The 109,553-nt window shown below is 36.7% G+C and overlaps 5 protein-coding genes, 1 long non-coding RNA gene and 1 other non-coding gene across 7 annotated transcripts; 3 read left to right on the forward strand and 4 right to left on the reverse strand.

The window, feature by feature from the left end:
* Window positions 1-19,706: 19,706 nt before the first annotated feature.
* On the reverse strand, window positions 19,707-23,708 carry LOC133878664 (laccase-17-like). Its single transcript, XM_062317245.1, has 6 exons — window positions 23,539-23,708; window positions 23,262-23,413; window positions 22,803-23,047; window positions 22,100-22,228; window positions 20,726-21,676; window positions 19,707-20,183 (listed from the first exon to the last, which is right to left on the reverse strand). The coding sequence occupies exons 1-6, from the start codon at window positions 23,656-23,658 to the stop codon at window positions 20,053-20,055; spliced, it is 1,728 nt and encodes a 575-aa protein (XP_062173229.1). The 5' UTR covers window positions 23,659-23,708; the 3' UTR covers window positions 19,707-20,052.
* A 3,852-nt stretch (window positions 23,709-27,560) lies between these two features.
* LOC133876833 (protein FAR-RED IMPAIRED RESPONSE 1-like) lies at window positions 27,561-28,544 on the reverse strand. The gene is made up of 4 exons (XM_062315075.1): window positions 28,056-28,544; window positions 27,890-27,961; window positions 27,729-27,797; window positions 27,561-27,641 (listed from the first exon to the last, which is right to left on the reverse strand). The coding sequence occupies exons 1-4, from the start codon at window positions 28,542-28,544 to the stop codon at window positions 27,561-27,563; spliced, it is 711 nt and encodes a 236-aa protein (XP_062171059.1).
* Window positions 28,545-48,931: 20,387 nt separating this feature from the next.
* Window positions 48,932-49,027, forward strand: LOC133878731 (small nucleolar RNA snoR103). Its single transcript, XR_009901974.1, has one exon. It is a non-coding gene; the product is annotated as a small nucleolar RNA snoR103 (small nucleolar RNA).
* A 919-nt stretch (window positions 49,028-49,946) lies between these two features.
* LOC133877341 (uncharacterized) lies at window positions 49,947-67,033 on the reverse strand. The gene is made up of 10 exons (XR_009901732.1): window positions 66,544-67,033; window positions 66,403-66,467; window positions 65,980-66,037; window positions 59,308-64,702; window positions 59,167-59,231; window positions 58,744-58,801; window positions 52,072-57,466; window positions 51,931-51,995; window positions 51,508-51,565; window positions 49,947-50,230 (listed from the first exon to the last, which is right to left on the reverse strand). It is a non-coding gene; the product is annotated as an uncharacterized LOC133877341 (long non-coding RNA).
* A 14,709-nt stretch (window positions 67,034-81,742) lies between these two features.
* Window positions 81,743-86,208, reverse strand: LOC133878483 (laccase-17-like). The gene is made up of 6 exons (XM_062317043.1): window positions 86,017-86,208; window positions 85,739-85,890; window positions 85,280-85,524; window positions 84,587-84,715; window positions 82,965-83,915; window positions 81,743-82,146 (listed from the first exon to the last, which is right to left on the reverse strand). The coding sequence occupies exons 1-6, from the start codon at window positions 86,134-86,136 to the stop codon at window positions 82,016-82,018; spliced, it is 1,728 nt and encodes a 575-aa protein (XP_062173027.1). The 5' UTR covers window positions 86,137-86,208; the 3' UTR covers window positions 81,743-82,015.
* Window positions 86,209-91,301: 5,093 nt separating this feature from the next.
* Window positions 91,302-93,708, forward strand: LOC133878373 (embryo-specific protein ATS3A-like). Its single transcript, XM_062316923.1, has 2 exons — window positions 91,302-91,404; window positions 92,944-93,708. The coding sequence occupies exons 1-2, from the start codon at window positions 91,315-91,317 to the stop codon at window positions 93,409-93,411; spliced, it is 558 nt and encodes a 185-aa protein (XP_062172907.1). The 5' UTR covers window positions 91,302-91,314; the 3' UTR covers window positions 93,412-93,708.
* Window positions 93,709-95,075: 1,367 nt separating this feature from the next.
* On the forward strand, window positions 95,076-99,190 carry LOC133877107 (uncharacterized). Its single transcript, XM_062315348.1, has 7 exons — window positions 95,076-96,925; window positions 97,073-97,163; window positions 97,467-97,624; window positions 97,799-97,850; window positions 97,960-98,039; window positions 98,131-98,224; window positions 98,295-99,190. The coding sequence occupies exons 1-7, from the start codon at window positions 95,093-95,095 to the stop codon at window positions 98,999-99,001; spliced, it is 3,015 nt and encodes a 1,004-aa protein (XP_062171332.1). The 5' UTR covers window positions 95,076-95,092; the 3' UTR covers window positions 99,002-99,190.
* The last annotated feature ends 10,363 nt before the right edge of the window (window positions 99,191-109,553 follow it).

The following is a 109,553-nucleotide window of genomic DNA, read 5'->3' on the forward strand; positions in this document are numbered from 1 at the left end:
GGAATTCAGCTCAGAAAAACTATAGTACTATTAAGAAAGAAATTTTATCTATAGTACTATGTATTTCAAAGTTTCCAGATGATCTTTTAAATCAAAAGTTTTTAATAAGAGTTGATTGCATGAGTGCAAAACATGTTTTAGAAAAAGATGTTCAAAACATTGCTTCTAAACAGATTTTTGCAAGATGGCAAGCTATCCTAAGTATATTTGATTTTGACATTGAATACATCAAGGGGAGTCAAAATTCAATCTCTGATTTCTTAACCCGTGAATTTTTGCAGGGAAAAAATGGCGGATAAAAAGAAAGAAAAGGTCTCTACCAAGAAGTCCAACTTAAGTCCAGAATCTAAACCCTTTGAGCTTGTTACCCCCAGAGATCTGGTCCCAAGAAGTCCATCAATCCATTTGGTGAACCGCTTTACTACCTTAGGTAGTACTCTAAGTCCAAGGCTGACTTTCCAGTCTGCCTTAGTAAGCACAAGCCATTATGATCCATTTGAAAGCATTAAGCCACAAAGAGCCCCCAGAAGCTTCCCAAAAACTTCACCATACTTTACTAAGCTCCCAAGTCATAATTTGTTTTTCATTGAGCCAGATTTTAGTCACCTAAAATCTCCTGAAGAAATTGCCAAAGCTTACTTTCCCCCTCGCTGGCATTTTCCAGCTATTCACCCTGATAAGCCCATTGAGTTTTATAGAGATGTCCTTCTTGCAACTAAGTCTGTACAAATTAACCCCATCCCTTGCCAAAGAATTCCAGGAAGAGTTGCCTTCCATTCTTTGTTCATCATGAAGTTCATTTCCCAAAAAGACTGGGGAATGCCTCCTTATGCTCTGAAAAGCTTAAGTAACAGAAAAGTCCAATATTGCTACCATGACTATATTGAAGCCTGGTACAAAGTTTTCTTGTACCAAAATGAGTCATTTTCCCACTCCTGGTTCATCAATTTTGATAAAAACTTCAATTGAGTTATTCCTTTGTGGTTTCACAGGTGGTGGCAAGTTCATGGCCCAGTTAATGAGATCCTTTCAGAAGAAGTACAAGAAGCCATACGGTATTTCTCTACCGTAAGAAAATTGTCTCATCAAGAAGCCCAACTGCCCATTACAATCCATTTCTTTGCTCAGTATAAGATTTCGTGGATTTTAAAATGGCAGTATATCTTAAGCCAGAACAGTCATTCCTGTATTGCAAGACAGTTCTTTGTTAAGTGGTGGGATAAGTTTGACTTCTCTAGAGTCCAAACAGTCGGGAGGACACACGGTTAGGACACAAAGATCTGACCTAGGAAACCTAGTTGAGCACAGAGATGAAGTGTGGTAGAGGCACAGTAAAAGTTTGAGTTGGATAGACAAAAACTTGCAAAGATGAATAGATTGTTCAGATCTAACTCATCAGTAAGCTCTAGATCCACTAGGATCCCTGAGATTCCAGAAGTCATCAACGAAGAACACGTTGAGTACCATAATGAGGATTCCTTCATTGATGTCAATGATTGGAATATACCCAAAGTTCCTAGTAAAGAAATTTATAGGAAGAAAAGCAAGTCTATGCTCTCAATAAAGAACATGAGTTGTGTCAGCTTTTTAGCCCCGAAGCCATTAAGTGACATAGAAGAGAAGGCCATTACTTTATCCAATAGGATTAGTTCAGGTCGCCATTAAGCCCTTAACAAGGAGAGGTCTTAAAGGCTCTGTAATGTTAGGATTGAGAGATGCCCGCTTCATAGACTGGCGGGATAGTCTCCTCGGTGTCATTGAAGCAACCATGCATGATGGGCCAGTCTATTTTAACTGTTTTCCAGATTTCACCATAAGCCTAAATGATCCCCACATTCTAAAAGCTTTAACCCTGAACATTAGAACTCAAGGATACAGAGTCCTAGAAGGTGTTCAACCTTTAGCTTTGGTCTACAGGATCTACTATAAGTGCACTGGAACTAACATGAATTTCCAGGCAATTTTCAAAAGTCCTCGGAATCAAACCATGTTGATTCAGAGTAGCCAGAGTAACGCGAGTATTCACGTTCCTCGAACCATTGAGTGGAATGAAATTAGTCTACCCAAGGAATGGTGTTTGACTAATGAAAGTTTCAAACCTGAGATCATAAGTCATAATCTAGGCGATCTAGATTATATCCAGCAGTATTTGGATGGTACTGTTAAGATCAGTTTTGATCGTGGATCTCAGTCGACCCCTAAGCCAAATCTTCTCATGGAAGAAGTTGAAAGACCTAGATCATCTAGGTCCGAAACCCCAAGGTCTAGCTCGTCTAAATCAGAAGTTCCAAGGTCTAGATCTTCTAGACTTCCTAAGGATAAGATTCCAGCTAGGAATTCGTTTGCTGGTTCGACCACAATGGAAGAACTAAAACAAAGAGATCTAGAGTTGGAAAAAGAATTAAGAAACCTTAAATTGAAGGGAGTTCAAACAAGCTCTCAAGTGAGTCACCTTGGTCTTGTTCTGCCTTTTATGTTCAGAAAAATGCTGAGCTAGAAAGAGGAGCCCCAAGGTTAGTTATAAAACTTCAAACGAGTTATTCCTTTGTGGTTTCACAGGTGGTGGCAAGTTCATGGCCCAGTTAATGAGATCCTTTCAGAAGAAGTACAAGAAGTCATATGGTATTTCTCTACCGTAAGAAAATTGTCTCATCAAGAAGCCCAACTGCCCATTATAATCCATTTCTTTGCCCAGTATAAGATTTCGTGGATTTTAAAATGGCAGTACATCTTAAGCCAGAACAGTCATTCCTGCATTGCAAGATAGTTCTTTGTTAAGTGGTGGGATAAGTTTGACTTCTCTAGAGTCCAAACTCGCCTCCATCATGAGTACCCGCTCAAGAAAGAAGCCCCTCAGTTAAAACATCCTATAATGGCTCAATCACAGCAGCCACCAGAACCTATCACTGAGCAAGATCCTAAGTCTGAGTCGCCCACTTCCTCCAAAGGAAAAAGGCTTGCTAAAAAGGATTTCAAGGCGTTTGCCCTTGCCCTTGCCCTTGCTGAGCAATTTTATGAGGAAAATGAATTAAATTCAGATGAAGAATCTACTGCAGAGTCTTCAGTCCCCAGATGCCAGTTCGACCTTTTCCAAGATGCTCAGGACCCCTTTGATGGGTATGACCTAAGTTGTGACTACTAAGCTTTTGTCCCCGTCGGCACAAGAAGACAACTAAGTCGTCATTTTCTGTCGTCCACCTGACAGAGTACTATTAATGAATAATGACTTTTTTTACTATTCACCAAAAGTTTTACCCTGCTTTCGGTGCGAATTACCTAAAGTAAAAGCATAAGAATCTACTTTCGGTTCATTCCTGTCAGCACTAAGTTCTATGGAGTCCCGTGATTCCAGCACAGAAGCCTATATATATATAGTATTAATTATAGGTTTTTAACTTTGTTATGTATATTTTTTTTTTAAACGTAGATGGTGTACAAAACCAAACCTTAATTTGGTGTTATATATATATATACACTATAAATTACTGTGTGTCTATATATATATATATAGCACCAAATTACGTTTAGTTTTGTATATAGTATGCATATGCAATATGCATATGCATATAGTACAATATGCAAATTAGTATACTATTTACAGTACGTTCATAAATGTAAACGCTAATCTTAATTAGGGTTAGGGTTTACTTATAAGTATACAATATATAAGGAACTCAACACGTAAACCCTAAGTATACTATTTACATATAGCATATAGCCCTAAAACCTAACCTTATGTGTATATACTATATATAGCCATAAACCCTATATATATATATATATATATATATATATAGCACAAATCTAAGATTAAGATATGTTCGAGTCATTATGCATGTATATAGTTAAGAAAATAAGATTTTTTTTTAAAAAAAAAAAATACAAAGATTTATATGCATAGTGTACAAAATGAGTCATTATGCATGTATATAGTAATATTATTATGCATAGTGTACAAAACCCTAACTACAATTTTTTTTTAAAATATATATTTGATTAAAAAACAGTTGACCACGAGGAATATTGACATGTGGCCACATATGGCCATGTGCCCATATTCCATGTGGCTATTTGGGCCACGTAAATTTATGCACGTGGCCACATGGCCGTGTGTAAAAAATACACGTGTCCATATGGACACATGCATAAATACAAGTGGCTGATTGGACACGTGTATTAGTACACGTGTCCAATTGGCCACGTGTATTTATTACACGTGTCAGGATGGCCGCGTGGATTTATTACACGCGGCCACTTGTTTTCCATATACAACCTACCACGTTGTCATCAAGACACGTGGCTATTTGGCCGCGTGGCTACAGTAACCACTACTTACTGTAGCCACGCGGCGAATTGAAGCATTTTTTGTAGTGTGAAGAAAGTTTATTTCGATCAAGATGGTGGACCAATGTATTATTTGAAAAGCTACTCTATTATTAGCCACAATGGCTTCAAAATTGTGCATAAGAGCTAATCTAAGTGTCTTCACGTGCCGGCGAGCAACTGATATTCTGCCAGCAACCAATGTGTTGTTCTTTAATTTTGTTTTATTTGGGTTTTTTTTCTTTTATATATCTTCTCAGTGATCTTTGTAATTATTACCTAACAAGTGTTTAGGTCCTTTGAACAGATCTATAAACACCATTAACCACATTTACTAGTGTTTTGGGTTTTTCGCATTCGTGCCAAGAATCAATAGGCCCGCGTCATTCATTTGATGCATTGCTTCTGCATAGTTGCTTAATTATTTGGCGTTTATTATTAGGTTACCCAACTCCAGTCTACTGTAATTTTATTTTCTTCAAACTTAAAGCTTAAATTTGACTTTAGTTTGTAATTCATTTTCAATATCTATATATAAAAAAAAGAAAGTGGTTTAATATGCAAACGAATTAGACCAGAAAACATTTGTTTTGTGTGGTGAAACAGGTGTAGCATTGAAGCATTATGTCTGTTTGTAGAGCCTGTAGTAACCTCTTTGCTTTTTGACTCTCTTACCAAAAGGGAAAGAGAAATGATCCCTACACTTATTTCTGATAACAAGCTGACGTGGCTGGTAATATTTTATTATTTTTTTTTGTTTTCTTTTTGTTTTGGTTGAAAACCGGTTGGAGGGAGATATGAAATTTCATTTCCCCTCTCTCTCTGAAATCTCTCTGCCGTACAGATCTCCTCTCCGGTCAGTGACGTCGCCGACTTCTCTCTCGGAGGTTGCCCTTCTCCGTCGTCCGGCGTCTAGCGCGTCCCGCTCCGGCAGATTCTCTCTCTCTCTCTCTCTCTCTCTCTCTCTCTCTCTCTCTCTCTCTCTCTCTTCGGCATATTTCCTCTCTCTCCGGCAGATTTGGTCGTCTCTTTGCCGTTCTCTCTCGGCGGCCGGCCTCCTCTGTCGTTCGGCGTCCCTCTCCGGCAAATTTCGTCTCAGTCTGGCTCTGTCTCCGGTCGGCCTTTTTTTTGTAATAAATATATTACAAGAATAGTATGTGCTTGCCACTATATTTTCCTCCTTTTTTTCTGCATAAAATATTGTATTACTCTCACATCTGCAACTCAACAAGAAAATGCTGATTACTGGTTTAATCAATTGATGGGTTTAAATTTGTGGTCATTACTTCTGTTTTTTAATAGGAATTTGTTCTGCAACCTAGTGTTAATTCCACATTAAGGGTTAATTTCTTAATTATTGCAGAATTGTAGAGCTCATTGATGTTGGAACTTCTAGTCATCAAATATATGGTGACCCTTCAAAGCTAGAACTTATGAATCTGCAAGAACTACATCCTGCATCTTGGTGGGTACCAAAATAATTCTAGTTATTGTAAATATACTTGTTCTTTTTTTCACAACCGATCTTAGCTTATTTGCAAAACTTGGATCAATGGTTCTTAGGTTTTCAATGGCCTGGTATCCAATATATCGAATTCCAGAAGGGAACTTCCGTGCATCATTTTTGACTTTCCATTCACTAGGACATCTGGTCTAGAGACATATTTCAAGTGATTCTCTGAATAAGAATGTATTCTGCATTGCCTCCCCTGTGTTAGGATTGCAAAGCTACAATACGCAAGTAAAGAGTTGACACTTACCTTACACTCTGGAATCTTTACACCTGGATTATCTTTCTTGATATATAAGACTTCAATGATTGAAAGGGATAGATATCTGGTCTGAGCAATTAAAAACCATCAATGATTAAACTTGCTAATTTCTCTATATTCTTAGATATTATTCTTTGCAGATTGTATGTAGTATGTGTTAGACTGTTAGTAAAGAGTATTATTATTGTCTTAAAGCATTGATTAGAATTTGTGGACAAAAACCAATAGACAAGATTGATGCTAAACCTTTTACTTGATTTTTGGAATCTTGACTGTGTTACAGTTGAAGGCAAGATCTAGAGGATTGGCTTTTAATTTGTACGTTTTATGTTCTATGGGCATGATATGGCATAGTCTTACTCTTTCTACAATTCTCTAATGTGTAATAGAATTTTATTATTATTAACAAATTCTTACATTTTTCCATTCAATTAACTTGTAGTGCTTTTTAATATAGCACTTTTCCAAATGGACTCTTCAAGTTCACGATTGGATAACGAGGGTGAATTTGACGGTGCTTTAACCCATCAAGATGACCATCAAAATGGTTAGATTTTTCACTTTTTTTCTTTTTATTTCTTTATTATTATTCTAGGCTTTTTTTATAAATACACTTTGTATTCTTTTTTGGATAGATGTGGGTGAAAAAGTTGAAGAACCGAAGGATTTAACGACGTTTATTTCAGATGAAGAGTTAAGTGATAAGGAAGAAAATGTGGTAATACCTGTGGTGTTAAAGGATGATGAGAAAGTTGAAGAACCAAAGAATTTAATGACTTTTAGTTTAGATGAAGAGTTGAGTGATAAGGAAGAAAATGTGGTACTACCTGTGGTGTTAAAGGATGATGAGAAAGTTGAAGAACCGAAGGCATCAATGACTTTTAGTTCAATAGAAGAAGTTTGCACTTATTATAGGAGGTATGCTAAGCAAGCTGGGTTTGGTATAGCGCATAGAAGCTCGAGAAAAACGAAGGGTATAAAAAGTTACGTAGTGCTTATATGTACTCGTGGAGGTGACGAGCGAGTACAACAAGTGATGTTGCGAAGCCAATTGCAACAACTAATAGATTAGGGTGTGGTGCCAGGATTTGTGCAAAATTATGTGGTGATGGAACGTGGTTTTGGAGTAAAGTTGAGCTGATGCATAATCATTCGTTAAGCCCGGGTAAAGCGAGATTTTTTAGAAGCAATAGGAAAATTAATGTTGCTGCAAAAAGAAGACTTGAGCTAAATGATAGAGCAGGAATACGTCTGAGTAAGAATTTCAATTCATTAGTTGTTGAAAGTGGGGGGTTTGAGAGTCTTTCTTTTGGAGAGAGAGATTGTCGGAATTATATTAACAAGGCAAAAGAACTCCGTCTTGGTAAAGGGGGTGCTCAAGCACTTTGTGATTACTTCAGAAGAATGCAAAAGCAGAATAGTGGCTTCTACTTTGTGACAGATATGGATGATGATTGTAGGTTACGAAATGTTTTTTGGGCGGATGCACGGAGAAGGGCAGCATATGATTTTTTTGGAGATGTTATTACGTTTGACACAACGTATTTGACCAATAGCTATGACATGCCATTTGCTCCTTTTGTAGGAGTGAATCATCATGGTCAATCTATACTTTGGGGGCAGGACTGATTTCAAGCGAGAATATAAACACATTTGTGTGGTTGTTTAAATGTTGGTTGGAGTGCATGAATGGCCAAGCCCCTAAAGCAATTATGACAGACCAGGATAGAGCTATAAAAAATGCAATCGCTATTGTTTTTCCTGAAAGTCGACATAGATATTGTATGTGGCACATTATGAAAAAATTGCTTGAAAAGTTTGGATCACATGCTAATTTTGATGGCATTAAGAGTGCCATAAATAAATGTTTGTATGACTCTCAAACATGTGAAGAATATGAGAAAAATTGGAAAGATCTTCTGGAGAAGTATAATCTTCATGATAATGCATGGTTGAATGGGTTATATATGGATAAGACATTTTGGGTGCCGGCATACATGAAAGATACGTTTTGGGCGGGAATGAGTACTACACTGTAACGCCCCGCCTTTTATAAAAAGGCGTAAGTGAAAATTTTTCGATTTTCACGTGACATTACTAAAACATCATCAGAGATAAGATTTGACAGCGGAATATATTTTTCTTTTTATCCAACAGACTTGGAAATAAATAACACATCAGAGCTTCTAACTGAAATACCTCAAAATAGATATATAAAGTGTAACTGAAAACTTACACATAAGATAGTATTTGTGCCACACAAGACATATATAATTTACAAGCCAAAATAACTAGAGTATAGCTAATACACACCAACATAAATATAAATATCGTTCTCAAGATAATATAATAAAGGACTGGAACACAGCAGTCCACAAAATGGAGGCAAGCTAGCCTCAAGTATTGACAACATGATCCACCTAAGGATCTGGGTAATCCTGGTACTCCTCCTCCTCATATCCTGTAATAATATATAATATAAAAAGAAAACAGTAATACAAAATACCTAAGTGAGTCCACTGTTTCCAATAATATAATGAATGCTGATTTATTTATGAAATGCAACACAATGAAATAAAATAAAATAAATAAATAAGGAAATGGTATGACAGTTTTATATGCAAAGTTTAATTATCATCTTTTGCACTCTTCTCGTGATGGAACCTACGGTCTGTATTAGCGAGTTGTGAGAACCTACGGTCCCGAAAACCTACGGTCTCCTCACTTAAAGCTTAATTAATCTTGGGCTAGGAACCTAAGGTCCCAGCTGGCCTGTAAACCTACGGTTACAGCATTCCATTATTATCTTTACGGGAACCTAAGGTCCCACTAGCCTGTAAACCTACGGTTACATGCCAGCTTTGTTATTAAACAGTGTAATTAAAATATAAAACATGCAAATTCACATGCACAAACAAATTAAATAAAGCAGTAAACACAATATTATGGAAAAATCCACCAGCTTCGTCCTCAGTAAGTATAGAGATACTTACTGTTCTCGCTCCAAAGATTATCCGTAAAACTGCATAATAATATCCATGCAAATAACAAATCAGTAAAAAGTACTATATGAATATTTTTTTAATTTGTTATTATTCGATTAAACCTTACAAATGTTATAGTTGTTATATTAATCTTAATTTAGTCCAAGAAACTCCTTAATAATACTTATATAGTATAATAATGTTTTGGAAGTATTTTCCCTTTATAAATTAACCCAATATAACCATTTTTAGAATTAACTAATATATATATTAAAACAAGCCCACGTGGGACCCATAATAGCCTAGCATTTTACAAAGACACATGCCTTATTCTCTTTTCCAACAAAAACCACTTGTTAAACTAAAACACACACACACATGACCTACTTTTAAACACACAGACGTTGACTACCGAAATCGACCTTCACTTTGTTTCCCAAACTAAATTAAACTCACACATGTTTGACAGCACAACACATAAGCACAAAATGCTTTCTTCACACCTTAACACGTTAACGCACACTCAGGTCACTTGCACCTATATATATATATATATATATTCAACAAGCAACACACCTCTTTCTTTTTTTTTAAGCACGTACTCATTACGGCAATCACTACATAACAGCAAACATCCCATGACAGCAATATATGCATTACTCTACAAGTGTCTTCATCTTTTAATTAACTCTTGATTTCTTTATCACAGCACTTATCACTTTCACCAATATATATATATATATATATATATATATATATATATATATATATATATATTTTTATCACATACAAACTACCTTTTTAGACACATGCACATCATTTACACTCACGGCAATCACCCAGTTCATAGCAGAATTTCTTCTTGACAGCAACATATTTTCATGACAGCAAATATTTAAAGGCAGCAATATTTTTATTTTCACTTTAATCTCTTCCTAGCTGCTGTTATCCATTAATATACATATATATATAAGTGTTCTCAAGTCATTATATACTCACTAGTTTTCTGTTGATGATCAGACTCTGCCCTCAAAGGAAGACTTCTCTGCTTTCAACAAGAAGAGAAAAAAAGAACGTCACTTATATACATATATACGTTCAGGCGTTCAGCAACAATATCTCAAGGAAGAGGGGGAGTGCAGAATCATGAATAAGGCTGAATAGATACTGATTTCTGGAAATTAATGGAAGGAATTAGTCACCAACTTTTGGACAAAACAATTCAAAGAAGGGAGGAAAAGTTGTTGTCCAAGATAAACTACTTGGAAGTGAATTGTATTTGCTGGTTTTTGAATCAAAAACAGGGGAAGTTTCTGATTTCTATTTCTGCTGTATGGTTGGGAATTAAGTGATGATTCAAGATCCCATTTCTGGTTTTACAAGTGCTGGAAAAACAGGATGAACACAGAAATTACAGCAACAAAGTTCCTGCAATCTACCGAGAATAAACAAAGGAATTTCTTGCTGGAATTCAGTTTTCTTTGGTGCAATTTTTGGTTGATCAATAAGCTCTTTATATAGAACACTTGGAAGGTTAAGATTAAATCAGCAAAACTCAATCTAAGGGCTGGATTAACTGCAGGTGGAGGATTCGGATAAAGACTCGAGACTTGACTTAAAGGGTTTTTATCTATAACAAACTAGATTCCATTCTTTTTAACTACCATTTAATCGTAACTAATTTAATGTAACTAAGTTTATTTCCTTTAGTTCTGATCCTCTGAAATGCTTAAACCATGCTGGGTTACAGATTTAATAAATTAAGATTGACAGCTCTCACTCATACGAAACACCATATTACACAGAAATTGCTTCCTGTACCAAATCAGCATGTGTGTTTATAAATTGCTTTGGTTAAAAAAATTCATATATGATTAATTATGCAACAAATTACTCAACCGCACTTACACAATTATAGGTGTTTTAGCATTTAAAGATCATTAACCTATGTGTATTTTTACTCTCTAATTTTCTGGGCATTATATACACAGCGAAGTGAAAGTATGAACACATTTTTTGATGGTTACGTGCACTCACGAATCACATTGAAAGAATTTGTTCATGAATATGATAATGCTTTAAGGAGAATGGTCGAGAGTGAGACACGTGCTGATTTTGATTCTTTCAATCGCACAATCCCATGTATAAGCGCCTTGCAGGTAAAGAAACAGTTTCAAGTTGTTTACACAAATGCGAAGTTCAAAGAAGTACATGATCAGTTTGTGAAAATGATGTCCTGTAATAACTCTCATCTCAAAAGTGAAGGTGCAATTTCTACGTTTGAAGTTATTGAATATGTTACCGTTGGAGACAACTTAATAGAAAAGACATTTCTTGTTTACTTCAATGAAGATGAATTGGAAGTGAAGTGCACATGTGCATTGTTTGAAGTAAGAGGCATCTTATGTAGGCATTCACTTTCCGTGTTACGGACAAAGAAAGTGACAACTTTGCCACAAAGATATGTTCTTGACAGATGGAGGAAGGGTATTAAGCGAGAGTACTCGAAGGTTAAGAGTAGTTATGATGCCATTGGTGATAATCCACATGCCCAAATATATGACAAGGTGAGAAACAATGTTGAGGAATTACTGTCGCTCGCATCAGTAAACATGTAGGAACGTTGCATGAAACTAATGAAAAGAATTGATCAATTAAAGGAGTTGTGGTGTTGTGAAAATCAATCTTCTATTATCGCATCTTCTAGTTGTCAAAATGTGCTTAGTCCTCATAAGGTTACATGTAAAGGGAGGCCACGAACAAAGAGAAAGGTGGCTGTTATAGAAACAGTGGTGAAGAAATCCAATGTATCAAGCAAGCCACCAAGAGACAACAATGCTAAAACGAAGAGACGAAAAAATCAAGTTAGTGATTTTTTTTTTTTTTTAATTTTTTTAATTATTTATGTCCACATTTTTCTTGCTTAAAAACATGTTTACTTCCCCACATTGCATAAACCATTTTTTAATTGTAGGCCCCCAAATCAACAGAAAATCAAGACAACACTAGTCAATCTCCGTTGCCTTCTGTACCTTCTGCAGCTCACGATCATAGTACTCAGGTGATTAGCCAACATCTCTTTATTTATTAATTGATTTTTGATAATTATTTGATATTTCACGAGGATATTTAGTGTTTGTTTTTGCAGAATTCCGTCTCTTCGTCATCGACAGTTGCTCACACCTTCAGTGGTCACCATCATTCTATTCTTTCTCAGGTATAATTTGTGTTTTTTAAAGTCATTGTTTCTCGATTGGAATTTATATGCGTACAATAAGAGAAACGAATCATGTGTGCATTAGGTGAATTTGTCGATTGACCCCATAAATTTGTTATCCACATTGATAAGCCAACACAAATACCAAAAGGCTTTCACTACAGCCTTACAAATGCGTGATGTGTCAATTGTGAATTGGCTATGCTCCCAGGTAAATCACTTGATAGTATTGTGTTATTAAAATGCATCCATTTTAGATTTTAGATGTCTGAATATTAAAGCTGATTTTCAGGTTGATATACGGTGGGTCTTGACTATGGAGCCTTTCCCTTTGAGTCAAGAAGTATTGCTTCAGTTGTTGTGGTTTTTACCCTATTGTATCAATACCAACCCAGCCGAAATAATTGCTTGAATGACAAACGTTTTTAATTCCATAATCCCAACTGATCCGGCAATTGAAATGCATGTGCGGCCCATCTTCAATCAAGTTTTTGCCGCACTCAACCATATAAGTGTCTTACCCACAATTACTGATGCTGTGCGGTCAACTATATGTCTTCTAATGAATGGTTTACTTCCACCTTGAAATGGTTATTTGTGTGCGGTTCCAGTTTTTATTTTTCTTTACTCGTATGTCGTTATGTAGTTTATTCGAAACCAGACAATAGTAGACAAATTTTAGCTAGGCTACTTTATTTCTCATTGGGTCAGGCTTGTTGTTCCCGTGAGTTCGTGACTATGTTTGAATAGTTAAGGTGACTAGCACCCTCAAATTAAGATGTTTAAATCTTAGCCAGATCTCTCCCCTTTTCGTTTCTGTCAAGGGAAAGCCATCAATACTGCCTGAGAATGCTATGGGGATGTTCTGGCTGCATATTTATGACTGTAAAATGCGGAAGTTGCATTTTATTTTGATTGTGATTTTATTGCATTACTGGCCATTTGTGATTAATTCAATTCTATTTGAAATTGGAAGCCTAAGATTGTATCTATATTACTTTTCTTTAAGAGTAATGCTACCTTTGCATGCGATTTATGCACTTGAATTGGTACAATCATTTCCAGCTGATGCAAGGAATTGGAATCTATAATACAATGGAGAGGAGCTGGTTATGAATCTGTCAATAAAAATGAAGATTTTGTTTTGAAACACTTGAATTGGTACAATCATTTCCAGCTGATGCAATGTTTCTAAGTCGAACATTGCTCATGAGCATCTGAATACCAAATGCAACAGTAGATTGGCGCTGAAATGGTTTCGTCTAACTGAAAAAACAAGATATATCTCTAGACATGAACGCAAAACCAACCTGTCAATCACAATCAGATAAGGCCATTAATGCTTGGCACAATGAGAACTCTTTTCTTATCATACCCTAAAGAGAACTCCAGTCGCAAAGCAAACATGTCGAGATGCTTAAATCAATAGCAGGCTGAAAATTCCAAAAGAACAACACTAAACAAGCAAAAGCAAGACCAACAAAGCATGTTTAGAAAATTATCTCGTTGTGGAATAGTGCATTTAACTCGATCATCAAATAAATAGCATATTGGGAGAGGCCCAAACCAAGTCAACTCAAAGTCTTCCCTTTCTAGCATTACATTGAGAACCGATTGTTTTTCGCAATCAAAGCCTCACTACTTGCAATTATAGTAAAAATCAGTCAAAATTACTAAACTAATAAACTATCAGAATCAACATTGAGCTCATTCATAAATAACAATAATTAGAGCTTCAAGAACTCAGAATATAACCACAGTGAAATCAGGATCTGGAACAATAGATCTAAAATTGGAAATTTTTTTATGAATTTATTATTAATTTCAGTTCTATCTAAGCAATTATTTGTGCACGTTGTTGATCAAAGTGCCACCACCTACAAATAGAAACCGCTCTACAACATGAAAACTCCTCAGCAATTTCCACAGATTGAAGAACTAAAAATCGACCTATTCCATTTCAATGCGCTACAAGAATGTCATTACTGAACGCGTCCACCACCGGATCGTACGAGTCCGGGACCGGGCTCGGGCTCAGAAACAAATAGAAACATGACTATCATGCGGAAGCAAATAATGGACACGACCACCCAAATAACGTTATAATAGCATTATAAGATGTTCTAGGTTTACCCTTGTCATAGTAATGTAACAAGATCCAAGGTTACATTGTTACAAAAATGAATGACAATTTAATATAAAACAGAATTCATAAGTGCCCTACAATTGAAGCCTAAAGCCTAAAAGGGCAGCATTCCTTGATTAACACCTCTAGGTGCTATAAGAATACAAATCAGAATTACCACAAGTGCTCCGCATAGGACCCGCAGGGCTTTGAGTTAAAAATATAACCCGCGATCGTTTGCAGCTTTATAACGTAATTCGCTTTCCAACCGCATATTCTTTGCCCGCAATTCCGGTATCAGTTGTCGGCTGCGGGCATCAACTTCTTGTTGGTCAACCCATTCAAAGAACTTACAGTGGGTTCCAACCCTAAAATTTGGGCAACCTAACCTTCTGCCTGGGTTTGTCTCTGTCCACGATGTTTTCATATAAGACGTTAGGCCACAAAAGCAAGTGCGGGTTGAACCTTGGACGCGAGCGGAGGAGGATGTTGAAATCTCTGACATCTACAGAAAATACTAATGAGAATAAAACAATAAAAGTAAAGAAACAAAAATTTTATGTATAAATGTATAGCAAACAAAAATTAAATCTTTGGTTACGTTATTTGGGTTCATGTGACCTTGATGTGACAATTTGGCTCCCTTAATTTGAAGTGTTTGTAGTTGGGTCTGCTCTGTCCGGCAGCTGATATGGTTTGTCTAATGTTTGCAGTTGGCTAAATTGTTACACCCATAATACAATATGTACAAACTATTCTTAAAGATTGCTACGAATGATAGGCTTGCATTCATTTCACAAGGAAGAAGACACTGGGAGCAACTAATTCCAACCAGCAACAACTACCTTCAGTGAAACTGTCATCACTCAGCAACAACAAAGAACAGAAAATGTTGGACAATTTGTTCATATAGACCAGAAATACAAGCAATCAAAACAAGTTCCTTTTTCTTCTAGTTTTTTGAACATTTTTTTTTTAAGTTTTTTTTTGGCAGAGTTCTCAACACAGCATGAGAGTTCAGCCAAGACGAAATCGTAAAGAGAATGAATATTGTTCCTTATATTTTCTCAGCATCCACACAGTGCATAAACAAAACACAATTACTGAAACTGGGTATCCAAGACAACACATAATTACTCCAGAACAGAAACAGAAATCTAACAAAGTGATTCCAATAAGCAACAAAACAATCAGTCATACATGAAGATTGAGTATCTAATAGAATTTGACATAAATACTCCAAAACAGAAACTTTACAAAGCAATTCCTATATGCAGACATTCAATGAGATAAAAACAACTCCCACAATATGAAACAAAAACTACAATCTCAACAAAATAGAGGCAAAACTGTTAAGTTATACACTCAAAACAACAAAGCAGATGAAGAACTAATAGTTATCTGAAAATCAAGCAATGAAAAACTCTGAATTCATGTAAATAATAACTCTCTACATGTTTCAAAAAAAAAAATGATACTAGATGTCGTCAGGATTTCACGAATTTGATCTCGTTTAATAAGGTACATTGTCCCCATCTGTATATGTATGCTTTAAGTAGAGAAAGATTTATTAAATTTTTTTTTTTTGAAGCTGAGTGTCAATTTCGAAAAAACCAAACCCTCCACTGTATGAAGCAACAAACCAAACCCATGTTTGTACCAACAGATCCAGCCACAGAGAGAGAGAGAGAGAGAGAGAGAAAACCTTTTTCTTTAGCGTCGCCGGAGACGGAACGCCGGTGAAGGATGGCCGGTGGTGGGTGGCCGATCGCCGAGAGAGAAGCCGCTGAGAGGGATCGGGACGACCGGCGGTGAGCGAGTGGGAGACAGGTTGAGAGAGGGCTGCGGTTTTGACGGAGGAGAACTTCGGTGAAGCGGCGCTTGCAAGGGTATGACCGGACGACGGAGCAGCACTTTACAGAGGCCGAATCTGGCCGCCAAATCCGCTCGAGGTAGAACGCTGGTGAAGAATGGTGGAGGGTGGCCAATCGCCGAGAGAAAAGCCGCTTGGAGGGAAGGGGACGGGGACGACCGGCACCGGAGCGAGCGGGGGAGAGAGAGAGAGGGAGTGAGAAGGCAGATCCGAGCAGAGAGATTTCAGAGAGAGAGGGGAAGAGAGAGAGAGAGAGAGAGGGGAAATGAAATTTCATTTCTCCCTCTAACCGGTTTTCAACCAAAACAAAAAGAAAACAAAAGAAAACAAAAAAAAATAATAAAATATTACCAGCCACATCAGCTTGTTGTGGGACTGTTGTGAGAAATGAGTGTAGGGAAAATAGGAGAAGCCAGAGAAAGTGTGAAGGCCGTTTGGGCTGGCTGATGGGACGGTAAGGGAGTGACAACACTGACAAGCAGAGGTAAAGTGAAATCTTTTTGTCCGTGGCTGTATGTATGCATGGATGAAACATTTGTTCCAGATTTTGGAACAATACCCCACATGTACTCCACCCCACTATTTACAGTACTTGCTCTCCTCGAAGTTTTCATGTCCACTCTTTCTTGCATGCATTTCAGCTGTTTGTGTTTGTAGTAAACAATAATGAGGCTGGACTTATCAAAATACAGGAGAAAGAAACAACAAGGAGCCTCAAAACAGCAACTAAGGAGGATTTGGGGAAGCAAAGACTTATCAAAATACAGGAGAAAGAAACAACAATGAGCCTCAATACAGCAACTGAGGAGGATTTTTGCCACTGTTCAAGGAAAGTCCAACAAAGGGTATATGTTTTAGGAAATGCTACCAGAAAAACTGGTGCTAGCTAGGGGCCAACAACATTTGACGATCTTTTCCACTATTTCTGATTCTTAAGTTCAAAATAAATTGATCTAACTTGTCAAAATATTAATTTAATGATGAGAAAAGTTCACATATTACTCTCAAATTATTACATATTTGGTTATATTCTTTTTAAACTTTCAATTGATACAGTATTTCTTTCAAATTAAAAAAGAAAAAATTGTCAATGTCGTCCCAATGGTCAACAAAAATATAATAATAACCCTAAAATATTTTTTTAATGACAAAAATATCACTATAAATTCGAAAATAAAAAGTAAAAAAATGAAAAAAATTTAAAATTTAAAATTTAAAACTAAAAACTTCTGTTTAAAAAAAAAAAATTGAAAAATCGAGCCACCCCTTTGCAGATGACTACGCCTACGTACAACAGACGTGTGTAATTAAAGATGCCATTTTTGCAGCATGTTAAAAGGAGATTGCAATCCTGACTTTTGAGCAAAAACACTGTATTAATTCCCTAGTCAACCCAAGCATGTAAATTCTTTTTATTCACAAAACTCTCACTCTAAATTAACCCCAGATCGTTGCGCTCGTCGCTAGTCGTTGCTTCTGAGCCACCATTGCCAAGACCTGTTGCTATATATGCTTCATTTACAGTCTTTTGGCCGGGTACCTACGGGGGTTGACTCAGCCAAGGAGGTGGCCTAGTTTTCAATTATTTATTTATTTATAGTTTTATTTTTATTTTATTAGGTGCCTTTTGGTCATTAAGAAACAATAACAACTTTTTAGTAGTTTGGGAAGGACATTGTTCCAATTGAAAGTTTGAGGAGAACATTGTCAATTGAATGGTAGTTTAAAAGGGCTACAAAAACTTTTTCCTTAAATGATTAAAATTCACATTCTATTTTAATTTAATATTTTACGCGTTGAACTCTACTTATTGAAGGAGAGTTTGAGCATAGCTTAAACTTTTGAAGTAAGTGATCATTTAACTAACTAACACCTTATTATATAGCACAATAGGTTCATACCGTCTCATTTTAAAACCAAATTAATATTAGAGATTCTTAATTAAAATCATCATTAATAAAATACACTAAAATACCTAGAAAATACTCCAAAATAAGAGGTCTATAAGTCGTCTCAGTACAGTAAACTTTGAAGTTCAAATTTTTTTCAAAGATTTTGCCATAACTCTTAGTATTTGTAGTTTTTGTTAATATTTTATGTTGGCTACATTCTGAATGACAAAAACACTTTATTTAATGGTTGCAAATTAACAGGATGATCAGTTCTTATTCAGAGTCTTCATGTATACAGATAGTGTTCATTTTCAAAACATGTGACTGATCACAAGTTTCTAGAAGATGTCCATGAGGATTCCTTGCAAATTTCAAGACAGAAAAACCGTTTCCTGTGCAACCTTCCGGACGAGCCTTTGAAGGCGTTCAGACGCTCCGCAGTGTCTAGAAGCTTCAGCGTTGAAGACATCCGGACGTCAGAGCAACACTGTCCGGACGCTAGGTCAAGCTTCTCCAATTTCTACACGAAGTTGGATTTTAGCAGTCGACACTGTTTGGGAAGTTTTTGCAAGACATCTGAACGACGTGGCAACACGTCCGGACGCTGTCCAGCTTTTCAGAATATTCTGGACTTCTGTTTGAACGCAGAAATGAGATATAGCGAAGACCGTCAGGACGCTTGGTCAAGCCGTCCAGACGTATACCTGTCAGGGAAAGATTTGCGCTATTCTGGAAGGCGGTCGCAGAAGACCGTTCGGACGAGTCTAACTTCCGTTCGGATGCTCGATAGCTAGAGTTCGAATTTAAGTAGATTGAGGTTTTTTGTAAGCCTATAAATAGAGGGCTCTAGGCTTGTAAATTGTATGAATTCTGTAACGAATTTTATAGTGCTTAGAGAGGGTGTTTAGAGAGAATCGAAGATCTGTTAGCTCTCTAGCCGTTGCAGGTATGTGCTCAACAGTTTGTGTGAAATCTATCTTAGGAGTCAGCCCTAAGGTAAAGAAATCTATTAAAGACCCATTCAAATATGAGACTTGGTTGAGAAGCGTTCACAATGAGTTTCGTGTTATAGTTAAATGTACGACCATTGCAATAGGTTTTGTGAGTACGAGTGTTTTGTAACTCAATTGCTTTGTTTTTGGATAGTGGAGTTCCTGGGTTTGGCTACCCCAGAATGGTTTTTCTCTTTATAGAGTTTTCACTTCGTTAACAAATATCTTGTTTTTTTATTTTCTGCATTTAAAGATATTTTTGTTACATACAAACATACACACTTGGTTGTTAGAAGTCAATATTTATTTTCAGTTTTATTTTATTTAATAATTAGATTTGTCTTTGGTAATTAAAAGTCAGATTTCTTTAGCTATTAATTTAAGCCCAGTTTGATATTCTTCTCTCCTTTTGAGTTACCTTAATTAAAACCTTCAATCCATAGTTTTTGTTTAATTACGATCCTCCGCGGTAAAAACAATCATAGTTTTGATCAACTTTACATTCCAAGAGTAAAAGACAAACATATATTAAGTGAATAAGATAAATTTGTAATTGAAATGAAATAATGCTCATACATAGTGATACAATATTATTGAGGCTTCTCGCATTGACGTTATGAAAAAATTGAATGTTACCAAAAAAAAAAAAGAAAAAAAGAAAAAAAGGGAAAAAAAAAAAAAAATACTCATTTTCTATCCTTAGCTCCACATGGATGAACAAAACAATTATTGAAGATCAATCTCCCAATACCAAATGCCGAGGAAGAGCAAAAAAAAAAAAAAAAAAAAAAAGAGATAAAAAACAAAAGAAAAAGATATTAGAGACAATTCTAGTGGCCGGCAATGAATCAAGAAGTGTTGAGTCAAATTAAGGTCAACACTTGGGAAGATCTGCTGGTGGAGGAAGCAACTTCTGATTTGGGAGCTTTCCATCTAAGACTAACCAAGCCATCTTCAAACCCCAGCTCGTGTGGATCTCCAGGTGGCAATGCATGAACCATACCCCTGTTGCCCATAATTACCATCATCATTAGCTTCAAAAGTTAATCTTAGAACAAAACGGGATTTTGGAGTATAATTAATTATATCTGTCACCCTTCTAAACAAAATCATTATATTATAAAGAAAACTTTACTTAGTACATGATGTTTTATTATTTTCGCAATTATATTTTTAAATTTTAAAAAGTGTTAATTTAGTGTATTGATCTATCTTTTAATTTTTTTCAATTTCACAATTCTTTTAGGATTTTTTGTTAAAATTTTCAAAGATTCAAGCATGAGTATTTTCACAAATTCTGTAAAATCCTGACTAATGCTTAAAAAATTTTAAAGAGGGTTATTTTAGAAATTTGGACACTCCTCTATTAGAATTTAATGGAAAATTCTAACGGATGGGTAAAATTAAAAAAAAAATAAAAAAATTTGAAAGATAAATATACCAAATCGACATTTTTTAAAGTTTATAGATATAATTATAAAAGTGATGAAAGATTAGGCTTAGTGAAGTTTTTATATATATATATGATGCTCATCTTCATTTCTCACCTGGGTTATCTGCTAGAAACCGGATGGCAGCCCAACCACCTGAAGGCACACCCAAAGTGTTTCTTTCAATAGGGTCAACAAGATTGAAGTTTGCTGGGTCCTTATTGGGATCAAAGTTCCCAAAACCTTGGCCAACGACAAAGAAATTAAAGCCATGCAGATGAAAAGGGTGGCTCTCGACGCCAAGAATGCTTGTGTCCTGCATGACAAGCTCCACACTAGCGTTAAAAGGCAGAACCACTAGCTTTGTCCCATTTCCGACCATCGTGTTGTTAGGCGGGTTGCCGGTGTAGTTAAAAGGAAATATTGGACTGGTCGGGAAGTCAGGCCGATAAACTCCATTTGATTGCCCAAAGAAATGGGCTTGGAGGAGGGCAGTGGTCGGGACTGCAAAAGATACGTTATTCACAGAAGCTGCAAACATTGTTCCGTTAGGCTCCTGGCAGGTTTGGTTTTGGTGGCAGGGGCTTGTTCCAAGGCTTATTGTGAAGAAAAAGCGCTTGTCAACCTTCTGGGGGACATTTGCCGGGAATTGAGCACTTGCTAAGCTACGGAGTTTGGCCGTGAAATTTGTGACGAAGGAAGTGTCGTTGAGAGGGGGGAGAACCGGCTTGAAGAGTGGAAGCTTTTTAATGGATGAAGAGTACTGATATTCTAAGATGCCGGCAACAGTGGAATTGTCGAAAGTGCCTAGGCCAGTCACGTATGGTCTAGCAGACATGAAGAATGAGGCATTTGGGATGTGGTTTTTGGTCTTGAGAAGAACATTTGTGGTCTGTCCGGGGGTTATGACAACCGTGTCAGTCTCAAAGGGTTTAATATAAATAGCATCGGCTTCAACAACAGTAAGAGTGTGGTTTGCAATGCTGAAAAACAGCTCGTCATTGAGTGCTGCGTTGATTAGACGGAGAAGGTAAGTCTTTCCGGGCTTCACCTTCAGCTTGAACGTATCTGCCAAGACGTCCCATGCATTTATACAATTATACAAAAACACAAAATTTTATTTACCTTGCACAATAATATCGTTAACTAATAAAGAATCAAAAAATAAATATTAAGAAAAAATTAAAATACAAATTAATTTATATGGTTCGGCAATGTGTTTACGTCCACAAAAATATAGTTATATTTCAATATATAATTTAAGGTTATAACATAACATATTTTGAAAAAAAAAAAAAAATTCCTAATTATATTGAAATTTTGAAAAATAGCCACTATATTGACATTTTAGTATTATTCTTTATGTTTGTGAGTATATGATGGAGCCACTTGTTTGAAAAAAGAAAAAGAAAAAGAAATCATCAATTATCTCTTTTATATATATATATATATAACATTGCTTGAAAGTGCATGCAAACAGTTGATACGTACCTTTGGCGGAACAGTTATAGAGGGGCCCTGGAAGTCCATTGATAGTGTAGGCATCAGAGACATTTGGTCCTCCTCCTGTTTGTAGGGCTTGGGTAATGACTGCCTCGGGATCTGTATTCCACCACTCCCCTGATATTTTTTGGTGTCAAAGTTTGCATTAGTATATACATTGACAATGGGGGGAAGAGATTGAGAGTGCTTTTGGTATTGTGGTTTTGTAGATTAAAAATATGATTTTAAGTTAAATTATAATAATAAAAAAATGTATTATTTGAGTGTGTATTCTTAAAAAATTATGATTTGAAAACGTTAAAAAAAAAAAAATTAAAAAAAATACTATTTTCAAATCGTTGGGAGTAGAGTGTTATAAAAAATGCATGATTTTACACATTGTCAAGGGACAAGAGAGAGTAGGAGTGCATTTGGCATTGAGATTTCATAAACTAAAAGTGCGATTTTAAACTAAATCATTAAAAATATATTGTTTGAGAATGTTTTTGAGAAATTGCTCCTAGATAATGAAATGTGTTTATAAAAATGCGCGATATCTTAAATGTCAAATTACGATATTACTAAACAGTTAATTAAAACTAAAAAAAAAATAGTATTTTTCACCTATACGTTTTAAAATCGTTATTTTTAAATAGCATATTTTTAAATTTGAAAAAATAAACAAACCCTAGGTGGGGCATGTCTAGCATACCGAAGATTATGGGAACTTCCTTGTAGGGTTTGGCAAATGGGTAGGGAACGCCTTGCTTGGGAAGAATGATAAGAGGACCATAGAGAGTTGCTCTCAGCCATGATATATGGGCATGCCAGAAGAGAGTGCCTCTCTGCCCGACGATGGTGAAGTTGTACACATAGCTGTTGCCAATTTGAATGGGACATTGAGTCACATATGCTGGCCCATCAGCCCACCCTGATCGAAGCTGTCGAATGCCATGCCTGTTTAATTTACATCAAACATCATAATTGCAAATTAGATCATTGAGTTAGATTTAAGCAAGGCACAACATTAATTAATGAGACGATGATGATGACTATTACAAAAGCTTAAGTTGATCATAAGAAGCGGAACGTGATTTTAGTTTAAACTAATAAAAATAAATAAATTTAATCATTAAACTAATATTCTAAAAGAGTACATAAAATTCATTACCAATGGATGGAGACGTTGTTCTGGACATGGTTGACCACTTTGATTAGAAGACGGTCACCCTCTCTAGCTACTATGCGAGGCCCAGGAAACTGCCCGTTTACAGTGACAATGCTCTTCGTGTGGCACAGTCGTGTCACATTCTGTAAGTTGACCTACAAAAATATAATTACCTCAAAACTGTTAAAAAAATAATAAAAATGCAAATTTATAGGACTTTTCGAAGCTATATTTGTTTAAAATTAACTATTTAGGTGTAGAGTTGTGCATGCAAACATACATCAAACTTGTAGTGCCTGGTAATGCCTGCAACTGCGAGCTCAGGAATGAGACACAGAGTAACCAATGAGAACAGAAAGACTCCCGGAAATGCTGGAGAAGAAAGAAGAGAAACACCCATTTTTGTGTCTCTGTACGTAACCCTGAAACTCCCTGAGTGTACGTGTACAGTCGATGAGTTCTATTTGCCTCGAAGCTACATTCGTGGGGTTTATATAGGGGAGAAGAAAGGGTGTTTAATTGGTTGAGTAGGTGGCCGAAGTTAACGTGGAAAAAGTAGATAGCTGGAAGAGGAAACCAGAAGAGCTTCGATGACTATTTTAATATATATGAGCAGTTGTTAGAACAACTACTTTCTAGAGTGGTGTCAAAGACAATCAAATTCCTTTGACCTCCTTTCTGTTGAAGTCAAAACTTTTCCCTTCTTTGATGTAATGGATATCCATAACTGAACAGAAGTGATTTTGACCTACTTCCAAGTTTAGCAACAACGGAAGAAAAGAAAAAGAACAAAAAGGATAAGAAAAAGCTCTCTAGTTCTCTCTTTGACATTTGAATACGCTATCAAGCAGTGAAGAAGATCGAGGAGCTAATTAATTAAGTTGCAATATTTTTTTGCTTCAGGATTAATTATATCTCGATCTGCATGCTATTGCTGCAATAGATTTTAAAGTTATCATGTAAGCTCAAACTTCTGATTAATACGTGACGTCCAATACATGGAACATTAATTGAAATAAGAGGTAAATGATGAAAATAAAGTTCGAACTCATGACTTTTTTTAAAAGTATTCTCATATAAGTTATTTCATTCTCTCTTCCATCCAGAATGAAGGAGTGAGAAAAATCCTCCCATATAACCCATTTTTTCTTACTCAATTAGAAAGAAAAAAAGAAGTTAAATCATAACTTATTCCAAGCTTTTGGAATAAGTTGTATTGATTTAATTAACAAAAACTTATTTCCAATTAAGAAAACTTAGTTTTTTCATATCTTGCACTTTTGGTTTTATCTTATTTGATTTTTCATATATTTTTTTTTTAAAATGAAATTTTCACCAATATTAAAGCACGGAATGACATTATCCTGATGTAACTTTCTCAACCGTTATTCTTAGTAAGAAAGCAATAAATCAAGCAGTAGTCGCTTTAGAGGCAGATGGATGCAATAGTTTTAATATTTTCATGATCAGGACAGATCATAGATGCATGATTTCCTCTAGCTCAAGCATACGAACTAACTGCAAAAGCTTATTGACGAAGGACAGGCAAAACAAAAATGAACAGATTTGGATAGAGTTGAAGATATGGTTTCATTTCTACGCTTCTAATTAACAATCTTAATATAAGCTTCAAAGGTACCGATCGAACTTGTAGTTTGCACCAGTTATACGTCCTTATCTAGTGATTAAGTGTTGAACATATTTATATCATTCAATTAGTTAAATAAATGAAATTTTATTAATGGTGGCGTCCAACAGTAAAAGAAAGACCTTCCTGAACTTTATTTATTGTTATGTTTATTGCAGTACGTTGTATATTATATTATTTATGAAGGGAAATAATTAAATGGGAGAATTTTTAGAGTACGACGAGCTTAAGAGTATTGAAATTGTTTTCTCAAACATTTTATTTTGGATTAATTAAGTCCAGAATTGATGTTCTAGCTATCTGGTTTCAAGTCTTCTATCCGTATGATGCACTACAAAAAACTTATAACACCCCAGAAATTTTTTTAATAATAAATTAAAAGAGATTAGAATTTTTGATATAATATAGAGTATTAGAGATTGAAAATTTTATTAGGTATTTTATAAAACTTTTTGTATAACTTTTATATAGAATTTTTCTTTGTATATATATAAAATAATAGTAACAAAAAAAAAAAAGAAAAAAGAAAAAGAGAGGGAAGACACGTGAACCTTCTAAGACTAGTGGTGTTTTTAAGTTTTAGACGAATGGACTTCAATGCGTATTCAGAGAACATATGCTACCTCCACGTTTAAGCCATGTAAGAGGTCCCTGCAAAATAGCCACGAAACCCCCTTGCTGTCCCTCTTCCATACCCCCTCTCCTCTTTGGATCCGGCTTCAGTGCTGTAGTTTTAAACTACAGCACATCTGCCGTTAAAAAATAGAGGGCCCAGATCTGTTTAAACAAAACTAATCGTTTCACTTAAGTGAAACAAAACTGATGCTAACGTGCAAGAAAACGTCCGTTTGAAGAAGTTCCACTCCCTTTGAGTTTGAGTCTGGACTTTGGTGAGAGGAAGGCGAAAATGGAGGCATCGGACGAACATCCTGGCGTACCCACAAATCTAAACCTGCCAGGTTTTGTGCCATGTTTCCTTTCACAGTACTGCCTTTGTTTCTTCTATGTGTCTGTCGACAAAGATGAATGAGAAGAAACATGTCTACAGCCAGAATAGCTTGTCTTTTTGGAAACCGAATTGCTTGGATTGGCGGCGACTGCAATCCAAGAGGCCATACGCTCAGTCCCAAGAGGAGAGCTTCGGCGTCGGCATTCTATTGTGGTGGAATTTGTTGTAAGCTTTAGACCGTTGCTTTTTCTTTTTCTTTGAGGGTTTGTTTGGTTGCAGAGAAAATGCAGGAAAATATGAGGGAGAAAAAAGGTTTGCAGTTTAATTTCCCTGAGTTTTTTCGATGCTTCTTTGAAATTGTGAATGGGAAATGGGTCTATATCGAGTGAGAGCTTGTTTCTGGGTATGAGCTAGAGTGAGGAATTATCAATGAGGGTTATGTGAAATTTGTATTTGTCAAAGTCAGGCATGCAAGGAATCGTGGTTTCTTGTGAGTTTCCCAAATGGGTGTGAGCTAAAGGGAGGAACTTTTATGTTAGTTTTTGTGCGCTATTTGATATTGGGTATGTGTGATTGGATTCACATTGAGTGCTAGCAACTGCTCATGAGTTTGATATTGCAAAATAGTTTGATGGGAAAAAGGATGAGTTTGTTTTGCTGCAAATTTCAATTAAGAAGAGAACAATGGTTTTTCATTGTTTTAATTAAATTTAAAATCTTATGCTTCCATTGAGTTTCTGTAGGAAGGGTTCTGCTTTTCCTGAATTATGTGCTAAAATGATTTATTTCTTCCAAGTTTGTAAGTTTGGCGAGGATCAGCTGGATCCCCTCCATATGCCTATGAATCTGCCATTAAAGGACAGGTTCACAACCTTTCTTAGATGCATTCCTGCTGTACTTCTTCTGTGCAATGCTTTTCTTGGGTATTATTTACATAAATATGTATATTTTTTTGTTCTTCCCCTGAGGTGGTGGTGTTGGATTTTGCAGGACAGACAAAGAGTAATGGATATACTGCTGCTTCAGCATGAAATATTCATGATGAAGAATATATTCACCATCATTATCCTCCACAATCACCCAAAATGGCTCCACATATATCCATGAACTTTGTCCTCCCACTGAAAGTCTGGTGTTATTGTCAACTCAACCCTCAAAACAGTGCCAGTAATTGGCTGAACATATGCTGCTAGGTTAAGTTTGGGGAATTGGTGGATGAATTTATGGAGCTGTATTTGAGTTGAACAAATCTGTTGTTGTGTTAGTCTTGTATATATACAGAACATGCAATGTAATTTAGAATCACTTCAATACAACAGAGAACTTTTCTCTCAAACTTCTCTTTTCTTTCTCTCATATGGCTAGATTTCTTGCATTTCATTCATTCTGAATCGATTAGAACCTATTTACAAAATAGTACGAAGCTTGGTTACTGATCTATAAGAGACTAGCAAAGATTAGGTGAGGTGAGTCATAACTCATAAGTAGCCTGAACATGGGAAAATATTAACTTCTACAATTTAAAAAATTAGCCTCATATCCGGTTCCATTTACACACTCAGAAGTGTATTACCAAAAGAAAGAGCAATACATCATAAGTTCTACCCACAAACATCAAACATTGATCGTTCTTGTAATTCAGATCACAAAAGATCTAACCACTGCAATCCATTGTGGCAAACATACATGCTGCAATCTATTCCAACTAAAGATTAGGGAAGAAATCCCAAGGAGTTCTGTCATGGATGTTCAAACTTGTAAGGAGACTTGATGTACTCTCGGTATCCTACAATTAAAATGAAGAGAGAATTAATATAATCATTATCACTAGCATTATATATATGCCTTCATTTAAATGAAGAAAGAATGGTACCTGATGTAGTGAGGTAGGGTAAAGACTACAAGGGTCATTAGCACTTGCAAAATGAGGCGTGTACAAATCCTATGTCATATATTACTGATCAATAATTGTATGCAAATGATTAGAACTATCTAAAACGAAAAACAAACAAGAAAAATGTGAAAGATTGGTACCTGATCTGAATGACAGGATGATAAAGGATTAGAACTATCAACTCCATGAATAGATGAAGTTGTACATTGGCCCTATTTCAATTATACTCTAATCAATAAATGAAGCTTTTATTAAATAAATAATATGTATAAATGTGAAGAAAAAAAAAAGTATTCAGACTATTACTTGTAAATACTGATTTGCTTGTGGGGGATGATTGTTGATATTTTTCTTCTTCTTTTTAGCCACTTCAATGCAACTTTTGAACCGTCGCTTTCCCTTACAACCTTGCTTCTTTTTTAGGCCTATAGCACTTATGTTTGTCGTCTCATCTAATGGATTTTCTAGAGAATGATCGACTTGGTAAAGATCGGATTTCCTTCTCACGACATCTTCAATCTTTTTGCTCAACTCAGTATAGTTTTCCAATGCTATTTTGTATCCTTCTTCACATTCAACTGCTCGACTGATAAGCTTGACATACAAGGGGCACAAGGATTTGTATCGATTTGTGACTTTTAAATTGGTGTCTATTATTATTTCATGTCCATTGAAGTCTTGCACAATCTCATTCTTTGCATTTTTTGTCCGTCTCTTAAGAATGTACTTCTCAGGAAGTACCTTGATATTCATAACATCAAGAATTTTTAAAGTATGACCACACAAAATCCACATCTTTCAAACTTTCTGCAACTACATGAAACATTGTTTTCTAAAGAGTTCCAAATGACTCTATAATCTTTAGGCTTACCATATATTGACACTATATATTCATGAGAAAAGTTTCTTTCGATATGCTCCTTGACAAAAGCTCATTGGAACTCTTCGTATTTCTTTTGAAACTTTAAGAATGGTTGAGATGTATAAATCTGTGATGCTTGTATCAACATAGGTGACTTCATCTTAATTTTTGGTAACTTTTGCCTTAAATTATACTCCGCTAGCAATTCCTTGTAGCGCTTATCATTCAGTAATCTTTCAAAATGTGTGAAGAACTTTACAATATCATAATCTGACTGTAAATAATCCTTCAGGTCAGCATTCAAACTTTCACTCAATTGTGTCGAAGTCATTCCTGCAGAAAAAGACATCTTAACATATGCCTTAGCCCATTTCTCTTTCACTTCAAATAAACTTTGTAGCCAAGAATTGTCATATACGTTGTGCTTATGAAGTATATCATTCCAAGCACTAAGAAACTCCTCTTCCTCTTCCCAAAATTTAAAACATGCATTGAGATCACTTCTAAACCTATTCTCACCTCTTAATAAATGACCAACATGTTTCAAAGCATTTTGCATTAAATGCCACGTACACAATCGATGGTAAGTATCAGGCATTACTAATGAGATAGCTTTTGCCATTGCTGGATCTTGATCAGTAAATATTGTATTTGGCTTCTTCCCCGACATTGCCTCAAAGAAAGTTTCAAACAACTATTGGAAGGACTCTATAGTTTCATCGTATAAAAGTGCAGCCCCAAATATCACAACCTCTCTATGATGATTAAACCCAACAAACATTGCAAGCGGTCGATACTCCTTATTAGTTCTGTATGTCGTATCGAAAGAAACTACATCACCAAATAACTTATAATCAATAATCATTTGTGCATCTGCCCAAAAAATATTTGTTATTTGTTCTGCAGCATCCAACTGTACTGCATAATAAAAGGAAGAATTCTCTCGCTTTTGCTTTTGAAAGTATCTAAGTAAACTCCCAGCTTCGCCATATTTCAGCTCTCGTTGTCGTTTGTTGTGAAGGTAATTCTTTTGATCTTGCTTGGTGTAACCAAGAACATCTTTCCCACCGGCTTGCTTGCTCATGAACTCATATGAATCCTTTAATTTTATACCACTAGCCTCAGCCAAATCAATTTCTAATTCTTGTGCTTTTGAGATCTTCCTTTGTGACGGCATCATGTGAGCACATTGTGGAACATGAAGAGCATGATTATGACTGAGCTCAAGACTATGTACATAATATTTCCCCTTTTTTTTTTATCAACTCGAATTTTCATATGTGCTTGGCAACCTGTCCTTGTTTCAGCTCGGTCATACGTTTTTTGACCATCTGTCTCCCATTCATGTCGAAATCCTTCTTTACAACATACAAATTTTCTTGAAGTCACTACGCCATCTACCTTTCTTTTATTACCCCAATCTTTACGAATACTAAATCCATAATTTCGTCCATACTCATTATAGAAGTCGTACGCCTCTTGTTCAGAACCAAACTCAATGCCAAGCTTTGGAGTATAATCAATAACCACATTTTGATCATTGTTCTTGTTCGTCTCCTCCATGTAACTATTCAAAAGATAAATTAAAATGTGTAAGAATATAGAAGTCTTGTTAGAACATGCTAGAATATTAATTAATGAAGTGAATGATGCTAGTTGTTTACAAATCTGTTTGCAATCAAATTTTTAAAAACCAATGGGTTTGCTCACAAACAAAGGAACCAACTAGTTTTTCTTTTTTCTTTTTTTATGTTGCCCATGTTTATTTATTTGTTTCTATTTGAAACTAGTAAAATCGTTGATAGCAAGACAATGGTATTGGCAGTATACAAATATGCAGAAACAAAATCTGCAAAACAGAAAACTATCACAAACATCGTGAAGATGACTTCAGTCAGTGAGGTTTCCACTTCTTTTTTTATTTTCATAAGAAAAATAGGAAAACAGAGGATGTTACTTATGTGTACAGGCTCTGTGCTAAAGTTTCTTCCCAAAAAATAATCAAGTATACAATTAGTAAAAAAATCATGTAAAACAAAATAATCAAGTATACAGTGGGATTTGAATCTATTAATAGAAGCCTCTTGCCAAAACTAAAAACCGATAACCCAATACTGAAATTTGTATAGCCCATTGAATCTTTGCATAAACTCAAATTCAGCTCATAATTTTTTTCCCTTTCAAAAACAAATACACCCCTTTCACAACCAAACTAATTCTTTCATACAATACCATCTGAAAAAAAAAATCTGTTTTGCTTTCAAAAACAAAAAGAAATTACAAAATGGTAAACCCAATACACAAAACATAAACTAACCTTCCATGGGAGTCTTGGAAAACCTCTGTAGCTGAAAACAAAGGGTCCATTTTAGTATGTATTCAGATTCTACAGATTCAAAAATAAGTTGATATATATCAGCCGGCCCTTAGAAAGCACAAGTTCACTTAAGCTGGACAAACAATGCGAGGCACTCCAAAATATTATGCTTCCGATCATAATACTGCAGTCAACCAACACTGTCGTTCCTCCTTCCTCAAGCAACACTGTCTTTTCTCATTCCCGCGCTGTTTCCTGTTTCAAGCAACACTGTCGTTCCTCCTTCCTTAGACGGCGTAAGTGGAAAACGTCAACCACATTTTCTTTTTCAGTTTTGTTAGATAAGTGAAACGGCTGTGTTTTGTTTAAACAGATCTGGGCCCTCCATTTTTTAACAGCAGATGTGCTGTAGTTTTAAACTACAGCACTGAAGCCGGATCCCTCCTCTTTTCCTCTTTCTCTTTTCTTTTCGGAAAATGATAGGTGGGGGACAAATAGCCGTCCCCCATCACCCTCTTTTAGTTTTTAAAATAAAAAAATAAATGAATTTGTCTTAGGACAAATTTTTATTTTTTTTGATTTAAAAATGAAAAAGGGAGTGATGGGAGACAGAATGTATCACTGCTCCTTCTTTTCTTCTTACCATTTCTTCTTCCTTCTTTTTTCTTCCACCCGACCGGAACAAGAGAGAGATCAGAGGAGAGCAACCCAGAGAGATCGAGATCGAGACGCAGAGAGAGAGAGAGAGAGAGCTGAAGAGAGTAGCACCGTGAAAGGCTGTGTCAGCGCCATAGATGATAATAGACAACCCAGTACCGGGGGTTCCCAAGCTCAGAAGCTATTCCAAAGGTAATTCCTAGTGATTTTGTAAGATTTATGTCTAAATTTCTTGGGCCGATTGATGAATGAGAAAAGATGAAATTTAGGTATTTTGATGTGGTTATCTTGGTTTTGAACCGATTAGACTGGGGATTTGTTCTCTTTTGAAATTCCAGACAAAATGGGTATTAATTTTGGGAAATTGATGGGTCTATAGATGTTAAAAATTTCTAGATTTTCTCTTTTGTTGGGTTGATTGTTTTTGTAATATTTGGATTGTTTGATGATAGAACCCGAACTGGTAGATGATTTCTTTTGTTGTTTTGAGATTCTTTTCCCCTTGTTATGACCGAATGGGTGTAAAATTGTTGTAAATTTTGGAGTCTAATTCTTCCCCTATTTTCGGGTGGCAGTGGCTAAATGCGATTGAAGGATTAATTTTTGTGTGTTTGGATTTCAAATTGTGATATTTTGGTGGATGATTTAGTATGTTGAGTTCTCTTTTGATGGCCGAATAGAGTATGAAGCCTATAGAGATTCTGGGTTTGTTTTTGTGTGAAGATTTTTGATGGATTTTTATTTGAAAATTCTGAGGTTGATGTCATAAGCTTGGTTTGGGTTGTTAATGCTAGAAGGTGAGATTAATAGGTAATTTTGGTTTCTTGATTTAGCTTATGGGGTTTGAAATATTGGTTGGGTGATTTGAGAGTTGTTTTGATTATGATTTTGGGTCTATTTTTGTTGAAGGATTCTCGGTTTTGTGGGTATATAAATTGGTGTTGGTGTATTGATGGGAAGAAGGGTAATGATACGGTTTAAGAATTTTTGGTTAGATGATATGTTGTCTCTTTTTTTTCATGACGCTATGTCCTTATAAAAATATATATTTAAATGATCTTGTTGGGAATTTTTATGAAAGACTTTTGGTTAGTGGCCGATTGTGTTGAAATCTTGTTTATGAAAAATTTTGTTAGGATTCAATATATTGAAAATTTTTGATCCATTGGTTAAATTAAGGATAAATTATGGGTTTGCTTGAGAATGTTGGTTTTCTATTTTACTATTTATTGTTGGATGATTTTTATTGCATTGAGTTTATGCTTAAAGGCTTGAGGATTTATCCTGTTTTGGACAAATTGATGAGAACCAAATTCTCTGTTTATGATCGGTAAGTGTTTATGTTTTAGAAAAGATTTTGTTGAAGGAAACTGTGTTGTAGTTTGTCTTAATGGCTGTATGGAGTTTTGTTGTGAAATTGCATGGATTATGTGTGGGAATTTAGTTGTGCTGGATGTCAATAGTTTAGTTTGTTAGCATAACAAAGTTTTTTGGGCTTCTAATATTTCGGAATCTTTATGTACTCATTCAGGTTTGAAATAAGTGATGTTGCTGGATTCTATTATGTTGCCATGAGCTCGGCTTGGTGTTGGTTTGTTTATGGAGTTTTGGACTAAAGATTAGGTGATTTAAGGGAGTTGCTGTTTTTGGAGATTTTCTATGATTTAGGCTGAGTGAGTTCATGTTTATTGGTGATTTAGTCACTAAGTAGTAATGTGGACTTATGAATATTGATAGGCAGTACAATTTGGAGACCAATGGTTACATGTTATGTAATATATATATATATACTTTAGTTTAAGTTTTAGGCTTTAAATTTCATATTATTCTTCTAAGTTTCTTCTTTCAATTTATTTAGGTTGGTCAACCTCAACGCTAATGGCAAGTCCAGGTAAGGGAACACAACCTTTAAATCCCAGCGAAATTTTAATAGAACTTTTTCAAGAGAAAAAGTCGGGGATTTTCTTAAAACTCTTTCACTTCTCTATATTACTTGTCTTTTTAAATTCTGTCATGATATTACACTTATTATCAAAGGTGATTGAGAATTTATGTGATTAAATGATGTAGATAAAATTATAACTCTCAAAGTATGAATTATGAATGAGTTACACGTGCACCATATGAATGAAGTTAATGAAATTATGATTTTTGAAATATGTGTTATATGATGATTTCATGAGGTTATGTATAGTTGTATTTGTACACCATATCGTATATGTTGCATTGGGAATTCATTACAAGTTCTTTTTGGAGGTATAAACAAAAGAAACAACTAAGGTTGTTAGGGTCCTCCTACACGTGGGACAATAAGGGATACAATTAGCAAAAGTGTACAGTATACATAAACAAAAGAACTGCACAAGTTAGTTTTGTTTTCTAAACGGTCCCATCTTCTATAGAAATCCCAGGTACTGTTTTGTTACTACTGCTACACCACGTCACAGTGGGTCCAAAAGTCCCACTCGTAGGGTCATATGTCCGGGTCTTTAATAACCAGCAGACCCACGGGCACTCCTGTCCTCACCACTATAACAAACAACGCCATCAGGTAAGAGTTCTGTTTGTTGAAGAGTGAGTTTGTTTGCTTGTGCGTGTAAGGACAATGTGCGATACAATTTTGTAGAAGAGAGGGACGAACAAGTGGTGTTCAGCATTTTGCATGAGGGACAAATGTAAACAAAGGATAAGGAGATCATGACCAATGTGATACATGCAGGTGAGGGTGACTTGTTATATATATATATTAGTGTTCTAACTAGGCCACATTTCACTTCTAGAATTCACTCATATTTTTTTTTCCATCCTTTAATACTTAATAACATCTTATTTATTTATCTTTAAAAAAATGAAATATTTATAGGACTTAATCTCTTTTAATTATACCCAAAATAAAAAATAATAAAAAATTCTAATTATTAAATATTTTTCTGGGGAGTTATAACCTTCCCTCATGAAAATTTCGTCATTGAAATTTGCTTATCCAAACAAACGCATTACATTGCAACTACCCATATATATATATATATATATATATATATAAAACCTTACCCGCTATTGCGAACCTTAATAATTCTCAGCAAACAAGTATGGATATTTCTTGCGTATATCATCTTCTAATTCCCATGACGCCTCTTCAATTTCATGATTTCTCCATAGAACTTTTACTAATGGAATGCTTTTGGTACGTAGCTCTTGAACTTTGCGATCTAATAGCTTCACTGGAATTTCCTCATAAGTCAAGTTTTCTTGTAGCTGTAGGGACTCGTACTTGATGACATACGATGGATCAGAGATGTACTCCCTCAACATAGAGACATGAAAAACGTCGTGTACTCTTGCTAGACTTGGTGGTAACGCTAACCGGTAAGCTATTGGGCCTACTCTTTCCAAGATTTCAAACGGTCCGACTTAGCGGGTATTCAATTTCTTTTTCTTGCCGAATCTAGTGACTCCCTTCATAGGTGCCACTCTAAGAAACACTTTGTCACCTTCTGAAAATTCCAAGGTTGACAATCTTTGTTGAATTAAAACAACCTTATCTAAGGTATCTTGTACGATATCCGGTCCTAGAATTATCCGTTCACCTAGCTCGTCCCAATAAAGCGGAGAACGACATTTTTGCCCATACAGTGCTTCGTACGGTGCCATCCCAATACTAGCTTGAAAGTTGTTGTTGTAGGAGAATTCCATTAAAGGAAGATAGCGCGCCCAACTACCACTGAAATCCAATACGCAAGCTTGTAGCATGTCTTCTAGTGTTTGAATGGTCCTCTCTGATTGTCTGTTGGTCTGAGGATGGTAGGCGGTACTAAATCGCAATTTAGTACCCATTGCTTCTTGTAAGCTCTTCCAGAATCTTGACGTGAAATGAGGATCTCTATCTGACACTATCGATTCGGGTACTCCTTGCAATCTGATTATCTCCTGTATATAAAGTTCTGTTAGCTTCTCCAGAGAATATTTTACCCTTACTGGTATAAAATGAGCAACTTTAGATAATCTATCCATGATCACCCATATTGCATCGTGCCCAGCTTGAGTTCGTGGTAATCCCACCAAAAAGTTCATAACAATTGCCTCCCATTTCCATACCGGTATCTCCAAAGGTTGCAACAGTCCTACAGGTCTCTGATTTTCCGCTTTAACTTGTTGACACGCCGAGCTTCGTTTTACAAATTCAGCAACATCTCATTTCATTCCATTCCACCAGAAATAACCTTTAAGACCACGATACATCTTAGTTCCTCCAGGATGCACCGAATATAGTGAGAAGTGTGCCTCTTCTAAGATCAGTTTCTTTATCTCTTCATCATTTAGAACACAAATTCTATTTTGGTACATGAGCAGCCCATCTGTTGTCATATAAAAACCCAATCCCTTGTTGATCTTGTCCTTTATGATGTAGGACAATCTGAGGAGGTGCCTCGGATGGTTGACAATGTCATCCCGGATAATATCCGAGACAAGGTTTCTGGATCGGCACATAGCCGAGATATGTTGGGAGTTGTCTCGACAAATAACCGAGACCCGCCTTGGTCCTATTCAGAAAATAACCGAGACCCATCTCGGTCCCATTTAGCAAATAACTGAGACCCAGCTCGGTAAACCGAGCTGAAGATTCCGGCCAAAGGATCAGCTGAGCGGAATTCCTAAAAGGACAATCGAACAGATTTTCTAGAGATTTTGTGCGGAAATCATGGAAGAGTTGCTGACTTCCATACTTTATTTTGATAATTATTTTGTAGTACTTTTCCTTAAAACTTGGGATTCCCTTGTCCATCAAATCTACTCTCATTAATGAGGATTTGATGACATCTTTTATTTATTATTTATATCCTTTACAAGCCTTAAGGCTTCACTATAAATAGAGAGACAATGTAAGAAAAGAAGATATTGAATTGAAACTGCTTTCCTTTCAACTTGTGAGTTGATTGTTGTGTTTGAGAACGAAGTTTCTCTTTCACTGTTTATCCCTTCTGCCTGTGCTACGTCAATTGGTATCAGAGCCTTGACTACCCTGGTTTGATGGCAAGAGACGGAAACGACGGTAACCACTCCGACGGTGAAGAACGTGGAGTGCAGGCCCTTTGGGCAGCCATAGACGCCCGAGATCAGCAACTTCTTCGCATGGAACGCACATTTGAAGTGTTACAGCAGGCCTTTGCCAGACTCAGCGTTGACGGCAACAGGAACCATGAAACCCCCCTGGAATCACGTCCACGAAGAGGCTCGTGACCATCTCGGCTTAGAACATGACCTTGGACCTCGACAAAGGCATCAACCCTTCGAAGAGTCATCTTGTGAGGAAGAAGACCACTTCCGGGAAGGAGAATGAGGTAGAAGAAGGCCGAAAAATGCCCACAGTTTCCGGGTAAAAATTGACCTTCCTAATTTTGATGGTCATCTCCACGTCGAGAACTTCCTTGATTGGATTCTCGAGGTAGAGAATTTCTTTGCCTACATGCAGACTCCAGAGGCACAACAAGTGAAATTGGTGGTGTACAAGTTGCGTGGAGGGCATTAGCCTGGTGGGAACAAACGCAGAGCAACCGGAGAAGGCAAGGAAAACAACCGGTTTGGACATGGCTAAAAATGAAGAAGTTGATGAAGGCTCGGTTCATATCCCCCAGACTATGAGAAAATGTTATACCAGCAGTTCCAGAATTGTCGACAGGGAACTCGGTCAGTAACGGAATATACTGAGGAGTTTTATCAATTGGACTCTCGGAACAATCTGTCCTAGACGGAGGGGCAGCAAGTAGCTCGGTATATTGGCGGGTTGCGCTTGGCCATTCAAGATCAAGTCTCGTTACATATGGTGTAGACTTTGTCCGAGGCTGTGAACCTAGCCATGAAGATCAAGTCGCAGATGGCGCGACACTCGGGTCAGTCACAAGCTTTTAGGCAGACCGAGAAAAAGGGAGAATCGACGATTGTACCGAACTCTCAACAAAGGTCACAGCCCCGACAGTTTCAGGGTGAGAGTAGTAACACCCAGAAAGCTAAAGGAGTGTCCTATCCCCCTCGGGAAAAGGAAGTTGGCAGCAGCAGTAACAACCCGTACGCCAAGCCTATTCTAGGCAAGTGTTTCAGGTGTGGCCAACCAGGTCACCGATCTAATGAGTGCCCGAACTGACGTATGGTAAATATGGTGGACTCGGCGGAAGGAGTCTTACCAGAAGAATCGGTAGGAACCGAGGAGGATGAACTCGGTGAATATGAAGGAGGAGAATTCACTGAGGGTGACAATGAAGAGTTCGCCAATTGCGTAGTCCAGAGAGTGTTGTTATCTTTGAAGCTTGAAGAACCAACACAGCGGCACAACATCTTCAAAACCCAATGTACTATCAATCAGAAGGTGTGCAATCTGATTATTGATAGTGAGAGCTGCGAGAATATTGTCTCTCAGAATTAGTTGACGCGTTGCAACTAAAAATCGAGAAGCACCCGAGCCCCTACACGATCAGTTGGATCAAGAAAGGAGCCGAGACGAGAGTCACAGACACTTGCTGAGTGCCTCTCAATCGGGCAGTCTTACCAAGACGAGGTTAAATGCGATGTTGTAGACATGGATGCCTGCCATGTATTGTTGAGACGACCGTGGCAGTACGATGTAGATGCCACATATAAGGGTCAGGACAATGTCTACCTCTTTTGGTGGCATGGGAAGAAGATTATATTAGTACCGACAGGGACTAATAACACACCTCAAAGTCCTACCACGACAAGCAAACCATCTTTCCTTACCCTCGAAGAAACGGAGTTTATGCAGGAAGTGAAAACTGCAGAGACAATGTTAACTATGGTAGTTAAGGGTGTCGAGTCAGAGTCAAAGGCAGATATTCCTAAATTGATTCGGTCAACGCTGGATGAGTATGGGGATCTCGTGCCAGCTGAATTACCGATCGAATTACCTCCCGTGAGGGACATTCAGCACCAGATTGACTTAGTGCCGGGAGCAAGTCTTCCTAACCTTCCCTACTATAGAATGAGTCCCGAGGAGCATAAGATCCTCCAAGAGCAAGTAGAGGATCTGATTCGAAAGGGTTTGATCAAGGAGAGCCTAAGTCCTTGCGTCGTGCCGGAGTTACTGATTCCAAAGAAGGATGGAAGCTAGAGGATGTGTGTTGACAGCCGAGCCATCAACAAAATCACGGTGAAGTATCGATTCCCCATTCCGAGGCTACATGATATGCTCCATATGTTAGCAAGGGCAAAGGTCTTTTCAAAACTTGACCTACGCAGCGGCTATCACCAAATTCGGATTCGACCCGATGACGAATGGAAGACAGCCTTCAAGACGAAGGAGGGTTTGTATGAATGGCTGGTGATGCCATTTGGGCTTTCGAATGCACCGAGCACATTCATGCGGGTAATGAATCAAGTGTTGAAGCCTTTCATCAGTAAATTTGTTGTAGTTTATTTCGATGATATCTTGATTTATAGCCAAAATTCTGAGGAACATCTGAAGCAAGTATGAGAAGTTCTGAGTGTGCTGAGGGAGAACAAGCTATACCTCAATTTGAAGAAATGCACTTTCCTTACGGACAAGTTGCTCTTCCTCAGATTTATTGTAGGTGCCGAGGGCATACAAGTAGATGAGGAGAAGGTCCGAGCCATTCGAGAGTGGCCGACACCCACTACGGTCGGACAAGTCCGAAGCTTCTACGTTTTGGCAACTTTTTACCGAAGGTTCATTCGGAATTTCAGCAGCTTGGTAGCTCCAATTACCAAGTGCTTGAAGAAGGGGCAATTCCGATGGCGAGATGAGTAGGAGGCCAGTTTTGCCATAATCATGGAACGACTATCCACAGCGCCGGTCCTAGCTTTACCCGACTTCGAGAAGTTATTTGAAGTAGATTGTGATTCCTCCATTGTAGGGATTGGGGCAGTGTTGTCGCATGAAGGTCGGCCTGTCGAATTTTTCAGTGAGAAGCTAAATAAAGCTCGGTAGAAGTGGACAACCTATGAACTTGAGTTCTACGCGGTTATCCGAGCCCTGAAGCATTGCGAGCATTATCTGATTCATCGGGAATTTGTTCTGAACAGTGATCATCAAGCTCTGAAGTTTGTCAACACGCAGAACACAATGAACTGGATGCAAGCCCGGTGGATTGCTTTCATGCAGAAATTTACTTTTGTAATGAAGCATAAGTCTGGAAAATAGAATAAGGTGGCGGATGCCTTGAGCCAACGCTTAGCTATGCTCATGACCTTACAGTCTGAGATAACAAGCCTAGAGCACTTACGGGCTTTATATGCCGATGATGAAGATTTCAATGAGGATTGGGAGAAGTGTATGTTGATGCAACCAAATGCCGACTTCCACATTCATGAGGGATATCTGTTTCGAGGAAATCAACTTTGTGTTCCCCGAACCTCTTTACGTGAACAGATCTTGCGGGAGTTACATGGAGGAGGTCTCGGAGGTCGTGTGGGTCGGGACAAAACCATTTCCTTGGTTTCAGATCGGTATTATTGTCCTCAGCTTAAGCGAGATGTCGACAAATTTGTGCAAAAGTGTTCTGTATGTCAGACCGAAAAACGAGGCACGCAAAATACTGGACTATACACTCATTTGCCAGTGCCCTAGGCCATTTAGGAATACCTAAGCATGGATTTCGTGCTCGGGCTTCCGAGGACCGAACGAGGTATGGATTCTATTTTTGTAGTCGTTGATCGGTTCTCCAAAATGGCACACTTCATTCCCTGAAGGAAAATAGCATACGATACCCACGTAGCCCATCTCTTCTTCCGAGAAGTAGTTCGGTTACATGGAGTGCCAAAATCCATCACCTCGGACCGAGATGTCAAATTCCTCAGCCACTTCTGGAGGACTTTGTGGCGAAGGTTTGACATCTCCCTTAACTATAGCAACACTTGCCACCCACAAACGGATGGACAGACCGAGGTGACCAACCGAACTCTCGGCAATATGCTGAGGTGTGTTTCCCGAGACAAGCCAAAGCAGTGGAACATCAACCTTCCACAAATAGTTCGCTTTCAACAGCATGAGAAATTGGTCCATTGGCAAGTCACCCTTTGAGATTGTTTACACCAAACCTCCGAAACATGATCTTGACTTGGTGCCACTTCCGAAACTTCCGAGATTGAACGTTGCAGCCGAACATATGGCTGACTGAGTTCAATAGATCCATGAAGAGGTACGTCTGAATCTGGAGTAGGCGAATGGCAAGTACAAAGATGTCGCGGATTCAAAGCGGAGAGCAAAGATTTTCTGCGAAGGTGACTTGGTGATGTTGCATCTGCGCAAGAACCGATTTCCGGTCGGAACCTGTGGCAAATTGAAGAGCCGAAAATATGGTGCATTCTGGATTAAGAGGAAGATAAATGATAATGCTTATGTGGTGGAACTTCCCGAGGACATGGCCATCTCCAACACTTTCAATGTGGCTGACTTATTTGCCTACCATCCTGACGATCCAATTTACACCGACTCCAACTCGAGAACGAGTTTTCTTGAAGAAGGGGAGACTGATGTAGGACAATCTGAAGAGGTGCCTCGGATGGTTGACAATGTCATCCCGGAGAATATCCGAGATAGGGTTTCTGGATCGGCACATAGCCGAGATGTGTTGGGAGTTGTCTCGACAAATAACCGAGACCCGCCTCGGTCCTATTCGGAAAATAACCGAGACCCATCTCGGTCCCATTAAGCAAATAACCGAGACCCAGCTCGATAAATCGAGCTGAAGATTCCGGTGGAAGGACCAGCTGAGCGGAATTCCTGAAAAGGCAGTCGAACAGATTTTCTGGAGATTTTGTGCGGAAATCATGGAAGAGTTGTTGACTTCCATACTTTATTTTGATAATTATTTTGTAGTACTTTTCCTTAAAACTTGGGATTCCCTTGTCCATCAAATCTACTCTCATTAATGAGGATTTGATGACGTCTTTTATTTATTATTTATATCCTTTACAAGCCTTAAGGCTTCACTATAAATAGGGAGACAATGTAAAAAAAGAAGATATTGAAAATCATTGAATTGAAACTGCTTTCCTTTCAACTTGTGAGTTGATTGTTGTGTTTGAGAACGAAGTTTCTCTTTCACTGTTTATCCCTTTCGCCCGCTCTACGTCACTTTAGGCGGGTAGTCTCATCATCTTGTTCTTGCACTATGCGAATTCTTCATAGGAGAGTAGGTCGAATCTCCAACTTTGCCATTAATGCTAGCACTTCACCTTGAACGACTTCTAAATCGAATCTTTGAAGATTTGCCTGTAGTTCACGTGGCAAGGTCTTTAAACATGCTACACCTCCTCTCGATTTCCTGCTCAATGCATCTGTGACTACGTTGGCTTTCCCAAGATGGTAGTTGATTAAACAGTCGTAGTCCTTTATTAATTCTTGGTTTAGCAGGTTATTATCGGCATTTTGTAGAAGGATTTTCAAAACTTTTCGGCCCTCTAACTGCTTTAACAAAGAAGAATGCTCGTTTTGAGTTGACCGGCGAATGTGAACGTAGTTTTCAAGAGCTAAAGCAAAGATTGGTGACTGCTTTGATTCTGACACTTCCCTCAGGATCCGGTGGATTTGTTATTTATAGCGATGCTTCTAGAAGAGGACTCGGCTGCGTTCTTATGCAAAACGGTAAAGTAGTAACGTACACTTCTCGGCAACTCAAGAACCACGAGTTGAACTACCCCATTCATGACTTGGAGCTCGCTGCGGTAGTTTTCGCATTGAAGATTTGGAGGCATTACCTCTATGGAGAAAAATGTGAAATTTACACCGATCACAAGAGTCTCAAGTACTTATTCACGCAGAAAGAATTAAATTTGAGGCAAAGGCGAGGGCTAGAATTAATAAAGGACTACGACTGTGTAATAAACTACCAACCTGGGAAAGCCAACATAGTCGCAGATGCATTGAGTAGGAAATCGAGAGGAGGTGCAGCATGTTTAAAGACCTTGCCATGTGAACTATAGGCAGATCTTCAAAGATTTGATTTAGAAGTCGTTCAAGGTGAAGTGCTAGCGTTAATGGCAAAGTTGGAGATTCGACCTACTCTTTTAGAAAGAATTCGCATAGCGCAAGAACAAGACGACGAGACTACCCGCCTAAAGGAGAAGATCAGCAAGAGATTGAGTTTTTATATGACAACATATGGGCTTCTCAGGTACCAAAATAGAATTTGTGTTCCGAATGATGAGGAGATAAAGAAACTGATCTTAGAAGAGGCACACTTCTTACCATATTCGGTGCATCCTGGAGGAACGAAGATGTATCGTGATCTTAAGGGTTATTTCTAGTGGAATGGAATGAAACGAGACGTTGTTGAATTTGTAGAACGATGTTTGACATGTCAACAAGTTAAAGCGGAACATCAGAGACCTGCAGGACTGTTGCAACCTTTGGAGATACCGGTATGAAAATGAGAGGCTATTGACTTTTTGGTGGGATTACCACGAACTCAAGCTAGGCACGATGCAATATGGGTGATCGTGGATAGATTAACTAAAGCCGCTCATTTTATACTAGTAAGGATAAAATATTCTCTAGAGAAGCTAACAGAACTTTATATACACGAGATAGTCAGACTGCCGCAAGAAATACCTGTCCTTGTTTGCTGAGAATTATTAAGGTTAGCGGTAGCGGGTAAGTTATTTATTTATTTTTATGCGGGTGTGGATAAGCAAATTTCGAGGACGAAATTTTTATAAAGAGGGAAGGTTATAACACCCCAGAAAAAATATTTAATAATTAGAATATTTTAAGAATATTATTATTATTTTTTTTGGTATAATTAAAAGAGATTAAGTCCTATAAATATTTCATTTTTTAAGGATAAATAAATAAGATGTTATTAAGTATTAAAGGAAGAAAAAAAAAATTATTCTAGAAGAAGGGGGTTAGGATGACGTGTTAGGTGGAAGGGGGAGACTTCTTTTGAATATATATATATGAGTGAATTCTAGAAGTGAAATGTGGCCTAGTTAGAACATTTAAAAAAAAAAAAAAATATGTATAGACACATCTAGAAGGCACTGGACATGGATCAAGGTGAGAGTTTTTTTTTTTTTTTTTTTTTTTTTTTTTTTTTAATTTATAAAAAAAAATGTATTTGTTAACCATAGACGCGTGGATTTCTAGGGTGAGTTTCCTTTTGACACTTGCCCTCCATTCACTCCATATCAGGCCACCCTCACCTGCATGTCTCACATTGGTCATGATCTTCTTATCCTTTGTTTACATTTGTCCCTCATGCAAAATGCTGAACGCCACTTGTTCATCCCTTTTTTCTACAAAATTGTATCGTACATTCTCATTACACGCACAAGCAAACAAACTCACTCTCCAACAAACAGAACTCTTACCTGATGGCATTGTTTATAATAGTGTTGAGGACAGGAGTGCCCGTGGGTGTGCTGGTTATTAAAGACCCGAACATATGGCCCTACAAGTGGGACTTTTGGACCCATTGTGACATGGTGTAGCAGTAGTAACAAAATAGTACCTGAAATTTCTATAGAAGATGGAACTGTTTAGAAAACAAAACTAACTTGTACAATTCTTTTGTATATGTATACTGTACACTTTTGCTAATTGTATAACTTATTGTCCCACATGTAGGAGGACCCTTACAACCTTAGTTGTTTCTTTTGTTTATATCTCCAAAAAGAACTTGTAATGAATTCCCAGGGTGTTTACTTTTAATGAAATGAAGCATATTATCTTTTATCCATTTGTCTCTCATTGATTTCTTGTATTACTATTAATTATTTCTACATTATGAGTCCACTAAGTTCACGTTTCCCTTATATCCCAAAATGGGAGGGTGACAGCATGGCATCAAAAAGGAGTACTAAATAATATTAAATGAATAAGTGGCATTTATATCCAAAATGTAAGATGATGCATGAATCATTTATGCAGTGCAGCGTGTGAGTTTTAACCTCCACCGGCCCACCTTCGCTATTTAACTGAGAGCAGCGCACATATGGGTGAGCAAATTATCCGCTAGGGTTGGCAATTTTTGACACGACCCGTGAACCTGGCACGAACAGGACACGAAAATATAGGGTTTGGGTTTGGGGTAATCGGGTTCGGGTCATAATCGGGTCAACCCGATTATAACCTGTTAATTATTAAAAAAAAAAAAACCCTAGCCCGACTAGCAACATGACCCGCACCCGCACCCGTATCCCTTTTCTTTTCAGCTTTCCCTTTCTTTCACCATTTCATTTCACCCAGCCACGCCTCACCTCTTGAGTCACCAGAATACACGAGTCTTCGATCGTCGATCTTCCAGACCCCTCCTCCAGGTTGAACATCTTCTGACTCTTCTCTACTGTCGGATCTTCAAAGGGGTGGACTCGTTGATGATTCGAGCTCTGCCGGTACTAGATTAACTGCGCGATTTGTCTTAGGCTCTCAGCGAGTTCGAGGAGAAAGAGGAGGTGACTTGGCGGCAGAGTTTGCGCAAAATCAACGCGAGCAGATGTAGAGGAAGCCCATTAGGAGAAGCGCAACGAGGACGATGACTCGATGAGCAGTGCCGTAATCACTGAGCGCTGGGTGGGCAGTGGGCTCGGCCGCTTGGCCACGCTTCTTGCCTTCTTCTGTTCTTCACGGGTTACCCGGGTCGTGTTCGGGTAACTCGTTTGAGAATAGGGTCGAGTTCGGGTTCCATAACTCAACCCGATTAATAATCAGGTTTGGTTCGTGTCGAACCCGAATGTATCATCGGGTTGACACGAACCCGACCCGTGAACCCGAATTGCCCACCCTATTATCCGCCTATTGCCTACCGACCGCTTACCAAATTGAACCGAACCGCCATCGACCGCCTATCAACTCTATCGACTAATTTTCGATTCGGTAATCGGCATAAAATTTTGTTCCAAAAGCCAGTTCGGTAACCGAACTGAACCGAACCGAACCACCTTTTATTCCGACCGATTAACCGAACCGATATAAAACAAAACGACGTTGTTTTAGTAAGAACGAAATGTTTGATCCCTTTTTTCTTTTTCTTTAAGAAAAAATCAAAACGACGTCGTTTCATTACCCATGTTAACCGATTTAACCGACTTAACTGACCGCCTACTAACTGCTTAACTGACTTAACTGAAATAAATTCACCGACTACATTCCGACAAAAATCGGTTAACCGACCAAATTAACCTCCTACTGAACCGATGCTCACCCCTAGGTGCATGTTACGTTTGGCACATCCAAAAGGACCAATCCCAAAGGACCTAAACGCTCATCTTGTCGTAACATGGGAGAGCTGACGGGTTAGGAACTTCCCTAGGTGAAGACCCCTCAATCGATAGCCCACACTTTTGGTGTGGTTGCCATGCTATCCATATGGATCTAGATCGAAACACGATGGTGCCGTGCGATAAAACTTTGTGTAACATATGCACATATATTTGCGATGATGCCATCATTTTCCGCTCACCTGGAGCACATGCAACATATAAGACATGATGCACAAAGACAAATATACATGATCTCATGAAATTCCAACCACAATATGTAATTATGTAATATGATAATCAATGACGAAATTTAAAGGACAAATAATGTGGTGTAAAAAGGGTTTTAAGCTTTGAAGGACCTTTTACCTAAACAAATCATAATGATAAACTTAGGAGTATTCCGAAATTTTAGATAAAAAGTTTAAACAAAAGTACCCCATATATTATATATCCTTTATAATAAATAACTATAAATCTTAAAATTTAGTAAATTTCCGCATGCATAAAATTTCTATCCAAATTAGAGCTTATACATACAGTACCTATATAGATATATATAATTCCTTATAAAACACATAACAATCTTGCCATCAATACTGAATAGTCCAAAAAAAATCATATATGCTAAATTTGAGATATGAAAAATTTAGTCGATGGTCTTCTCTAATGAACATAGAAAATCAAAGTCTACAGAATATAACACCTAACAATAAGCCTTTACATAATGCAATAAAAGAATAAATACTCATAACAAAATAACTACAAGTTATGAAACATGCAGTCTTATATATATATTCATTGTAAAGACATGAACTTTGAAACAAATAGGTGAAATAATCCATAGCTTACAGTTACAGAACTAGTAATTGAACAGAGATAAGCTAACAAATCCCCATGAACTAATGCATTTCAACCCAAATACATATGACAAAATCCAATCAAATATAGTTTAAAAAAAAAAAAAAAAACTCTCAATGACTATCCATTCGGTTTTGTCAAAAAAATTTATTCAAAACACAATTTTGGCCATCACAGTGGGTTCAACTTGCTAAATCTTCATAGTTTGAAATATAAACACAAGGATTACTCTTAGCTACTGCCAATCGAAAATCAGGGGAAGAGTTTCATTAGTATTTTCTCAAGAACCCAACCATCTGTTGAAAAATAAAATTTATGCCAAAACCCATTTGGGTTTACTGCAGAAGATCAAAACCAAATACCCAAAAAAAATCCTAAAGAACCCAAAAAATTTTCTCTATACCCATACGGTCTACCCAAAGAAATTGCCCCCAAAACCAACAACATTAATATCAAATTCATCCCCCAGTAACATCATACCCATAAGCAGAAAAATATCTCCAAAATTTTAACCCAAAACATTATACCTATTCAGCCTTCTAAAAGAAAAATCTCATCTAAAACAAAACTTCTCTTGAAAGCCAATTGATTACTCAAGCAGAATAATCCATCAAATCATCAAATTAGACAGAAAATTAAAAATTAAAACCCAAGTCAGTTGCTAAGAAAGGAAAACAAAACTCATAAAATTCTACCCAAAATCGTGATACCCATATTGTTAGCCACAAGATTTGCTCCTAAATTCTTAGATAAAAATTTAAGAACAACCGTGAAAAGAATGAGTAATCACCAAGTAGGAGTTCTGTTTGTTGAAGAGTGAGCTTGTTTGCTTGTGCGTGTAAGGAGAATGTGCGATACAATTTTGTAGAAGAAAGGGACGAACAAGTGGTGTTCAGCATTTTGCATGAGGGAGAAATGTAAACAAAGGATAAGGAGATCATGACCAATGTGAGACATGCAGGTGAGGATAGTCTGATATGGAGTGAATGGAGGGTAAGTGTCAAAAGGAAAATCACCCTAGAAATCCACGCGTCCATGGTTAACAAATAAATATATATATATATATATATATGAGAGCCCCTTCTATAAGGATGAGCTGTAAAAGTGATGTTTTACAGCTTCCAATAAGAAGTTGACACATCATTTGAAAAAACTAAATACAATAGACATGAAAGCACCTAAATCTTGTGAAAAAAAAGAAAAGAAAGTAATTTTTGGTTTTTCCTTTCAAGAGTCCAACCAGTACTAAAAAATCACCACCTCCTCAACCCAACACCGCCACCGGATTCCGCCGAAAGCCACCGCCACCCACGAATAGAGCCAGTACTGCCGAAGGCCTAAGATTCAGCCCACTATAAAACAAACCACCCCCCGACCCACAACCCATCACCCTCCTCAACGCAATGCCACTGCCGGATTCTGCCGAAACCCACTGCCACCCATGAACAGAGCCACCGCACTGTTTAAGAGCCACCCCCAACCCATAACCCTACAGGATCAAAAAATACACATAGGAGAAAACTATCTATGCCTAAAAGAAAATTACAAACTGGAAGTTGGAGCTAATTTTCATCTAAAAAGAAGTTGGAGCTAACTACAAAGGTACCCCTGACCCATAATCCTACAAATCCGCAACCACAAAGTCAACTAAGAGTAGCCAATTTTCGATTTCAAAAAAAAAAAGAAGGGAGTAGCAGATTTTTATTAAAAAAAAAAAAAAAAAAAACCAATTGTAGCAGATGCTAGACCTGTAGACCCAGTACCCCCTCCACAGCTTCTGGCCTTGTTGATCACTACGAGAAAGAGATCGATCTGAATAAAGCCTCCTGCAGTACCAGCCGTTTCAGTGGGGGTGGTTAGGGGTAGATCCTGTGGGGTTGAAAGGAGAAAAATTGTCTTATAATCCTGTGTTTTCTTGTCTATTTTATATATATTATATTTGGTGTTTTTAGATGACGTGGAACCTTTTTATTGAAGGCTGTAAAACTCAGGTTTTACAGTCCATCCTTATTGAAGGTATTCTCTCTCTCTCTCTCTCTCTCTCTCTCTCTCTCTCTCTCTATATATATATATATATATATATATATATATTAAAAGGTTCTAACTAGGCCACGTTTCACTTCTAGAATTCACTCATATATTTTTTTTTTCTTCAAAAGAAGCCCCCCCTTCCACCTAACACGTCATCCTAACCCCTTCTTTTAGAATAATTTTTTTTTCTTCCTTTAATACTTAATAACATCTTATTTATTTATCCTTAAAAAAATGAAATATTTATAGACATTAATATGTAGGCTTTTGGTGGGCATGTTGTGAGTTTCATTTCTGCCCATAAAGGACCTACAAACACTGGATTAAAAATAAAAGGACTTATCAAAAAAATGAAATATTTATAGGACTTAATCTCTTTTAATTATACAAAAAATAATAATAATATTCTTAAAATATTTAAATTATTAAATATTTTTCTGGGGTGTTATAACCTTCTCTCCTTATAAAAATTTCGTCCTCGAAATTTGCTTATCCAAACAAACCCTTTATATTGCAACCACCTGCATAAAAAAAATTTAAAAAAAAAAAAAAAAAAAAAAAAAAAAAAAAACTTATCCACTATCGCGAACCTTAATAATTCTCAGCAAACAAGGATGGGTATTTCTTGCGTGTATCATCTTCTAATTCCTATAACGCCTCTTCAATTTCATGATTTCTCCATAGAGCTTTTACTAATGGAACTCTTTTGGTACGTAGCTCTTGAACTTTGCGATCCAATAGCTTCACTGGAATTTCCTCATAAGTCAGGTCTTCTTGTAGCTGTAGGGACTCGTACTTGATGACAGAACTTTATATACAGAAGATAGTCAGATTGCATGGAGTACCCGAATCAATAGTGTCAGATAGACATACCTGTGGTACAAGAATTCCTTGACATTTTTCTATAGGATCTTCCGGGACTTCCTCTAGATAAAAGAAACAAAATTTTGTACTGAACTAGCTCCAGGAACAGCTCCAATATCCAAAGCTCCCTATCTGATGGCACCAGCAGAATTAAAAGAATTGAAGACCCAACTACAAGAATTGTTGGACAAAGGATTTATTCGCCCTAGCATGTGACGACCCGTTTTTTTTTTTTTTTTTTTTTTTAAAAAAACGTAAAACGAGTCATCGCAGTGGCACGACTACGTGTCGCTCAGCCAACATATGGCACATGCCCCATAACATGTACCTGATAATCAGAGTATGACATACATCTATCTATGCAACGGAAAACATAAATCTGAATAGCGGAAATTACAACTTATACATCTATCACAAGTTAATTACAACAAAGAGCCATTTAACATCTATCTGTTTGAGTCTTATTAACACAATAACAACAATGGCTTAACAAAGAATAAGTGACACAAACGTCACAAGCCATACCAAACCTATAAAATAGTGGACAACCCGTGGTCCGACCATTACAACTGTCGCGGCGAGCTTCAGTCATAATATCCCAAGCACACTGCTATTGACCCATCGACTATACCGAAGTACCTGCAGCCAAAGAAACATCATCTACACGGTTGTGGTGGTATCCACATCCGCATAGGTGAAATAATGAGTTCACCGCCTTAGTATACCTCATACTAAGACCTCAGGGGTATAAGACTAACTGAGTTTTCACAAAGAGTCAACCTTTATATTATTTTAGTCGTGCGAGTACTATATTAGCCACAATTTACCAACAGCTAATGCAGCAAACACCGACTATTCAGAAATCATTTAAAACATACTATATAGCTGTGAAAACATGTAGAAGTTCCAGACATCCCTCCTTGGAAGTTTCTACATATAAACCCATCTATAATAATACTTTTCACCGGTCGCTTGGACATATGTGCACACGATCACTCCATCACAGATATCACGTATACACATAAGTTTTCAGCAAAGAACATGGCATCTTACTTTTCCGTACTAGGATAACATCCTTCAACAAAACACTCGCAACACCATCTCTAATCGTATTCCAACTTCGTGCCTTGACGTCAGTAGATCATGAGAGCACTAGAGTTAAACTCAATCATGCTAACACGTCTTTCCTGAAGAACAAGAACAGTCAACCTTCCTACTCATAGACATGCCATTACTCGCACCTGGGTAGTCATGTATCCATGTACTTTCAAGTTCAATGTATGCTATTAACACATGACTATCCGATAGAAATATACATAAGCGCTTTTCATTTAAGACACTTATGCATACCAACGCGTCTAGTAAAATCTACTCATAACATAAAAACCTCTCTCACAAAACAATGCTATATATGCTATGCATGCCTCAATGTGTTGCTGATACTGCCTCAATGTGCTGATACTGTTACTCTGCTGATACTGTTGCCCTGATATGTATGCTCTATACTACATGCTCAATGTTCCGTGCTTGACCAGTATATATTTCCTACTGTGTCACGCTGAAATTATGCAGTTGTTAAATCACGTCCTCTCAAAACAAAACAAATCCAGCATTTTACCCAACACTTTGAAATCATTCAAAACTTAGTTTCTTTATCAAATCTACGCAGTTTCAACATTACATGTTCTCAAACAATTTGCATAATTTAGATCTCAACCGCAAAACATACTCAAACATTTTAAATCAATTAACACCTTTCCCTCATGCATCAATTCTTAAACATCATTGATAATATTTGAACATAATAGAAACTAAACAAATCATCTCAAAACATACATTTCATCATATGGTTGGTTCGGTTTCATAAACAACATATATATTCTTATCAAACCAATACATATAAAAATATATATTTTCTCAGTGAGTGGAATACCCACCTCAGATTGCTTGTACTCCCAATATCCAAACGACTCTAAGCTCAACCGTAACGTGCCGCTAAAAATACAAGACATTGAATTAGTTAATATTCTAACTAATATTACCATTAGGTAGCTTTTGAATCGCTCAAAAGCCACACCACTATGCTACCCACAAAATTTAAGGGTTTACATTACTACCCATTATTAACTAATACTATAAATAGGATTATTCCTAGGTTTACAATTAAAATCTCCAACTTATGCAAACTATTGGCATTAGGACCTAACCCATAAATACCTAAAATTCCTAAATATTAATCCATAATTTCTAATCACTTTATTAAACCCAATATTGCTAACCCATAAGCATTACTTAGGGTTAATCACAATAAATAACATTTTAACAAAATACCTAAAAACTAAAGTCTATGGAAAACTTACCAAAAATTCACCACACCAAGACCCAGTGCTCGGGAAGCTCCTAGCAACTCCAAACCACACAAAATCTAGAGAAAACGCCAAGTTAAACTAATTTCTACAAGATTTATAAAAATCTCCAAAAATGCGAATTTAGCGATTTACCTCAAAACGTTCGGTCAAAATGTAGATCGGGCTTCAAGAATTACGTTACCGAAGTCGGATTCGAGTTTGGACGATTGGATCTTCATAGATCATAATTTTTGTATAAAAATCATCTCCTTCCTATTTCTTTTTCTCTCGGGTCAGATGACCCCTTTTCATTTTTTTCTTCTTTTCTTTTTGAGACAGCAGAGGCGCACGGCCTCTGCTTTGGAAAGGCCATTTGGCCTTTCCATTATTTGAGAAGGGAGGTGCACGTGCACCTCTCTTCTTTTATTCTTTCACCTTTTTGACTTTTTGATTTTTCTTTTTATTTTATTTTATTATTTTAATGGCCAATTGGCCATAGCTTTCTTGATGGCCGTATGGCCTTGATTTAAAGGCCATCAGGCCCTCATTTATATATATATATATATAATTTTATTTTCTAATTTCTTTTATTTTCAATTTTCTTTCCTAATTTCTCTTATAATTTCATTTTTATTCTATTTTCTCTTATAATTTCTTTTTCTTTTCTATTTCTTTAGACCTAAAAATATTCCTTTATATTTTTAGTGACACTAAATTAATTTAATAAATTAATTACTTAAATTTTATACTTTATTTATTAAATAATGTCCCGGACATTACATCCCTCCCTCCTTATAAAAATTTCGTCCTCGAAATTTGAACATTAATCGTTTTACACATATACGAGCATGCATTCTATATTAGAAATACCCATGCACGTATGCGTTTTACCCAGGGTACTTATGCGAAAATTGTATGACATAACAATCATACCCGTATTTATTCGGTAAAATGAAGGGATCACTCCCGCATTTAACGGTCCAGCACTCATGTGGCTTCCTCAACATCGTGATTTCACCACAGAGGTATCACTAATGAAATGAATTTAGTATTTTCTTATAGATCATCACTCTTTTTACACCTCTTCATAAATCAATTTCCATTGAATATGAAAAAGTTCATCATAAGTGGAGAGTCGCAGACACGTTCGTAACGGAGGAATATGGGAAAATGTCATGAATAACCTCTAAAATTAAGAGACATCATGACCGATTATGTGATGGACATACGTTTTGCACTAAGGACAACTCAATATTTTTTCAGAGTTGAGCACATCCCTATTGTCCAAAGCGTTACATATTTCGCATTGGCAACACCTTGTATTTCATAAGATCACCAATTTGTAATATAGATTTGCCGCGATGTTTATCTACATAACTTACCATCACTATGTAGTGAATATCTACTTTAAACGAGTGCAATCTTCCCTAGAATCATACACCACTTCAAAGCTCACTGATCGTCTCACACCAACTTTATGCCAAATGAATTGGCGTTCATCTTTGCGTCCTTACGAAGTTACGTGCGATACAACATCAATAGTTGTAAACTACCATAAGTAGTAGTCACAACCAACGGCGAGTATTATATCCGACTTTATAAATTCCCACACGCACAACTTAGGCGTACCCTTAAGTATCTAAATAGCCCTCTTGGATCAACTGCTCGCCCGCGGAAGGTACGTTGAACTAACACTCCTATTACACTTTGAATCAATCTTGCCATCAACGTTATCTCATGTCTCCATCTCTTAACACTGGAGTGCTTTGCTCACAAAATAGTAGGACATAGACAATGATTACTGACTATGAATCATGAGAAGAATAACGATACTCATGATCCACAATTGATAAGTAGCATAAATTATATCCATGTTATTATACAAGGGTGCATCCTCGCCTATTGTGATGTATCTGTGCAAGCCACATATCCAAAAATTTCTGGGTAGTTAAGCACAAGGACAACTGTGTGTTCACTTGCTAACGTATTGACTACGAGTCCATTTTCGTTCATTACGTAAACCAAGAATGACACTTCCTTAAGCAAAGCTCACCCCTCATGAGCTTGGCGAAGAATTCCTTTTATTAAGCACTTCGAACATTGATACCAAGTGTCTTCCATGTTCGACACAAATAGCCGAATAGACTAATGTGTCGACGTTATACTTATCACTTGTCTAGGTATTCATGGAACACTTGACTCGTCAAATCTATAAATATTGATGGTGTATTTGTCAATCCAAATGGCATAACCAAAACTCATAACGGTCATACCATATATAGATCGTTGACTTTGGCACATTACCTTTTGCACCAAAAGTCGATGGTATCTCAGAAGAAAGTCAATCTCCCAAGAATACCAAAGCTTCATGAGTTAACCGAACAAGCCGTCAGTTTTCTTTATGGAACACTCATCCTAGATCGTCGCTAGGTCTATCACATGGTAATCCATGCACGACTACATAGACTCGATACTAAAGTGGAAACATCAGTACTATCAAGATGTTCCCAACTCGGACTCGATTTTGAGCTTGGCTTAGGAATAAGCCAAACATACAAGTGTACACTCTCAAAAATTCATCATTGTTGGATATCAGAGAGGAATTGCAGAGTAACTCACAAACGAGACCCCCAAAGTTTGGACTCTCTATACAATGGGGTAGGAATACAACCTCCCATTCGTGATTATCTACGTTCACTTCTACTTCTTGATCGTCAATCCGTACCAAATTAACACCAAAGCTCCAACGAGTTAACATTGTAGTTCAACATGATAAGCTTTATTGTTTAGCATGTCGAACACCGATATCCTATATGCATGGCATTAAAACTCAACACATTACATGTTAAAGCTAAGTATGCTAACATTAGAACTCTACACACATAACACTGCTAGCTTTGCTGGCAGAGTCTTTTCTCTAATACCTATGGCACACTTGTTCACATGCTCCTTATAAGCAAAGGCGTCATCTATATGAGTGGCCACGCATAAGTTCTAATCTAAGGGTTGAATGCTCAATTTGCATCGCTTACAATACAAATGAGACAAGGGTGAACTACTTAACATATCAAACTAAATGAGTTGGACACTGTAGCTCATCATGTCAAAAACTAGAGTTAACAATGTCATCACCCATATAGTGCTAAGGCAATGACTTCTATATTTACTGTTGACAAATGCGTCACCAATAGAAATGGTCACGCACATTAATTTTAAAGGTTTGGTGCCCATTATGCATGTAACAATGCATAGTAAAACATACGAATGGATAAAACTCCAATAAGTCAAATGTACACAATGCTACAACATATAGGTATAATACCTATGGTAGCATTAACAACATTTGCGATGGTTGGACGGACTTTAGCATTGCTCGGCGTGAGTGGGCACACCTTACTTGAGCAAACTGTCTTAGTTGATAATTGCCCACTAAATCTCACAAACCATTAGCGCCATGCATTCTATTCTTAACCTCAAAGTCATAACTAATACCAACACTTGCTAACCCATACTTCATTCATTTGAACTTACATCCTCTTCAGTCCAAGTTGATTCACTAGGTCTCCCCTCCTTAGTTCAAAACTCATTTTCCAAATTATGACTTAAGGTGAATTTCTCATTCCTCTATCACTTACCTTATCAACTTCTAAAATCATATTGGAATGACTCTAATTGTCCACAGTTGTGACCTTTAAAACACCCCGAATCTAGTGTGGGCTTACTAAGTTTCTCTTAAAATTCAATATCTTACTTGGTCTCATGTGGTTTTATGATTTATCCATCTTAATTCATAGGTACTACTATCCTCAAATTGGTAAACCATTGAGATTTTCACACTTAACTTGACATCACTATGCCTTAACTTGCTCCTTACGCATGATTGGTGGCATATCCTCAACATATTATTGATCTAATCTATTAACTCCTTACTATTGCACTGTCATCTATACCTTCAACACATAAATTTTCCTAAATATTGGTTTCATCACCGAAAATATACTATGACACCATGATCTCATCAAAGATCAAGTAGCAATTAACTTTTTTTTCTAATACTTGGACCTAATTCAAACAATATTGTCAAACACATACCACCATATATTGAAAGTTCATATTGAACTATCACTTTTTCTTTAATAATTATTTGTGTTAAATCTTATACTTAACACACAAAGCATGTTTGCACAACTACATTTTAAGTTAACTCTAATGTTTGAAATCATGTTTTAAGAGTATTTGGTTTAGCCCATAAATTTTATTAATTAGTCATTCTTAACTTAACTCCTTGCTTTAAAAATTATTCTTTAATCCACAGTTTATTAAAACAAGATATCTTGAAATTTATTATTTTTGCTATTTGCTTATTAGTCTATTCCACATTAATATTCTACTATTTTAACTCGTACTTATTGGTTGAATCCCTAGACGATACATCTCTCGTTGTCTGAACAGCTGCTTGGTTGATGGTTATCGCCTCCCTAGGGTGTCGTCTTTGTAGTTGCAGTTAGGCCGCTTCCTTGAATTGATCTCGTACAACGGTCTCGTGCTCTTCAAGATTCAAGTCTCCTTCGATGCGCCCTAAGAATACGTCACCACTTCTTAAAGGACGGTTATTAGTCTACTCTCACGAGAAGCTCTCTCTTACGTCGCCTATAGTCACAATCATGCTAGACTCTTCTAAAAGGCTAAACGACTAGACACCTAGGCCTACCAATAATAGCGTCGCCAACAAAGGTGGCCACGCATGTTTCGACCTAAGGGACAACCCACACAACTCCACATACGTGAACGAGACAAATGGAACGCGTTGCACTTGAATCAAACAAGACGCATGCAACACCTCCAAACTAAAGAAGAGGTCATTGTCTAAGTGGCATAGCCTGTCTATAAAGAACTATGCTACGTAGACAACACAAATCCTAATGAATGCATTACAAAATCCATGCAATGCATACAAGAATTCATTTTTAAGTTTTTCTTGTTTGTGTTAAATCTTTTAGAATCTTAAGGCTCTTTTGTTACACTTAAGACTCTAATACAAACCTAGACTTCCGCTTTTCCTAACAAACCCTAGAACAAACTGCTCTGATACCATTTTCTGTGACGACCCGTTTTTTTTTTTTTTTTTTTTTTTTAAAAAACGTAAAACGAGTCATCGCAGTGGCACGACTACGTGTCGCTCAGCCAACATATGGCACATGCCCCATAACATGTACCTGATAATCAGAGTATGACATACATCTATCTATGCAACGGAAAACATAAATCTGAATAGCGAAAATTACAACTTATACATCTATCACAAGTTAATTACAACAAAGAGCCATTTAACATCTATCTGTTTGAGTCTTATTAACACAATAACAACAATGGCTTAACAAAGAATAAGTGACACAAACGTCACAAGCCATACCAAACCTATAAAATAGTGGACAACCCGTGGTCCGACCATTACAACTGTCGCGGCGAGCTTCAGTCATAATATCCCAAGCACACTGCTATTGACCCATCGACTATACCGAAGTACCTGCAGCCAAAGAAACATCATCTACACGGTTGTGGTGGTATCCACATCCGCATAGGTGAAATAATGAGTTCACCGCCTTAGTATACCTCATACTAAGACCTCAGGGGTATAAGACTAACTGAGTTTTCACAAAGAGTCAACCTTTATATTATTTTAGTCGTGCGAGTACTATATTAGCCACAATTTACCAACAGCTAATGCAGCAAACACCGACTATTCAGAAATCATTTAAAACATACTATATAGCTGTGAAAACATGTAGAAGTTCCAGACATCCCTCCTTGGAAGTTTCTACATATAAACCCATCTATAATAATACTTTTCACCGGTCGCTTGGACATATGTGCACACGATCACTCCATCACAGATATCACGTATACACATAAGTTTTCAGCAAAGAACATGGCATCTTACTTTTCCGTACTAGGATAACATCCTTCAACAAAACACTCGCAACACCATCTCTAATCGTATTCCAACTTCGTGCCTTGACGTCAGTAGATCATGAGAGCACTAGAGTTAAACTCAATCATGCTAACACGTCTTTCCTGAAGAACAAGAACAGTCAACCTTCCTACTCATAGACATGCCATTACTCGCACCTGGGTAGTCATGTATCCATGTACTTTCAAGTTCAATGTATGCTATTAACACATGACTATCCGATAGAAATATACATAAGCGCTTTTCATTTAAGACACTTATGCATACCAACGCGTCTAGTAAAATCTACTCATAACATAAAAACCTCTCTCACAAAACAATGCTATATATGCTATGCATGCCTCAATGTGTTGCTGATACTGCCTCAATGTGCTGATACTGTTACTCTGCTGATACTGTTGCCCTGATATGTATGCTCTATACTACATGCTCAATGTTCCGTGCTTGACCAGTATATATTTCCTACTGTGTCACGCTGAAATTATGCAGTTGTTAAATCACGTCCTCTCAAAACAAAACAAATCCAGCATTTTACCCAACACTTTGAAATCATTCAAAACTTAGTTTCTTTATCAAATCTACGCAGTTTCAACATTACATGTTCTCAAACAATTTGCATAATTTAGATCTCAACCGCAAAACATACTCAAACATTTTAAATCAATTAACACCTTTCCCTCATGCATCAATTCTTAAACATCATTGATAATATTTGAACATAATAGAAACTAAACAAATCATCTCAAAACATACATTTCATCATATGGTTGGTTCGGTTTCATAAACAACATATATATTCTTATCAAACCAATACATATAAAAATATATATTTTCTCAGTGAGTGGAATACCCACCTCAGATTGCTTGTACTCCCAATATCCAAACGACTCTAAGCTCAACCGTAACGTGCCGCTAAAAATACAAGACATTGAATTAGTTAATATTCTAACTAATATTACCATTAGGTAGCTTTTGAATCGCTCAAAAGCCACACCACTATGCTACCCACAAAATTTAAGGGTTTACATTACTACCCATTATTAACTAATACTATAAATAGGATTATTCCTAGGTTTACAATTAAAATCTCCAACTTATGCAAACTATTGGCATTAGGACCTAACCCATAAATACCTAAAATTCCTAAATATTAATCCATAATTTCTAATCACTTTATTAAACCCAATATTGCTAACCCATAAGCATTACTTAGGGTTAATCACAATAAATAACATTTTAACAAAATACCTAAAAACTAAAGTCTATGGAAAACTTACCAAAAATTCACCACACCAAGACCCAGTGCTCGGGAAGCTCCTAGCAACTCCAAACCACACAAAATCTAGAGAAAACGCCAAGTTAAACTAATTTCTACAAGATTTATAAAAATCTCCAAAAATGCGAATTTAGCGATTTACCTCAAAACGTTCGGTCAAAATGTAGATCGGGCTTCAAGAATTACGTTACCGAAGTCGGATTCGAGTTTGGACGATTGGATCTTCATAGATCATAATTTTTGTATAAAAATCATCTCCTTCCTATTTCTTTTTCTCTCGGGTCAGATGACCCCTTTTCATTTTTTTCTTCTTTTCTTTTTGAGACAGCAGAGGCGCACGGCCTCTGCTTTGGAAAGGCCATTTGGCCTTTCCATTATTTGAGAAGGGAGGTGCACGTGCACCTCTCTTCTTTTATTCTTTCACCTTTTTGACTTTTTGATTTTTCTTTTTATTTTATTTTATTATTTTAATGGCCAATTGGCCATAGCTTTCTTGATGGCCGTATGGCCTTGATTTAAAGGCCATCAGGCCCTCATTTATATATATATATATATAATTTTATTTTCTAATTTCTTTTATTTTCAATTTTCTTTCCTAATTTCTCTTATAATTTCATTTTTATTCTATTTTCTCTTATAATTTCTTTTTCTTTTCTATTTCTTTAGACCTAAAAATATTCCTTTATATTTTTAGTGACACTAAATTAATTTAATAAATTAATTACTTAAATTTTATACTTTATTTATTAAATAATGTCCCGGACATTACATCCCTCCCTCCTTATAAAAATTTCGTCCTCGAAATTTGAACATTAATCGTTTTACACATATACGAGCATGCATTCTATATTAGAAATACCCATGCACGTATGCGTTTTACCCAGGGTACTTATGCGAAAATTGTATGACATAACAATCATACCCGTATTTATTCGGTAAAATGAAGGGATCACTCCCGCATTTAACGGTCCAGCACTCATGTGGCTTCCTCAACATCGTGATTTCACCACAGAGGTATCACTAATGAAATGAATTTAGTATTTTCTTATAGATCATCACTCTTTTTACACCTCTTCATAAATCAATTTCCATTGAATATGAAAAAGTTCATCATAAGTGGAGAGTCGCAGACACGTTCGTAACGGAGGAATATGGGAAAATGTCATGAATAACCTCTAAAATTAAGAGACATCATGACCGATTATGTGATGGACATACGTTTTGCACTAAGGACAACTCAATATTTTTTCAGAGTTGAGCACATCCCTATTGTCCAAAGCGTTACATATTTCGCATTGGCAACACCTTGTATTTCATAAGATCACCAATTTGTAATATAGATTTGCCGCGATGTTTATCTACATAACTTACCATCACTATGTAGTGAATATCTACTTTAAACGAGTGCAATCTTCCCTAGAATCATACACCACTTCAAAGCTCACTGATCGTCTCACACCAACTTTATGCCAAATGAATTGGCGTTCATCTTTGCGTCCTTACGAAGTTACGTGCGATACAACATCAATAGTTGTAAACTACCATAAGTAGTAGTCACAACCAACGGCGAGTATTATATCCGACTTTATAAATTCCCACACGCACAACTTAGGCGTACCCTTAAGTATCTAAATAGCCCTCTTGGATCAACTGCTCGCCCGCGGAAGGTACGTTGAACTAACACTCCTATTACACTTTGAATCAATCTTGCCATCAACGTTATCTCATGTCTCCATCTCTTAACACTGGAGTGCTTTGCTCACAAAATAGTAGGACATAGACAATGATTACTGACTATGAATCATGAGAAGAATAACGATACTCATGATCCACAATTGATAAGTAGCATAAATTATATCCATGTTATTATACAAGGGTGCATCCTCGCCTATTGTGATGTATCTGTGCAAGCCACATATCCAAAAATTTCTGGGTAGTTAAGCACAAGGACAACTGTGTGTTCACTTGCTAACGTATTGACTACGAGTCCATTTTCGTTCATTACGTAAACCAAGAATGACACTTCCTTAAGCAAAGCTCACCCCTCATGAGCTTGGCGAAGAATTCCTTTTATTAAGCACTTCGAACATTGATACCAAGTGTCTTCCATGTTCGACACAAATAGCCGAATAGACTAATGTGTCGACGTTATACTTATCACTTGTCTAGGTATTCATGGAACACTTGACTCGTCAAATCTATAAATATTGATGGTGTATTTGTCAATCCAAATGGCATAACCAAAACTCATAACGGTCATACCATATATAGATCGTTGACTTTGGCACATTACCTTTTGCACCAAAAGTCGATGGTATCTCAGAAGAAAGTCAATCTCCCAAGAATACCAAAGCTTCATGAGTTAACCGAACAAGCCGTCAGTTTTCTTTATGGAACACTCATCCTAGATCGTCGCTAGGTCTATCACATGGTAATCCATGCACGACTACATAGACTCGATACTAAAGTGGAAACATCAGTACTATCAAGATGTTCCCAACTCGGACTCGATTTTGAGCTTGGCTTAGGAATAAGCCAAACATACAAGTGTACACTCTCAAAAATTCATCATTGTTGGATATCAGAGAGGAATTGCAGAGTAACTCACAAACGAGACCCCCAAAGTTTGGACTCTCTATACAATGGGGTAGGAATACAACCTCCCATTCGTGATTATCTACGTTCACTTCTACTTCTTGATCGTCAATCCGTACCAAATTAACACCAAAGCTCCAACGAGTTAACATTGTAGTTCAACATGATAAGCTTTATTGTTTAGCATGTCGAACACCGATATCCTATATGCATGGCATTAAAACTCAACACATTACATGTTAAAGCTAAGTATGCTAACATTAGAACTCTACACACATAACACTGCTAGCTTTGCTGGCAGAGTCTTTTCTCTAATACCTATGGCACACTTGTTCACATGCTCCTTATAAGCAAAGGCGTCATCTATATGAGTGGCCACGCATAAGTTCTAATCTAAGGGTTGAATGCTCAATTTGCATCGCTTACAATACAAATGAGACAAGGGTGAACTACTTAACATATCAAACTAAATGAGTTGGACACTGTAGCTCATCATGTCAAAAACTAGAGTTAACAATGTCATCACCCATATAGTGCTAAGGCAATGACTTCTATATTTACTGTTGACAAATGCGTCACCAATAGAAATGGTCACGCACATTAATTTTAAAGGTTTGGTGCCCATTATGCATGTAACAATGCATAGTAAAACATACGAATGGATAAAACTCCAATAAGTCAAATGTACACAATGCTACAACATATAGGTATAATACCTATGGTAGCATTAACAACATTTGCGATGGTTGGACGGACTTTAGCATTGCTCGGCGTGAGTGGGCACACCTTACTTGAGCAAACTGTCTTAGTTGATAATTGCCCACTAAATCTCACAAACCATTAGCGCCATGCATTCTATTCTTAACCTCAAAGTCATAACTAATACCAACACTTGCTAACCCATACTTCATTCATTTGAACTTACATCCTCTTCAGTCCAAGTTGATTCACTAGGTCTCCCCTCCTTAGTTCAAAACTCATTTTCCAAATTATGACTTAAGGTGAATTTCTCATTCCTCTATCACTTACCTTATCAACTTCTAAAATCATATTGGAATGACTCTAATTGTCCACAGTTGTGACCTTTAAAACACCCCGAATCTAGTGTGGGCTTACTAAGTTTCTCTTAAAATTCAATATCTTACTTGGTCTCATGTGGTTTTATGATTTATCCATCTTAATTCATAGGTACTACTATCCTCAAATTGGTAAACCATTGAGATTTTCACACTTAACTTGACATCACTATGCCTTAACTTGCTCCTTACGCATGATTGGTGGCATATCCTCAACATATTATTGATCTAATCTATTAACTCCTTACTATTGCACTGTCATCTATACCTTCAACACATAAATTTTCCTAAATATTGGTTTCATCACCGAAAATATACTATGACACCATGATCTCATCAAAGATCAAGTAGCAATTAACTTTTTTTTCTAATACTTGGACCTAATTCAAACAATATTGTCAAACACATACCACCATATATTGAAAGTTCATATTGAACTATCACTTTTTCTTTAATAATTATTTGTGTTAAATCTTATACTTAACACACAAAGCATGTTTGCACAACTACATTTTAAGTTAACTCTAATGTTTGAAATCATGTTTTAAGAGTATTTGGTTTAGCCCATAAATTTTATTAATTAGTCATTCTTAACTTAACTCCTTGCTTTAAAAATTATTCTTTAATCCACAGTTTATTAAAACAAGATATCTTGAAATTTATTATTTTTGCTATTTGCTTATTAGTCTATTCCACATTAATATTCTACTATTTTAACTCGTACTTATTGGTTGAATCCCTAGACGATACATCTCTCGTTGTCTGAACAGCTGCTTGGTTGATGGTTATCGCCTCCCTAGGGTGTCGTCTTTGTAGTTGCAGTTAGGCCGCTTCCTTGAATTGATCTCGTACAACGGTCTCGTGCTCTTCAAGATTCAAGTCTCCTTCGATGCGCCCTAAGAATACGTCACCACTTCTTAAAGGACGGTTATTAGTCTACTCTCACGAGAAGCTCTCTCTTACGTCGCCTATAGTCACAATCATGCTAGACTCTTCTAAAAGGCTAAACGACTAGACACCTAGGCCTACCAATAATAGCGTCGCCAACAAAGGTGGCCACGCATGTTTCGACCTAAGGGACAACCCACACAACTCCACATACGTGAACGAGACAAATGGAACGCGTTGCACTTGAATCAAACAAGACGCATGCAACACCTCCAAACTAAAGAAGAGGTCATTGTCTAAGTGGCATAGCCTGTCTATAAAGAACTATGCTACGTAGACAACACAAATCCTAATGAATGCATTACAAAATCCATGCAATGCATACAAGAATTCATTTTTAAGTTTTTCTTGTTTGTGTTAAATCTTTTAGAATCTTAAGGCTCTTTTGTTACACTTAAGACTCTAATACAAACCTAGACTTCCGCTTTTCCTAACAAACCCTAGAACAAACTGCTCTGATACCATTTTCTGTGACGACCCGTTTTTTTTTTTTTTTTTTTTTTAAAAAAAACGTAAAACGAGTCATCGCAGTGGCACGACTACGTGTCGCTCAGCCAACATATGGCACATGCCCCATAACATGTACCTGATAATCAGAGTATGACATACATCTATCTATGCAACGGAAAACATAAATCTGAATAGCGAAAATTACAACTTATACATCTATCACAAGTTAATTACAACAAAGAGCCATTTAACATCTATCTGTTTGAGTCTTATTAACACAATAACAACAATGGCTTAACAAAGAATAAGTGACACAAACGTCACAAGCCATACCAAACCTATAAAATAGTGGACAACCCGTGGTCCGACCATTACAACTGTCGCGGCGAGCTTCAGTCATAATATCCCAAGCACACTGCTATTGACCCATCGACTATACCGAAGTACCTGCAGCCAAAGAAACATCATCTACACGGTTGTGGTGGTATCCACATCCGCATAGGTGAAATAATGAGTTCACCGCCTTAGTATACCTCATACTAAGACCTCAGGGGTATAAGACTAACTGAGTTTTCACAAAGAGTCAACCTTTATATTATTTTAGTCGTGCGAGTACTATATTAGCCACAATTTACCAACAGCTAATGCAGCAAACACCGACTATTCAGAAATCATTTAAAACATACTATATAGCTGTGAAAACATGTAGAAGTTCCAGACATCCCTCCTTGGAAGTTTCTACATATAAACCCATCTATAATAATACTTTTCACCGGTCGGTTGGACATATGTGCACACGATCACTCCATCACAGATATCACGTATACACATAAGTTTTCAGCAAAGAACATGGCATCTTACTTTTCCGTACTAGGATAACATCCTTCAACAAAACACTCGCAACACCATCTCTAATCGTATTCCAACTTCGTGCCTTGACGTCAGTAGATCATGAGAGCACTAGAGTTAAACTCAATCATGCTAACACGTCTTTCCTGAAGAACAAGAACAGTCAACCTTCCTACTCATAGACATGCCATTACTCGCACCTGGGTAGTCATGTATCCATGTACTTTCAAGTTCAATGTATGCTATTAACACATGACTATCCGATAGAAATATACATAAGCGCTTTTCATTTAAGACACTTATGCATACCAACGCGTCTAGTAAAATCTACTCATAACATAAAAACCTCTCTCACAAAACAATGCTATATATGCTATGCATGCCTCAATGTGTTGCTGATACTGCCTCAATGTGCTGATACTGTTACTCTGCTGATACTGTTGCCCTGATATGTATGCTCTATACTACATGCTCAATGTTCCGTGCTTGACCAGTATATATTTCCTACTGTGTCACGCTGAAATTATGCAGTTGTTAAATCACGTCCTCTCAAAACAAAACAAATCCAGCATTTTACCCAACACTTTGAAATCATTCAAAACTTAGTTTCTTTATCAAATCTACGCAGTTTCAACATTACATGTTCTCAAACAATTTGCATAATTTAGATCTCAACCGCAAAACATACTCAAACATTTTAAATCAATTAACACCTTTCCCTCATGCATCAATTCTTAAACATCATTGATAATATTTGAACATAATAGAAACTAAACAAATCATCTCAAAACATACATTTCATCATATGGTTGGTTCGGTTTCATAAACAACATATATATTCTTATCAAACCAATACATATAAAAATATATATTTTCTCAGTGAGTGGAATACCCACCTCAGATTGCTTGTACTCCCAATATCCAAACGACTCTAAGCTCAACCGTAACGTGCCGCTAAAAATACAAGACATTGAATTAGTTAATATTCTAACTAATATTACCATTAGGTAGCTTTTGAATCGCTCAAAAGCCACACCACTATGCTACCCACAAAATTTAAGGGTTTACATTACTACCCATTATTAACTAATACTATAAATAGGATTATTCCTAGGTTTACAATTAAAATCTCCAACTTATGCAAACTATTGGCATTAGGACCTAACCCATAAATACCTAAAATTCCTAAATATTAATCCATAATTTCTAATCACTTTATTAAACCCAATATTGCTAACCCATAAGCATTACTTAGGGTTAATCACAATAAATAACATTTTAACAAAATACCTAAAAACTAAAGTCTATGGAAAACTTACCAAAAATTCACCACACCAAGACCCAGTGCTCGGGAAGCTCCTAGCAACTCCAAACCACACAAAATCTAGAGAAAACGCCAAGTTAAACTAATTTCTACAAGATTTATAAAAATCTCCAAAAATGCGAATTTAGCGATTTACCTCAAAACGTTCGGTCAAAATGTAGATCGGGCTTCAAGAATTACGTTACCGAAGTCGGATTCGAGTTTGGACGATTGGATCTTCATAGATCATAATTTTTGTATAAAAATCATCTCCTTCCTATTTCTTTTTCTCTCGGGTCAGATGACCCCTTTTCATTTTTTTCTTCTTTTCTTTTTGAGACAGCAGAGGCGCACGGCCTCTGCTTTGGAAAGGCCATTTGGCCTTTCCATTATTTGAGAAGGGAGGTGCACGTGCACCTCTCTTCTTTTATTCTTTCACCTTTTTGACTTTTTGATTTTTCTTTTTATTTTATTTTATTATTTTAATGGCCAATTGGCCATAGCTTTCTTGATGGCCGTATGGCCTTGATTTAAAGGCCATCAGGCCCTCATTTATATATATATATATATAATTTTATTTTCTAATTTCTTTTATTTTCAATTTTCTTTCCTAATTTCTCTTATAATTTCATTTTTATTCTATTTTCTCTTATAATTTCTTTTTCTTTTCTATTTCTTTAGACCTAAAAATATTCCTTTATATTTTTAGTGACACTAAATTAATTTAATAAATTAATTACTTAAATTTTATACTTTATTTATTAAATAATGTCCCGGACATTACATAGCATATCGACGTGGGGAGCACCAGTTCTTTTTGTGAAGAAGAAGGACGGGACGATGTGAATGTGTATTGATTATCGAGAGCTCAACAAGATTACCATCAAGAACAAATATCCGCTACCACGTATTGGCGATTTGTTTGACCAGTTACAAGGTGTTGAAATATTTTCAAAAATCAACCTTTGCTCGGGGTATCATCAACTGAAGATAAGGAAGGAAGATGTACCAAAGACAGCGTTCCGCACACGCTACGACCACTGCAAGTTCTTAGTAATGCTGTTCAGGTTAGCAAACGCACCAGTGGCCTTCATGGACATGATGTTGAGTCTTCAAAGAATTTTTGGATCAACTCATGGTAGTATTTATTGACAATATCTTAATTTATTCCAAGAGCCCAGAAGAACATGAAGACCACTTGAGAATTGTTCTACAAAAGCTTGGAGATGAGCGACTCTATGCCAAATTCTCCAAGTGCGAATTTTGCCTTGAAAGGATTTCTTTTCTCGGACACATAATCTCTAAAGAAGGAATCACGGTAGATCCTAAAAAAATTGAAGCTGTGGTAGACAGGGAAAAACCCACTAACGTCCATGAGATTAGAAGCTTTCTTGGTTTAGCAGGTTATTATCGGCGTTTTGTAGAAGCCCCCTGACTGCTTAACAAAGAAGAATAATCGTTTTGAGTGGACCAAAGAATGCGAACGTAGTTTTCAAGAGCTAAAGCAAAGATTGGTGACTGCTCCGATTCTGACACTTCCCTCAGGATCTGGTGGATTTGTTATTTATAGCGATGCTTCTAGAAGAGAGCTCGGTTGTGTTCTTATGCAAAACGGAAAAGTAGTAGCGTACACTTCTTGGCAACTCAAGAACCATGAGTTGAACTACCCCACTCATCATTCTGCATTTGATCTAATTGTATGTCATTTAACTGTTTCTTTACTTGCTAAATTATTTGAACTCTATTTAGAATTCCTGAAAAATATCATAATTTTGTTTGTTGTGCTTTCCTTACTGAGTTGTCAAACTCACCCATTTTCCCTTCACATCTTTTCAGATGACACAGTAAGACGGAGTCCTTTCTTTGTAATGGCGTAGACCTCGCTAAGAGCAATAGATCGTTGTGGACTGACCTAACATTTATATTGTATAGTATGTCTCTTTTTGGAAGTCATGACATTGTAAATAATTATTAATAGGCATAAATAAGAAAATAGGAAGTTACAATCTATATGTTGTAAATGTACACGTTCATTTAAATGTTTTTAACACTCAAGTTCGCGTTTTCCCTTATATCACAGAACGGGGGTGTGACAAAACTAGTTTTTAGTTACGTACATTTAGTGGCGTTTTTGATAGTCTGACATGTCACTAAATGTCAGTGACGTGTAATTAGTGGTGTTTTTGCCTCACGCCACTAATCATTTCGTCACTAATCCACGCTACTAATTAGTGGCGTGGCAATTTTTGACACGTCACTAATTTAGTGGCATGTTTGTGTTTCACATGCCACTAATTTAGTGGCGAGGCGTTTTTCTGACACGCCACTAAATTAGTCAATCTTTTTTTTTTTTTTTTTTTACTCTCCGAAATATATTTTTTAAATTTTTTAGCAGTAAACCTGATAGACAATTTAGATTTCCAACAAAACATCAACAATCACAACAATATACATTTTCATCGATCATTAACAATCAAAACATCAGTTCCAACAAATATACAATCAATCTCTGTCATAGATATGAACAAAGTATATATACAGATTGCAAAACACAATTTATAGTGAGATTACTAAACAAGAACATAAAATACAAGTACTTCACGATCATCACCAACTATCAACGGTAATCGTTGAGGTGCAGACATGCCCGTTGGCCTTCATTCAGCCACCCTCTGGATGAATGTCGTATCATAAGTCTAAAGATCAACACAAGTATTAAATACTTTATAATCAATTATACATGGGTTTTGTAGATCAATGAGAAGGGAAAAGCTTAACAAATGACTAAAACATAAAGAAAAATATATACTGTACAAAGATGATAATAAAAATATAATATTACCTAATACACAAAAGAAGATAGTTAGTCAATTGAGGTCGTGTCGAAGATCTTTACAGGGCGTACTCACAAGATTTTACGCACTACTTGCTAATGGTAAAGTAAACACAATCAACACACAATATGAAAGAATCATATAATGTCCTAAGCATTGGGCAACATGTGGATGTAAACAAACCAGGTTCATGCGCTGCGGTTTGCTGAGTGACTGCGGGCACGGGTATCCTAGCGTTGATCAGTGACTCAAGGACTCTAAAACGAGCCTCCCAGTCAGCATCGCTCGCTGCCTACACAGCTTCGCGCTCTGCCCGCTTATTCTAGACTGCTCTCTCGATTGCTTGCTCGACAAACTCTTATGAGTAACTGCCGTGCCTCGAATTCTGTGACCATGCCTGCGAGGGTATATGATATGAGTGTATAGTACCCCGCACAGGTAGAACATTCTGCCCAACTGCCTAACCCTACCAGTGTACTCGGGCTTATTGTCGTGCACCTGGTTGTACGCGTCGTTCGATGTCCAATGCACTGTCTCTTGAATGACACTTGTGGATGTGGCAGGGTTAGTTGGTATGAGCTTCTCTAGCCTCTCCTGTATGTTGTATTAAATGTTGGTGTGTCAGTCAAATGTTAATAGTAAAGAAGTTATCGCACACATAAGTAAAACAATATATGGAAGGTGAGTAACATACACATCTCTCCCTTATTATGTCGTTTGGATAACTTCCTTCATTTTTCTTATGTGTTCTAATATAAGATTGTGCTCTAGTAGGAGGAGTGCCATCCCTCATAGTCTGCTAGAAAAAAAAAATTAAATATTAACACACACACACACACACGCACACACACACAAATGTTTACATCTACATGTTTATGGTAAATTGTTATACATACATCCTCATGTGTTATCTTCGCATAACTCTTTGTCCCGCTACAGTGGGGAGTATTGATCAATGATTGCAATCGCCACATATGTGCAGCATATTCCTACACAAATTACAGTCTTAATGTATCATCCACTAAAAGAATTACATGAAATAAATGAAACTATACAAAATAGTAATATAACTCAGGACCTATCTTATTCTCTTCAGTACACCATTTTTCTAACAAAAATTCTCCAAGTATAGCGGGTCATACTTTGCAATGTTCTCTTCCCCAATTCTTGCCTGTATCGTTTCGGGTGTATCGTCCGGCTGAATTTTAAGACTAAATTTGAACTTGTGTCTCCAGTTCCTTTGCTTTAGGCCCATATCCCAGAACACGCCACATTTTACCAATTCCAGATTGCACATTTCTGGGATGTAGAACTGTACATGCACAATTTAAAAGTTGATATATTAAAAAAATCAAACCAATATTACTAATATGTGACGGATGGACATGATAACATCAAGTTTAAACTAACCATCAATGCTTCCCATATATTGTCCTTCGTTCGTTTCAGTACACACGTCCATTCGTTCCGCATTTTGACATAGTTCCCGCTTCTAATGAGCTTACTTGTCTCCCGTCTAAATTTATTCGCGCTTAGTCCTACGGGCTAGGACGCTAAATTGTACTCCATCACAATTTTCTTCCCCGCGGGGATCCCTAACAAGTTGTCCCTATTGGTAACGGTCACCACTTCGAATTGAGTGGTGCCATCTGGACTTGTATCTAACACATTAATTGACACCAGCGAAGTTAATTATTTGGAATTGAAATTTTAGGTACAAAAATTATATATATCTATATATTGGTATTATTATAAAAATATATACTTACAAATCATCCGGATCTGGTCATCGCGTAGCACCTAGGTAGCTGGATCCTTGGCCTGAGCACTGTGCAGGCCCTTTGGCGCTTGTGTCTTGCTATCGTTATCCAGCGTCTGTGTCTTATCGCTGTCGTAAACATCGAGTATACTCCCAGTAAAGTGGAAGTGCTGCTCCACATAACCAAGGGGACATAGCCCTAACTCGCTCATCGTCAGTGGTTGGGTAGGCAAATGATATGAATCAAATGTGTCATACGTGGTATGCTGCTGGTACTGGTCATGATCTTGGAGTACTGGTCGATACCCTGCCTCGACGTGCCGATGGTCACTGGGTCCTGACCCCTGTGCCGTAGACTGTCTGGGCTAGTGTGGTCCATGAGCTACTGTGTGTTTCCCACTGAAGCTCATTGAAAATTGCAAAATACAACACGCACCCAGATTAATATACTGATTTGTACATTAGTGGACGGACCACTATATATATATATATGAAATTATATGACAATGAGAGATGTTCGTTTCAACCAATGCCAAAATAGTTATTACCATTTACAAATTATGTAATATCTAGTTATCAAATTACCAATCAATGTAGAATCTAGTTAACACATTTGTGAACATGAGAAATAATGTGAACTAATAAGTTTTCAAATTTTATTGAATTATGTACGTTTCGATCGGATCTACGTCGATTCAGTCGTGGTCGAAGTCATCCTACGGATCATGGTTGTTACTACTGGTCAGTAAGATCTACTTGAAGATAAGCAATAGATGATAGCTCGACAAACATCTTCCCCAATTAGTGGCCAATATTTTTGGTAGAAGCAAGGAACAAACCCATCCAGACTTGGAAACTTTAGCGAAGACATTTGTGAAATAACTACACCAATTTCTTCTCGCGAGAATTCCCTACCAAGTTGTTTATTCATCTCTAGTGTGACTCTCTCTTCCAATGCTGCCAGGTAATCATCCACACCTATATGTCCTGAGGTAGAGAAAATAGTTTTGTAGTATTCCATGAAGGCTCTGCTAATATCTTCTAGATGTGTACAGTTTACTCCAGTGTCGTCATTGACCACACTGATATAGTTCGCTTTCTTTCTCTAGTTAGCATACAAATGAAAAAGTTTAGTATTTCGATCACCATTAATATTTTGTAACCAATGTACCTTTGCCCGTTGCTTCCATTTTAAGTCTTCTATTTCTAGCATAGCATCAGTCTCTGCTTGAGTAGCTTTGATCTTCCCCATCGTCTCGGGCTTGATTCTTCCTTGCAACACCTCTATTATGTTAGTTTTTTATTTTTTATTTTTATTTTTTTTTTTAATTTTTTTATCCAGACTGCCTTCGTCCGTTTGCCTTTTCTACGACTCCAATTCAATAAATATCATTTGTATTGTTCAATTTTACTCTGAAGGATGTCAAGTGGATCCCCCTCAAACCCCTTTCCTCCCCAAGCATCTTTAACCACTGACGAGCAAGCATTATTGACCATCCAGCTGACAGAACACACACATCTGGATGATTTGAACCTCTACCCTCTGCGCGGTCTAGCCTTTCCTTTGTAAACATTGAGTCTTCACGGTTATTACACCAAATGTGTTTATATCCAATAAAGCCTAAGTCACTGAGTTGGCATGCCTCCAAAGTTTCTTAGAAATCTTCCATTTGTCGGTCAGGCCGTAAAGCAGCACCATGCTTTTCTGACTATTCTGTAGTCTCATTGAAGTCTCCCGCACACAGCCATGGTATAGGGGAAAAACCTTGTAGTTGTCTCAAAAGACTTCAACCCTCCCCTTTCAAGATAAATATATGAATATACACTACAAAAAGACTAGTTTTTAGTGACATACATTTAGTGGCGTTTTTGGTGGACTGAAACGTTACTAACTGTTAGTGGCTTGTAATTAGTGGCGTTTCTGACACACCACTAATCAGTTCATCACTAATTCCCATCTAGTGGCGTGTTTAAATTGCCACACCACTAAATTAGTGGTGTGTGTTAGCTAGGAACAGCCACGCCTCTAATTGTGGCATGGCTATTAAAAAAAATGCACCCAGTACAATTACTATTTTTTTTTAATATAACTTCTACTTTTTTGATATCCCCAAAATCTCACTTTTTTCTGAATCTTTTCTTGGGCTTGGAGGACAACCAGCATCCATACACAGATACAATGGTACCTAGCTACACAAACAAATTATGTGAAAAACAGAAACTGCTTTAACATGATATGATTTTATTTGATTTTCACTAAACAATCCCACAATTTTTCTGCAGAAATACAAGAAAGGAGTGGAACTATTGTGTTGATACTGTAAAATAGACCATAAGTAACGCCAAAGTCCACCTACAAGTCAGTCACACCAAAGAATTCAAAAATTAACAAGAAATCATCAGACTTCAGATAGCACCCAAGACAAGCAAACGAAAGTGAAAGCTCTATAAACAAGAACCCAGAAAAGGAGAACCTAAACACATATAATATATATAATAAAAAAAACGAAGATAGCTAAGAAGGTCCTCAAAGTTAAGAATTTGGAAGTCTTCGGTGGGTTAGGACAAAGGGTATTACAGACTCAGGATGCCTTGATCCATTCTCAATTTGAGTTCTTGGCTTCCAGAGGTGATGCATCCTTGCACCTGAGAGCAAAACAGTGTCTGCACCTTTATATTTCACTTTCTTCGGCTGAGGAAAATTTTTTGAAGCAGAAATCTAGAGCGGCTTAGCTAAATCTAGGTGATGGGAATAATTCCTATTTACATAAGTCTATCAAGCTTAGAAATTCTTCTAACTTGATCAAGATGCCTAAGGATGAGAATGGCATTAAGGTGGATGATGTTCAGGGAATTAAATCGGTTGCTTTGGGTTTCTACCAAAGATTATTGGGTTCCTCTGAGCATAGTTTTTCTGAGGACAAGGCTTACCGAGTTTCTCATCTTGTGAAGAGGAAATTTTCTGCTGAGTGTGTGGTTGGTATTTGTGCTGAAGTTTCTCAGGAAGAAGTTAGGAAAATTTATTTTCGATGAACAAGGAAATGGCCCCCGATCCAGATGGATTCTCTGTTGGTTTTTTCCACAAAGCGTGGCCTGTGGTTGGAGAAGATGTTACTTTGGCCATTCTGGAATTCTTCTCTATTGGGAAAATGCTGAAGGAGGCCAATTCAACTATTCTCACTCTTGTGCCTAAGAAGAGTAGCCCAGAGACTATGAGTGATTTTAGACCAATCTCATGTTGTAACTTGGTTTATAAGTGCATTGCCAAGATCTTAGCAAATGGGTTGCTACTAGGGCTTGATGATATAATCAACAAGGCTCAAGGAGCCTTCATCCCCAACCGTAGCATTGCTGAGAATATATTGCTGGCTCAAGATTTTGTTTTTGATTACCATAAGAACCATGGTAGGCCTAGATGCACTTTGAAAGTGGATCTTATGAAGGCATACGACTTTGTTAGTTGGGGGTTTATCCTTCATAGTTTGAGATGTTTTGGGGCCCTGGAGAGGTTTGTGTTATGGGTGAAGGAGTGCATTTCTAGTCCAAGCTACTCCATCTCTTTGAATGGCTCTCTTGTAGGGTTTTTTCAAGGATTGAAGGGTTTGATGTAGGGGGATCCAATGTCTCCCTACTTATTTGTAATTACCATGGAAATTCTCTCCCTTTTATTGGAGGAAGTTGCTTGTGTGAAGCCTGGTTTTATCTTCCACCCGAAGTGTTCTTCTGTGAAGCTCATTCACCTATGCTTTGCATATGACCTTATTTTTTCTTGTGCGAAGTGCAGCTCGGTTCAGATTATCAAGGAGGTTTTGGTGGATTTTGAGAGGCTTTCAAGGCTCAAGGCCAATCTAGCAAAGAGCTCTATATTCTGTGCTGGTGTAGACCCTGTTCAGAAGAAGGAGATCCTCGATTTATTGGGGATGTAGGAGGGTTCTCTGCCAGTTAGATATCTGGGTGTGCCTTTGATCACAAAACGTCTCTCTGCAGTGGATTGTGAGTGTTTGCTTAGTAGGGTGATAGCTAGAATGGATTCTTGGCTGGTTAAACACCTCTCCTTTGCCGGAAGGTTATAGCTCCTTACCTCTATACTTTTTAGTCTCCAAGTCTTTTGGACTAGAATCTTTATTCTTCCTAAGAAGATTATTTGTCTTCTAGAGCAAAAATTCAATAGATTCTTGTAAAATGGTAAGGATGAAAAGGCTGTTGCGTGGGAAAAAATATATATGCCTAAAAGGGAGGGAGGCTTAGGGATCAAGAGGTTGGCTGTTTGGAATTGTGTTTCCATGCTCAATCACATTTGGAGTCTTTTCTCGCGGTCAGGGTCCTTCTAGGTAGCTTGGATTCAGAAGAATTGGTTGAAAGGGCGAAGTTTTTGGGAGGTTCCCATCCCACAAAACTGCCCTTGGAGTTGGAAGAAGCTTCTGTAGTTAAGGAGTGTTGCTAAACAGTTTCTCTGTTTTAAAGCTGGCACCATCAGTGACATTTTCCTTCGACATGATGTATGGCATCCTGCGGGTTGCTTATTGGACACCTATGGCAGCAGAGTTGTCTATGATGCAGGGCCCTCCATTGGACCGAAGCTTTCCTCTATCATTCGTAACAGTGACCGGTATTGGCCTCATGCTAGGTCCAAGGCCCTTGTGGAGATTCATAGTCGGGTACCGAAAGTTGATATTGGTGATTTTGATCAGCTGGTTTGGGATACTAGAAGCTGTGTATTCTCAAGTGCTAAAACTTGGGAAAAAAATTAGGGAGAGAAAACCGTTGGTTGACTTGTATACTCTTGTTTGGTTCTCAGCTGCCATCCCTCGACATGCTTTTTTTCTTTGGCTTGCTTTTCATGATGCTCTTGTTATTAGAGAGCATATGTGCCGTAGGGGATATACTGGAGATAGTTTACGCCTTTTTTACCATGCTAAATAGGAGAATCGGGACCATTTATTTTTTGAGTGTGGCTTGAGTAGGAGGATCTGGAGGACACTGATGGCCGAATGTGGAGTGGTTGATCCCCCGGTGACTTGGGATGCTCTTGTTCTATGGAGTAGACAGAATATGAAAGGGGCAAGTTTGCATGTTTCTGCTAGAAAACTCTATTTTTCTGCTGTAGTGTACAACTTGTGGCTTCACCTGAATGCTCTTCTTCATGAGTGCTCTCCCCGGTCTGAGGAAGGGTTGTTGTCTAAGATTAGATGGAAAATGAAAGTGAGATTGTTAACCAAGTTTTATGCCAAGTAATCTGTATGTTGGAGTTGTCTTTGGTCATAGTGGTGTTCCTAGTGTTGTTGCTAGTTTGGCTTTACTAGAGGGTCTATTTTGTTCCCTTAGTGCTATGGGTTTTTTAATTTGTTTTGTTGGTTCTTGCTGAACCGTGATTCCAGTGTTTACTAGAGAGTTGTTTTAGTTTGAGTTTGGGCAAAAAAGTTTTAATTCACAAAATAAGAAAGAAAAAAAAAAAGAAAAAGAAAAAAAAAATGAAGACAAAAAAGAAGAAAAGAAGACAAGAGAGAAGAAAGGAAAAAAGGATCATACTTGTGTAGGGGAGAAGAGAGAAGATCTTCTAGAAGGAGAAAAGGGGGAAAAAACGAAAATAAATAGGGTGTAAGCAAGAGTATGAAGAAAAAAAGGGAGAAAAAAAAGAGGGGAAAAAAGGGGGAAAAACGAAAAAATTAGTGGTGTGTTGAATGTACCACACTACTAATTTAGTGCCGTGTCAATCTCAACATGCCACTAATTTGTGAGGTAGCATATTCAACATGCTACTAAATTATTTAGTGACGTTTCATAAAATGAAACCTCACTAATTAGTGGAGCGTCATAAAGTAGGTTATTGTAGTCACGTCACTAAATTGCTAATTTTTTGCAGTGATATAATTGAAGACACAAAATAATATTTGTAAATTTGTCTTATAGGAGCATTTTAACAAAAATCAGGTGCCTAAGCAAGAGTTAACTTATTATTATTATTATTTAAGAAAAGGATTAAGGTAGCCATAATGATTGTAGCATGTGTGGCCACCATTGGGTTAGTTTAAAGTTAACCAACCATCGTCGATCAAGAAAGCTTTACCTAAATAGTAAGTCAATTCTACGACCACATGATAGGACATAAAAGTCTTTCAAGACGTGCCAACCCCTTACCTTGTACTGGGGTAAATAGTACGAAAAAGGCATAAGGGAAAAAAGAAAAGAAAAGTAAAGAGTAGCATTCCTATTCTATGAAAAGTTCAAAGAAAGAAATTTCATAGAAGCTGTTCGGCAATCCATTGATAAATTTTCAATTCCCATTTTACTTCTCTAAAAAAAACTTCACATCATTTGGTACCCATCTTTTGGTAAAAGAATTTGGTACCCCTATCATTTCTCTTTCACAATTACTTACCAAACAACTCCATAGTTATTACATTTTTGTTACATCAGTTTTAAAATTGATATGTAGGTATTTCTTGCAATACTGTGCTTTCTATGCATCAATGTAATTGTACAAAGTTCATAAAAAGATTTCCTATAAATTTAAATTCAAGATATTAATTATTTTCAAAATTTACTTACTAAGTTGTGTACTTATCCCTACACCTCTAAATTTAATTTACAGACTATCCTGATTGATAGGGAGATCACAGGTGTGGTCAAGGGGACCAATCCATTGATTTGGCCGTTTGATTTCGAGTTCCTTTATGTGGATACCTAGTTTATGTAAAACACTTAGGTTTTTTTTTTTTTTTTTTTTTTTTTTAATGATGTATATAGATAGTCTTTTTTTTTTTTTTTTTTTTTTTTTTTTTTTTTTTTGGGGGTTGTTATGTAGATAATAGGCTATACCAATGGCTGCACCCGCTTTACTTTGTTGAGCCATTAATCATAAATATGACGCTAGTTTGAAAAAGTATATTTAATATAAATGATCACTATGAAAAAGTATGTATATTATAATATATAATTTATTTATTTTTTATTTCCACAATGGCACAATAAAAAGAATCTAGCCCAAGTGGTCATGTTGACTCACGTGACCAATTTTCCGTCAAGTTGGAGGATTCTCTTAACAAAGTGTTTAAATCATAATAGATTGACAATTTAAAAGGCTATATCATGTGATGTAACTTATCAGTTCATAATGCTACATCACATACCATTATTAATTCAAGAGATTAAATAATATTTAACCTATATGACTTGCCAATGTCAAGAGTATTAACACAAACATACATTTGTACAGCGACATAGGAACTTTTTTATTTAGGCACTGCAGCACAAAAGCCAAGAAAAAAATGCACAATGTTTAAGGCACGGTAGCTAAATAGGAATAATGCTATATACGGCGTGTAAAAACTCTGTATAATAGAAGCTACTTGCTTTTTATTTCTTTCATTTCTTTGGGTGAAGTGCAACATAAATTCATGGCTTGGGAAAATCACGTAAAAGTAAGCCAATATAAATAACTGCAATAGCTGGAAGCTGAAAATTCTGGACCATTTTGGAAGATGCCAAATGGCCTGTGGACCAATGTCTTATGTGAAAAACTAATCTATTATTAGCCACAATGGCTTCAAAATTGTGCATAAGAGCTACTCTAAATGGTCTTCACGCGCTGGTGAGCGTTCATCACTCCGTCAACAGTTAGTGTATTGTTTCTTAATTTTGTTTTGCTTGTGTTTTTTCAAGGCTTTTTTTTTTTCATGTATATTCTTAGTGATTTCTGTAATTGTTACTTAATAGGTGTTTAGGTGATCTGGATTGTATACACACATTTAACCGCATTTACTGGTGTTTTAGGTTTTTTGTATTCGTGCCAAAAAGTAATAGGTCTGCGTCATTCATTTGATGCATTGCCTTCGTGTAATTACTTTATTTAGCGTTTATTATTAGGTTTTCTAGCTCGAATTTGCTGTAATTTTCTTTTCTTCAAACTTAAAAGCTTAACTTTGACTTTATTTTGTAGTTCATTTTCAATATCTATAATAAAAAAAATAGTAATAAAAAAAGAAGAAAGTTGTTCAATATGCAGACGAATTAGACCAGAAAACATTTGTTTTGTGTGGTAAAACTAAAACAGGTGTAGGCCGTGTAGCATTGAAGCATTCTGTCTGTTTGTAGAGACTGTAGTAACCTCTTTGCCTTTTGACTCTCTTACCAAAAAGGAAAATAAAAGAAGCCCGAGAAAGTGTGAATTGAAGGCCGTCTGCCGTCTGGGGCTGGCTGATGGGACGGCAAGGGATTGACAACACTGGCAAGCAGAGGCGAAGTGAAATCTTTTTGTCCGTGGCTGTATGCATGGATTCCAATCTTTTCTCTTTTGTTCCAGATTTTGGAATCTTACAAGTTACAACACCCCACACGTACTCCACCCCACTATTTACAGTACTTGTTCTCCTCAGTTTTCTTGTCCACTCTTTCTTGCATGCATGGGAGCTGTTTGTGTGTGTAGTAAACAATAATGAGCCTGGACTTATCAAAATACAGGAGAAAGAAACAACTTACAATGAGCCTCAAAACAGCAACTAAGGAGGATTTGGGGAAGCAAAGACTAATCAAAATACAGGAAAAAGAAACAACAATGAGCCTCAAAACAGCAACTGATCGAGGAGGATTTTTGCCACTGTTCAAGGAAAGATCCAACAGAGGGTACATGTTTTAGGAAATGCTAGCTACCAGAAAAACTGGTGCAAGGGGCCAACAACGACATTTGAGGATCTTTTCCACTATTTCTGATTCTTAAGTTAAAAATAAATTGATCTAACTTGTCAAAATATTAATTTAATAATGGAAAAATTTTCTATATTCCTCTAAAATTACCACATATTCGATCATATTTTTTTTAAACTTTTAATTAAGACAATATTTCTTTCAAACTAAAAAAAAATAAAATTGTCAATATCGTCCTCAAAGGCCAACAAAAACACAAAAATAACCTGTCTTTTTTTTTTTTTCTTTTTTTTATAAAGCAAAAAGATCACTATAAATTCGAAAATAAAAAGTAGAAAAAATGAAAAAAAAAAATCGAGCCACCACTTTGCAGAGGACAACGCCTGCAGCAGACGTGTGTAAAGATGCCATTTTTGCATGTTAAAAGGAGATTGCAATCCTGACTTTTGAGCAAAAACACTGTATTAATTCCCAAACCCAAACGTGTAAATTCTTTTTATTCACAAAACTCTCTCTCTCTCTGAACCCCAGATCAATGCGCTCGTCGCTAGTCGTTGCTTGTGACCCACCGTAGCCAAGACCTGGTGCTATGCTTCATTTACAGTCATTTGGGTACACCAAGGGGCTTGACTCGGCCGAGGAGGTGGCCGACTTTTTGTTTATTTATTTTTAGTTTTATTTGTTTGATTTAATTTTTATTTTATTAGGTGGATTTTGTTATTAAGATACATTGACAATTTTTTGATAATTTATCGTTCGAGTTGAAAGTTTGAAAAAGACATTATTATAATTAAGTGTTAATTTAAAAGGACTAAGAAAAACTTTTTCCTTAAATGATTAAAATTAACATTCTATTTTAATTGAATATTTTACGTGTCGACTCAACTTATTAAAGGCGTTTTAACACAGCTAGCTTAAACTTTTGAGCACAATAGGTTCATGCCATCATTTTAAAACCAGATATTAGAGATTCTTAATTAACATCATCATTAATATATAAAGAAATAAAATACACCAAAATACCAAGAAAATACTCTAAAATAAGAGGTCTATAAGTCGTCTCATTACAGTAAAATTTAAAGTTCAAAAAAATTTCATAGGTAGTACGTGCAGCAACATGTACCACCAAGCTGAAGTTTAAAAATACTGGCCAAAATGGCTGAAACCAGATGAAATCTTTAGGGAATATGGCAGATTTTGGTTGTTTCAATTGAAATGAAATGAAAGTCATGACTTTGCTCTCTCTCTCTCTCTCTCTCTCTCTCTCTATCTCTCTATGGATATATATATATATATATATATATATATATAGCCATGGCTCCTAAAACCCGTGACCTTGCTTTCAAAGCTCACTAACCATTCACATTTTGATGAAAAAGAATTGGCTATAATGCTGACTTGTCAGTTTAATTAATTGGCGTTGGAATATCTTAATAGAGAAGATCAGCACAAAAATGATATGAATCGGCTTGATTAATTGTGTTTGGAGCAATATCACACAATTAATGTGCAGTAAAACTGGTATAACTTTTTCTACAAGTATTAGAATTGTGCATAAGCCCCAATTTGAAAATCTCTTTTTGGTGTGCACATTCCGGCTATTGAGTTATGCTTGGTGAGCATAGTTTTTGCCTCAAAATTTGTTGTTTTTCCCTCAAAATTAGCGTTTTAAGTTACTTTTATTTGTCATTTTAGAAAATATTGATGTTTTATAAGGGTTTTTAGTGTAACATTTTCTCCGTATTTCGCCATGACTCTTAGTATTTGTAGTTTTATTTTATGTAATAATTAGGTTTTGCTGTCTTTAGTCCGATTTCTTTAGCTATTTAAGCCCGGTTTGTGGTCCTAATTCAGTACTTCAAATTTAAATAAGATTTCAATATTTCTAAGTTATTCTCTGTTTCTTTGGGCGGCTAGAGTTTGTTCTTAACCCTATTTGATACTTTTCTTTCTTTCTGAGTTACCTTAATTACAGCCATCAATCCACAGTTTTTGTTTACTATCCTCCGCCGTAAAAACAATAATAGTTTTGGTCGACTTTTAGTACATTCCAAGAGAAAAAGACAAACATATATTAAGTGAATACGATAAATTTGAAATTAAAATGAAATAATGCTCATACATAGTGTTACAATATTATTGATGCTTCTCACATTGACATTATGAAATTTGAATGTTACCAAAAAAAAAAAAAATACTCATTTTCTATCCTTAGCTCCACATGGATGAACAAAACAATTATTGAAGATCAATCTCCCAATACCAAATGCCGAGGAAGAGCAAAAAAAAAAAAAAACAACAAAAAAAAAAAGAGATAAAAAACAAAAGAAAAAGATATTAGAGACAATTCTAGTGGCCGGCAATGAATCAAGAAGTGTTGAGTCAAATTAAGGTCAACACTTGGGAAGATCTGCTGGTGGAGGAAGCAACTTCTGATTTGGGAGCTTTCCATCTAAGACTAACCAAGCCATCTTCAAACCCCAGCTCGTGTGGATCTCCAGGTGGCAATGCATGAACCATACCCCTGTAATTGCCACATAATTATTACCATCACCATTAGCTTCAAAAGTTAATCCTAGACCAAAATGGGATTTTGAAGTATAATTATATCTGTCACCTTTGAAACAAAAACATTATATTATAGAGAAAACTTTACTTAGCCTTTTAATCTTTTATCATTTTTGCAATCATACTTTTAAATTTTAAAAAGTGTAAATTTAGCGTATTAATCCACCTTTCAATTTTTTTCAATTTCACCATTTTATTAAGATTTTTTGTTAAATTCTATCAAAATTTTCAAAATACTCATTTTTATTTTTTTATTTTTTAAAAAAACTTTACTTAGTATCTTGACCTTTGATCACTTTTACAATCATACTTTTAAACTTTAAAAAGTATCAATTTCGTGTCTCCATCTTTTAATTTTTTTTCAATTTCACTATTCCATTAGGATTTTCCATTAAATCTTATAAAAATTTTCAAAATACCCATTTTTCTTTTTTTTTTTTAAAAAAAAAAAAGTAAAATTTTTCAAAGATTCAGGCATGAGTATTTTTATAAATTCTGTAAAATTCTGACCAATGCTTAAATCGTTGTAGTTTTGTTATTTTTTTTTTCCTAAAAAAATGAGGGGTATTTTAGAAATTTTGACACTCCTCCATTAGAATTTAACGGGAAATTAACAGAGGGGTGAAATTTAAAAAAACAAATTGAAAGATGAATACACTAAATCGACATTTTTTAAAGTTTATAGATATGATTGGAAAAATGATGAAAGATTTGGCTTAGTGAAGTTTTTCTTATATTATATATATATATATATATCTCCTCTTCATTTCTCACCTGGGTTATCTGCTAGAAACCGGATGGCAGCCCAACCACCTGAAGGCACACCCATTGTGTTTCTTTCAATAGGGTCAACAAGATTGAAGTTTGCTGGGTCCTTATTGGGATCAAAGTTCCCAAAACCTTGGCCAACGACAAAGAAATTAAAGCCATGCAGATGAAAAGGGTGGCTCTCGGCGCCAAGAATGCTTGTGTCCTGCATGACAAGCTCCACACTAGTGTTAAAAGGCAGAACCACTAGCTTTGTCCCATTTCCGACCATCGTGTTGTTAGGCGGGTTGCCGGTGTAGTTAAAAGGAAATATCGGACTGGTCGGGAAGTCAGGCTGATAAACTCCATTTGATTGCCCAAAGAAATGGGCTTGGAGGAGGGCAGTGGTCGGGACTGCAAAAGATACGTTATTCATAGAAGCTGCAAACATTGTTCCGTTAGGCCCCTGGCAGGTTTGGTTTTTGTGGCAGGGGCTTGTTCCAAGGCCTATTGTGAAGAAAAAGCGCTTGTCAACCTTCTGGGGGACATTTGCTGGGAATTGAGCACTTGCTAAGCTACGGAGTTTGGCCGTGAAATTTGTGACGAAGGAAGTGTCGTTGAGAGGGGGGAGAACCGGCTTGAAGAGTGGAAGCTTTTTAATGGATGAAGAGTACTGATATTCTAAGATGCCAGCAACAGTGGAATTGTCGAAAGTGCCTAGGCCAGTCACGTATGGTCTAGCAGACATGAAGAACGTGGCATTTGGGATGTGGTTTTTGGTCTTCAGAAGAACATTTGTGGTCTGTCCGGGGGTTATGACAACCGTGTCGGTCTCAAAGGGTTTAATATAAATAGCATCGGCTTCAACAACAGTAAGAGTGTGGTTTGCAATGCTGAAAAACAGCTCGTCATTGAGTGCAGCGTTGATTAGACGGAGAAGGTAAGTCTTTCCGGGCCTCACCTTCAGCCTGAACGTATCTGCCAAGACGTCCCATGCATTTATCCAATTATACAAAAACACAAAATGTTATTTACCTTGCACAATAATATCGTTAACTAATAAAGAATCAAAAAATAAATGTTAAGAAAAAAATTAAAATACAGATTAATTTATATGGTTCGGCAATGTGTTTACGTACACAAAAGTATAGTTATATTTCAATATATGATTTAAGGTTACAACATAACATATTTAAAAAAAAAAAAAAAAAAAAAATCCTAATTATACTGAAATTTTTGAAAAATAGCCACTATATTGACATTTTAGTATTACCCTTTATGTTTGTGAGTATATGATGGAGCCACTTGTTTGAAAAAAAAAAAAAAAAATTATCAATTATCTCTTTTATATGTATATATATATATATATATACATATATATAACATTGCTTGAAAGTGCATGCAAACAGTTGATACCTTTGGCGGAACAGTTATAGTGGGGCCACTTGTTTCAAAAAAAAAAAAAAAAAATCATCAATTATCTCTTTTCTATATAACATATATATAACATTGCTTGAAAGTGCATGCAAACAGTTGATACCTTTGGCGGAACAGTTATAGTGGGGCCACTTGTTTCAAAAAAAAAAAAAAAAATCATCAATTATATATATAGCATTGCTTGAAAGTGCATGCAAACAGTTGATACGTACCTTTGGCGGAACAGTTATAGAGGGGCCCTGGAAGTCCATTGATAGTGTAGGCATCAGAGACATTTGGTCCTCCTCCTGTTTGTAGGGCTTGGGTAATGACTGCCTCGGGATCTGTATTCCACCACTCCCCTGATATTTTTTGGTGTCAAAGTTTGCATTAGTATATACATTGTCAATGGGGGAAAAAGAGACTAAAGTGTTTTGATGTTGTGATTTTGTAGATTAAAAATATGACTTTAAGTTAAATTATAATAAAAAAAAATGCATTATTTGAGTGTGTATTTTTTAAAAATTGTGATTTGTAAACGTTGAAAAAAAAAAAAAAAACTATTTTCAAATAGTTGGGAGTAAATTGTTTTAAAAAATGCACAATTTTACACATTGTCAAGGGGCAAAAGAGAGTAGGAGTGCGTTTGGCATTGAAATTTCGCAAACTAAAAGTGAGATTTTAAACTAAATTATTAAAAATGTATTGTTTGAGAGTGTTTTCGAGAAATTGCTCCTAGAGAATGAAATGTGTTTATAAAAATGCGCGATATCTTAAATGTCAAATTACGATATTACTAAACAGTTAATTAAAACTAAAAAAAAATAGTATTTTTCACCTATACGTTTTAAAATCGTTATTTTTAAATAGCATATTTTTAAATTTGAAAAAATAAACAAACCCTAGGTGGGGCATGTCTAGCATACCGAAGATTATGGGAACTTCCTTGTAGGGTTTGGCAAATGGGTAGGGAACGCCTTGCTTGGGAAGAATGATAAGAGGACCATAGAGAGTTGCTCTCAGCCATGATATATGGGCATGCCAGAAGAGAGTGCCTCTCTGCCCGACGATGGTGAAGTTGTACACATAGCTGTTGCCAGTTTGAATGGGACATTGAGTCACATATGCTGGCCCATCAGCCCACCCTGATCGAAGCTGTCGAATGCCATGCCTGTTTAATTTACATCAAACATCATAATTGCAAATTAGATCATTGAGTTTGATTTAAGCAAGGCACAACATTAACTAATGAGACGATGATGATGACTATTACAAAAGCTTAAGTTGATCATAAGAAGCGGAACGTGATTTTAGTTTAAACTAATAAAAATAAATAAATTTAATCATTAAACTAATATTCTAAACGAATATATAAAATTCATTACCAATGGATGGAGATGTTGTTCTGGACATGGTTGACCACTTTGATTAGAAGGTGGTCACCCTCTCTAGCTACTATGCGAGGCCCAGGAAACTGCCCGTTTACAGTGACAATGCTCTTCGTGTGGCACAGTCGTGTCACATTCTGGAAGTTGACCTACAAAAATATAATTACCTCAAAACTGTTAAAAAAAATAATAAAAATGCAAATTTATAGGACTTTTCGAAGCTATATTTGTTTAAAATTAACTATTTAGGTGTAGAGTTGTGCATGCAAACATACATCAAACTTGTAGTGCCTGGTAATGCCTGCAACTGCGAGCTCAGGAATGAGACACAGATTAATCAATGTGAACAGAAAGACTCCCGGAAATGCTGGAGAAGAAAGAAGAAAAACACCCATTTTTTTCTGTCTCTGTAACCCTGAAACTCGATCCCTGAGTGTACGTGTACAGTCGATGAGTTCTGTTTGCCTCGAAGCTACATTCGTGGGGTTTATATAGGGGAGAAGAAAGGGTGTCTGGTTGAGTAGGTGGCCGAAGTTAACGTCGAAAAAGTAGATAGCTAGAGGAGGAAACCAGAAGAGTTTCGATGACTATTTTAATATATATGAGAAGTTGTTAGAACAACTATTTTCTAGAGTGGTGTCAAAGACAATCAAATTCATTTGACCTCCTTTCTGCTGAAGTCAAAACTTTTCCCTTCTTTGATGTGATGGATATCCATAGCTGAACAGAAGTGATTTTGACCTCCTTCCAAGTTTAGCAACAACGGAAGAAAAGAAAAAGAAAAGAAAGGATAAGAAAAAGCTCTCTCTCTCTTTGATATTTGAATATGCTATCAAGCAGTGAAGAAGAGGAGCTAATTAGTTAAGTTGCAATATTTTTTTTGCTTCAGGCTTAATTATATCTCTTCATGCTGGTATTGCCATAGATTTTAAAGTTATCATATTTGCAAGGCATCCAAATGGATCACCTAAAGGTTAAAAACGGTTAAACTATCGCTTTCTTAAAAGTTTAAACCGATAATAATTGATAAATTTAATTATTTAATATATATTCTAACATTCCGTCTCACGTGTAAGTTCAAACTTCCAATTAATATGTGACGTCCAACATATAAAACATTAATTGAAATAAGAGATAAATGATCAAAATAAAGTTCCAACTTAGAACCCCTTTTGAAAGCATTCCCAAAGGTTATTTCATTCTTTCTTCCATCCAGATGAGGATTGAGAAAGATCCTAGCTCCCATGTAACCCCTATTTCCCTACTCAATTAAAAAAGAAAAGAAAAAAGAAAAAAAGAAAAAAAGAAGAAGAAGAAGTTAAATCACAACTTATTCCAAGCTTTTGGGATAAGTTGTAGTGATTTAACAAAAACTTATTTCCAATTAAGAATGTTTAGTACGTTTTTTCATATCTTTCATGCACTTTTGGTTTGATGTTGTTTGATTTTTCATATATATATATTTTTTAATGAAATTTTCACCTACATTGAAGCACGTAATGACATTGTTCCGATGTAAATTTCTCAACCGTTTTTCTTAGTAAGAAAGCAATAAATCAAGCAGTAGTCGCTTTAGAGGCAGATGGATGCAATAGTTTTAATATTTTCATGATCAGGACAGATCATAGATGATTTCCTCTACCTCAAGATACGATCGAACTAACTGCAAAAGCTAGCTTATTGATGAAGGACAGGGAAAAAAAACAAAAAAAATGAACAGATTTGGATAAAGTTGCGCGCAGATATGGTTTCATTTCGACGCTTCTAATTAACAATCTTAATATAAGCTTCACAACTCACAACTACCGAACTTAGCTTGTAGTTTGCACCAGTTATACGTCCTTATCTAGTGATTAAGTTTCGAACATAATATCTATATATATATATATATATATATATATACACAATTAGTTTGATAAATGAAAATTTATTATTTTCTAATTAGGATTGGGGGAAGACCGTTTAATGGTGGCGTCCAACAGTAAAAGAAAGACCTTCCTGAACTTTATTTATTGTTATATTTAGTGCTGTACGTTGTTTACTGTATACTTATGAAAGGAATTGAAATAATTAAATGGCCGGGAGAATTAATTTTAGAGAACGACGAGCTTAAGAGTATTGAAAATGTTTTCTCAAACATTTTGTTTTGGAATAGAGAAATGATTGTTGTACAGATTTTGTATAATTCTAACTTTTTTATTTTATTTTTTATTTTTTTATGATTAACTATTGAATTTGTTTTCATACATATGAACCATAAATACCTAATAATTGATCATCTTAAAAAAAGTTGTTAAAATTATACAAAATTTATATAAAAATTGTGCAAAAAACATTACTCTTTAGATTAAGTCCCGAAACAGATGGTTTGATTATGGTGATACCCTAATTATCCTCCTAAGGAAATTAAATAAGTCAAAAAATTATCCCGGCCGCCCCCACAAACAGGCCGGCATGTTGAGATAAGTCTTGTTTTATCTATGCAATATTTTTTTAGAGAGCTTTCCTGACTCGGCTGTTGGACTGTCTTTGTCTTCGGACCGGCAGCCTTCTGATGTTGTTTTCCTTTTCTTGCAGGTGGAGTTCTTTCATGAAAGGCCGCATGAGATCACTGGTGGTCAATTTTTGTTATCAGCAGAATGGAGCTAGCGTGGGATTCTCTGATAACGTGATCTAGATGTAGCTAATTAGTTGTTATGGCTTGAGTTGTTTCGGTTGGTTGCGAGTATGCAGCCTTGTTGTGTTAGTTTAATCTATAATTAATTAATGGAGAACCTATTCAATTATTGCCCGTCAGTACATGGAATTGGTTGCTTTCAAGTAAACACAATTAGATTTTAGATTATGCATTTTCAAAGTATTTTGCTTTGTGTTTCCTTTTAAAAGTGCACGCTATCTTAAGTGGCGATAAAAATCATCATTAGATCTAAAATTTAGTAATTATTTTCATTGTTGCATTAAAAAGCGTACACTTTCACTTGAGAGTAAACACTTAAAAGTGAACATAAAAATTTTGTTCTTACCTTTTTTATTCCACCCTTTATTTTATATTTTTATAGCTAGGGTTAATTTTTTTTAATGGTATCATAGCAATAAGCTAACGTCGGTGTTTGATATTGGTTCTGTCAATTCTTGTTCTTATAGTCCATATACTTGTATGTGACCGGATGAAAAGATAAGAAAAGAACAAAGAAAAGAAAAAAAACTGTACGTTGAAATTTCTCTTTAAATGGCTCTCTTGTGCCATCATAAAAATAAAAATTGCAGATCTCCTGAGTTTTCTCCATCGGATTCAACAAATGGAAGTAGTGCATGCCATTCTCTCGCTTGTGCTCTCTCCAAGTTTCAGACCTCTCTCCATATTCCGCAGCAAAACAACGCCCAGCTCAACACCATCTCTGTCGGCGTCGTCTCCTCAGCCTCCTGCATCAAAGCCTTCAAAGGGCTTGTTCTCCAGCCAAAAAAATCCACCGATCCGGGCCCATATGCTCTGCACCGCACTGTCTATCTCAGCTCTGCAGCAACCCATCGCTCTATCAACCCAGATTTGCACCAGCAACTTCAAATAGTTGGATTACAGTCTGTTAGACCTTCCTTCGTGCTTGGTTAAAATCCTTCGGGTTGTAAAGAGTTTATTTATTTATTTTATGGAATGGGTATGGCACGCATGCAGCTCAAGAGATCGAGTAGCCCATAGTTGACTTTGATTTTGGCCTAATAGTTGGCCTATTGAAATTAAAGTCGTATCTTCAACCAACGCCATCGACTGTTTTCGATCGTTTTTTTCTCAAAAAAAAAGAGAGAGGAAGAAGAAGAAGAAGAAGAAGAATCTATTGTAAACTCAAGCTTTCAAAATCATTACATCTTGAGTTCAAGGAGAATGTTGGAATATATTTAAATTACCTTGAAGTTAAGAATTTGATGAGAATTGTATTACCTTTTATAAAAATTAGATTACCTTGAATTTATGGATTTGATGATATTGAATTACCATAAATTAAGGGATCGATTTGATTAGGATTATATTTCATCTGTAAGCTCTATAAATAGAGCATTTTGTATTGTAAACTCATCAAGAAATAAGAGCAACATTTAGTCATTTGAGCTTTATCACATGGACGTAGATCATAGACTGAATCACATAAAATCATTGTTCTTATTTTCTTAATTCCGTTTTTTATTTTATATTTCCATAGCGTTATTGTTGGAATACACTAAATGGCTCATATTCTCTTGAACATAGAGAGTAATACGAGAATACCAATAAAGTAGGCTAGTTGGCGGAGCGGAGCCAACAACCTTGTTGGGCGTAATTAAATTTATGTTGCTTGGGGACAATTAGTTTGTGGGGGTGCGGGGTCGTTCCCCGTGGTACAGAACAAGGGTATTTTTGAATTTTTTATATTTGTTTGTACATTAGGGTTTTGTAATAAATATGTAATGATGTAACCCTAAAACATATTATTGAATATAGTCGCACTCCTGTGGACGTAGGTAAATTGTCGAACCATGTTAAATTTGTGTCTTACTTCTCTTTTACTTTCCTTCTTTCGATACTATATTATTCATTATTGTTGTGTACGGTAACAATAGTTATGTTTTCTTAATTTTAAGCAATGCTCGAGTGTATGCACTTGTGTGCGTGACATTGAACTTTAGGATGCTAATTGTGCCTTGATGGCAAACTTGGCGCTTAGCTATTATTAATTATGAAATTACATGTATGTTAATGAACAAACATTAAAATTGCTAATTTGACACTATAGTCAGAAAATCCTCTCTTCTTTTTCGGTCTCTCTCAAAACATTTTGAAGTTTTAAAATTCGATTCTCTTGCTAAAATAGAAATTTTGAGGGTGTTCTTTTCTTTAGTTTCATTTTGTAAAAACGCAACCAAATTACGAAGGATTTTTGTGCTCCACTGTACTCTGAAGAAGTGTTCGATGTTAACCGGCACATATCAATTGTTCATAATTGATAGGAACAAATAACTTCTTAAGAAAAACGATTCTATAACGCATATAAAGAGCATTTACTTTTCTGTTTTATTATTTCTGTTCTAACAATATACCAGGCTATAGTACTGATTTATATTATTAAATGGAACTCATCGATATTTGATGAAATATTTTTAGTTGTTTCATGTATTAACTATATAGTTTTCACTTTTCCCTACCAGCACGAAAGATTATCAAGTACCCCTCTGCACCGATTGCCATGGGTCATTTCTTGCCCATTCAAAACGCCTTAGTATGCCACATTCGACTAAAAAGTGATAGAATCTAGCTTTTATCATCGATCAAGATCGATAAAGAAGGATTAAGATTAACAAAAAGATGCTTTACCCAAGTTAAGAGAAAATTAGCCCTGATTATAAAGCAAAAGAGCATGAGTAAAATTAAGTTAAGGAACCTCTTTCGACATATATGAAATAGGGTCTCACATATAAAGCTTAGGAATATAATTACACTTTTTGTGTGTGGCAAGTAAAGAATATTGAAGCTGCAAATTAAAGATATATATATCACTGGGGGTTTACTTAATTCTGTGCTTAGGCAAAAGAGAAAGATAGAGATGAGGAATTGCAGAGGATCGCTCTTGGCTTGTTGTGTGTTATTTCTTTCTTTACTCGTCGGAGGGGAAAGTCTGCCACCGGAAAAGAAGGTAATGGACATGCATATATGCATTGTGTAGGAATCAGAAAAGCAAGTTTTTCTTTACTCGTTGGGGGCATTGTGAGGCTGTCCAGTCATTCTTTATCGCATGCTACCATTATTTTCCGAGTAATGCTATTTAGTATTTACGACTGTCATGTAATTGAGATCATGACGTGGCAATTAGAGAAAATTAGTCTTTATAATTTTTTTTATTTTTTTTTTTAGAAGTGTTGATCGATTTTAACGGCCACATCACCGAGTCGTATAGCATTTGTATAGCAATTTATTAAATATCATGGCGTTAGGACCTTTTTTTTTTCCGTATAATATTATCTTCACAATTATTTAGGTAGTATATATTATCTTGCATTGATTTATAAAAAATGTAAGAGAAAACTTCATTTATAACTCTTGAACTTTCAACCCTTTTGAAGAAGATACTAAACTTTAAAACATCTCAATTTAGGTATCAATTTTTCTGAAAGTTTTAATCTCAGTCATCCGTTAAATTTTTTAATTAAATCCAATCAAAATTTTCAAAATACCCTGTGTTTATTTATTTTATTTTTAAAAAAAACTAATAAAAATTTTCAAAGATTTAGGCATGAGTAGTTTTGCAAATTCCGTTAAATTCTGACTTGCGTACACCTAAATCTTAACAATTTTTTTTTCTTTTTTTCTTTTCCTAAAAAATGAAAGAAAGAGTATTTTGAGAATTTTGACAAAATTTAAATGAAGCCATAGCTGAAAATAGCGCTTTCTCAAGATGTTTTCTTTCTTCTGTCCATATAAAACACAAAAAGTTGCTATTGGGCTTTTTAGCACTCTCATTAAAATAATAATAATAAAAATAAATAAAGGCGTTTATTTTTATAAATATTAGAATTTGTGCTTCCATGTTGCCTCTTCAATGATAATACATTGTTTATATGTTATGAATAAGATAATTACTCCATCAACTAATATTTATTTTACAAATTGTACTACTATTTTGGGTTTATCAAAAATTTATGTGTGCGTGCGCGATTTATAAATAATTTTTTTGTTGTTGTAAATAATTGTAATTGTATAATTTTTAAGTATGCGAAGATAGTTAATCAATATAATTTTCATTTTACGATTGTATTGGTCGGCATAATCTTATTAAAAAATAATTAAAATATAAAATTCCTCCTTTCGGAATCAGGAAAAAAAGATCAGGCCAGGTAAGTACTTATTAATCTGGCCCTTAAAGAATTTGTGCGTCTATATACAATATAAAAAGGTCTAGAGTTATTTTTAGTTATTATTATTATTTTTTGGTTTTTGGGAATTTTTGCGTCTAAATACAATATAAAATATTAATTTATTTTCTTATGATTTTTTTTTTTTTTTTTTTTTTTTCGGGGGGAAAACCATGGGCCTTAGTAGCTCCGCCATATATATATATGTATATAATTCATCTAATCTAAAACTTATGAATTTGACATATGGTCATTTTTTTTTAATCATTTAATTTATATTATAATAAGAAATATGATTAATTAATTGGTTTTTGAAATTGCAGAATAACTGTACCTACACGGTTACCATACAGACAACTTGCACTAAGGACGCCGGAACCTCAAACGATGTCCGGCTGAGATTTGGTGACACAAATTCTAATGACATATTGGTCCGGCGTCTGAATTCGAAGCACGTGCGGAGGGTGGATCCATTAGAGCCTGAGGTCCTCGACGACGTGCCCAGAAAACCATTTCAAGCTTGCATTGTGGACGAATTCCAAGTAATGGGTCAATGCGTGCAGTCACCCATTTGCTACCTATACCTGAAACTGGCCGGAGCCGATGATTGGCGACCGGGTTTTGCACAGGTTAAGGTGCTAGAGGGGACTCATCTCAGCTCGGATTATTTCTATTTTCATCGATACTTGCCTAGGCATGCATGGCATGGCTTTGATTTGTGTGATAGGGAGGTCACTCCTTTTGGGATCAAGCACAAAAGGAAGGTCTTTGCAAAGAAGCTATGTGATTAATTAAGTTCTAGTGCTTCAACTTACCATCAGAATCCTCTCAAATAATTTGTCAAAATTTAAGAGAATTTAAACATGACTCATTTGACTAAATAAAAATTGAATTGTCCAACTAGTTATCCGGTCAGGTGGCTTGGGTCCCATAAGTAGGATCTCTCACAATCACCTGCTTGAAATCGTTCAAATTTGGATAAATAATTTGTATTCAGTGTCTTCTTTCTATATCTCCCCCAATTGTTGTAACATTTATTTTGATTACTACATTAAAATAATCTAACAAAAAAAAAATGAATTATTTTATTGCAATGTCTTCATTTGATCAAAGGTGTTTAACTCGGGCAAGGATTCTTTTTCATTTCATGGTTATGATTTAAAGTTTGTATATTTAATAATGTGTATGAAATCAATTAATGTGAAATCATATACACCGTTAAATGCATCAATTTTAACCCCCGAGCATTAAATGAATATTACCAATTTTATTTGAAATTGTAAGAGAAATCCCCGCCGGCACACTAAGAGCAAGAGTTTGTTCACACAAAGGCCACGATTTCCAAAAGAACAACAGGCTCTTTTCTTCTCTATGTTTTTTTTTTTTTTTTCTCGTTTCCAAAATCTATCTTTTAAGCTCCAAACTAAAAACTGGAGAAAAAGCAAAGGTTTGCAGTTAATCTTCGTATCAAAAAATAAAACCAAGATCCTCCAAAGTTCTTAGAAAACTATACTTTACGAAGTTCTTTTAAACCTTGCTTCTCTTTTATAAGAAAGGGTCAAGATGATAATCTTGTCATTAATATATGAGAAATGTTATTTCATATTTTGTGGCACATCTTTTATTCATCTTTTTTTCACATCAACCATTGCATCTGAATCCTATAGATCCAACGGCCTTCTTGGCGATCCACCGTGACATGTATTTGATTTGGTAAAGCTGATTGTATAATGTATACATGACGTGTTTTTGAATTCCATTATAACAAAAGAAATAGTAAGGATGCCAAATCTTTTACCAAGAAATAAGTATCAAGATGATATGAAGCTTATTCATTAGTACCCGTAACATTTATTTTTCTTAGACCAATTAACCCTAGCATTCCTTTTAGAACAATTAATGTATGTTGATAACGGATTAAATCTTAAAGATCGATTTCATCAATTGTACATAAACCTGAATGAAAAAGAATATTCATTCTTTTCTATTTTTTTAAAAACAAATCATATTTTATTTAACTTCTTAAAATTTTTTAAAATTTTATCTTACAAAGTCAAATTTTAAAATTCGTATAGCCAATTAGAATTGAATTCTTATTTCAAAAAATCGAACTCCCAATTGAACGATTAATTGACGCAATGTATTTTTCTAAACTTTAACATGTTATTTTGTTCTTTCCTCTTAGCTGACCATGTCCAAGCTAGCTGTAAGGTCTGTAAGGCAACGTGGGAACGCGTTACTACACCATCTTCGATCATCTTAATCCCATGAAATATAACTATATTATAAAAAATTAAAAATTAAAAAAAATTAAAAAAAATTAAAAAAAATTAATTAATTAAAAAAAATACATTTAAGTGTAGTGTTGGGACGTGGAAGTTGGTTTTTGATTGTTGATTTTGGGAAAATAAATAAGCAATGGACGGACCAGAATGCTCACAGCCTTGCAGTCGTGAAGAGATGTAATGAGCCATGAGTCATGACTCCCTTTTTGACCGTTTCTTTTCATCCAAAAACCAAACAATAACGGTAACCAACCGCATCTTCCCCTCCTTTTTCTCTCTTCCACTTCCTCCCCCTCTCCTAATTCCTTCCATTTTTTTTTTCCCCCAAAGAAAAAATAAAAATCAAACACTGATAATTCATGTTTTGATTTCGCACAGTTTTCACCAATGCGCCAAGATGGAACGCAAACGGACTCTGATGTTGAATTGGGACGGCCTCCGCGACGACGACGAAGACGACCGCTTCTTCGAGTCCAACGACAGAATCTCCTCCGCCGTTTCACTCAACCTCGCGTCGTCCTCGTCCGACGAAGACGATGACGGCGACGTCGACTTCGAAGAAAGCCGTGTGTCCTTCACCTCGGCCGTGTCCTCCGTCCGCTCCGTCAAATCCCGAAGCTCCTCGGCCCGGCCCCCCGACTACGATTTCTGGATTTCCGCGCCGGGCTCCATTAATGAACGCCGCAAGCGCCTACTACGAGGCATGGGGTTGGACAATAAGAAAGATTTGATCAGCTTCAAACGCATCGTTTCGAATAGATCTCTCGCTCCACCACTTACTTCTACAGCGACTACCGCTCCTAGCGAAGAACCGAAAACAGAGTCGCCTTCGAATTCGAATTCGAATTCCCCATCGCCATCGCAGTTTCCGATCGTTCTGGTCCGGTCACGGTCCGACAGCGACATCGAGACATTTTCGATATCCAGGCGAAGGAAAGTGGAGCTAATCGGTGCAATATCGAAGCAAAGGCTCACGCGAACGTACTCGATGCTACTAGCACCACGCGCACGAGTATTCCCTCCGTACATGGATTCCGTCAGGGTGTGGCCGAAAGGAGCCGGATCAGCCGCCGCTCCCGGCCGGTCCATCCGGAGTGCGCTGTCTAAGAGCCGGTTCGGCGCGTTCTTTCTGATCAAGAACCTGGACACGGGGACGGAGTTCATCGTGAGCGAGTACGGCGAAGACGGGATGTGGAACAGGCTCAGCGAGCTTCAGACCGGGAGGAAGCTAACGATGGAGGAATTCGAAAAGTGCGTGGGGTATTCTCCGGTGGTGAAGGAGCTAATGCGTCGAGAGAATGTGTCGTCGAGGCCGATGAACGACGTCGACGAAAGCGCCATCGAGAGGAAAGTCACCGCGAATTCATATTTCTCCAAGAGTCTGAGGATGAGCAAGAGAGGAGGGGCTGCGCTGTTGAAGAACGTGAGGGGTTTGGCGAATTCAATGAGCGGAGTGCTGATTGGTGAGAAGGAGAGAGAATTCTCGCAGCTTCCATCGCCGGTGTTAGAGCAGAAACCGGGAAAGAATTTGGCTTCTTCTTCGGAATGGGTAAAAGTCCGGCAGAGCGGGAAGTCGTACAAGGAGCTCTCGGCGCTGCAATTATGCCAAGAGATTCAGGCCCATGAGGGGTCGATTTGGACGATCAAGTTCAGCCAGGACGCGCGGTTTCTTGCCAGCGCAGGGGAGGACCGGATCGTTCACGTGTGGGAAGTGCAGGATTGCGAAATCATGTCGTTGAGACTTGGCGAGGAAGGAGGGGCTATTTCCCAGAATATGAGTCCTATTCATCCTTCCCTCTGTGCTGCTTCTCCCGATAATAAACCCTATCCGGCTCTTGGGGAGGTTACGCCATTGCCATCGGAGAAGAAGAGAAAGGGCAAGTCTAGCACGAGGAAAGGGAATTCGATTCCGGACTATGTTCACGTACCGGAGACGGTGTTCTCACTCTCAGAGAGGCCTGTCTGCTCCTTCCAAGGTCATGTGGATGATGTTTTGGACCTGTCCTGGTCCAAATCTCAGGTTAGACTTTGATATAACAGCTTTTATATGTCATTACTAAGTATTCATTGGCCTTGTTTAAGTATTTTCTCTTTACATTTTTCATGTACATACATAGTCACGGAGAGATTTTAATATAACCAGGTCCAATTTTGAATGGATTTGCAGCTGTTGCTCTCATCTTCGATGGACAAAACTGTGAGGTTATGGGACTTGGAAAGCAAGAGCTGCCTAAAGCTGTTTGCTCACAACGACTATGGTAAGATGCCTCCTAACCATGTTACTTATACTATTGAGTAGGATAGCAATTCGTATTTGTGTATCTCAACTCTAACCCGACTCCTTTAATTAAACAATCAGACCGCTCAATCCTAACCCAATAACTTTGTTTTGAATTCGAAATTATTTTGAGGGCCGTGTCAAAAAAAATTGCAAGCCTTATTTATACCGACTTGACTTTGTGGTTGGAGTTAGCAGCTTCAAGCCCGGCCCATTACAGGGTTCAAACATTGACACTCTTTTCATTGGCGTTTTTGACGTGGGATTAATACTGGTTTTGCAGTAACTTGCATACAGTTCAATCCTGTAGACGACAATTATTTCATTAGTGGCTCACTCGATGCAAAGGTTCGACTATGGAGCGTACCCGATCGGCATGTTGTCGATTGGATTGACTTTCATGAAATGGTCACCGCTGCATCTTACACCCCTGACGGCCAGGTCCAGTTCTATTTACTTATCATAATGTTTTGTGTCTCTTTCTCTCTACAATATAGAATCGTTAATTTTCAGAGGGAAGCTCTCCTTAGTTTGTCAGAATCTAAACTTAGCAAACATCACAATCATAAGAATTGGCTTTTCCTTCAGTGAAAATGTTTGTTCTGAAAACTGTAGGGTGCCATCATTGGTTCACACAAAGGGAGTATTCGCACGTATAACACTGAAGGTATGCGTTGCTTCTTTGGTCTCTGTTTTGTATATGTTCTTGAACCCCTGCTGAGCTTTATTCTACATTCTAACATAATTATAATCTTTTTTTTTTTTTTTTTACCCAGATTGCAAATTAGATCAAACAAGCCAGATTGATATTCAAACTAAGAAGAAATCTCACGGTAAAAAAATTACTGGCTTCCAGGTAATCCTGCATTTCAGTTTCAAGCTTTGTCACCCTTTGTTTTCTTCTGATGCCTCGTATCACAAAGGCAAGTAACTTTATGTATGAACAGTTTGCCCCAGGAAATCCATCTGAAGTGCTTGTTACTTCGGCTGATTCCCGGATTAGGATTTTGGATGGTTCAGATATCACTCACAAGTTCAAAGGTATCTACATATATAACCATTTTAAACATTTTCTGTGGTAAATCACAATGGGCTTGTTTCTGGATAACAGGTTTTCGAAATACAAGCAGCCAAATTGCAGCTTCTTTTAGTCTAGATGGGAGATACATCGTTAGTGCAAGTGAAGATTCTCATGTTTACATTTGGAAGCGTGAAGAGCCCAGAAATGGAGGCACTGGAAAAGGCAAAAGCATAATCACTGTCCAATCACAAGAGCACTTTCAGTGCAAGGATGTTTCGGTAGCAATCCCATGGCCAGGCACAATAAAAGGTGACCCCCCAGCCATGCCGGTGCATTCAAAAAGGCAATCCAAAATTTTCACCTCCCCGTTACCTTCTGCTAGTGTTTCTCCAACCCGAGAGGACAACGGCACAAACAGTAAAAGACATTTGCCACCGCTTCCCAAGAAAACCTCTACTGCTCTAGAAAGTGCTTCAACTCCCACAGAAGAAGAGCTTGCTCTGGTTTCTCATACGGAATCTGGGATTGATGAGTCTTTGATCAATTCAGTTTCTGCCTCTGTTAGGCTTGGCGATTCATTTTCTATATCTGCTGCTGCCAATCCATCGTCGTCTTGGTCTTCCTCTTGGTCTTTGTTTGATGCTGGCAATAACCATGTGAGCCATTCCATCCAACCAACATCATGGGGCTTGGTAATTGTCACCGCCGGTCTGGGAGGTGAAATCAGGGCTTACCAAAATTTTGGGTTGCCGCGTAGGATTGGCCGGCAAACCAGTCTTTTCGGAGGCAATACATGAGTAGATTTTTTTTTTTTTTTTTTTGTTGGAAAAACATATTTTCTTGAACATACAAACTTGAACTATTCCGGTGAAATCAAACTGCAGGAGTGGTCTTTAATTTTTAACGTTGTAAATGTCAACAGTTCCTTACCAGAATTTTTGTAAATCATAGTTGATCCATTTCCAAGTAATTGATGCTTAAATGCCTTTATATTTTGAATTTCCACACACCATTGGATTTGGGGCTCATCATCTCATGTACTTGTAAATCAAATAACAAAGAAAATGAATTTGGTCCTAGGCTGAAATCTTATGTGAATATTTCATATTTGTGTTAAATCTTGATTGAATATCACATAAGTCTAGACTCATCAAAAACAAAAAGGGAAAGTACACTTTACCCCCCAATGTATTCACCTATTGGCAATTTGACACTCAATGTTTAATTTTTGGTAGATGACCCCCCTGATGTTTACCACTTGTGTCAATGTGGACCTTCTGTCCACTCGCCCGTCATTTTGGACGGAAAAAAGTCACGTGCAACTCATGTGACGTTTTAAACAAAAATCAAGACTATTTTACCCTTCCATTTACCATGTTTCCAACGTGGACTCTGAATGCTTCATTCTCTCTCCTCTATCTGTTCCTTTCTCGTCATCCTCTCTCTCCAACCCGAACACCACCACCACAACACCACCTTCTTCAAACTCTTTCTCTCTCTGTGTCTACTCTCTCACTCTCTCTCTAAACTTTCTCGCTAGCGTAATTACGAGGTAGCAAACGCTACAAGCTTAGGGGGGAATGTTTTAAGCTATAGCCTTGGTGGAATAGGCTGCAGTGCTGGACATGTAGGCCATCACGCAAGACCCGTAGGATATTTAGTTGTCCAATTTTTCTGCAAACAATGAGGTCCATGCAAGTGGATCATGTACCCAAAGCGTGGACAGTAGCTGGGTGTGCGTGGTTTACATGGAAGTCCCTTGGTGAACATGTTGTGCCTCGTCCAACAGCATTGAAGCAAGTAGATGTTGAGTTTGTGAGGAACTAATCCGCAGCTCGACATTTTGCGGCCGCAGCTCACTAATCCGAAGCTTGACATGGCTTCTCTGCAGAGGAGAAGAAGAAGATTTGTATATATAACTTCCCCAATTTGTGCAAACTGATATGTCTACATTTACAACGCAGGCCTTTGTAGCTGGTGCCCAGCCATATCTGTAAAATCCTTATCCAGAGGCTCCACATGGTCATTAATAATTGGATGGGCATATTTTCTTTTTTGGGATATCTTTTCTCCAGCCACACATGCCTCTTTATTAATTAAAGATTAATCATCCATATATGCAGGAGAATCTTTCTCCTTTGAGTTTCCATTATTGTCGGTTTGGAAACCCATCTTGCCTTCCATATTTGCCACCCCCCATCTCCACCATATTCGCAGTAACTGACTTGCCATGAAAACCTCCAGCAGTAAATATTGAAAATCTTCCACCGATTTCATAACTTTTTTCCATTAATTCATTGAAGTCATTAGGTCCTCTGTTCACACATTATAAAACAGGGGAGAACAGAGGAAACTAATAACACGTACACATTGGCCATGCATGCATGTGAGGCTGTTGCCTCGGTATTGGAACTGGTGTCCGTCAGTCCGCTACATCCTGCAAAGTCCAATTCCATAATTTTACTCTGATACAGTCTTATATAGTGTACTTGGGATCCCATGCACATGGTCCAAAGGTTTCTATAGCTGATCTTGATCGAGTGACTGATTCTCATTATGACTTACTCGGATCATTGTTGGGAAGGTATATATGCAACTCGGATCATTCTGTAGCCGTTGGGTGGCTGTGTTGTTGCCAACGGCTAGTAGCCGTTGGGAGACTCTAACATTGTCTCCAACGGCTATAACGGCAGTAGAATCCTTTGCAGCAGGTGGCATCTCGCTAGAGAGAGGACTGGGCTCGGGGAATTAGCTGTAGCAGGTTGGACTACGTCTGGGAGAGGTGGAGAGGAAGCCACGTCCACGTCTCACGTCTGTATAGAGGCTGGTGTTAAAAGCTAGTTCTTTAAAAGGAAGCTTCAATATTGGAAAGGTGTAGGAGGAGTAGTACGTAGTATCTCTTTTTCTTTCTTTTTTTTAATTAATGTCCAAATTCTAGCTGGAACGATGGGGTAATTCGGATGTTCGAAACGAACAAAAACTTTTTGGTTACGCTTTTTAGCTGGAGACCAGTTGGGTCCAGCTACTTAATAATTTTATTCCTCAACTACAAGTCCACAAGTCCATGGTGGGGGCTCCGTTGCGTTCATGCAATTATATATGTGTTTCTTGTGACTTTGGGAGTCAAGGGAAGATTGGTGCTTAAATTTGTCCACAAAAAGTACGTATAGGACTCCCAATAGCGATCATGAACATCGTCTGGGTACCTAAATAATGTACATCACAATTAACAAGTACTGAAAATGATATATTGTTTTTAGTAATGCAGATGACTTGATCATATATATCATATAAAATGACTCACATGTATCCTTCATTTGATCCAACATCTACGCGCCAAAAGAGTGCCAATCATCCAGATTCTGTGACATAGGAGGCATTTATCAATGGCCTTAACTTTATTGCTAATATAAATGGTGTCCCGAGGCCTGTGTTTATGAGACAGACATGTATATAATTTAGAGACGGTGAAAGACGAACTAGTTTACTAACTAGTCACCTTTCTATCTCTCTTTCACTCTTTCTCTCTTTTATTACTAGAAGACAAAATAAGACTTAGAGAAGAGTAGAGGAAATATTCTTCACTTTTTCTTATATTTCAAAACACCTTACAAAGCCCATATATATAGGCATACAAAACACAAACGACTAAAGCTTTTTTTTTACTTCTTCTTTATTACAATAACTTAACACCAATAACTCTTATAATTTAAGACTTCAGTTGAAGAGAACTTAAGACATCAATAAACTAAATGCCTTTATTAAAAAATCTCTTAATTACTAGCTTCTTTATTAAATATCCTTATTACGTTTTGGATTTGTTGAGTTTCCAACACGCCCCCTCAAACCAAAACTGTCCTCATGCCAAGCATGTCTCTTAGCCTCATGAAAATTGCACCTGATAATGGTTTAGTAAATATATCTGCTACTTGTTCAGTGGTGTGGCAATATTGAAGCTCTATTGTCTTCCGCTTCACATGATCTCTAAGAAAGTGGAACCTAGTGTCAATATGTTTGCTCCTCCCATCCTGTACTGGATTCTTAGCTAGCTTTATTGCTGATTGGTTATCCACATAAATCACAGTTGGTTCTTCTTGTGGATGTTCTAGTTCCTTCAAGAGATTTCTTAGCCATATAGCTTCACAAACAGTAGATGAAGCCGCCACATACTCCGCCTCACAGGTAGACAAGGCTACAATTGCTTGTTTCTTGGATGTCCAAGAAAATGCTGTAGAACTAAAATAGAACACATATCCAGTAGTACTTTTCCTCTCATCTTGGTCACATCCCCAATCACTATCTGAGTAACCAACTAATTTTGCTTCATCACCATACGCATAGAATAAACCAAGATTCATAGTACCTTTGATGTACCTTAAAATCCTTTTTGCAGCTAACCAATGAGCCTGCATTGGTTTCTCCATGTATCGACTCACAAGTCCAACTCCATAGACAATATCTGGTCTTGTGATCGTCAAGTATCTCAAACTTCCAACCAAACTCTTGTAAAGAGTTGGTTCAATAACTCGATCATCTCCTTCTTTTGACAACTTTATGCTTGTTTCAACTGGAGTACTCACAAAGTTGCAGCTTTCCATCTTGAATTTTTCTAATATCTCCTTCATGTACTTCTTTTGAGATATGAAAATTCCATCATGTTGTTGCTTCACTTCAATGCCAAGGAAGTAGGACATCAACCCGTTGTCTGTCATCTCAAACTCCCTAAACATTGATTGCTTGAATTCCTTGAACATTTCACTACTATTTCCCGTGTATAACAGATCGTCAACATATAGGCAAATAATTAGAAATTCACCTCGATAGTTTTTCTTCATATAAACAGCATGCTCATATGGACATTTGGTGAAACCATTCTGATGAAGGTAACCATCGATGCGTGCATTCCAAGCTCTTGGTGCTTGCTTTAAGCCATATAATGTCTTTTTAAGGTGGTACACCTTCCTTTCTTCTCCTTCCATTATGAAGCCTTCTGGTTGTTGTACGTATACTTCTTCTTCAAGGATGCCATTGAGAAAAGCTGACTTGACATCAAGTTGGTATATCTTCCAATTATGATGAGCGGCAAGTGCGATCAACAGTCTTACTGTGTCAAGTCTCGCAACTGGTGAAAAGACCTCTTCATAGTCGATGCCGTACTTTTGTTTGTAGCCTTTAGCTACTAGTCTTGCCTTGTATCGAGAAACTTCACCTTCTGCAGTGCGTTTGATCTTATATACCCACTTGACACCAATAGCCTTTTGGTTTGATGGGAGTGTTGTTAACTCCCAAGTGTCATTCTTTTGAATAGCATGTATCTCCTCCTCCATTGCGGATCTCCAACAATCTTCTTCAACAGCTTCTTGAAAGGTAAGAGGCTCATGATCAGCATATAGGCAGAAAAGATTAGTCTCTTCTTCTTCTGTTTGCTCATAAATTTCCCTAAGACTTCTCATCTTACTTTGATTTGTGGATGATCTGCTGCTGCTACCTCCCATAGAAGGTGTAGAGTCTCTATGTGCTATGGACGGTGTGGTAGGTTGAAAAGATGGTGGGGTACTTGGTGGAGCTTCTGTTGAGAGCTCTTCAGGCTCCTCCAACACTTGTTATTCTTTGGCCTTGTCTTCATCTCTCCAGCTCCACACACTTTCTTCATCAAAGATAACGTCTCTACTAACCACTAATTTTTTTGTTAGTGGGTTGTAGAGCTTGTACGCCTTCGACTCTTCGCTATATCCAAGGAAGATACATTTCTCACCACGATCATCAAGCTTCTTCCTCTTGGATTCGGGAACTTCAGAATATGCAAGACACCCAAAGATTCTAAGGTGTCCAATACTTGGCTTGTAACCACTCCACGCCTCTTGAGGTGTCATATTCTTGACACTTTTGGTAGGACATCGATTGAGTAGATAAGTTGAGCATGCCACAGCTTCTGCCCAGAATTGTTTTGGCAGTCCTTTCTCTTTGAGCATAGTTCTGGTCATATTGAGAATGGTACGATTCTTCCTTTCTGCAATCCCGTTTTGCTGTGGTGTGTAAGCAGCAGTAAACTGATGCTTTATTCCTTGGTCCCTGCAATACTTGTTAAATTCTTTTGAGGTGTATTCACCACCTCGATCTGAGCGGAGAGTTACAAGCTTGTGACCACTTTGATTTTCAACAAGGGCTTTAAAGTTTTTGAATACAGTAAAGGCAGCTGACTTTTCTTTAAGAAAATAAACCCAAAGTTTTTTGCTAAAGTCATCAATAAAGGTAATAAAATATCTATTACCTCCTAATGACATAGGTTCTATTGGTCCACATATGTCAGTATGAACCAGCTGCAATGGTGACGATGCTCTCCAAGATTTGCCGCTGGGAAAAGGAAGTCGTGCCTGCTTGCCAAGTATGCATTCTTCACAAACATTGCTCGTTGGCTTGATTACTGGTAACCCATGCACCATGCCAGATGAAGATAGTAGCTTTAGACCGCTGAAATGTAGATGACCAAACCGAAGATGCCACTTCCATGACTCACTTTCCTTGAGTCCATAGAAGCACTTCTCGGATTTTATGTTAAGATGTAACGGGAACATGCGGTTATTGGCCATTGGAACATGAGCCACAGTACCTCCACGTGTATCTCTCAAAATGAGAGAGTAGTTCTCCATATGTATGGTGTACCCCTTCTCGAGCAGCTGTCCAATGCTAAGAATATTGCTTTTCATATTAGGCACATAATAAACATCATAAATGTACCCTTTCTTACCATCATTTTGACAAATTTTTATCTTCCCTTTGCCTTCAACTAATAGTTTGGAGGAGTCCCCCAAGTTCACATTTCTGTGAACTCCTTCTGTGAGTTCTAGGAAAAGATCTTTCTTCCCACACATGTGATTACTTGCGCCAGAATCGAGGTACCAAACCTCATCTATTAAATTTGAATCATCATGAGCGAGAAGTAAAATAGAATCACTACGAACCTCATTTATTGCTTCTGCAACATTGGCTTGTTCATTATCTTTGTGCCAACAATCCGAGGCATAGTGTCCAAACTTCTTGCAGTTGTAGCATTGGATATTCTTGGAGTTTCCATGTCCATATGTGGATCTTCCTCTTCCTCGGTAGCCTCCTCGTCCCCGACCTCTAAAGCTTTGAGTCTCCTGCTGACTTTGACGCGGTTGTTGAGAAATACCACGCCCCCGGCCTCTACCATGACCACGGTTGGAGCTTAATTTGCCTTGATCATTTAGAGTCATTTTTTACTCTAGTGCTTGTTCTAATACACCAGAAGTAACATTCTTCTGCATCCTTTGCTCATGTACTTGTAATGAACCCAATAACTCCTCAATTGTAAGATTCTCCAAGTCCTTAGACTCTTCGATAGCTACAACTACATGCTCAAATTTAGAGGAAAGGGATCGAAGTACCTTTTCGACGACTCGGATATCATCAACCTTCTCATTGTTTCTTTTCAAACCATTCACGATTACCAACAATCGTGAAAAATAATCGGACACCGATTCTCCATCCTTCATGTGAAGAGCCTCGAACTCGCCTCGTAATGTTTGGAGACGGACCCGTCTCACCCGTTCATCTCATTTAAAGATGGAAGCTAAAATCTCCCATGCTTGTTTACTTGTCGTTGCTTCAGCAACTTTCTCGAAGGTAGGCTCGTCCAACCCTTGATAGAGTAAAAACAAGGCCTTTTTATCCTTCTTCCTCTGCTCCTTAAGAGCCTTCTTCTCATCAGCTGTGTATTCAGCTTCTTCCTCCTCGGTGGGTTCCGTAAATCCGTCGGTTATGACTTCTCACAGATCTTGAAACCCAAACAAGGCTCTCATTTGGATAGACCACGACCCATAGTTATCTTTTGATAATCTAGGGATTTGTTGCTGGACCACGTTGGAACCCATTTCTAGAATGGACGAAAAATGGGAATTGGCAAAACGTACAGGGCTCTGATACCAATTTGAAAGACGAACTAGTTTACTAACTAGTCACCTTTCTATCTCTCTTTCACTCTTTCTCTCTTTTATTACTAGAAGACAAAATAAGACTTAGAGATGAGTAGAGGAAATATTCTTCACTTTTTCTTATATTTCAAAACACCTTACAAAGCCCATATATATAGGCATACAAAACACAAACGACTAAAGCTTTTTTTTTACTTCTTCTTTATTACAATAACTTAACACCAATAACTCTTCTAATTTAAGACTTCAGTTGAAGAGAACTTAAGACATCAATAAACTAAATGCCTTTATTAAAAAATCTCTTAATTACTAGCTTCTTTATTAAATATCCTTATTACGTTTTGGATTTGTTGAGTTTCCAACAGACGGGACATGTATGAGCTCCTTGTCGACACTTGGCGCAGTTTTGGAGAAGAACCATGATGACGTCTCCTTTCTTGAATTCATGCTCTATTTTTTGAACATCAAACAGAGGAGGTGGAAAGATCACGCATGCATGCAAACAAGCTAAAACAAAGAAAATGCCTGCTAGATTTTTGGATGCAAAGAGAGAGACAAACTTAGTGGCACAGTTAGCGGCAAGAATGATATGATAGCTGGATTTTTGTTTTCTTTTTCGGTTTTTCGAAAACGTGGGCATGAGTTTCTTCACCTTTTATGGTTTGGTTTGGTCGACTGTTTCTTTTGGCGAGAACACGAGGAGGAGGAGCGGATTCTGAGGGGAGAAGGTTGTTGAAATGGTGTGTATTGACATTTAAATGAAACGGTGTGTTCTGAATTGAAGAAGTGGTGATTTTGGAAAGCTGGGCTTTAAAAGGTCACATGCAACCTCTTTTTCGTCACTTTTGACGGACTAAGTGGACAGAAGGTTCAAATTGACACAAGTGGTAAACGTCATGGGGGTCATCTACCAAAAATTAAACATTGGGCGTCAAATTGCCAATGGGTAGATACATCCGCCGAGGGGGGGTAAAGTGTACTTTCCCAAAAAAAAAAAAAAAAATCACCTAAGTCTCAAAAAAGACTGTTTTGGCCTCCTTCATCAATAGTGTTGTGGCCTCCACCATCTGGGTGCCTACACACCAGATTAGATCAGCACGAGGTCTGACAATGGTTTGATCATCTCTACACTTGTTTTAATGAAAAGTTTCCTAAAAACTTTAGTTTTCTTGAAATTATGTTATGCTCCGTTTGTTTGGGAGGAAAATATTTTTTGAAAAAGTATTTTCTGTATTTTTCAGTGTTTGGTGCAATCGAAAATGATAGTCAACAGAAATCATTTTCAATTTAACTGTACGTAAAAGCCTATTTAATTTTTAAAAAAGATTTACGGTTTTAAAAGCTCAATTTACATTGGAAACACTTCCAACGACCAAGATCCACATAACCTAACACTTACATTTCTTTCCCTTCCTAAACTATTGCTAAATTACCATTTAATTAATATTCTAATACTCTCTTCACATATAGGCTCATGACAATATCATTTTGTAAAAATATGTACAATATTTAATTAGAAGAATACCCCTAATACCATTTTTAAACTACCACAAATCCAACCATATCCTAAGCAAGTTATTCTTTACTTAAAGTGAATCACAATGTGGATTCAATCGGACTAGTGCATGGAGTGAATCGCCCCTTCAATCACGATTTAACTAATACATTAAGATGATACAAAATTCATAAAGTTTAATCAATCGTATCACGATCGATCAAACAAATGACTAAGATTATTAAAAATCCAACGAGTTTAATAGATTCTTCGATCATATTACGATCAACCATTTGATCATATCATCATCGGACTAGATCGACAAGATGATACAAAATTTAAAGAGTTTGATCGAATATTTAATCGTATCACAAACAATCAGATTAGTACAAAATTCCTTTGATAAACCTTTCGATCTTATCACAATCGATGTGACTAAAGCACCAAGTTGATACAAAATTCAAAGAATTTGATCAATTATTCGATCATATCACGATCGATTGGACTATTGTACCTAGAAAATACAAAATCTAAAGAGTTTGATCGATTATTCAATCTTACCACAATCGATGAGACTAGAGCACCAAGATGATAAAAAAATCCAAAGCATGTTATATCACGGTTGATCACAAACAAGGAATTGGACCTTGTCATTTCCCTCAAATAGTACTTTGAGTTGCCATCAATTAATCAGTGACTTCATTAATTTCAGTATTGAGCACCCGTGCAAGATAAAGTTTGAGTCAATGGAAATGGAAAAATCCTCAACATTCAGCAACTTGTGGTTGTACCTGGACTTTGTGAGAAAGAACGAGAATAACCCTCCATGATAGGGGAGAACATGCCAAAACCCTTTGATTGTATAAGAAATGATCATTTAAAATTAATTAATTGTTCAACAACCAATTAATTTAGATTTAAAATTATGATTTTTTACATTATAAAAAAATCTAAAAAATCTTTACTAAAAATTGAATATATAAAGAGAAATGCTAGGGATACCAAATTTTTTACCATGATGCGGAGCTTATTCATTGGTACACGTATCATTTCTTTTTATTAATTTTTTTGATTATCTCCAATGAATAAGATTTGATATCTCTAGCATTTCTCTTATATAAAATGGTGCATATATAATAAAAAAAAAATCAAAAGAATTAATTTTTTTTTTCTATATATAAATGTGGGTTTTAATTTTAATTTTTAGATGTAATAGATTATCAGCAACGACGCTTAAGATCATTGCTGATCATGGTTATCAACGACTTTGATGGTTGTTGCTAATGATTGGATATCAGCAACGACAATAAGTCCTTACTGATGTGCTTTTATTTAATATATATATATATTTTTTTTATCAGCAACGATAAATGAAAAATAAAACATTGTTGATGATTGGGCATCATAGACGACTACATGTCGTTGCTAATATGTTTCTATTTTTATTAATTTTAATAATCTGTAGAGCAATAGCAACAACCTTGTAGTTGTTGCTGATAATCAATTATTAGCAACGACATATTAAAGTCGTTGCTAATAAGTCACTGATTAGCAACAACATTTATATTGTCGCTAGTAATCTAGATATTAGCAATGATAATTGTCGTTGCTAATGTTAATTACTATTAGCAACAATTACCGTCGTTGCAAATGATATATTATCATCGTTGATACTTTCCCGCCACTCAATGCGCGCGAAAAGAAAATTACCGCTTAGGTATTTGTGACAACTTATTATCGACACCACGTTTGTCGTAGTTGATATAATTTTTTTTTTTTTTTTTTTTTTTTTTGAGTACATTAGCAACAATTTTCAGCAACGACTTTCAAATGTCGTTGCTGTTAAATGATATTTAGCAACGACTTATATGTCGTTGCTACTGGCCAAGTTTCTTTGTA

Source organism: Alnus glutinosa, chromosome 9, assembly GCF_958979055.1.
Source record: "Alnus glutinosa chromosome 9, dhAlnGlut1.1, whole genome shotgun sequence".
Classification (NCBI taxonomy): Eukaryota; Viridiplantae; Streptophyta; class Magnoliopsida; order Fagales; family Betulaceae; genus Alnus; species Alnus glutinosa.

What these genes read in the sequence shown, in the direction of transcription:
- LOC133878664 (XM_062317245.1), bottom strand. Translation starts at nt 23,658, where the DNA reads ATGGGTGTTTCTCTTCTTTCTTCTCCAGCATTTCCGGGAGTCTTTCTG. An exon ending in AACAACGTCTCCATCCATTG is followed by an intron (nt 23,048 to 23,261) that starts GTAATGAATTTT and finishes TAAATTAAACAG; the next exon opens with GCATGGCATTCGACAGCTTC. An exon ending in CTATAACTGTTCCGCCAAAG is followed by an intron (nt 21,677 to 22,099) that starts GTACGTATCAAC and finishes ACGTCTTGGCAG; the next exon opens with ATACGTTCAAGCTGAAGGTG.
- LOC133876833 (XM_062315075.1), bottom strand. Translation starts at nt 28,544, where the DNA reads ATGTGGATTTTGTGTGGTCATACTTTAAAAATTCTTGATGTTATGAAT. An exon ending in AAGCAAATCAGTATTTACAA is followed by an intron (nt 27,962 to 28,055) that starts GTAATAGTCTGA and finishes TAATTGAAATAG; the next exon opens with GGCCAATGTACAACTTCATC. An exon ending in ACCCTACCTCACTACATCAG is followed by an intron (nt 27,642 to 27,728) that starts GTACCATTCTTT and finishes TTTTAATTGTAG; the next exon opens with GATACCGAGAGTACATCAAG.
- LOC133878483 (XM_062317043.1), bottom strand. Translation starts at nt 86,136, where the DNA reads ATGGGTGTTTTTCTTCTTTCTTCTCCAGCATTTCCGGGAGTCTTTCTG. An exon ending in CCAGGCACTACAAGTTTGAT is followed by an intron (nt 85,891 to 86,016) that starts GTATGTTTGCAT and finishes ATATTTTTGTAG; the next exon opens with GTCAACTTCCAGAATGTGAC. An exon ending in CTATAACTGTTCCGCCAAAG is followed by an intron (nt 83,916 to 84,586) that starts GTACGTATCAAC and finishes ACGTCTTGGCAG; the next exon opens with ATACGTTCAGGCTGAAGGTG.
- LOC133878373 (XM_062316923.1), top strand. Translation starts at nt 91,315, where the DNA reads ATGAGGAATTGCAGAGGATCGCTCTTGGCTTGTTGTGTGTTATTTCTT. An exon ending in GTCTGCCACCGGAAAAGAAG is followed by an intron (nt 91,405 to 92,943) that starts GTAATGGACATG and finishes TTGAAATTGCAG; the next exon opens with AATAACTGTACCTACACGGT.
- LOC133877107 (XM_062315348.1), top strand. Translation starts at nt 95,093, where the DNA reads ATGAGTCATGACTCCCTTTTTGACCGTTTCTTTTCATCCAAAAACCAA. An exon ending in CTTACACCCCTGACGGCCAG is followed by an intron (nt 97,625 to 97,798) that starts GTCCAGTTCTAT and finishes TGAAAACTGTAG; the next exon opens with GGTGCCATCATTGGTTCACA. An exon ending in TCGCACGTATAACACTGAAG is followed by an intron (nt 97,851 to 97,959) that starts GTATGCGTTGCT and finishes TTTTTTACCCAG; the next exon opens with ATTGCAAATTAGATCAAACA.